The following is a 144,179-nucleotide window of genomic DNA, read 5'->3' as shown; positions in this document are numbered from 1 at the left end:
AATCACATTGATCATACAAATACGCCTGAACCTAGAAACAAGAAGCTTAGGGCTTGATCCTGCAAACATTTACAAATCAATGCAACATTAAGCAATGCATCTAGTAAGAATATATAGGATTGGGCCCTTAGATTGTAAGTAGGCCTCACTGAGACATACTTTCATGAGTAAGTCTGAAAACAATCAGTTGACTAATAGTAATGTTTGACTAATGAAGCCGCAGAGCAATGGCAGAGCCTGATGAAGCCCTGTTTTCTTTGTGACATGAAGGTGCTTATCTGATCAAAGGTCTGAAAGCACAGATGTTGCTGCTCTTCAAGCTGCTGCTGTGACAATTTATCTGAGGAAGACTGTAAATATCTCTCTGAAATACAGAGCAAAATTTTCCAAAAACAAACAAACAACAGAACAAACTCTGCCTTAGTAGTAGAAGCAGGAGAGAATCATGTGTGCAAAATTGTCAAATACCTCCATTTCATGGTATCACCATAAATTTGGCTGCATTCTCTAATAATTCTATCCTGTCACTTAAAAATATTTCTCTTTTTCAGTTGCCAAACTACAGCCACATAAACAGACACTCTGCTAACCTAGTGTTTTAGGAAACTGTCTCCAGGAGGAAGATCCAGTGGCTGGGAAACAAGCCTTGGCGTTGTGAGGCTGGGTTCAGTTTCCAGCTCTGTGTGACTTTGAGTGAGTCACTCTCTATGCCTACATTCTCTGTCTATAAAATGGGGATAACAGTACTTACCTGCTTCAGAGAGGTGTTGTGAGAGTAAAAACATTTAAAGACTGTGAAATGCTCAGACACTGTGGAGGCCATATAAGTACCAAAAGTAATGGAGACCATATAAGTACCAAAAATAGATGATAGGAGAACAACAGCAAGAGCAAACATGCTGCACACTTTACAGGGCTCCCTCGCCTAAAGTAAAATGCTTTTGTTCTTTCCAGTTCTTTTATGATGTGTAATGCAAAGTACTCTACTTAGGAAGGAACAATCAGTTGGACACATACAAAATGGGAAATGACTGCCTAGGAAGGAGTACTGCAGAATGGGATCTGGGGGTCATAGTGGATCACAAGCCAAATATGAGTCAAGAGTGTAACACTGTTGCAAAAAAAAAACAAAAACAAAAAGCCCCAACCCGCCCACATCACTGTGAGATGTATTAGTAGGAGCGTTGTAAACCACATATGAGAAGTAATTCTTCCACTCTGCTCTGCACTGATTAGGCCTAAACTGGAGTGTTGTGTCCAGTTCTGGGTGCCACTTTTCAGGAAAGTTGTGGACAAATTGGAGAAAGTCCAGAGAAGAGTAACAAAAATTATTAAAGGTCTAGAAAACATGGCCTGTGAGGGAAGATTGAAAAAACTGGATTTGTTTTGTCTGGAGAAGACTGAAGTGGGGACATGATAACACTTTTCAAGTACATAAAAGGTTCTTACAAGGAAGAGGGAGAAGAATTGTTCTTCTTAACCTCTGAGGATAGGACAAGAAGCAACGGGCTTAAATTGCAGCATGGGTGCTTTAAGTTGGACATTACGAAAAACTTCCTTTCAGGGTGGTTAAGAACTGGAATAAATTGCCTAGGGAGGTTGTGGAATCTTTGTCATTGGCGATTTTTAAGAGCAAGTTAGACAAACACCTCTCCGGGATGGTCTAGATAATACTTAGTCCTGCCTTGCACGCAGGGGACTGATTAGAAGACCTCTTGAGGTTCCTTGCAATCCTAGAATTCTATGATTCTATGATGGAATTGTGGGGCAGTTTCTCTGCTGTGTCCAGCTTCTGCTAGGTAAAGCTGAGCAATTATAGCTTCCTGATTCCCTGTGCCGGCCCCAATGCAGGTAGGAGGAATCTGCAAACTGCTCTAAGTTGTGCCAATTGGGTATGGTCATACACCAGGATAGCTGAAGTGCATCACTCCCTGACCAAAAACACTCCATCCCCTGAACCCAGGACTGCAGAGAGGGAAGGATAGGAGCTGGCTCTGTCAGCTCTCTGCTTGGTGGGGCTCCCTCATGCTCTGGGTATCAAGTGGAGGACTAATGGGAGGATTTTGCTCCCATGAGAATCTGCAGAATCTGCTTTTTCTGCTGTTGTCTTGCTGATGTCATTTTAATGAGCAAGCTGCATGCAAGGGATAGAGGAAGTTGTACTGCACAACCAACTATTATGAACCATTTTAGCCAATGACAGAGCAGTTTTGAATCATAAGGAAAGGAGGCATGCCATCTTCCTTAGATTAAGAACAGTACCCACAACATGGTGTTCTGTATAGTGTTTGTTCTGTCACTTGCCTCTGCTACAGTCAAAGGTTCCAGAGAGGGCCTTTGGTCCTGACCCAGGCATGGGATGCTTCTTCCTCTCTTTCTTTTTGCTGTATATGGAAGGGAAGATGACCCCTAGCAGACAGCAAGAAATATATGATCACAGAGCATTTGGAAAGGAAGCCTTTGGGGGGGGGAGAGGCGAGGGGCTGAGTTACTTTTACTTTTACTGAGTTACTCGCACTTCCTCAAACATAAGAGGTTTTAAGTTTCAACCTTCTGTATATGTTATAAAGAAAACATTCAGTATGTCCTAAAATACTTCCATCACTGGCAGTAAACAGCAAATTGCTGATATGTGAGAAATTTTGCAAAGTTAATGTCAAATCAGACAATGGCACCTTGAGAAAAACTGTACCATAAAATGACCATGACAATCCTCATAACATGGTCTTTGTACAAAAAAGGAGGAAATCATCCAAAGAGGCATAAACTCACATGGCAAATAAGGTGTAATGGACAAAGTCATACATGAAATTTTGCATTGTTTTTTCAAGCAGAACAAATTGTGTGGATTATGATTTATGCTAAAATTGATCTACTATCAAGTCTGAGTAGACTTGGGATAACACCAGTCACCTTTGATGGAAATTTGATTCTATGCAGATTCTCTGAGCTTTTGATCCAGGTCAGGCCTTTAAAAGAAATTCAAAAATAAAAAGGAACATCCATTTTTACCCTGCAGTTAATGTTAAAAATTATTTGCACTGTATTACTAAACATAACTTTAAATCTAAAGAGGACACGTAGAGGGGAAATGTTAAGTAGTGTCCACCCCAAATGTGACCTGCTTTAACGCTGACCAAATATCTTGATGAATAATTGCACATGCTAAATATCTTTCTGTGCTTGTCCAAATAAAATGGAGAGATACCATTTTGTTGGATGCACAAAACAATCAGTGAGCTCCCCTTGCTGGTTCTGCAGTAGTATTAAGCCAAGAAACACTTTCTTCAGAGAGCTGTCCACATGATGAATGATGCCAGTGCCCAAATAAGGAAGTAAACAAAACAAGTCCTTTTCACCTTAGCACCATTAGGAACACAAGGAAAAAATAACGATGGCCAGATTTTTAAAGGTTTCCATTTGGAAACACCACAAACCAGATTTTCAAACTTAGACACATACAACTACATGTATACTTTTGCACATGCCTTATCCTTGCAAATACCCAGTGGCCACATATGGCAAGTTTTCTCCCTATGTGGACATGAACAGAAAGATAAGATGATCATGTGGCTGACACTACACATCTCTCAGAAGACCTGGGTTCAGTTGCCAGCTCTACCCCAAATTCCCAGTGTGACTTGAGGCAAGTCATGTAATATCTCTCAGCTTTAGTGTCCTTCCTATAAAATAGGGATGATATATAGTATTTCCTTGGTTAGTATTGTCTATTCAGATTGTAAACTCTTGCAGACAAGGGCTATCTCTTGCTATGTGTTTATACAGTAGCTAGCACAATGGTACACCATGTGGTTGGGGACTGTAGACATTATTGTAATATAAATAAAAATATTTGTGTTCAGAAGTTTGTTTTGAGCATATGTATAAACTACATTGCCTACACCAGAAAGTTGGACCACTTGCTCTGAGACAACTGCCAGTACGTGCTATGCATATTGCATAATTCCAAGCTACTGCCTACTTGCTAGCTTTATATCATAATGTGGGGATGAAGCAGGCACTATAGAAACAGGGCACGTCTCTTCTTTTCTGGGTCCTCCCATCCACTGACTCTGGCTTATTGCTTAGAGCCCCTTCTTGGACCTTAAGACTCCTCTTCCTTCCCATACCTGAACAAAGTGAGGAAAAACTACACTACACATAGCAGCATTCGGTGTATATTGCTCCTGCCAAAAGTGAGAATCAACATTTCATAGAAGCAGTGCAGAGACAAATTGAGCTCCTGATGCCTCAGCATCTGGTGTATCCTGCACTGGCATATGACAAAAACACAGAAAATAAATCAGTTACCTATATCACTTTTACTTCTTAGCGGGAGATTCCAGTGGAGATGTATATTTTCAAAGTCACCATTAGTGTCAGCACTTTGTTTCCACAATGGGGATGAAATGAGAAGAGCAGGCAAAGAAGAAACAGTGAGTAAATGGGATTCCTTGTAAATTGGGACAGTTTGAAATAGTTCCATTGCGTTTTCTTAAAAGGTTATTAGTCACTTGTAACAGGATGCACTTGATAAAACTGAGATTTAAGAGATGGGGAGGTTTGAGTTCTAGAAAGTCAACACTTCGGCTTTCACTTCCACAACAACAACAGGGAAAAAGTGACTTATCTGTCAAAAACTCAACACGAAAAGAAATCTGAGTTGCAAATGGATGAGAAGAACATATAAGAGCTAAATGGAGACCATATGATCCATCTTAGATTTAACCTTAATATACTGATTCGCACAACAAAATAACCTTCTCTTCCTTATGCGTGCACTATAGAAAGGGATATTATTGTTACTAATACTAGCCCAGCATTGTGGATTACAGTAAATTGGACACATTCTATGCTCACTGCAGGGTCTATAAACAACACTTTTTTGGTACATATCTAGTTATCAGTAGTCTGGGGATATCTGATGAGTACATTTATCAGTGTCACCTAACTGTCATTTAAGACAGTCATTTAAGAGTATTACTAAAGTCAGTAGAAGAGACTTGTAAAGAAAAAAACAACAGACCCTCAGAACACTGTTAGTGCATACAGACTATGTCAGACAGCTCTTCCGGATTAGAAACTCTTGCTGCAGGCACACACTGTCTGACTGAGCGCAAGCAGCAGCCATCCTCCCTGATAGCATTTGGAATTTCACTCAGGAAGGCACATGGCAGAGGCCCACCAAATTAACAATTTCACCTTTATTAGACTCTTCAAGATTTATTACTCACTTTTCAATTTGAAAAGGTTCCCCCAGGTAATTTCTAAGGAGCGCTTTATTTATTAGTCTTTATTAAGTTGGACCATTTGACAGCTTGTGTGTCACGTTTGAATAACAAAATCTTTGATAGGAGAGGATCAAGTGACCTCTGGTGACTGATATAGAGGAAATTAATTTGATTTGAGCTCAATGCTCCTAGTTTCCATTGTTAACAGAATACAGACAGGCTAATTTACGATATTAGTAGGATCCCTGCACACAGTATGCACAAAGGAGTCTGTCTGGGTCAGTGCTGCAACTTTCACTCATGCAAATACTCCTTACTCCCACAAGCAGGCCCACCGATTTCAATAAGACTACGTGTATGAGTATGGATTACTCATGTGAGTAAGAATTGTTGGTGCCTAAACTTCTGTGTGTGATACTCACAATGTCATTCCACTGATGTATGATAGAAATCTTTTTAGGGCCTGATCCAAAGCTGACTGAAGTCAATGTGAGTCTTCACTGGCATATTTAAGGACAGACACTGAATGATATGTATATTTGTATTATGTACTGAAGCCTATCCAATGCAAAATGCATTGCTCATTAAACTGAAGTCGAGTTTATTATGTCACTGACAGTGAATACATCAGAAGTTTGGCTAGTTTTATTAATTATTGATACTCAATAAAAAAAAACAAAACTAGTTTGGCTAGTTTTATAATTAATTATTGATGCTCAATAAAAAACAAAACCATGCAGTGAAGTGTTACAGCAAATTTCAATTACGCTCCAGCTGGCCTTTGGGTAGACAAGTTATATATCTAATCAAATGGGCAAAATTCTTCTCTCTTTTGTCTGTGCAGCCCCACTTCGGTGGCCTTGCCTGGGCCTGACTGCTGAGTTTTGCAGAGAAGTAAAAGTAAGAGGGAACATGGTGAGTGGATGGCTCACTACATCAGGAAACCTGAATTCTATTCCTGGATCTGTCACTGATCTACTCTGTGACCTTGAGCAAATCATGTCACCTCTCTGTGCCACTGATTCCCGTCCCACCTTTCGTCTGCTTAGAACATAAGCTCTTTAGAGCAAGGTCTATATCTTATTACATTATAAAGTGCCTAGCAAAATGCATCTCTTGGGTAGCACTGCCATGTAAACAATAGTTGCACTGAAAAAACACACACTAAAAGAATGTAAAAGTCAAACACATAAAATTTAGGATATGCCAGAATTATAGGTGCTCATGCAGACTTGTGCTTCTCTGTTATGATACAGGAAAAGACATGTTTCAGGATCGAGAGAAGAAGAAAAGAAGAGTGTGGCAATGGGAGCAGGAGCAAGAGAGGCAGTCTCAGTTGCAGCAAGAGGAGTAAGGCAGTGAGCTTTCCAGCGCCAGAGGCTTAGAGCATCATTATAATAAAAAAAGGCATAAAACACAAGGAAGGCAGTGGGGAAGCCTATTATCACAGGTATGACCCTGTTGTGAAATGGCCGTCTCAGAACTCTGATGAGAGAGGAACAGACACCAGTTACTGTGAAGCCAATTCCAATGTGGGAGAGAACTGCAGTTCCTTCATCTGTCCTCTCTCCCCTCAAGAGAAAGTGCTACATGACTTCTCCTGACTGAGCCAGGAGGACAGGAGCAACGTATCCACAAGAGTAGGAGACTGATTGTCACAAAAGTACCAAGTGCCTATGGCAGACATGCATGTCAGGCCCAGAAAGCAGCTCTGAGCTAGGGGTAAAGATGATGACTGCGTATGAATGTATGGAGATAATGGACGCCCACACTGTGAAAGAAAGAGGGGATGTACAGTTCTGAGAGCAGCTCCTGAAGAGACATCGTCAAGCACTAACGGTGCATCCCAAACTGCCCCTCCAATCTGCAAGCCTCAGGCAGGCATGAAATTTGCCCCCCAACACACAGCCCTGTTGGCCTAAATGGAGTCCCCCCTCTCCCCCAAATATAGAAGTCAAACTACACCTATGTATCCATTCATAGGCTGCTTAGCTGGCTGAGTGGAATTTGGGCATAAAACCCTCCAGTGCTGGAGGGGATAGATGAGGGAATTAAATGAGGACACAAAGACAGATCCAGGCATTGATTCAATTATACAAACAGACTCCATCCCATTTGTGTGCACATATACAAAAGCACAGATACATTTGGAAAGAGACACACACTCAGGCACATGCACAGGCTCCATGTAGTCATGTAAAGACTGCACCAAGACAGTGCATTGGTTTTGCTAGTGGATGTTCCACACCACAGGCTATATGGGCTGCCTCGAGACTTGTATTTGTAGTGTCTTCCTCATAGATTACTGAATAATGACAAAACCAGCAACAGTTCTGACTCCTCCTGGGCCAGCTGACGTGGGGTGGGATGGTTCTGGCAGCTTGAAGGGGGTGAAATTAATGGGCTGTGTTTCTCAGGTAACAAACTCAATTCCTTAGCAAGCATTTGGAATACAGGACCTACCAGCAAGGATATCAGTCTGGTTATGCTCTTTAGATGAATGTTAAATAACAACAGCAATACAATAAAGTGAGAATGAGCCTCACTGGGTTGGAGCAGGTGGGATCAGGGTGCATGACTGGCACTACAGCTGTGAGATCAGGTAAAATGCGTAATGCCGTGTCCTTCCTTTCTAGGCCATGGAGAGAACAGGAAACTCTGCACTGCTGTCAACATGCTCCTAACGCTTGCAGCTCTGCAAGCAGCCAATTACTATAACCACATCTCGTTCTTTTAGGGCTACAGTGGCTCATTCACAGGATCAGCAAGGATTTTTTTCCCTCCGATGCACAATTGGCAAGATGCATTCTGGGGTCTTTCACCTTCCTCTGAAGCATCAGCCACTGTCCAGAGTTGCAGGCAGGACAAAGGGACAAGATGGGTCAATGCTATGAGAAGATACAGCGCATCCTGTGTGCCTAGAAGTTCTGCTGGATAAATCTTGCTCACATGCTCAGGGTCTGTGGATTGCCAGATTTAGGTTGGGAAGGAATTTTCCTTGAAGACAGCTTGGCAGGGACTGTGGTGGTTTTTCGTCTTTCTCTGCAGCATGGAGCAGGGATCACCTTCCAGGATCATCTGGACATATTTCACCTAATCAGTTCACTGCCAATGCAGGGGCCTCAGGCACTCGTGGCATGTTGGTCTCTCCTGTTCACACACTATGGCACATAACAGTTTAGTCTTCTGAGAACTGGAAAGTGGGCAAGATATTTGCCTCTGATTTGGTCAAATAAAATGAAGCTGGAAAGATTCAGAAGCGAGTTGTCTTTTATCCCTATTTATTTCTAATGTGAGACACAGAAAGGGCCAGGGATTTACCTTAAGTGAGTGGCAGAGCTGGCAAGTGAGTGGCAGAGCTGGAAACAGAACCCCTCACTCCTGACTCTGAGATGCACTAACCTTAGACCTGGAGAATTTTTGACAAGAGGAAAGAATATTCAGCATCAAGAAAGAAGGAGAAAGACAGAGGCACTGGGAGCAGGAGAGAGAAAAGCTGCCCCATTGCATCAGGAACAGTCAGTATACTGACAGTTCCAGAACCAGAGAGAGGAGAGGGGACAAAAGCAGCATGAAAAAGAACAGGCACAAAATTCAAGTGGAAAATGTGGGGTGAACAAATACAGATACAGTCCTGCTATTAAAATGGCCCCCTTGAAACCCTGACAAAGGAGGGATGGACACCAGTTAGTGGGAATTTGGAAAACTGTGTAGCCAGTTCCAATGCAGGAAGGAATTGTGGGGCTTTCATTTCTCCCCACTCCTCTCAGGGGAAAGCTTTCTCTCCACTGAACCAGGAGGATGGGCATACAGTAAGTTAAAAATGGGGTGTTACAAAGATACCAAATGCCCATGGAAGCTCATGGCAGACATAACTCAGGCCCAGAAAGCCCAGGGAAAGAGTTCTGAGATAGGGACACAGATGGGGACCATATGGATGAATGGATGGAGATGGTGGATGCCCATGCTGTGGAGATAAGAGGGGATGTAGGAGCAGGAGGAGTTAGTGCGGTGGTGATTACACAGCCAGAGAGATGAGAGGGTAGTCCAGCATGGTAGAACAGCACAGGCCCAAAACTCAATAGGGAAAATGTGGAGGCCCATGAAGGGACAATACCCTGCCATATCCCATTTTCTGTGCAACCTTAATTGGCCCCCTGGTATAAATGCATTATAATACAGTGTTTAATTACATGATCAAATACTTTTCCCACAAGACCCTTGCCTTGTGCAGTGCTCAGGACAGAGAATGTGCATGATTAGCTAATAAAGGGTTTTTTTATCCTCATTATTCAGTGTGTTCCTCTTAAGAATGTAGCTTAGTTGTATACTGTGCAAATACAAATTGAAGAAAGAGTCAATTGGCAGCAGATTGACTCATACAAGTGTTACAGGTTATTATATCTAACACCCTCTTTATCCGATCCCTTCCACAGTTGTCACAGTATTACCAACCCCAAGCATTCAAATATTGTGAAAAAAAATCAAGACTGTCTTAAACGTCATGATGTTTTAAAAAAAAATTATAGATTTTGGATGTGACGGGTTCCCCCGAGTTGCCACCTGGAACTGGGGTACCACTGAGCCCCCTGACCCACCAGCCTGGGCTCCCTCTAACACGGTACTGATGTGACAAGCTGCAGAGCCCTCCAGCCTGCACTTTCACCAGCATACATACTATGAATTGGTTTAATTTGAAGAGGTGTGTTCCTCCCTTGCTTCCTTGTTAGATGCCTTTCAAGAAGCATTCATGCCTAGTCTCTTTCATTCACTGAGGCATTATAGTGCATAATGAATAGAATTGCACTGTATTACATTGCAGAACATTCACTCCTGAGTTGTTCTTCTGCCTTTTAGTAGCCTAGCCAGAGTTTTGTTGGGAAGAAATGCAATATTGTATAATTTTTTGGAGCAGGGGAAGAGGGGGCAAATGGCATATAATGTGTTCTGTCTGTTTTAGAGAATCACAGCCACTCACTAACTTTTTGCCCTTAGCCAGGGCACAGCAAGCATATGACTCCTGCAACTCCAGGCTGACAGGCACAGTGCTTCCAGTTAGGAAGGAAGGGCACTGGGATCCAGACTGTGACCTCATTCCAGTGAAGTAAATCAGGGATGAGTCAACCCGAGTCAGGGGAGTTATACCAATATAAGAGAGACAAGAAGCAGTACCTACCCCCCCCCACCCCCCCCCCCCCCCCGACGTTCTTGTTAAACCCTGGATTTGTGCTGGAAATGGCCCACCTTGATTATCATACACAATGTAAGGAGAGTGGTCACTTTGGATAAGCTATTACCAGCAGGAGAGTGAGTTTGTGTGTGGGGGAGGGGGTGAGAAAACCTGGATTTGTGTTGGAAATGGCCCACCTTGATTATCATACACATTGTAAGGAGAGTGGTCACTTTAGATAAGCTATTACCAGCAGGAGAGTGAGTTTGTGTGTGGGGGGGTGAGAAAACCTCAATTTGTGCTGGAAATGGCCCAACTTGATTATCATACACATTGTAAGGAGAGTGATCACTTTAGATAAGCTATTACCAGCAGGAGAGTGGGGTGGGAGGAGGTATTGTTTCATGGTCTCTGTGTGTATATAATAAGATCTTCTAAACTTTCCAAAGTATGCATCCGATGAAGTGAGCTGTAGCTCACGAAAGCTTATGCTCAAATAAATTGGTTAGTCTCTAAGGTGCCACAAGTACTCCTTTTCTTTTTCCAAGAAGGAGGTGTACAGATATTTCTCCGCTAATTTATTTTCTCCAACAAACTCTAAAATACATGACCCTTCCCCATCCAAAGGAGTTACTCCAAGGATGAATTTGGCCCATTGCATAGCCTTGATAGGGATGACTGCCATGTTGCCACATCTCACAATAACCATGAGTCTTGCAGTATTAATGTTAACATCCCAGATCCTAGTGTATCCTGATTACAGGAAAATCTCAGCTTTCAATTTTCATGAAAATGGAAGTTTCTAAGCCTCACAATTGCAGAGAAAAGCTTGATGTGCACCCCATTTCTCAGAAACCAGACAGCAAATAAAAAGAATCCCAATGTGACACTGTACCCCATATTCTCCACAGTGATATTATTATGATATGATTATGGCATAATTATAATGCATTTTATACAAGATAAGACATGTGAGGTGTCATTGGAAAAGTAACGATTTGCTGAATATGATTATCCTATTTGTTTGCATGTATCATTTTTGTATCTGAAGTTATGAATATTGACTATGTATATGTATTTCAAATGTAGTTACACGTTGTTTGATAATGCCCACTAGACAAGATGCTTTCAGCCTATATAGTGGGTGGGGAAGGGTTCATCCAGGGCAATGAGCCATTAGGAAAAAACAATAGGCCTTAGGAGAAGCTTATCTCCTACCTGGGGAGCCTTCCTGAGAACGCTACAGACAATCTACAGGTAATGGCTGCTATGACTCTACAAGGACATGTGATGAGACCACATGTCTTTAGACTCCATCTTGGGATGTCAGTATTTTTCCACAGAATGCCCTGGGAACCAAGCTTTGGGAACAAAGGGTTCCTGCCATATGCAAAAGCTATATAAGGCAGGGAGTGACATCATCTGGAGTTCTTCACTCCCCACACAAGAAGACTCCTGGAAACACCTGATGAACAAAGACTGAACTGGGGGAAGTGCTGGACCCAGGCTAAAGGGATTTTTAGCCTGTGAATGAAAGACCTGGGGATTCCAAGCTGTAAAGCAAATGAAGCTTGCCCCTTAAGAAACTGCGGCCTGCTTGTATCATCTCTTAGGGTGAGAGTATCACTGTTACTCTGAAACTAATCTTAATGTACTAAATAGATCAGAGTAACAGCCGTGTTAGTCTGTATTCGCAAAAAGAAATGGAGTACTTGTGGCACCTTAGAGACTAACCAATTTATTTGAGCATGAGCTTTCGTGAGCTACAGCTAACACGGCTGTTACTCTGAAACTAATCTTAATGTACTAAATAGATCTGATACTCTCACCCTAAGAGATGATACAAGCAGGCCGCAGTTTCTTAAGGGGCAAGCTTCATTTGCTTTACAGCTTGGAATCCCCAGGTCTTTCATTCACAGGCTAAAAATCCCTTTAGCCTGGGTCCAGCACTTCCCCCAGTTCAGTCTTTGTTCATCAGGTGTTTCCAGGAGTCTTCTTGTGTGGGGAGTGAAGAACTCCAGATGATGTCACTCCCTGCCTTATATAGCTTTTGCATATGGCAGGAACCCTTTGTTCCCAAAGCTTGGTTCCCAGGGCATTCTGTGGAAAAATACTGACATCCCAAGATGGAGTCTAAAGACATGTGGTCTCATCACATGTCCTTGTAGAGTCATAGCAGCCATTACCTGTAGATTGTCTGTAGCGTTCTCAGGAAGGCTCCCCAGGTAGGAGATAAGCTTCTCCTAAGGCCTATTGTTTTTTCCTAATGGCTCATTGCCCTGGATGAACCCTTCCCCACCCACTATATAGGCTGAAAGCATCTTGTCTAGTGGGCATTATCAAACAACGTGTAACTACATTTGAAATACATATACATAGTCAATATTCATAACTTCAGATACAAAAATGATACATGCAAACAAATAGGATAATCATATTCAGCAAATCGTTACTTTTCCAATGACACCTCACATGTCTTATCTTGTATAAAATGCATTATAATTATGCCATAATCATATCATAATAATATCACTGTGGAGAATATGGGGTACAGTGTCACATTGGGATTCTTTTTATTTGCTGTCTGGTTTCTGAGAAATGGGGTGCACATCAAGCTTTTCTCTGCAATTGTGAGGCTTAGAAACTTCCATTTTCATGAAAATTGAAAGCTGAGATTTTCCTGTAATCAGGATACACTAGGATCTGGGATGTTAACATTAATACTGCAAGACTCATGGTTATTGTGAGATGTGGCAACATGGCAGTCATCCCTATCAAGGCTATGCAATGGGCCAAATTCATCCTTGGAGTAACTCCTTTGGATGGGGAAGGGTCATGTATTTTAGAGTTTGTTGGAGAAAATAAATTAGCGGAGAAATATCTGTACACCTCCTTCTTGGAAAAAGAAAAGGAGTACTTGTGGCACCTTAGAGACTAACCAATTTATTTGAGCATAAGCTTTCGTGAGCTACAGCTCACTTCATCGGATGCATACTTTGGAAAGTTTAGAAGATCTTATTATATACACACAGAGACCATGAAACAATACCTCCTCCCACCCCACTCTCCTGCTGGTAATAGCTTATCTAAAGTGATCACTCTCCTTACAATGTGTATGATAATCAAGTTGGGCCATTTCCAGCACAAATTGAGGTTTTCTCACCCCCCCACACACAAACTCACTCTCCTGCTGGTAATAGCTTATCTAAAGTGACCACTCTCCTTACAATGTGTATGATAATCAAGGTGGGCCATTTCCAACACAAATCCAGGTTTTCTCACCCCCTCCCCCACACACAAACTCACTCTCCTGCTGGTAATAGCTTATCCAAAGTGACCACTCTCCTTACATTGTGTATGATAATCAAGGTGGGCCATTTCCAGCACAAATCCAGGGTTTAACAAGAACGTCGGGGGGGGGGTGGGGGGTGGGGGGGGGAGGTACTGCTTCTTGTCTCTCTTATATTGGTATAACTCCCCTGACTCGGGTTGACTCATCCCTGATTTACTTCACTGGAATGAGGTCACAGTCTGGATCCCAGTGCCCTTCCTTCCTAACTGGAAGCACTGTGCCTGTCAGCCTGGAGTTGCAGGAGTCATATGCTTGCTGTGCCCTGGCTAAGGGCAAAAAGTTAGTGAGTGGCTGTGATTCTCTAAAACAGACAGAACACATTATATCCCATTTGCCCCCTCTTCCCCCGCTCCAAAAAATGATACAATATTGCATTTCTTCCCAACAAAACTCTGGCTAGGCTACTAAAAGGCAGAAGAACAACTCAGGAGTGAATGTTCTGCAATGTAATACAGTGCAATTCTATTCATTATGCACTATAATGCCTCAGTGAATGAAAGAGACTAGGCATGAATGCTTCTTGAAAGGCATCTAACAAGGAAGCAAGGGAGGAACACACCTCTTCAAATTAAACCAATTCATAATACCATCTTCAAATTGCTAGCTATAAATGACTAAGCCTTATAGGGAAAGCTATAGTCATTATGATATTGACATCATAAAGCAAGAACCACTCTGAAACTACGGAGCAGCACATAAGATCAGCCTCATGCAAAGAATGATTGATTACTTGCAAAGAAGTAAGAAATTACACAGGATAGCTCTTTCCAGGGACTGCATTATTACTCATGTTTTTAAACCCAAGACAAAGCCTCCGATAATGTTGTGAAATATTGATTTAGAAGAAGTAAAAATCACTTTAACCTGTTGCATCAAAACCCTGCACTACAGCCCTTTCACTCACAATACAGTGTTGGCTCGTCTCAGTGATACTTATTTTTTGGTTCTGCCTTGTTATTTAAGATACAACCACTGTTATCTAAAAATTAATACTTTGGACATTCTTCACTCTTTTTAGGTTTAAGTTTCAGTGATGTTATTAAAGGGACAAAAGTCCTGAGGAATTTACTTAAACAGGAGTTTGGCCAGAGTAAGGATTTCAGGACTAGGCTCAAAGCGTCAGACTCTGATATCTTTACTCATGATGAATACTATTTTACTCCACATTTGTGGGAGCATGTAGGGGTACCAGAATCTGACCAATAGAGATAAGTTTCAGTCAAGCTGTCCTGCAGAGACTCAAGAAAATGGGTACCAACCTCAAAGCAGACTGTTAAGAAGGAGGGTACAAACCCCAAATTGTTTATGAGTTCTATACTTAGATTTCACCAACCAATTATCAAATGTGAACTCTTCAAGCCACTATAACTACCTTAATGTGGAGTCACAGATAGTTCCTTGGGGTACTCCAAATTATCCTGCCCTGCAGATAAGCTTATTTTTGTGACAGATGGTCCCTTACACCAAAGATTATAGCAATATTCAGGTTACTCCCAATCACAAAAGATCAATCACTGACCCAGGTCAATTGCACCTGAGATCTCTAAGTGAGATTGTAGCCAATCCTATAATAAACTGTCTAAAGATGTATTAACTAGGAATATGAAATAAAAGAGCTATTTACAAGGTTAGAACATGTAAAACGTATACACACAAATGGGTTCCGGTCTTAAGTTTCAAAAAGTAATAGAAGCTTCTATAATAAGCAAGCTCTAGATGTCCTTTACCGCTAACCTAGGCCAAACACTGGGGATCTGTTGTTTATGCTTAATAATCCTTGCCTCCCAGAGTCCAAGCAGCAAAAAGATACAGTTCGTTCTTGTTAGGGATTTTTATTCCCTTCTCCCCAGAGTTCAGGATGATGGGATGAATTCATGCACACCTCTCCTCTTCATCGGGGGAGGGGAGGGAGGAATGCAAATAACAAAATCTTTGTTCTTTGATGGTTCACAGTGGCTCATTTGGTTTCAGTGGGCCTTCATGGTGGGCAGGACCCTATACCTTCTGTAGGAAGCCAGCATTTTACATTAATTAATGTTTCTTTCCTGTTTGATGACTTACACAATTAAAGAAGATTACATGCAAACACTTAATATCACCTTATATCATGCCGTACAATTGTTATGAGATTAATATGTTCAGCATCCTACATGCATTTCATAAAGTCTAAACAATAAACAAATTTTTATAATTCTAATATCTATTTTATCAACACTAACACACAGGTAATCCAGACTGGCTCCAGCTATGTATTTGTTAGTGTTCAATTGAGGACTAGGGGACTTTCACAAGTTGGCACCTGGTCTGCCAGCATCATAGTTTCTACCACTGAGCTTGGTGAAAACTGGAAATTCCTTATACACTTAGAATTAAATTCAGGTTCAGGCAAAATGAGTGCAGACAAATGCATGAGTCTGATCTCAAAGGTGACATAAACAATGGGGCACATTATATGTCAGTATATTGGTATGAGTGTAAACAATTGCAACTTTCACCCTGAATGGGTCGATGGGTGAGATTGTGGCAGTAAAAGCAACCAACCAGAGAGCGTGACATGATAACAGAAGATATAAGAGAAAGTAGGGGGTGGGAACCTGCCTTGCTTTGGGTTCTTTTCTATACAAAACATGCTTCAATTTGGACAATTAAGGGAAAAATTAAATGAAAATATGTCAAGTCTTCCTGACAGAGCAAATACCCTCTGGAACAGCCATCTTGAAGTGATTCACAGCACCATCCTCCACAAGCAAGAAATGGGAGAATTTAATGGTGATGGACACTGAAAAAAGAATCATAACATCTTCTTTATGTTAAGTTGAGGACACATACTTCACTCAGTTCTTATTTAGACCCTTCTGTTGAAAGATATTTCATACCTTCTTCTTCCCGACCCTTGTTCATCCTTGGCCTCTCTATTGGTCCAACCAACTAGAGCTGGTTGAAAAAGGAGGCAGAGTAATGAACTTTTCTTTCAAATATTTTTTCCTGGGTCTTTTTGTCAAAATTTTGAAATATGTATAATTCCTGCTGTGCTACTAACAAGGGGGCTTAGTAGTGCAAGTTATCTGGGTGGTTTTGTGAATGTAAGGTAACATTCTCAAAAATGCCTCAGTGAAAGTTAATGGGATTTAGGCTCCTAAATAAATAAGTCACTTTTGAGAATGGGACTTGGGTTTTTTCAAAACTTGTACACAGGAAAGGCTGAACTCACTTCTCTTAAAGCATCAGAAGGCTGTATGTGACTTACTGTACAGCAGGCCTGAAAGGTTGTTCTATCACTCATAGGCTGTAGATCCCACCTAAATCAGCCGATCTCCCTAATCTTCCAAATTACTCCAGTAATTTAGAGCAAGAATGTGGCTTGCTTTTTGCCCTGATGCAAGAGAATAAGGAGGTGTAACACACTCACTTAGTTACCTGTGTGGGAAATGTGCACAATGGATCATACCACAGTGGAGAGAGCAGCCTCTGCCAAGCTGCTATTCTCCATCCTGTGCAGGTGGGCAGGGACTGGGTGGGCAAGGACAGGGATGAGAGGACATTTGGCTCCACCCCCAAAGTACTAGCTGTGCGGGAGCTGAGAGAGAAGTAAACTGTGGCAGGAATGGGTCTGGCAAAAATTATTTCCCTCAAGGACCAAAGAGATCAAATTGTGAATTTCTGAGTAATAATTCAGTCCCTAGTCTGCTCCTGAGTCAGCCAGCTACATGTTACCCTTACTGTGAGCAGATTTCAGTCTTACAATCTAGCTCTTGCTATTATTATTTCATGCAAAACTTCCATACTTTTATTATTTGATAACAATGTCTGTATTAACTGTTTATTTGTGATATTTACCTAGATCTCATTTCATTAGAGTTGTGACAGTTTTCAGAGATACTAATATTTCACTGATCATTATTTTTAAAAAAATACACACATAATAACACTTGAAAGCTGAAAACAAACTTACCACAGATAGAAAAACATATGACTGGTGGAAAACTTTATAGAAAGCCATCCATTTGTAGGCCTTGATCCTGCCGTCAGGAGGAAAGACTCACATGCAAAAGGGTTTTCAAAATTAAGTCCATCATTAATACACATCAAGGACCTGATTTTTAGAGATTTAAGTCAATGGAAGCTTTGGATGTTCACAACTGCTTAAAAACAGGCTCCAATCCTACTGAAAGGTGCAAAGTTTATCCAGCGTAAAACAATTATTATGGCTACTCCTTCCCCCTCATGAGGAATCTTAGAAACAGCACAGTAGTGCGCAAAACATTAGACAACCAATTCATATTATTATTGTTGTTGTTAGTATTAGAAGTTGGGAGTTTTGTTACAGCTTAGTGGACTCAAGCAAACGTTGGGTCGATAATATAGAGCAGGTTGTAATGTTACACAAAGTCTTCCATATTCATTTTCTTAGTATGTGAGCAAAGGTTCAGTCTAGGGACTATATCATGTGTTAGTTTTACTATGCAAGTTTCTGTGTAGAGACAGTGGTCCTTGGAGAATGAGCTGTGTGAAAACAACTGGAGAGTTTGCTCTCTGCTTTGGCCTCTGGTTGGAGTCAATACTTAAAGCTTTCTGGAAACTGTCATTGGGGTTGGGCTGAGTTTCCTGAAAGAAGGACTTGCTCTTTGACTACCTTTGTTCTGAGATTGATGTAAATAAAACAAATGTAAGCAGGGTCTGAATGAGCTCTCCCCTGACACACCTAGTGAGGAGCCGGGGAAAAAGACTTCAGGAACAGACCCTGTTTGCATAGACTTGCCTACTCTGTCTAGCTATACAACATGATTAATAGATTCATAGATATTTAGGTCAGAAGGGACCATTATGGTCATCTAGTCTGACCTCCTGCACAATGCAGGCCAAAGAATTTCACCCACCACTCCTGCAAAAAACCTCTCACCTATGTCTGTGCTATTGAAGTCCTCAAATCGTGGTTTAAAGACTTCAAGGAGCAGAGAATCCTCCAGCAAGTGACCCATTCCCCATGCTACAGAGGAAGGTGAAAAACCTCCAGGGCCTCTTCCAATCAGCTCTGGAGGAAAATTCCTTCCCGACCCCAAATATGGCGATCAGCTAAACCCTGAGCATACGGGCAAGATTCATCAGCCAGATACTACAGAAAATTCTTTCCTGGGTAACTCAGATCCCACCCCATCTAATAGCCCATCACAGGCCATTGGGCCTATTTACCATGAATATTTAATTACCAAAACCATGTTATCCCATCATACCATCTCCTCCATAAACTTATCGAGTTTAATTTTAAAGCCAGATAGATCTTTTGCCCCTACTGCTTCCCTTGGAAGATTGTTCCAAAACTTCACTCCTCTGATGGTTAGAAACCTTCATCTAATTTTTAGTCTAAATTTCCTGGTGGCCAGTTTATATCCATTTGTTCTTGTGTCCACATTGGTACTGAGCTTAAATAATTCCTCTCCCTCTCTGGTATTTATCCCTCTGATATATTTATAGAGAGCAATCATATCTCCCCTCAACCTTCTTTTAGTTAGGCTAAACAAACCAAGCTCCTTGATGAAGTGGCTTTGCCAAAATGATCACTTTTGTCTGGTGTTGAGTACTTGAGTGCAGGGGTCATGAAATCATGAAATATTGTTATCAGTGCTGGGTTTACAATGGCACCAGTGGCTCCCTGGAGCCGGGCCCATGCTCAGAAGGGGCCCTCGACTGCTACGCTTGCACTGTGCCCCGAGACTCGCTGGCTCCCCCAGCGCACCACTTGCCCCTCTCGGCCTGTCCGCCGGCTGGCCGAGAGCTCCTCTCTGCCACCTGGTCCCACCCCCCTGCTCCTCTCTGCCCCCTGGCTGGACCCCAGTGCACCTGTGGCTCCAGGCTGTCTCTGCTTCCCACTGCCTGTAGGGCCCTGCCTGTCTCCCCGGAGCTGAGCCTCCTGGGACTGGTGCAGAAGCCTGGCCAGCCTCAGCCACATGTGAGGAGGGACAGTGGGGTGGGGGCTTGGCTGGGCCCCTCCAGGCAAGTGTGTCTTGAGGGAACCCACCAGGGGCAGGCCCTGGCCTGGTTGATTGCACCACTCCCAAGGGGCTGGAGTGATTCCCGGCCCCGGGACTAGCCCTGGCTGCACTGCCAGCTCATTCCAGCAGACAGTCACCTCCCAGCAGGGTTGGTGAGTGTGGCCGGGAGGCAGGGCATGGGAGAGGGGGTCTCTTGGAGGTCTGGGGGGAGGGTGCTAAGCTGTGAGGGGGCACAGAAAATGGGTGTGTTGGGGCACTCAGGAGTGCGGGTTCTGTGGGGGGAGCTGGGCAGTTGTGGTGGGGTTGTGGGCAGGGGGGCACTGGGCAGGGGTGGTGTTGTGCAGGACGTTGTGCATTTGCGTGTGGGGATTGGGGTGGGGGGCGCTGGGGATAGTGGGTCCGGCGGGACTCTGGCCATCGGGAGTCGGGAGGGGTGTTGGTGGGGGGGCTGTGTGGCACGGCATAGGCCCAGCCCTGAGGGGAAGGGGCATGCTGGCAGCACAGGGCCGGGTGGGCCACTGTGTGTCTGACAACTGCTGGTTTGTAAATAGTGCCCTAACACTGGGCAAGCAGGGCTCCCCCTGCCATGCCATGCCCCATTGCCTATGGCTGGCCCCTCGCTCTGGGGACTGACCTCCCTGCACCATGCTCCATTGCCTCCATGGGGGCCCACAAATATATTTGGTGGTGGGCCCACAAAAGGTTAATATGGCCCTGATTTGTTATACTTAGCCAAAGAGTTCTAGCCACCATTTGCCCTTCCCCTCTCCAGTGTTTAAAGACAGAGCTAATTAGATTCGATTGAGAATCTTTGTTTCTGTTCAGCAAGGACCAGAGCTGAATCACTGATAAGAAGGTCTGGGGCTCTGCCTTAGACCTGGCGTCAGGACAGTGGTGAAAGGAAAGACAATGGAGAGGCTGTACTGGAAGTGAGATTCCCTGCTACCTGGTAAAATCACTAAGAGCTGAAATCTCTTAGCAATGGAAGCTTAAAACATGGCATCGCAGAAATGGCAGTGAGTGTCCAACAGCGTCAGCATGCAACCAGCAGCAGCAGAGAAAAGCAGTGGTGGCGGTGGTAGCAAACACACACTTGCAGAGGCACACAGTGACCATGGAGACATTGATCAATGCCCTTCCCCGCCTTTTCTGGAGTGGGAGATGAACACCTGAGAACACATTTCTGGACCCTAGGTCTTCTGTTGCGGTTCAAATACAAGACAGAACAAGGCTTTAAGCAAGCAAGCAGGCTGGTCTGCCAATGGGTTGGTCCGCCTGTCAGCTTTCCACCTTCTCTTTTATTTCTCTCCCTCCTGCGCATTACATACTCCAACAGATAAAAGGAATACACTGGCTTTGTTTAATATTCTTATTTACCAATTTCTATCTACCGCATTCCTTGCTCTCGGGCCTTGAGCCCAGTCCTGGGAGGCTTCCCACGGTTCATGTCATCTGGGCGAGATTCCAAGGTTCATGCCCTTGAGAGGAGCCGTGTGTGCACTGCTCCTACACAACACTCCGGGTGTGCCCTGAATGTTGCCAAGTGCATGAACCCTGTATGAATCCTACAGTCTTCGCTTTCCAAGGACGGCCAACTGTAAATGGGGTGCAGTGGAGGGATTTGTTAAAAAGACATATGTTCGTCAGACTTTCCCACCTCAAGGTGGTAAACGGAGGCAAAGGACACTGCCCAGTGCGCTGTGGGGTCGAGTTTTTGTTGCATCGTTTGAATGTGTTTGAATGTGGTTGTGGTGTTTTCCCAAACTAATGCTTGGTTCCCTTTCCCTCATATTAAAAGTTATCTTTTGTTATACACAGAAACAGTGCTTGTAAGAGGGGAAGTATTGCCACTTAGAGGCACCCAGGGGTGGTGTTAAGTTTTCTTAGATTACTGGGTGGGGGCTCGAGCTGGTTCTGTTTTGTATTCAGAGGAATCCCTAGACATTGAACCCGGTCCTCATTACTGCCAACTCCACCTGGCAAAAAGGTTACACAAGTCACACTTAGAATATACCCAGCCTCCCCTTCCCTGATTTCTCCTCCTCTGGGAAGCAGACCTGCAGGTCTCTGCATATCTGCTACATCTTGGCAGAAGGGTGACATTGGTATCAGAATGGGACACAGGTATCTGAAGAAGGGGCAACAATATCTTTGTTTAGTTGGATGTGCCACCAACTTTCATTAAATAAATAGGAAGTGAGTGATATACTGTATGCTTTGTTTTGTCCAAATGCAATAAAATACCTAATGAGATTGTATAGCTTAAAAATTGTGATAATAGGTTTGTGATTATGCATTGTGAGGGTGTCGTGTATATGAGCTTAAGCACCAATCCTGTAAACGGATCCATGGAATCCGTGGAGTCCTACTGGAGTACAAGTGTGTTTGAAGGTCTAATTTGATCAGTATATACATTGAGAGGGTTATTATTTTCTGGCTGAGCCACTAAGCTCTTCACTTCATTTTAATACTCTGGCTTTTATACACAGAAGCCCCGTTCACTCTGTTCATAATCCTCTGTTTATGAAATGAATACGTTACTTTAGTTGGTAGCCAGTAATATTCATATCCAGAACCAATATTTAACTAGCTATGTGTTCTTCATATCTATATGTGCACAGTTTATCCATCTATTGCCCTATGTAAATTAACAGAGATAGGTATAAATAAACTCATATAAAACAAGACACACAGGTCAACAGATCCAGCCTCAACAGGAAAGTACATTTTCGTTCCGCCAGAGGGCGCTAAATACTGAAAAAACAGAACTATCCAATTTGAGACCAAACAGAGACAGATTAATCTTTTCACTAGAGGATGGAAAGTGAGTTCAGTAAAAAGGTGCAGCCTCTAAACTTTATGTGGTTAAATAGGCTTTGCTCATCAGTGCTTTGTAGATAGAATTTGGTGACTTACGAGGGCCTTATCTTGCACTCAGTGAAGTCAATTGTTGCTTTTCCATTAGCTTCAATGGGAGCCCATTGCTAGTGTACTATGAATACAGACATCTAAATAACCCACCAGAACCTGATTCTGATCATGCTTGGACTAGTATTAATTAAGAATAGTTCACCTGATGTTAATGGACTTACATCACTGTAAAAGTGGTGTGAGAACAGAATCAGGCCCCATATGTTGTTAATAAATTATGAATATAAAAGAAACTAAATCCTAGATTTTTCCCCATAAATGGACCTTTCCCTACCAGCATGGGGGAGATGGAACCCACCCCCCTTTCACTCCATGGGAAATCTATAGGAAAGTGAATTACCTGGTGTGCCTTAGGGTTTCTTTTGTTTCTGTGGAACTTCCCCTTTTCAGGAGGTTCTGGAGGCAGCTGTGCACTGAGGACAGTCTTACACACTCCTTTACAGCTCGACTCCAGTGAAACTGCAATATCAGAGAGCACAACAGGGGCCTTGATCCAGAAGCACAAGGCATGTGTGTAGATTCCCTTGGTATCTGGTGGATCTCCCATGATGTATGTGGGTTTCAGGAGAATCATGAAATTGGGGTCTGAACCCCCTGGTTTTTTTCATTGGGGCCAATCCCTCACAAAGATATAATTCAAAACAAGTTCTAGAAAGTCAGCATCATATAATTTTCTTCTGCTGTGGGACAGTGCAACTGGGGACTCTGCTTTCACTTAGATTTGTCACGGTGTAAATCTGGAGTAATTTAGGCAGAGAAGAATTTGGCCCATAAATTGAAAAAACATCACTTTACAAAAATCTCATTTTTTTCTTTTTGCACAATTTGTTTTTCAACCAAGAGCCAAGATCACAAACTGCTAATAACTGATCAACTGAAAAGCACTGACTTTGAAAAAAATACAGTGGATACTTATGTGCCTATAACTACCCGGAGGAACCCTTTATTTCCCTTGAGAGCTGTTTACATCTAACTTCTCTTTATACAGGAAATCTTCACTGTGCACTGTCATTATTACTATTTCCTGTAGCTTACAGAAGGACTATATACTGTGGTACCTAATTTAAGCAGCTTTCTTCAGAAATGTAGGATATTATATACAAATACATCTCATCAACACACATTAATATAGTAATGTGTGTTGGAATTATATATAATTCCAGTCAGAATTAGTGTTTAAGTGTCTCTCCAGGTACTGTATATATTCAAAGGAACCAACAGGCTCATTAGGATCTCAAATTAGGGATCTTTAATTTTTTTTGGTGGGAGCACATTCATGATATTGGAGTAGGAAACTATTAGTTTTAGGAGTGCAGTTTATGAGCAGTAGAACCTCAGAGCAACAGGACTGTGGATGATTTAGCTATCTGGGGAGCTGTTAAACATTACAAGGGGAAAAATAGCAAGCTGGAGATGAGACTAAAAGGGAAATCAGCTACTCTCCTGTTGCTGTTAGTTCTATTTCAATTCTTGTGATTACATTTTCTAAAGTATGTACAGATGGAGCCTTGCAACTCAGATTTGCACACAGTGCCTGCTTTGAAAATTCAGTCACTCTGAAGTTGACTGAGAAGGTATGATTAGGGAAAACATTGTTTCCAGGTCCCTTGGAGGAATGCAACTGGTAGAATGATTAATTCTCTGTCAAAGCTATGTTGTTTAAACAATACAATGTCATTTAAGATTCTGAGTACACACAATACCTGGGATCCTGGTTGCACATAGTACTTGAGAAGTACAGAATGCATGAGATCTTGAGTTAGACACCCACACTCTCCTATAAAAGGCATGGGGGTTGCCTAGCATAGGAATTGCATCCAGAAAAGCCAGCAGGCTGAGCAGGGAGCTGCCCAAGCTAGCCAATAGGAAAGGCCAAGGCGAAGGTGTGGCCTAAGCCCCCTGCCGCTTAGGACCTTAGGTGCCTAATTCTAGGCCTGGAGGGAAGCTCCTCCCTTTGCTTAAGATTCACAGCCACACTTTATTGGAGTTAGGTAGCTAAGCCCTTTCTTGCAAAATTCTAAGCGGGAGAAAATGTTGGTGGTGGTTACCCCGTATAACTTTTCAACAGCACCTAAGCAGCTTAGATCCTAACTCCTATGCTTTGAAAATCCCCCTAGCACCTATCTGCATCTCTAGTCACCTAAATAAGCACTTAGGCACTTTTTAAATTTTTCCCCATAGAGAGTAAGAGTCTAGAAGTTCTAACACTTAACAGAAATACTCCTTTAGCTTACATAGTTGAGGCCTCATCTGTGACAGTGAAGGTCCCAGGTTCAGTCCTTGATGATATGTGATACTAGTGGTCATTATATGTAATATACCCGGAGATTTTCTACTTATTTCCATTCTAAAACATAAATACTTACATAAAGCAAATATATCAGCTAAAAATGTTTCAATTAAATCCCACCAATTTCAAAGAATAAAGGACTACAGCCTCTTTTAAGAGACTGGGGAGCACAGGGATTCCTTCCTCTTCATAATAATGGGGGAGTGAATCACGCCTATTGTGGGGCTGAAGGATGCTCCATCCTCCCCACATAGTGGTCTGTGGAACTGCCTGGCTATGGAGAGATGGGCAGGGAATGTAATTTTAAGGGCTGGTACAGCATGCACACTTTCCAGTGCTCTGGGAGATACTCTTGGATGGTACGGCTCTCTGCCTCCAGCATGGGACACTGTGTAATTTACACGATCTGGCCCCATACCTCAAGAAATCACAAACAAGTTCAATTACAGAGGTTTATTCTTGGAATTCCAGATACAGTGTTTAGAGCTGTATAATAACATGTGGATATAATACAGAACAACTTGCAGCACATGTTGGGTGGAGGAGGGAGGAGACAGCAGATAATTAGAAGACCAGCAACCTAGTTGTAACCACTGGTATTCTTGCCATCCCTTGCTCTTGTTGAATCTTAGCATTATAATTGTACCGCCTGTGTACCTAAAACATGTCCCCTGTATTTGAAATTGTGATTAAATTAAAGGCTTAAAGAAAATGTGTCTTTTTAAAGAAAATATTTTGAGTCAGTGAATTGTAGGCAGTAACTTGCAGTTTAATTGCCTTCCTCAACTCACCACGAGTGAGCAAAGTACTTAGGCAACTTTAAGCACATGAATAGGCCCGTCAGGGGAACTACATGTGCTTAAAGTTGGACACATACTTATATGCTTTGCTGAATTAGGTACATAGTGCTTACTACATGAAGAGGTGTCCCCCTGAATTTATCACCACATTAATTAATTATTAATTATTATTATTATTTGTATTGTGCTAGTCCTGTGAGGCCCCAGTCAGGGCCCAATTGTGTCAGGCAGCATATAAGCTTAAAATAAAAGACAGCCCCTGTTGCAATGAGCTTACAGTCTAAGTAGTGTGCTCAGTAGCATTTCTAGTTTTGAGCCCTTATTTTGCATGGCATCCTTCACTGGAAGCTGTAAACAGATGTCTACATGGTGCAATAAAGCACATTTGAGGGGTGTGATTTATAGAGCACGCTAATGTGCTGTGCTCTAATTGACTCTGCTGGCATGAGCTAAACTGGCATAAACTAGGTACCTTTTAGTTCACACCAGCAAGCTCTGCGCAGGACAGTTAGAGCACAGCACATTAGAGCGCTCTACAAATCACACTCCCTAATGCGCTTTATCACACTGTACAAACAAGACCGAAGTTCAGTAATACTGAGCCATACTATGACGTCCATTTTTAATTAGAACATTTATAACCCACAATAGAGATTAAATAAGGGAAGAAGGGAGAAAAATTAAGAGGTCTGAGCAAGAGAAGAAAGAGCATAAATTTTTCAGATCAGATTTGAAAAGGGATGGATTCACTGAGGACAAAAATATAGGAAGCCTGTTCTAGAAAACAGAAGTGCAGAGAAAGTATACAGAGACACAAAAGAGATGGGTAATGTTATATGGGTGGGAGAGAGACATGAATAACAAGAGACTGGAGTCAATTTTCAAAAGCACTTCAATGACTTAGAAGCCTAACTCCCATTTTCATAAACGACTTAGGCTATGTCTACACTACCACTTATGTTGGTATAACTTATGTCACTCAGGGGTGTGAATAAGCCACCCCCAAGTGACATAAGTTACACCAACCTAAGTGCTGGTATGGACAATGCTATGTAGGCAGGATAGCTTCTCCTGCCAACATAGCTACCACCACTCTTTGGGGGTGGATTAATTAAGATGACAGGAGAGCATCGGTGCAACTGCGCCACTATAAGCTTTCTAGTGTAGCCATGGCCTTAAGCACTTAAGGCCAATTTTCAAAGGTATTTAGATGCCTAAAGATGCAGATAGGCAACCACCAGGATTTCCAAAGCATCTAAGCTGGTTAGGCACCTAGCTCCCATTGAAATCAATATAGGTCAAATTTTTGAAGGACTTCAAGAACAAGCAAGCAATTTTGAGCTGAATCCTGAAATGAATTGGGCAGTAGTGGAGTCTGAGGATGGGGGAAGGGAAATGTGATTTTGCTTCTTACTATACAATGCCTTTATCTAATGCAGCACCTACAGTAAAGATTATATAGGAACTATCAAAACTGACTAAAAAGATTTGTAGTGCAATCAAACAGAATGCATTCCACATGATAATACATCCCACAGTTCCCCCACTAAAAATAATTATTCTTTTTGATGTTATCCACATTGACTTTAGAGTGTTCCAGTGAATGGTCCAGTGAATGTGTAGAACTGAATGGCTAGGGTAAAAAAATAACTTTGTGGTTACTTCAAATGCAGTAATGGTTTAAAGTAATTTACTGAAACGTTAAAAATGGATTAATGGAAGAATTTTTTAGCCAAAATGTAAAGAAATATTTCACTTCCTTTCCCTTCTTGAAGCAAAATAGAGCTAATGAAGTCTGATGTTCATGAAGTCTTTCTTCTGGATAGATCTTTATCTGCTCTAGGCTTTGTTTGAAGTTGGTAGTATTATATTTTGACATTTCATTATGTACCCAATTGTAGTCTATGAGACATATAATAAATATAGATAAAACTTTGTGTGTATCTTATAAATACCTCCCAATTGCACCTGACTTTCAGAGTTACTGAGTTATAGATTAGCTTCTTGGCATTCCCCTCTTAAAACAATTTTACTGGACCACTCCATTCCAAACAGGCATCTCAATTTATTTAATTAGTCATCCTGTAACAGTCACAAATAATCTCAGACTTTTTCTTCCATGCAGTCCCATCCTTCCATTCATATTTTCATAGCATTTGAGGCCAGAAGGGGCCATTAGGACATCTAGTCTGACTTTCTGTATATCATAGACCATTAAATTTCATCTGTTACCCTTATATACTGAGTCCAATAATTTGGGTCAGACCAAAGTATTTCAGTCCTCGAGAGTCTAAACTGTTGTGTGACACAGGATGAGAACAAGAGAGATCACGGGGACACCAATGCTGAAGGCCCCTGCAATGGTAGGGAACTGATTAGGAGAGATATGCCGTGATGATCCTAGAACCTAGCAAGTGATCCACATTTCATGAAGAGGAAGGTGAAATCCCACCAAGGTCCCTGACAATCTGACCTGAGAGAATATTTCTTCCCACCTCCAAATCTGATGACCAGAGATGCAAGTGCTATGTACATGTTGAGGGCAATGCAGGCAATTGTATTCTCCCCATGGCCCATGAGAGGAGGAAATCATAGATTCACAGGTGCACAGACTCCCAGGCCAGAAGACTCCAAGGCCACAACCATCCAGCCTGACCTCTTGCTGTAGAATTTCTCTCAGAAACTGGAGTTAAGCACATCTTTTTTAGAAGGATATTGACTTTAATCATAAACACTCCAGCAATGGTGGGTCCACACCCTCCCCTGGTAAGCAGCTCCAAGGTTTAGTCACCCTCACTGCTATTTCAGTTTATTTCAAGGTTGAATTCATCTAACTTCAACTTCCAGCCATTAGATCCTGTTATGCCTTTATAAGCAAAACCAAAAAGCTTCTCCCACTGTCAGACCACTATTTCTTTCAGGGGGAATTACTTCTCAGTCATTCCTACTAGCTCTGCTTGGTCTAGATCAGTGGTTCTCAACCAGGAATGTGTACCCCTGGGGGTAATTAGTGGTCTTCCAGAGGGTACATCAACTCATCTAGATAGTTGCTTAGTTTTACATCAGGCTACACAAAAAACACTAGCAAAGCCAGTACAAACTAAAATTTCATACAATGACTTGTTTATACTGCTCTATATACTGTACACTGAAATGTAAGTACAATATTTATATTCCAATTGATTTATTTTATAATTGCATGATAAAAATGAGAAAGTAAGCAATTTTTCTGTAAGTGTGCTGTGACACTTTTGTATTTTTATGTCTGATTTTGTAAGCAAGTAGTTTTTAAGTGAGGTGAAAGTTGGGGGTACGCAAGACAAATCAGACTCCTGAAAGGGTACAGTAGTCTGAAAAGGTTTGAGAGCCACTGGTCTAGATCCTTTGGATAAGGATGAGGGTAGACACTGCACGATACAGGGCTTAGTCCTTTATTAGCTTCCAGGCAAACTCCATGTTAGTCCATTTGCAAGATCGCCTGGTACAGGAAGTATCTGGCATAAAACAAATAGCCCAAATACCATATATACATTACTCAGGGGCATGACAGTCATGCAGGTTACAGGGTTTCCCTGTCTGGTTGTCTGCTCCTCTTTAATAGGTGCAGCCAAGAATAATAAATGTTTAATCCTAAACATATTCCACATGCTTAATCCTACAATAGTGTTCATTCTCCCTAAGGGGAAATTCACTGTAAGGGACTAAACCAAACTGTAACAGCTGGTGTATGATGCCAACTTTCGGGCAGCACTATGGTATGATAGAGAAAAACAGAGAAAGATCTGTATTTATCTACTCTATTCTTTGATTTAATGGCCCCCATATTCTCCTGCTCAGCCAAGAATGCCAACCTTGAATACTTATTTGTCTACTTCTCCTATCAATATTTCTGAACGTTCTTCCACACAGGGCTTTACACAGCACAAACTCAAGCTGAAAGGGCTTTCCTTCTCCACTTCCCTCTTCGGAGTCTTGCAAATGAGAATCACCTGAAATGGTCTCGCTACATGTCTTTCCTGTTCACTGGCTAGTCTGCTTTCTCTTTGAGCCGTTGTAGTGAACAAGGGCCGCTTTCGATAACTCTGCAGCACTCCATGCACCTTTTACTTTTCTAGGTACTAACATTTCAGGACACGTTGTCTCTGCTAAAATGAAGCTCGACCCAGAGATTTTGGCCCAAGAAAAAAGCCAGCCGTATTCTGCCGCTACACCGGCTTCTGGGGCGGAAACAGCAGACGCATGTGATTAAGAGCCCGCGTGTAGGCAAGGAGGGGCATCCCGGCTGCATCACCAGCAGCATGCATCATTGCTGGCACAAGCGCTGCTGCCGCCCCCTCCCGCTCCAGCTGGAGCTGGGAGAAATGCGCAGGCCGCCTACGGCCCGGTAACCCAAGCCCAGCCCCGGGTCAGACCCTGACTCAGCCCGCGCCCCCCTCCCAGCTGACAGCGTAACCCGAAACCCGGGCGGGCGCGGAATCCCGGCGTGCTCCCGGAGCAGGAGCAGGAGCAGCCGGCGAGGGGAGGGGACAGGGAGGAGTGGAAGTGGGAAGGAAGGGGGGGGGTGTGCTGCCGCCGCCGCCGCCTTGCTCCAGCACCGAGGCGGCTGGGTCTCAGTCTAGCGCAGGGCCCGGTGAGCGGAGCAGCCATGAACAGGCTGGGGAGGAAGGACAACGAGACCCTCATAGAGATGGCGCTGGCCACGGATGGTAGGTGCCTGCAGCCGCGGGGATGGGCGCTGCTGTTTGTCCTCCATGTGTCCCCGCCCGGGCTCAGGCTGGCTGCGGCCCCACCCCAGAGCCAGGCGCTCACAGGGGCTTCCCCCCGGGCAGCGCTGCTCCAAAGCCAGCCCTGATCTCTGCCTCCCCGGGCTGGCGGAGTACGGTGCCTGGCCTGGGACCTAACGGTGCCGCCGGCGGCTGGGCGTGGGAGGAGGCTGGGGCGCTGGGCGGTCAGAGCGAGCCGGGGAGCCGTGGCTGCCCTGCCGGGGGCTTGTGGCGACGCTGGGCCCCTGAAGCACCGCCAGCAGCGGGGGATTCCCCCAGGCCTGGGCAGAGAGGGTCCCACGGACGGGGAATAAGGCGTTGGCGGCGGTGCTTTAGGCAGTTTAGGGGCCGCTGGAAGGCCCACCCGCCCCAGTAGGGAGCCACCTACTTCTCCCCTATGTTGGAGCCTTCCCCACATCCTTCCCTTCTTCCGAGGTGGGAGACCGCACCTTCCCCGTCCTGGTTGGAGCACGCTCAATGCTTTAGGCACATCAAATCCCGCATCTTGGTAGGGGCTGAGACTAGATGACCCTTGCGGTGCCTTCTAACCCTGTGGTTCAGTAGACCCAGGGTATACAGCTTCCAGCTCTGGTGCAGAACTCTACCTGGGGCCGCTGCTTGCTGCTCCCCTCTCTCTGTGCTTTGCTCCGCTTTCTGTAGAGCTTGTCATGCCAACGAATGGACTCCCAGAGAGGCCCTCTGGCTTGGGCAATGATGGGCAGTGGGGCTGCAGCCTGATGCAATTTGGGGACAGGATTAGTCTGTCACAGTGGTTTTCACGCTCTTTTCCTTTGCAGACCCCTAAAATATTTCAAATAGAGATGCAGACCCTTTGGGAAATCTTAGACATAGTCTGCACCCCCCTGGGGTCCATGGACCACAGGTTGAAAACTACTGTTTTATGGTAACCACCACCTTTTGCGGACCCCTTAAGACATAATCTGCAGACCCTAGTTTGAAAACCACTGGTCTGTAATGATTTGCGATCCTGAAGCTGATATTTTTAGGTGCCCGAAGTACTTGTATACACTCCCCCCTTTTTATTAAAACAAATAAACCTCTGGAGGAATATTTATATTTTAAATAAAACTTCTTTGATTTTGATTTTTTGTAATATCCTCTGTAAAGCTTGAAAAGGGAGGCTTTTGCGATATCACAGTGGTCACAAATATTTTTTCTCTTTTGGAATGCAGTTGAAATTAACATGGATGCCATTGTCTAACAGCATAACTTTCTTATTGCTTAGAATAGCAGTCTGCTTCTACTCTCACTAAAGATAATAGAAAATATCCACTGACTTTAGTAGGTGCAGGATGAGATCCATTGTTTGTGCACCAGTATTACAGATCAATAGGAGAGGAATTCTGAAACTGGAGTTTGTTAGTTTAATGTTGCTTCAGAGTGCATGAGCATTCCCAAAACAGAAACTATCAGGACTAAAAACAAAACACCACCAAAATACCTATTGAGAATCTAGTGGACTTTCCTCATCAGATTCAAAGTATTGAAATCAATCACATTTTGGCCTTGAAGGCAAGCATTTGACAGTATTGCTTTTAAGGAGTTTGATAGTGAGCAATATCAAATGAAAAATTAACTACCAGGAGCTATTTGCGGTGACAGCTTTTTTGGGTACACAGTTCAGATATCACTAGGTTCACGGTGAGTTTGTGTGTTCTGAAGCTAATGCCCACTGAATATTTGCCCATATTCACATTTGATGGTACTGGAAGGAGTGGGGTATTTGAGCCTGCTGATCAGCAGTACATTATCGGAGCCATGTGGGGAATTCTGCCTGGCTTGTCTTTCCCCCAGTTCACCTAAGCACTGAAATTCATAAGATGTGCCTAAAACTGACCTACTAAAGTACTTCATAACATATTCCAACTAGTTGTTTTTGCTGTAGTAGTCTGAGATTAAGTTTTCTGAGATGAAGTTTTCCTCATGAGTAAAAGGAAAGATTAATATTTACAAAGTACACAGTAACTTTTAGGAATAATCCTATTGCATTCATTTTTACCTGTATGTCTCCTTTTATTTATATATATTAGTCAACAGAAAATGTAAGGAGAAGCACACACTTTTTCTGCTAGTTTTAAGTTTCCATGATCATATAAAGAATGACAACCCTACCACATAGCAAATATTACAAATGAGAAACCGTTAATACATATTTTAAAAATTTTTGGCAAAATTGATTTGGAGTATGGTGAATCCTTTCATTGCTTTAGTTTTCCCACGCATTTGCAAAGCAACTTGTAACCATCAGATTCCTGGACAATTTTCTAGGGTTGGGTTTTAGTGTTTGTTAAAGTGTTAACATACAGCTAGTAAACTGCTTCTTAATTTTTTATTTTTTTGGTAAACATATGCATAATTATCTAGCACCAGAGTATCAGATCTGATAATGTTTGAGGTCATGATGTCTCCAAAAGTATTTTCTTCAACCAGTGAAAAGTACAGTTCTTGCCTCAAGTATTGGCCTCGTTACATCTTCTGTTGGGTTGAGGACATTCTGAATGTACTTGTACAGTACGAAATATCAAGTTATTAATCAAAAGCCACAGCTGTTCACCAGTGAGGTAATTACATAGGGGGTCTGTACTTTCATCATGGTTATCTGAGTAAATGCCATGACATTAGAAACACTGCAATATATAAATATGAGTTTCAAAAATAAAATCAGTTTTCCAGTAAGTTTAACCACACTCTTAGTACTTCTGAAGGAAAGCTAAGCAAAACCACTTGCCCACTCTTTAAAACAAAACAAACAACAAAGAGCAAAACACAGACCTAGTCAAGCCTTCTTCATAAAGAAGCAAACAGGGAATAAGACTAATTTTGATTTTTTTTTCAGATCAAGTAAATTGTCCTTCCAATTCAAAACATTGAATTATTAATGTTTTCCCTAGATGTGTTGCGATTCAGATCTTGACCTATATGCACCAATTAAATAATAAAAGTGTAAGGAAACAGAAGCCATCCAAGCTGTATTAGAGGTCACAGAAAGTGGGTATGGGTTGATTGATGCACCAGCTCTGAAGAATAGGCCCTATAGTAGAGACATTATATATTTTTACAATGCCTAGCATAAAGGGACCTTGAGCCTTGATTGGATTCTGTAGGGGCTATTCTAATGCAATTACTCATGATAATAGCTTCCCACTGAGCATGTAGAAGCTTTTCCATGCTATAGGTATTCAGATACTACAGTGATGGGTGACAATATAAAACCCCTCAACTATATACCCTGTAGGCCCTGTATGCAAAGGTCTGTGGGCCTGTGGGTCAGGAGAGGCAAAGCAAAGTGAGCAACCTGAGCATATTTTCCTCTAAGCCTGGTTCATATTTGCATAGGAGTTAATGTGCCTTTGCACCTGTTGTACAACTGCAATCCCTTCAGGCACTTGAGTAGTGGGAGAACAATGATAGTATAAGGGGAGGAAAGTTACAGGTCTACCTGGGACTGCAGCTTCCTGTCTTTGGATTTGGAAGTCCCCCTCAAAGGAGAAGGTTTGGAGTGTAACACTTCAAGGAAAGGTTTCAGAGTAACAGCCGTGTTAGTCTGTATTTGCAAAAAGAAAAGGAGTACTTGTGGCACCTTAGAGACTAACCAATTTATTTGAGTATAAGCTTTCGTGCGCTACAGCTCACTTCATCGGATGCATACTGTGGAAAGTGTAGAAGATCTCTTTATACACATAAAGCATGAAAAAATACCTCCTCCCATCCCACTCTCCTGCTGGTAATAGCTTATCTAAAGTGATCACTCTCCTTACAATGTATATGATAAGGTATACAGATTGATAGAGCCAGAAGAGTTCCCAGAAGTCACCTACTACAGGACAGGCCTAACAAAGAAAATAACAGAACGCCACTAGCCGTCACCTTCAGCCCCCAGCTAAAACCCCTCCAACGCATTATTAAGGATCTACAACCTATCCTGAAGGATGACCCAACACTCTCACAAATCTTGGGAGACAGGCCAGTCCTTGCCTACAGACAGCCCCCCAACCTGAAGCAAATACTCACCAGCAACCACATACCACACAACAGAACCACTAACCCAGGAACCTATCCTTGCAACAAAGCCCGTTGCCAACTGTGCCCACATATCTATTCAGGGGACACAATCACAGGGCCTAATAACATCAGCCACACTATCAGAGGCTCGTTCACCTGCACATCCACCAATGTGATGTATGCCATCATGTGCCAGCAATGCCCCTCTGCCATGTACATTGGTCAAACTGGACAGTCTCTACGTAAAAGAATAAATGGACACAAATCAGATGTCAAGAATTACAACATTCATAAACCAGTCGGAGAACACTTCAATCTCTCTGGTCACGCGATTACAGACATGAAAGTTGCTATATTACAACAAAAAAACTTCAAATCCAGACTCCAGTGAGAAACTGTTGAATTGGAATTCATTTGCAAATTGGATACAATTAACTTTGGCTTGAAAAGAGACTGGGAGTGGCTAAGTCATTATGCAAGGTAACCTATTTCCCCTTGTTTTTTCCTACCCGCCCCCCTCCCCCCCCCCCCAGACGTTCTTGTTAAACCCTGGATTTGTGCTGGAAATAGCCCACCTTGATTATCATACACATTATAAGGAGAGTGATCACTTTAGATAAGCTATTACCAGCAGGAGAGTGGGTTTGTGGGGGGTGAGAAAACCTGGATTTGTGCTGGAAATGGCCCAACTTGATTATCATACACATTGTAAGGAGAGTGATCACTTTAGATAAGCTATTACCAGCAGGAGAGTGGGGTGGGAGGAGGTATTTTTTCATGCTTTATGTGTATAAAGAGATCTTCTACACTTTCCACAGTATGCATCCGATGAAGTGAGCTGTAGCTCATGAAAGCTTATGCTCAAATAAATTGGTTAGTCTCTAAGGTGTCACAAGTACTACTTCAAGGAAACTGAGTTTCCTAGGCTTTCTTGCCTCACTCCTGTGGTTTTACCACAAGAGGGCAGGGTAATGGTCCCCTATCTTCATGGGTGTGACATGAAGTTTTTTTACTGAAGAATTTTATTTCTTACTATTCTCGTAAATTTAAAGGCATGTCAGACATCACTTGGGAAATCTGAAACTAATAATAAAAGGCAGAAGACTGTGGGCATTGGCTGGGAATATTTTTTGAGTAGCAGCTGGCTCTCTTCTTTGTTTTTTATATGAAAAATTAATGATAAAGGTAGCATTGTTTTGGAGTGTAGCCCAAGGCTCTGGACCATCAGAAAGCTGATATACACTTCAGTGCCATGTTGCAGAATGTATTGCTTTCCTGCAGTAGTTCTTCATATTTTGAAGAAGAATTGCATAAACCACATATACAGTTTGAACTCAGAATAATTAATACAACACAAAGAATTTGACAGTAATAACCTAAATTCCAGGACACTTATTTATATTGCTTGTTATCTTATTTGCCTTTTCATATCTGAGAAAGTAAAGTAACAAAACAACAGCAGAAGCTAATATTTTCCCTGAGTGCACTTGTAATGAGTTACTGTAGTCTAATAACTCATCATTCTGGGTCATATTCTGATCTCATTTAATCCAAGGCAAACTCCACTTATTTCAGTTTAATTACTTGGATTTACACTAGAAAATGAAATTAGAATATTCTGTGTTCAGTCCTACAATAAACTTCAGTAATTGAAGTGATGTATAGAAGAACTGAACAGGATATCCTATTCTAGGAGGATTTGAACTAGAATGGGAAGATTTATTAACCTGAACAATGTTTGAAAAATTACCCTTATGTGCTGAAAAACAAGCCTGTAAGTTTAGAAACAGTTCAGAAAATATGTTTGTAAGAGACAACATAAAAAAAGCTCCTTAAAAATCAGAAAACATGTAAATTGTGGGTGGAATTTAGTTAATAGAAAAGCTGAGATGTAACTGCGTGTGTCAAAAGTAGATGAACAACTTAAACAGATTTTGGCTAACCAAAAGGACAACAGAAAAATTCAGCGTAGTTCGTAGTAGGAAAGTTTACAATTTGGAACTGGACCCAGCTAACTTCAATATTACTAGTTTATATAAATGCAAATACATATTCTAAGTGTTTTAGTACATTTAATGAGAAAATGAATGTTGCCCTATTTCAACACAGCATTTAAGTATTGTGGAAATCTGCTCCCACTTGGCACAGCACCTAAGCACATGCTTAACTTTAAGCGTGGGGTTAAATCAATCTATTCAGCACATCACTAAAGCATGATTTCAGTGGGATTTAAATACATGCTTACAGTTAAGCAAATGCTTTCATGCTGTGCTGAATCATGGTCTAAATGCAGTTTGGATAATGTCAGGTAAAGTTATTAATTCTTTAGCATGTATGAATTATAGACTTGCTTATGGTAAGTTACAAATGGAGCACTTTCCATATAAAAACATTATTTCAGGACGAGGAAAGTTGCATGAGGTGAAACTTCATTCAATTTTTTGGCCACAACTGGATTGTGTATTAACTTTAAAGTTATCAGAAAAATTAAAACAATTTAAAAATAAGTTTGTATGGTATTCAGTCCTGGATTTGGAGGTCTCTGTTCACATGAAGTCTATTTTCCTGTTAATATTTTATTTTAATTGGGAAAGTGTCACTCCCTTGCCTTTTATTAAGTCTGAATGTACTAGCTCTTTAGTATTCTTAGGACTTGTCTACACTTAAAATGCTTTGGTATCATAGAGAAGAGGGAGCAGGCCAGAAGTTAGTCTAGATATCCAGCATGACAGTGCATAACAGAGAAATTGGACCAAATTCTTTTCTGTTGGACGTTGGTATAGTTCCACTAAAGTCAATAGAGTTGTACTAATTTACTCCAATTTGGCCCCATTATTTTAATACATTTTAGCACCCAATCCAATGTTCATTGAAGTAATGGAAAGACTCCCACTCACTTCAGTAGCTATTGGATCACACTCTCAGTTAATTCTGGTTTAACCTTTGATTTCCATGGAGACATATTTTAATTTCCCATCAATATCCAATAGTCTGGAGTCAGTATCAGAAACTTATCCTGTCTGCTCTCCCCCCACCCCATACTGTTCACAGATTTGGGAAGCTCAAGCAGTCAAAACCAAGAGTCAGGTCTGACAATCATAAGATTTGTTTAAAACTCATGAGATTTTAACAAAAAATAATGCCTTTTGGGTTCTTTTAATTTGTCTTTGGCTTAGAGCCTGTAGGGCACATACAAGCCATATTTTCTAGCTTTTCTATTCAACCATGAGGTTAGAAATTTACATATTTTTTTAAAAAATGAAAGTTGAGATTCTCACATAATCCCAGGATTCCAGCAGTTGGGGAGTGAAGAGAAACTCTACATCCCACAGGACTTCTGATAATGAGAACGGTCAACACTGAGTTCCACTCAAATTAGATGTGTTCATTTGGAAGGCAGCTATTTCATTAGATTTTATTTTAGGGTTGCATCCACTTTGCTTGAGTTCAGATTGGATTCTTTAGAGCCCATCCGATCTAAATTAAAACCTATTAATTTAATTGCCAGCATTTTCCAACAGTGAAATGGTTCCCTTACAAAAACAAAGGGAATTAGTAAACTGAAAATTGCCCTTTTACCAGTCTGTGGAGTATAGTTATTGCTGCACATCTTACACATTTAGATTAGTCAATTCAGTGATTAAAGCCCAATCCTGCAATGGGCTATACATGTGTCAGTTCAGGGACCATCCTTGTGGAACATACTGCAGGAGTGGGGCCTAAACCATATGCTCTCTTCTTTTATGTGGTGTAGTGAGGAACAGCTTGTGCTAACTCAGGGGTAAAATTGATTGCACACTAAGCTTAGACACCCATATTTGAAAAGTTTGGCCTTAATTACCAAGACCCCAGTTCAGCAAAGCAGTTAAGCACCTGCTTAAACTTTAGGCCTAGGTTTTAGTCCATCCCTCTTCATCAGAGCTCTTAAAAGCATGCTTAATGTTAACTTTAAGCAGGTGTGCTTTGTTAGCCTTATGTTATGTACATGTGATGTGTTAGGTGACATGTTTGTACATACATTTTCACTTGACTTCCATGAACATCCATTTGAGCAAAATTTTGTTTGGGTGAATGTTGTCTGAAAGCAAATTATGGACCCCTAGACAACATTTGTTTAATCAAGAAAAAAATTGTAATGAAAAGGAATTTGTCTTGAAGGGATGCAGAAGTATACTTTGCAAACATTAAGTCATCCAATGAGGGAACAGAAACAACACTATGTGAGTTAGGTTGAATAGTGATTTCTGAATATTGAATAATTGTATATTTGCTATGAAGAATCAGCAAAACAACATTAATTGCACAATTTCTAATAATGAAGAAATCTGTATAAAATATGATCTGCTTGTGGACAGTTCATTCATTGAAAGCAGGGAGTTCAGAAGTGCAGCAGTTAAAATTAATGAGACCAAGCAGCAGCAGCAGCAGAAACACATTGCAGCTGTCTGTTTTGGTGTGCAAGTGATTCAAATCTGGATGGTTATCTTTGCAACCATAAAGGCTAGAAACTTTTTTAAAAAAAATAAATGAAAGCTCAGATGCTGCAGAGGTCAATAGCATTAGTTCCCTTGCTAGTCCAGGAAAGCTTCTTACTTGCCCTGAGATGTGGATTTTTCAAACCCTCTAGTAATTAGTTATGGACCAGTGAGCAGAGGAGAAAAAAATAAAAAAATAAAATTCACATTTGACTTTTCCATCAGCCACCAGCCTTTCCTGTGAGATTTCTACCATTTAAATAACACTTTAAGGTTATGAGTGACTGATACAGATATCTAAGTAAAGCTGAAGGGTGGAATGCTGTCAGCTGGTACAAAATAAAGTCGTATTGATGGTGTTGTATTGTTGACACTCCTGTTGGGGCGAATCACAATACAAATCAAGCTGGAGAAAATATATTAGAGAGCATTTTCAGAAGGAGAGTGTTTTCGCATGTGTGTGGTGGGACATGAGGTTATGGGCGTGTGTGATGAGAATTTTCAGAGGTTTGAAAGGTTTGCTGTTACATACTTTGAAGGCTCCCCAGCCAATCTGGGTCTAAACTTTCACATTAAACCCTTAGAGGTCTGTAATACAACACTGAAGTAAAGCAGTTAGTTCAGTAGCGAATGAACACTCAAGTGGCAGCTTCCTCCAGAGAAAAGGGTGGGGAATCTTTTCTGCAGCTTACTCTTACCAAATATAGACTGAGCTATGCAGCTGACTCATATACATACAGTACATCCGATGTGCCCATCGCTCCACAGTGCTGAAAAGTGACTCGTGTGTTGTTTAAAAAACCGAAGCCATTGTAAACATTTAGGGCTGGAGTTTTACCTGCCGTAAATTGGTATAGTTGCTTGGAAGTAAGTCTGTGTAGCTCCATTGACTTCCATAGAACTAGACCAAATTACACCATTTGAAAATCTGTTTTGAGATTTGTAGTGCAAGATGCTATCATATACAGTTGTCTTTTGCAGTCTAGCTAAAGACATAGAGAACTATAATAGAAATAAAGTAGTTAAATCAAAATGCACTTTGAGTTTAGAAGCCAAAATTGTTAAGCAATTTGTTTATCAATACATGTAAATCATAGTATGCCACATCCATATTGTATCACTTATGGTTCTATTCTATAAATCCTGTTAATCTAAAGAAAAATGCATCGTGTCCCCAGCACTTTTCAATTCTTATCTGGCTTAGCAAACAACAGCATGCTCTGGGGCAGAATACCAGTACAGTACACATCTGCATTAGCAACATAATCTTCATACTAAAGTACTTCATTATGTAATGTGAGCCATCAGTTTTGGCATTTGTGGCTATCACATCCACACAGTTTCCACACATAGTTCACTGGTTAATTCACAGTCTTCCCCAAATGCAGTGCTGTTGATTGGCCCAGCACAAAGCCATTCCACCACTTATGGCCCCTTGACTCCTCAGTTTAGAAGTGACACATTGGCCAGGGCTTTTTGAATAGCAGTGAATTTCACCCACAAAGAGTTGCAGAGGAGTGTTGAATTCCCTTCTGCTATTTAGCTCCCCTCACACAGCAGAATTATGGCATTTTCATTTCAATTTGAGCCATCCACAGCTGCAGAGGTGCCAAGAATATATCATGTAGCTAAAGGGGGAAAAAATCCTTTCTGACTTACTAGGGTGCAGTTGCCTCTACATTCCTCTGAGCAAATCTTTTCATACTACTAAAAAATTTAAATACTTTAGAAATAAAGTCTGAAAAGCACTGTAAATGCAGACTAGTTGGCTTTAGTCAACACTCCTTAACTACAGGATGTTGGACTGGAGCATGAGAGGTTTGTTGCTGTTGCCCCAGAGAAAAGATTAAGCACTGAGATAAGCTTTTCTAAATGAGCGTATTTCATCCAAAAGCTCATGCTCAAATAAATTGGTTAGTCTCTAAGGTGCCACAAGTACTCCTTTTCTTTTTGCGAATACAGACTAACACGGCTGTTACTCTGAAACCTTTCATCCATCAGACATTCTTGGCTGTTCTTACTGTATAAAGTTTGCACTTCTTGCTGCAATATTGAACAGCTGCTACACAAAATGGAAGGCCAGTGTCACGTGTCTAGATGAGGCAGCTTGCAATGTACTCTTATTCAGTTGGTTGGATATTATCCTAAGGAATGATAACTACCAAAAATGCTTTTAAAATTATACTAAAATGTCAAATATTTAGTTAACAACCCAAGATACTTTAATAAAAGATATTCACAAAAGTAATGAGCCTTCTAAGGAGTTGCAAGTGGTTCTGATCATTGTTAAATAAAGGTATGTAACAGTAACATTATCTCTGACACACAACAGCTTTCTCTACAGATTTATGTTGTTTGAGATAAATAGCAATTCAATGAACATTGGTACTAACTGTTTTATTATCAAGAGACTGAATTAAAGGAGTGATGTGATTGCCGCGTAGGCTTCATTGCATCGCACACTAATGCCCTAGATAAAGCTAATTAGATATTCTCAGTTGTACCTGTGTATACATGTAGGGAAGGAAGAAAAAAATAATCTTGTATTGTTTGGATATTTGTTGCGATTATAACAAGATCTCACCTTTGGAATGTCAATTTTTTTTTTTCACTGTAAAGCAGTAATATGCAAAAAGGTCAACAATGTGAGTGAGGGATAATATCTAAGATGGATGGAAACTTAGTTTTTAAAATACTGGTTAAGGACTAGGTGTACTGTACTCCCAGTGATATGCAACCATGTGTGATAGATTTGTAAAAGTCTACAGCTAGTTAAACATTGGTCATAGAAAAAAACTATTTTGTTTGCCAGTTCTACACTAGGAAAATTACCCATTGCTGATAGTGAATGTTAGCATGGATGCAGACAAACTGCTGCCGAACACAATTTAACAGTAGCTGTAGACCAGAACAAACCACGTTTAGTAGTATTTCAGAAAGTTATGGGGACAGATTTTAACCCTAGTTTTCTGAACCAGAGGTGAACAAGGTAAGTCTTGATCTACAGTTGCAGTTAAACTGTGTTCAGCACCAGTTCAGCCACACACATTGTCGACTTTATATCAGCAATGGGTAATGTTTTAGTGTCAATCAGGACTTGAATGCTATTAGATGAATTCAACAGACTACAGTAGCGCTCTTAATTTTTGGCACTTTACAGTATCAGCAGTCATTAATATCCTAAAATCTTTAAAATAGATGTTTAAAATACTAGTTTTAGTGTATTTAATTGAAAGGTGTCTTATTGACATACACATGCATTTGAACAAAGTTAAATATTAAACTTAATGTTATTATATAGCTTATATTAAGGCAATGGAGTACTGACAGTTTTGACCATAATACACTGTAGTTGTCAATACTTGTTTCCAAACAGCTTTGAGGCTTGTCCAAATTAACTCTCTCATATCACCAAGGTTTAATAAATGATAGACTGACCTTAACCAAGTCTGCTTGCCACTAGGCACCCCTCTCATGGCTAGGCATAGCAGCTCCTCACTGGGCGAGCACTTCCTAGCTGAAGTCACTCCAGTGCTGTGGCACTTCCTATATCTGGAAACTCATTCAGCAGCTCAGCTGCTCTGGCTAGGTCATAGTCTTTAGTCTACCCTTCCTAGGTCAGCTGTCCAAACTGAAAATCCAAAACTGTTTTTAACAGAAACAAAAATCCTTCTGCCTCTCAGTGCTTCTATATCATGATGCCAACGTTTCCCAACCTAGTGCTAAAAATTTCCCAAATCTGGCAAAATATTCCCAGACTCTGGGAATTTTTTACCAGTTTGGGAAATTTTTGGCACTAGCTAGTTCTTCTATATCCTGGGAAATTTCCCCAAATCTGGGAATTTGGGGGTAAGATGTTTCACCTTGGGAAATTGCAGGGCAAACTGGGAAACTGTAGGGCACATGCTGTTAAAAAAATCCCAGATTTGGAGAAATTTCCAAGGATATAGAAGCACTGCTGCCTCTCTGGGACTCTTCGTCAGAGAGCCCTCCATTCAACCTACAGCCTCTTTGCTGGGCTCAGCAACCATTGTGACAGGTTTGTACATCCCATTCTCAGGGTTGGTAGGGCAATTTTAACCCTTCCATTCACTCTTGATTTTTTTAAATTTTACTTTGAAGTAAATTTAAATCTAGTTTCAGAGTAGCAGCTGTGTTAGTCTGTATCCACAAAAAGAAAAGGAGGACTTGTGGCACCTTAGAGACTAACCAATTTATTTGAGCATAAGCTTTCGTGAGCTACAGCTCACTTCAACAGATGCTCAAATAAATTTTTTAAATCCAGTGATTGTCAGAATCCACAGAACAGGCTTAATGTGAGCAGTCACAGCTTGAGCTTCCTTGCATAGCTCCGGCACTGAACGACCTGGAGGGGTGAGAACGTACTCCAGTTACTGTATCCCTGTCTCAGTTGTGGTTCTCTGCCGAAATTGCTAGCAAAGGGTTCAGGTTAGTGCCAGTTGTGGTGCTGCTGCTTGTAATGTGGGTATTTAGATATCATGGTCAGCGATGCTGCAAAATACCTAAGATGGAGGGGCTGGCTTCTATATAAGTTTTGGGAGGTAACCCTGAAGGTGTGTGTGTTTCTCAAGAGCGGGTAGCAGAAACACCTCCTCTCACTCCCAAGATGAAGTGCCCTGGGTGGTGCCTGAGCCTGCCCATTTAGGAACAAATTCTGCTCTCTTGTACATTGGTGTAATCCAGTCTAACTTCAGTGACTTCAATGGAGTTATTCTGGATTTACATTGGGATGACTGTGATGTTTTGGGGATCGCCCAAACTGGTCAGGAGCTCTGTCACCACCTACTCTGTAGCTTCAGGGTGTCTTTGTGCCATGTGGCTATGGTTCAGATCCCTGCCACAAGTAGCCAGCCCATAAGCATAAGGTTTCACCCTGGCTTTCATCAGCCTAGTTACTCTTTGCAGGGTGACACCAACAGCCCTTCCAGTCCTGTGTGTTTCCAGATCCATCCTCACCAACTTCTTAATTACCAAACACTTGGACCGTTCCCGTGTGGTTTGTCACGCGGAAGGTAAGAAACCAATCCACCAGTTATCTGTTCACTTGGGCATACACAGTACACACAGTTTTCACACCAGAGACCTGCTTGTGGTCTAAATAAACAAACATTTATTTAATAGAAAAAAACACACTCAAAGATGAAATAATAAGAAAACAAGCATACACAAGTTACACAGAGAATAAACATAATGACTTTACACTTCCATATTAGATAAAATCCTTTTTCTAATATAAGTTACCTATTGCTTTTAAAAAGTTTCCCAGCAAAACCCCCTAGCTATAGGGGGATCCAGTATTCAACAGACAGTTTCACTCCCAGAGGCTGTTCCTTGGTTTCTAGATAATTTTCAGTTCAAACTCCTTCCATTTTAAAATAGTTTGCAGTTTTTTTCCTCTTCAGTCACTGTAAATATTCAAAGGGGAAAACTTCCTCCTTGCTTAGTTTTCAAAGACTGGGGTTTTCTTTTCAGTTTCAAGCTCTTCCCATGTGCTATGATGCTTTCTTGTTGCTTTTTCTTGAGCTGTACAATAGCTAGGTGCTTTGAGTCAGTTTCATCTGGTAAAGAACACAAGAGCTACCATACTGGGGTCAGACAATGGTCCATCTTGTCAGGTATCTGTCTCTGACAATGGCTTGTACCAGAGCTTCAGGGAGAGTGCAGAAAACAGGGTAATTATGGAGTGATCCAACTCTGCCTTCTGCTCCTGGCAGTCACCCTGAGCACAGGGTTGCATTGCTGGCCATCTTGGCTAATAGCCATTGATGGACCTATCCTCCATGAACTTATCTAGTTCTTTTTTGAGCCCAGTTATATTTTGGTCATTACAACATCCCTGGGCAATGAGTTCAACAGGTTTGTGTTGTGTTGTGTGAAAAAGCACTTCCTTTTGTTTGTATTAATTTCATCAGGTGACTCCTGGTTTTTTATTGGAGGAACGGTTTGCTGGTGCCCTTTTACCCAGTTGTAATCTGGACCTTATTGTGCAACCCTTGGAATGTTTGTTTTTACATTTGTAATGCAACAGTAACATACAGATCTATAGATGAAGAATAAATGTAGGGTAAGGAACTAATTATAGTATTTTCCTCTGCCAGAACAGGGTCACGTATTATCGTGCTAGTGTAAATGGTGATCATTTCAGGCTTCAGTTTGAAAACAGACATTTTAAAGGAACGTATGGGTTACTCATGAACATAACCATGTAATATCAAAACTTCATTAATTTACCAGAACTGGTATTTTAAGAACTGATTATTCTGCATGGAGTTCTTGATTTTGGTCAGAACCTTTTTGTATACCCTCTTGGGTATCCGTGACTGATTAAAAGCTTCCAAGCACGTTCTGTTAAGAAGCAAGAATCTCTTTAGGTGTGGTGCAGTTTTATAACGGAATCTCAGGAGATGACGTGGCCTTCTCAGCAAGGTTATAGGGATAACTGTGAAACTTCAGTATTATCAAATACTTGGCAAGAGAGCAGAACACCATCAAGCCATGAAAACTGTAGGTGGGGCACATATATGCAGGCAGCACATCTAAATATATCATATTCAGGCCTTTAATTTTTCTACAGTCTGTCCTCAAACTATAGAGTGCCCTGTGGTTTGCTATTCAAAGAGGTTTTCTTAACTATGAGTTAGGATATTGGAGACCCTGGAGTTGGCAAATTTGTAGTGTTCTGTAAATGTATCATGCTGACAAGTAAAAACTGTAATAGACATGTGTATAGTAAATATCCATTTTCAAGGCCATTGTCAAGTTGGATGTCTGTGCTCACTTCACTTGGTTTTAAAGACTAATGCTTATATCAGATACTGTAAGCACTGAGGACCATGGTCCATTGCCCAAATCATCTTATTGATTGATGGGAAACATTTCTTTCTGTGATGATCTGGGATCTAGTGCCAGTTCCCAAAAAGTTATCCCATCTCTGTTATAGTATCTTGGGCATAAAACGTGAGCTTTCCAAATTGGGAGTTCACAAAACCAAATAGAAATCGGAAGGTTTTAAAGACACTGCTTTTGAAAAAATCCCAAACAAACAAAACAAAACAACAAAAACAATTTTCTGGTGTTCTGTTTTTGTTATGGCTGCTTTGATTATAAGCATAGAAGGTGAAATCCTAGCCCACTGAAGTCAGTGACAAAACTCCCAATGACTTCCATAGGTCCTGTATTTTACTCATATTTCTGTAGAGGTCAGGTAAAAGAAATGGAATAGATCACCAAACTTGAGCCTGAGAACCAAAAAGTGAGGAAAATCACAAATATAATGTGAAACTGGCCAGTTGAATTCCAATGTTGAAATGGAATGAAATTCAAAAAACTTGTCTAGTTAACAGTAAATCTAGGGCCTGGTTTTGCCTTTACTGCTTCTGATCATCTTATTACACCTACAAATTGTACACACACCTAGTCTGTGTAAACCATTTTATTATTGTTGTTATCCCATTCACTCTGCTTATTCATTACACCCAGCTGTTACAGTCTTCAAGACTGTCAGCTCTTTGGGGCAGTGACTGTTACTTACTCTGTCTGTACAGTAGCTAGTGCATAGGGTCCCCCACCAGGTTGAGACCACTATATACCAATTTAATACAAATAATAAATAATAATAAAATTAACCACTGTGTTACTTCAATTTTACACCAGTATAACTCCAGTGATTTCAGTGGACTTTGGAGTATGCAGTATATCATGGCTGCATGCTCATGCAGAACCTCTTCTCTTGAATATAAAGACTGGGGTGGTACTTGGCACGTCTCTAGGTGTGCAAGTTAAGCAGGTATCCAGAGCATTTTCATCTTCTTGTGCAGCCACATAGTAATGGAAACATCTGGCCCTGAGGGTATAGAAGATGTAAACAGTACACTACAGTGAAAACAAGTGCATAGTACTTGTTACAGCTGAAATGCACAATTAGATCGGTTTTCAGGAATTCCAAAGTTTGGTATTTTGCCACTCCACCCTTGGAAGGCTTCTTCAGCATCTTGTTTCCCTTTTATTTAAAATACCCCCTAAATGTCTAGCAGTTTAAAAATACCATAGTTCTCCCTATGTCCAATACCACAATTAAGAATATTCCTTTTTGGAACTGTCATTGATCAATGTAGATGTGTATCATTTTGCAATATGATCAGCTGATGATACCTGTGACATATAATATGTACGGAATGATATTTTATTATAGCTCACATGGGAAAGAACTCCCAGCACTGCTAGCTATTCAAATACGGGTTGATGTTGAAAAGAGTTGCCAGCACCACCACATTAAAATACCATTTAAGTAATGTGCCACTAGACCCTTGTTTGTGGGTTTTGGCGAAAAACAGACCTTTTCCAAAGCTGATGCCTTTTATACCAAAAGGAAGCTTTATAATCCTTTGAAAGAGAGACACAAAGGGTCAAATCCAAGGTCTGTGCTAAAATTCCCATTTATTGCAATGGGAATTTTTCCTGAATAAAGATTGACTAAAAACTGAGTAAGGATTTTAAGATTTTTCCTGTGCTGTGTAGGAGATCAAAGACATTGCACAATGATAGACTTTTTCTTTCTGACATATTGTTCTGGATTGCATCAATTTAACATGTTGGAGCTGCCCTTGGCATTCTTTCTAAAATGACAAATGAGATTTTGTTAGCACTGGGAATAATGCCTCTGTCTCTCTCCGGTATGTTGATGCCTTGTTACACTATCATTCTTGTAAGTTTTGTTTCTTCTATGTGAGTAACACTTTGTTCTTTGGAACAATTCAGGAGGCTTGTTTGTCGCAAAGTTTAAAAATAAAGCACTTTTTGTAAATGAAAGTGTCAGTGCAGCAGATAACACTGGCTACGCCCTTTAAAAGGGAGGCACAGCTCCTACTCCAGCATGTTCGCCCTCAAGGCCTCTTCCTGAGTCATCTGGGATGCCTCCTGCTGCGGCTGCTAATGGAGTTACTTTGGATTTACATTGATGTGAGAGCAGAATTTACCCCTGCATTCACTGTAGAGAGCGAGTATATTTAAGGTTAATTTGGGCTTGGTTTTTAGAGGTGGGACACGCAGTACAGTACTAATATTGCATTACAAAATAGCGGTACCAATGTAAATGTCTGTAGCAGCATCTTATTCCTAGCTGCTCAGGAAAACAGGTATCTCTAGCTAAGAGAAGTTTTGCATCAACTATGTTATCATGAATTCACATGAGGAACATAAGAGGTGATTTCTGTTCCTTCCTTACACTTTGTTTATATTTCTGCTGATTTAGAAACATAACATTTTCTTGTAGCTTATTTACGTACAATATTAATGTATTATATGGTAGCAATTTAGTTCTTTTGGTACAAGGGCCCTTTATATGAGGCTATATTATTTTTAATTGCTGTGTTAACTGGACATCTCTGCAATCCCTAGAAAGAGGGAGAAAACCTGATTAGCAATAAATTATTATTTATTAATTATAGATTTTTTATAAGTGTCAGTTCAGATGTGCTAGCTTCTCAATCATATCTTTAAGGGAGGCTGTGCTACTGGCTCTGTCTGTCTTTTGTGTATGTATTCGTTTGAAAATTGGGCCAGCTTTTCAAGAATATAATGATTGCTGATATGGGGGATGTGCAGTAGCTTTTAGGGCTGAACAGTATGATTTATAAAAAATTTACTTAAGGAGAGTAGATCCAGTACCTCAGTTTCTGTGTGTGCATGTGAAATTGAGTTTGGGGACACGTGTTTAAGTTAAAGGGCTAAATTCATCCATAACTCTTGATTTCAGTGAAGCTGTACCAAGGTAAGCTTGGCTCTATGTGCAGCAAGACAAACATAATAAATCATGTTGCCATCACTAAGAACTCAAACAATGTATTTTAAATCTACTAAGAAATAGATTGTGTATTTAGGCACAGCTCTGAATGTATGTAAATCACCAGTTAGGAGTAATCCAAGGAGGCATTGTGTCTCAGAGACATGCTTCAGAGGCACAATTCACTCTTTGCTTCTCCCTTGCAGAGATTCAGATAGTAATTTATTGCTTATGCAAGCAGCAAGTTGCAACACTCCCCACCTTAACTTAAGTGTGCTGGTCAGCATGCTGAATGGAGTCAGAGATCCACCTCTCCCAGCCCACCTGCTCTAGAGGTCCTGGGTGACCTACCTGCTATGCACCTGGACCCAAAGTCCAGGTAGCCTATGAAAGGGGGCCCAGGGTGTTCTTTTGTAGGCAAATACTCAAAGTCACAGTCTATCCATATAGTATTTTTAAAGATATTTATAATAAAAGGATGCTACATTTGATTGACCCTCTTGAAAGGAAGGTCCATATTGGGGCTCTGACTGTTTGTCAGTGTTCTTTTGATTTGTGGCCATTTCATTATATCTTTGTATTAGCCAGTAATGTTTTTTTGTTCTCTCTCAGTACTCAGAATTGTGGAGTTAACATTTGTTGAATGATCTCTGTGCACCTGGGTTTCCTATAAACATTTATGTTAATGTTTTTCTGGGACCTTAAACCTGAGCAATGTTTGTTGGGCATGCCTCTCTTTTTGAGTGACAATACTGAATCAGACGCCTGGGTCAAAGATAGAAATGAGTCAAACCATGACTCACTCGTAAGTTTGGCACAGATTCCACTGTGCTCCTTCGTGCACAGAAGACAAACTATTGATAAATAATTCATTGACTCAGTAAGTTATCATGATGTGAATTTTAATTTACTTTTTGTGTCAGAACAGGCCATGATACTAGAACAATGAGTAGGATTTGATAAGGCTGTTACCTTAGAGACCTTCTAGGATAACATTCTGTCTCACTAGTTGAGCACGATGATGGCTAGGGAGTGTTGTACAAAGCAATTATTTCATCTTAGGTACATTATGTTTCCCTTTCCTGTGAAACATCAAGTACTGATTGTGACGTTGCATTCCATGTGTTTTATGGAAATATGCTTAAGAGTGTGAATATATTGTAACTGGAATATGCTTTATACAAAAGGTCTCTTGTAAGGTATCATTACAAAGCTTATAATCTACTGAGTGTGTTCATCCTATTTGTATGTATGTATGATTTTTGTATCTGAAGCTAGAAATATGAAGTATAACGCTGAAGTCCTATTGTAATTATGCAAAGTGTGGGCCATTAATGGTGGTTTGGAAGCTTGATGGCTCCCATTGACTAGGACAATTGGTTGTAAATGGCTCTGTTTACTTGTAAGCCTTCCTTCCAGCCAGTGAGTAATGAAGTCTCACAGGACATGTGAACATGTCACATGATCCTGGAATCCATCTTAAACCTGGTGCTTTTCCATTTAGAAGGAAGGGTGGGAACCCAGAGAGAGACAAAGGATTCCCGTCTTGTGCCAAAGGTATAAAAGGTGGTGGAACAGAACAAAGGAGGCTGCTGGTCATGAGAAATCCCCAAGTTACCACCTGAGCTGGAACTAACAAGGACTGTACCAGGGGAAAGGATTAGGCCCAGACTAGGAAGGAGTCTAGTTTGTGAAAGAAGCTTATTGGAACATCTCTGAGGGTGAGATTTTATCTGTAATCAGTTTCTTAATGTATTAGGCTGAGACTTGCGTGTTTTGTTTTATTTTGCTTGGTAACTTACTTTGTTCTGTCTGTTATTACTTGAAACCACTTAAATCCTACTTTTTATACTTAATAAAATCACTTTTGCTTATTAGTAAACCCAGAGTAAGTGATTAATACCTGGGGGACCAAACAGCTGTGCATATCTCTCTGTCAGTGTTATAGAGGGCAGACAATTTATGAGTTTACCCTGAATAAGCTTTATCCAGAGTAAAATGGATTTATTTGGGGCTTGGATCCCATTGGGAACTGGGTGTCTGGGTGCTGGAGATAGGTGACATGCTGAGCAGTTTTTGGTTAAAGTCTTCGGGGGCATGGACCAGACCTGGGTCTGTGTTGCATGAGGCTTGTATGTTTGGCTCAACAAGACAGGGTTCCGGAGTCCCAAGCTGGCAGTGAAAACGGGCTCAGAGTTAATCTCAGCACGTCAGGTGTCAGTCTCAAGGGGGTCTCTGTGACCGAACCTGTCACACTGATTATGACCAGAGACAAGATATTGCAGTAGATCGTCCAGTGGATAGCATCTGGGGTGACAGATATTGTATGCACGTACTTCTGTGTTTTTCCCCAAACCCAAAACTGTCACAAAGCAATATGGCAGCTAGACTAACGTTTTATCCAGCAGTTTTTTGCTAATTCGAAGGGACAGTTAACTAACTGTTAAAGTTAACAGGTATAAAAGGCAGCCTACCTTGACGGTAGTCCCAAGGCTTACCTATATTATTATTTCCATATGTTATTTCTGCTAGAGGTTGATGAGGTCTGAGCACCGGACTGGGAATCAGGAGCTCTTGCATCTTAATCCTGGTTTTGAGTATCTCTTTCTTAGTAGGCGTAGGGCAGTCATTTACCTCTCTACACAGTTTACTCATCTGTAAATTGAAATGGAAAGTACCTGTAATTCTATGGGTGTGCATACATACAGATAATGAAATACTCCCTGGGATTTGGTTGGCAATACATTTCTACTATTACCTTCTGCAAGCAATGACTGCTTGTACAACCAAAGTGACAGCTTTGGCCATGGTAGGGCGGGAGGAGGTATAGTGATTAAGGGGTAAAATTTTCAAGTGTCTACGTCCCGTTTTTATAAGTCTCGTTGACTTACAATGGGATGTACGTTCCTAAATCGCTCAGGTGCTTTAGAAAAATTGCAGTGGGAAGTCATTTGTTTCAGAAACCCCATGTTGCTGACTATGGAACGGCAATAACATTTACTAATATTTAAATGTGGAGAAGTGTCCTTATCTTTCTAGAGTGTACTTCGATAGACGTAGTTTATCCTGTGATTATTTCCTAACTGCTTGAGCCATTGCAGAGGCTGACAGCAATTTATTTGCTTGAATTCTTCATTCTAAAGTGAATCAGTCTATTTATTTTCCAATAGATGTGTTCATTGCATACTCCTTTGAATCTGCAGTCATTTTAGATCTCTGTTTACCTTTATTAGACAATCGAATGTTGAACAGCAAAACAGGGCCTCTGCTGTTGTTGTACTCTGTATGTGTGGGAAAATGCATTCTTTTTTGTCATCTTTGGCAAGCGGAAGTCATGTTTACTGTAGATGTGACTGTCCTTTTCTTGCCGTTGTGGCTGTCATGCTGTTTTAGGCTGCTGAATAAGATACTTGTCTAAGAGGGTGAAGGACAAAAATGTGCACTAGAGATTTTTCTTTTAGGAGGTAGTCTTATAAAAACCATGCTGTTTGCTCAGCTGTTAACCCTTTATCTCTAATGGCTTGTTCTGGTTATGGCAGCTTTGTCTGCTGCAACAGGAGAGGTCTGTACTAACTGTATCATGATGTGACTTTCAGGCTTTTGGTTCTTATTGTAATGTTTTTTCCCTTAAAGATAATATCGCAGTTCTCACCAAGTTCAAGCCATCAAGGTCAGCAGGTATTGTACTAACCAGCAATATGCCTTGTTCTCTGTTGTGTGTGTCATCTTTCAGTTTCTCTCTTTGTTCACATTTGGAATTTAGATCAGTTGTGTCATAAATATTTCATAAAACCAGATCATAGCTCAGTGAGATTGATGGAACCATTTTAAATTTATAACATGTACCTCATACATTCTAGTGTAAATTCTTGATTGGAAATAGAGATTGTCCTTATTAATACTATTAAGGAAAGACACTTTTGTTTAAATACAAATGCTGCCAAAAACAGATAGAGCTCTTTTCACTCCCAGCATATGTAATCAGCTACATTAAACTCTGAGTTATAGTTTCCCTTGAATTTAGCGTTAAACTCTCCAACTCTACATTCATGATAATACAACATGATTAAAAATTGTAAGGCTTTCATCCCAGACTGTCACTGTCTAAAGTTCCAACTTTCTCTTTAGGTATTTTGTGACATGAACAGCTTTGTTTCCCAAATAAATGGGACAGGTATAAGAATACTAATTACTTGTTATCAACAACTATCAAGCAGTCAAATTTCTTTTTTTAACATGCCTCTCGTGTTAAATGCAGGTCTGTTTTCTGTTGTGTTGAGTATTTGTGCTGGGCTGAAGATACACTGAATTAAAAGGTCAGCGCTGAAGCCTTTTTCCTTGTCTGTACTTCTGAAAATCTAGTGTTATTGTTTTGAAACAAATATTCACCATGGGGATTATGAATCTCTATTTTGAGAAGAGCACAGTTTTGTCTGGTCCTCAAAGTGGTACCTAAGGGATAGTGGAATATGAAAGGAAGAAAATAATCCTATTACTCCTGAGCCGAATTTTCAAGGATGCTTTAACACTGGCCTGTAAATTTGCATCAAAAAACGTACATGTGCAGCTCTCCAAATATGGGTACACAAACAAAATTTGTATGTGCAAATTGTGCAAATATCTAACTACAAATTTAACTATGCTGGCATAACTGCATCGTATAGACAGAGCTTGCACCAACACTGTGGGAACACCACCTCTCTTAATGACAGTGACTCGGTCAGTGGAAGCATTCTTCCATTGATATAGCTGCATCTACACTGGGCGTAGGTTGGCATATGGATTTTTCACACCCTTGCCTGACATAGCTATATTGAGCTAAATGTTACGTGTAGAGCAAGTCTCAGATAATGTTTTATGGGGAAGCTTCTGGATGTGACAGTAAATTAATGTGTCCGTTGTTTAGTATCTCCTCACCTTAGATGGTGAAAATATAAAGAATGTATTTTAGAAACAAGTACACATATTACTTTAAGAACATTAAGTTTGCTCTTGAAAATAAAGTAAAGAATTTATTTTTACCCTGAATTGCTTATCATAACTTTTGGAGAAAACCGATGAGTGCCAGATGAGATTTTGGCATCAGATATGGATACATTTGCAGGCACTAGAAGTGTAATAGATTTGTTACTTAGGTTATACTAGTGAGGAAAAAAATATACAAATAAACCAACACTGAGATTTGGAACAATTTGTGGAAAGGAAAAAGGCTGATAATGCAGCACTTGATGTGAATTGTCATTTTGTCTTGTCAAGCAACTCAGTGAAATATATGTTTGTGGTGTTTCTTCAAGCGCTTCTGGTAAACTGCATAGGCTTGATTTTAGATGTGCTAAGCCCCCACAGCTAAATTCAAATGAATGGGAGCTACAAGTGCTCAGCACCTCTGAAAATCAGACCCTGTGCACATCTATGTTCTTGGCAATGGAGGGAAATGATGATGATCTTCCCTCTCTATATATGCCCCAATGTGTGGATCAAATAATTCTCTTATTTCTCTTGTTTCTTTTAAAGGCATATTTTTCCATGGACAGCCAAAAACAAACTGTCTTGTTAAACTTGTGCATAAATGCCTCTTTGTAAAAGTGAAATGCTGAATTGACACTTCAGCCCTATAGTGAATACTTGTTTCGCTATATGACTATACCGTTTCATAGTAGCAGAATGTGGAACACACACAATTTTCCTCTATTTAATTTTTTTTTCTTAATACAAGGAAATTCTATAAAATGTATTTTATTATTTTTTTTTAGAATGAAACCTGAATGTAATAAAAAAGTTGACGTTTAAACTTTTAAACATTAATAAAAGAAAAAAACTCAAATAGGGACAGAATCCACGGCCTCCTCATTAGAGTTAGGGCCAATATAAACCCTAGATCCATGGTGAATTTATTAACTCTGCCCTTGCAGAGCATCTAGCAAGGAGAGACAGTCAGTCATTCTGGTATTACAGTTCAAGCACAGGTGTGGGTGCAATAGATGACAGTGATATCAACACCAAGCAATAGTATTGTGGCCTGAGTATACATGTGGTAGGTAATGCTAGCGATCAGTGCTGCTGTCAAAGTAACACCATGAAGTCCCTTTTACTTTTTCTTTAAACGACAAAGAGTTTGGTAATCTGAGCTGTAGTTACCTGTCCTGAGTCTGCCGCCATATCTCCATTACACAGGCATGTGTGATTCACAAAGACCTCTTGTGAAGTTTCAGAGCTGTACTCCACTGATTCCCCAACAATGACAGGCCAATTTCAATTTCTAGCCAACATCCTCAGGGAAAATTGAATTTTCAGAACTCAGGCAGCAGGGTTCCCAATATGTGACCTTTATAGTTATGATCCTATCAGACGTTCCATGCAAGAATGGATTTTATCTTCTGAGATTTCTGATGTTCATTTATCAGAGTTAAATTTATTTCTGTGACTGCAAGGGTACAATGAGGTAGTGGAACTTGAGCACAACACTTGGAGTATTTTGTCTCGGAGGCTACAGGAATCATTTGTGAGGGAAGTTTCTGGTTGTTGTTGAGAAGTACAACTATTTCCCAGCTTTGGCTTTTGATTTTTTTTAATGTAAAATTAGTATTTCTAGCTTGATGCATTGAATTTTTGCTTCATTTACGCTTTCAAATTTAAAAAGGTTTTAAATGGGAAATATATATTTTGATGTGATTTTTTTTTTTCCCTGCGCTCTTTAGGGGAAGATAGCAATGGACCTCTGTGTGAAACTATTTCAAACACAGAATCAGAACTTCCAAGCAATTCTGAGGTAAGATACAGGATATGTGCCATTCACTTTTCAAGTTTGTGTACATCAGTTGTAGACAGTAAGGGGAGCACCGCTTTGGGAGATGGAATTAATCTTGATTAATAGTCTGCCTTTAAATGTATTGACATTAGTTTGTCAATCCTGATATAAATACTAATAATATTATCTATGCAACACTTTCTTCCTTCACTGGTTTTGTGATGAGCAAATCCTACCTTAATATTGTCCCTGTACGTAGCATGGTTATATATTGAATCTTGCAAAAGAGTGTTACAATATATCAACATTAAAAATATGGCAAGCAATTTGGACTGAAAGTATTTCTAATACCAATCTGAAATGAGAACCACAGTGCAGTGCCTTGGCAATTGGGAAAACACAAATGCTTCTGTATAAGCACAACACAGGATAACACAGCACATTGCTTTATGTTACAAAACCTTATGATATTGGCCTGTTAAAGAGACAAAGGCGTATTTGCATTCCTCTGCCCTAGGAATTATTTGAGAGGCAGATGTTGAACTTGGTTATGAAAAGGATAAAGGAAATTGTCTAATTTGGACATGTGAGCCCATCTGTTTAGTATAATGGTGTACAGTTCCATATAATGAAATAACAAAAGGTATAATTGGTTTAACAAAGTTAACAGTATCTCATTTCTAAATATATACAGTACATTGTTTACTTAAAGAGGAGGAAGGGCATGTTCGCTATTTTTTAATTCAGGTTTAAAAAAAAATCTAAAAAGACAATATTGAAGATGACATTCATTTTTTGTAACGGTTTAATGATTTTTAGGGGATGCTTGGGACATCTAATCCCCCAAGAGTTTCAGGTGTCACAGCAACAGAAATATGTGCCCTAGGAATGTATTCACATGCTTGCTATGAGCCACTAAGCTGAAACCATATCCTTCAAACTTCGGTAGGCCTTTTGCTACTGCTACTGAACCACTTAGGTGGTGAAACTTCTCTGTTCCTATCTTACACAGATAAAGGCTTACACAGAATTGCTTCCATTTTCTTTGCACTGGTCCCTCAAAAATTGTTACAGTAGGAAAATATTAATGATCCCACTTAAAGGCACAATGCAAAGAGGTTTAGAGAAAGGAATTAAATCATAACATTAAAGGAGAAATGAGAAGACAGCATATTCCTTACATTAGACCTATCAGCTTTGATTTGGTTTAGTTTACAAGCATATCAAAACATCACTCCCCTTGGGCTGTCTGTTTTGTTTGGAAGGGAACAGAGGTGCACATTTCAGGGGCAGCATGACCAACCATGATAGCTGTGGAAGAGTAACCTATGGGCTTGTTTTTGGTCAGTCATCAAGATGAGCGGTTAGGATTTTAGGTTTTCTTATGGAAAGATAATGTTGTTTGTTTGTTTTGTTTTTTGCGGGGGTTACATTCATATGGAGTGATTTTCCCCCTATAATTTATACCAGTACTTTTATTAAATGATGATTTAATTAAAAATACAAAACAAAAATATAAACAGCTCAAAAAAACCACAAACCCACTCAGAAGCTTATCTGGCAACAAAAATCTACAATATTTATTTTTTCTTTCTTACCCACTCTGTTCTTATTTTTCCAGTTTCCCTGCATTTGTGACCTATTTTAGCATTACTTCCCTATTTCTTCCCCTCTCATTTCACTGGGTGGTGGGGTGGGGGGAGTCTTGTCTAATTTGCTTCTTTTCTCAGTCTCTCCCAAGCAGGATGCAAGCCCAGTAACATTTGAGTGGAACTTTCTAATTCACAGTGTTTATGTGGGTTTGATATTGTGCAGAATGTGCCCCTTCTTAAATTCAGACCAGTAGCTTTCAAATGACAGGCACTAAATTCCATGAATCTCTCAGGATGCCTTCAGTGCAATGGGAGAAGAAGATCTTAGCAGTTGCCAGAAAACAGCTGATTGGGGAGGAAAGGAAAGGGATTCTTGTAAATAGCTGCAGAAGGGAGGACAGTGTTTCAAATTGCTTTCTATGGTTCTGTCATCTGAGACTGGATGCAATCATAGCATGGATTAGACTATAACCCTGCCTACCAGTCATGTCCAGCGTTAATCTTTGTAAACAGACTGCTTGGCAGATGCTCAGGGGATCTTACCTCGATTATCCTTAACTCTCCAAGATACACATAAATAACTCTGAAGCACTCATGTGACAAACAGGGCTGATTTAAGTTATAATGAGCCTGATTTTCTTATGCATTTTATCCTATCTCATCACTTAGGTGAGTGCAAAGATGGTGGAAAGTGAAAGTAAAATGCTACCATTCCAATTTGTTAGCATTTTACATCACTTTTCACACCTGCAATTGATGACGCAAATTGTGAGGCAGTAGAGAATCACTGACTTCATTGCTTTCCAATTCTTTCACTTCAGAAATAGAGGAGAAAAGGGCACAAAAGAAAAACAGTCAGAATTTTTTGGGTTAGAAGGGAAGTTTAAATGGCATTTTTAAATTAATGCCCAATTCAGGTATTGTAGCACAGGGGAAATCAAATCAACCACAGTTCTTTGACCTTTGTGATAGCTGAACAATACATATACTTGGGTAGTTTACAGATGGAGCTTTAGTCTAATCTTTGTCTATCTGCTACTGTAGATTCAATTAAGGGATTAATGTTACTTGAACATAGCATTTTTTGGTTTGTTGGTTTTTTTAAAGTTCCTCACCACCGCAGAAGGCAGTAGCATTACTCACATAAATCAGGTGGTGAACCTGTTAGAGCTGTGTGAAAACGATGAGAAATTTTTTTGCAAATTTATGCTCCAAAATGTTCATCGTTTTGCTTGATTTTGTGTCTAAGAAATTTTGTCTTGTGTGACGTTTTTGTGAAATTAAAATTTCCATCATGAAAGGCTCTCAGCACCATCATCTCTTACTAAACCAGATCATCAGCTGGTTTAAACTGCTGTAGTTCCATTGTAGATAATGATGCTACACAATTTACACCAGTTGAGCGTCTGGCCCACCGACTTCAATGTGAGCTGCAGGCGCTCAGCACCTTTCGGTGTGTGTCCCAAAATGAGTTGAATTTTATCTGAAAGAAATAGCACACGCCCATTACTTTCACGTTTTCCCATTTTAGACAGACCTATTTTCAAGTAGAAAAAACACAAAATGCCACTTTTTGTAAGTGTGAAATCAGATCAGTTTCAAAAACTGGAAATTTTTTTTTTTAAATTGTAAGTTGTAATTTTTTTCCCCCCACAATTCTACCAAATGCATCAGAGAAACATTGCTAGAGGAATACTGTGTATATATTGAGTACAGAAAACATATAAGGTCAGATTTCTAAAGCACTCAGAATTGGGCTAATTCTGCTGCCACTGAAGTCAATGGAAATTTTATCTTTAATTTCAGTGTGAGCCAGTTCTGATTGGTTTTGAAAACCCCATTCATATTTCTTCCTGTTGTTATTGTTTGTATAGTGACAGAGCCAAGGTAATGTGCACAGACATGTGACAAGATCTGTGCAAAAGATCTTGCACATTAAGTATGTGAGGAGAAGGTATTTCAGCTCTCTGACCAGTTTGACACTTCTGAACTCCAGTAATGTCAGTGAAATTATTCATGGTTTACACCAGCGTACCATGAGAGCAGACTCAGGTCCCCAGCTTGATGAGAAAGTCTTTTAAATTATACGTGTGTGTTTCTAAGGACCTGGGAGTTTCTCAGAATCAGGCCCTATCTCCCAGAGGCTACTCAAGCCAAACCGGGAGAGTTTAGGCACTGGAAGTCCAGCGATGCAGTGGGGCTAAGGCAGGCTCCCTGCCTGTCCTGGCCCCATACCACTCCTGGAAGCAGCAGTCACATTCCTGTGGCCCCTAAAGGAGAGGCAGGGGGTGCCACAAGCTGCCCCTGCCCCCAGTGCCAGTTGGCCGCAGTTCCAGATGCTGGCAGTGCGCACCATTCAGAACCACCTGGCCATGCCTCTGCCTAGGGGCCCGACATGCCAGCCACTTCTGGGAGCAGCGTGGAGCCAGGACAGGCAGGGAGCCTGCCTTAGCCCTGCTGCATCACCGACTGGGAGCAACCCGAGGTAAGTGCTGCCCGGTCGGAGCCCTCACCCCGAACTCCCTGCCCCAGGCCAGAACCCCCTCCTGGACCCTAACTCCCTCCCAGACCTCGCACCCGTGCCCCAGCCCTGAGCCTCCTCCCACACTCCAAACCCCTTGGCTCCAGCCCAGAGCCCCCTCCTGCACCCCAATCCCCTGCCCCAGCCGTGAGCCCTCTCCAGTACCCAAACTCCCTCTCAGAGCTTGCACCCCAACTCCCTGCCCCAGGCTCAGCCCGTAGCCCCCTTCCACACTCCGAACCCTTTGGCACACCCCCCCAGCCCAGAGTCCACACCCATTCCCGCACCCCAAACCTCTGCCCCAGCCTGGTGAAAGTGATTGAGGGTGGGGGAGAGTGAGCGAGGGAGGGAGGGGGATGGAGTGAGCAGGCCGAGGCCTTGGAGAAGGGGCGGGGCCGGGCAGGGGGCGGGGCAAGAGTGTTTGGGTTTGTGTGATTAGACAGTTGACAACCGTACTGACTACACTGAATTGTTGGCTTCATCCTACTCTGTTTCATCTTTGTTCTCTACTGTTATTTTATCTCTGAGGTTTTTTTTTTTTTAAAGTCAAGATTTTATTAAAACAAAGCACCTGCAGAAGCCAAATAAAGGGTGGTATGGGGCCATGATCATGGATGAGATGAAAAATGTGTGAATGCAAATACAGAAAAACTCAAAGGGGAGAGCAAGTGGAATTGTGCAAACTTGAAAAGGGAGGGCATTTTTCAGATGAAGAGGCTGACATCCTTAGGGGAACAAAGAAAAGCAAGAATAAGCACTTCCATTGTTCACAAGCTTGCACAGTACTTTCAGTTTTTAAACATATTAACTATGTAGTTAGGGGAAACTTTTCCACTGAAGACTGAACTACAAAGATTTAATGTACTCCTCTAGCCTTCTTCCACGGCTGCCAATAATGGGGATTGGCATTAACAGCAGCAGGATCAGTCCTCAATGCAGAATTGAGTCAAGGTTAGCATATCAAGGCACGGCATTTGTTTGTATTTGCTCATTTGCTCTTTTCCCTTGTGGAATCATTTTAATCATCAAACAGATTGATCTACATAATGTTGTCTAGGTGGGACTTTGTTATGGGGATTTCTTTTTTCTTGTTTGAAGAAAATATCAAGAATTGGGTTCATTAGCAAAGTAAAGACAGACAAATATTTGTTTCTTGACTTAAAATTTAAATGCAGACAAAACTTTTATGTTTGCTTTAAATAAATTATATTGATATTTCTATAGTTTTCCCCAGGTAGAATTCTAGTAAATGAAAAAGTGATAAGTAATAATAAAAACATTGTTTCATTTCATTGTAATTTCATTTCAGTTTTCAAAATTCCGTCTTCATTCCAATTGACTGACAACAAGGTGTTTTTGTTTGTTTGTTTTTTTTACTTTATTTTAATGCACATTAATCAAGGTGAGTTATGGGAAATCCATTACCGAAATGCTGTAACTGCACAGTACTAATAAGCAAGGATTTTATGTGAAGTAAATAGGCTACTCTGCCCAGCATCAATTCCAGCTGGCAGATAACTGCCATATTTTCACATCATGTGTCATCCTCTTGCCGTTGCTGGACCACTTTATATCCTACCACATCCCATTGCTTATCTCCATCTTTATGCTGTGATTTAACTTTGGCAACAGATTTGTAAAATGACAGTACAAAAGATTATCACATATTAGACAAGCATTTTCTATAGTTGTTTTGCAAACTGTTGTCTTTTCCATTTGTACAGGCTTGATCCCACAAACTGTCACTTGCACAAGCAATGCTTATTCACACTGGTGGGATCAGGGCATGTGGTTAACTTTGCTCTCATTATTTATCTTGCCTTACTCACATCAGAAACCAAATCATTTCTCTCATCATACTTGTTTTCATTGTGAGGTGCATGTTGTACTTTTAGTTAACATGGGAAAAATAACTCTGGATGAAGGACCTAAATAACCCTTTCCAAAATTAAGTAGGAAATAGCCTATTTGTACAAGATTTTCCTTTATCATGTGATAGACTGTCATGAGTTCCAAAATATTTACGGATTGATTATCATTTTTACAATGGAAAAGCTTAGATATTGGATTGGCACCTTTTTCTAACTGTGCATTTCTCTGTTCTACTAAACCGTGTAAAACATCAGTGGCTATAATCCAAACAACCTGTTTCGTCTGAAGAAGTAGAGATGATGAAATGATTTAGTTAATCTACAGTTTCCTGGGGCTGAAATCCAGCAATCACTCTGCACAACTTTCGACAAAAACAACCCAAAGCTTCATTGTTTCTGCTGAAATAACTTTTAAAACGTCCTGCTGCCTTTGCATCATCACTAACATTATGTCTTTCCCATGATGCCACTGGCAGGGCCTAAGCAGCACTGAGACTACTTTACTCATCCCTGATCATCAAGTGGTAAGCAGCAAGCAGTATTCATGCTTCCTTGCATGAATTTTCGGTGTCTTCTATTATTGTGTGCCAAAATATAGCCCCCTGAAAATTTTCCAGTTTTTCAAACATGTCCTCATCCTTCAAAAGCTAATCATGTTTTCTCTAGTATGTGAAAGCAAATGTGGATTTGAAGTATTCAGATAGTAGATTGGCCTATGGGCACTTGTTGTGTTTGGTTGCAATCCATAAACCAAGCAAGTTGAAAATGATTATATAACTTAATATGGACAAAATGCAGATGTTAAATGAGAGAACTGGAAAGTTTTTCTTTTATGTTTGTACTCATTGTTTTGTTTGACGAAATAATCTATATAGGGTGTGTTCTAATTCTGGTGTTATTAGTCTATGTAAGTTTGTTTCCTCCTACCGTAATGATCTGTAGTTGTGTCAGAGTCAGCATGATACTTTAAAATGTGTTAAAGATGAAGAAATAATCACTAACATAATTTGAGGTATTTTATGTGCTTGTTTCTTATTACAATAAGTTGTAATAATAAGTATAGGCTGCAAATGCAACTAATTAATATTGAAAAATTCTCCAACCTATTCCTTGTTTGCTTCACCAAATATACTACAACACCCGATATACATACTCTCTTCATAAAGCAAAAATAAAGTTTAAATAGAAATGGAGAATGACATGCTGAGATGCACTGGAATTCTATGCTTACTTACACTGGGCTCTGGTGTCTTACATTAACACATATTTTCTCTTTTAGCATAGTTTCTTTCTTTGTTTTTTGTTTAAATATTTCCCTGTATCTTCCTAGTTTTTCTGTGTATTTTAACGTCAGACCAAAAAGTGCAGGAAATACCTACAAGCATATATTTTTTAAATTGAAAACTTTATTGCAACTTTGTGCTGCTTGCGTTAAGCAAACCTTGAAATTGGGACATTCCTGGTTTATATTACACTTTCCTGGCAAACTGATAACAACCAATTAAATTATATTGATTCCTTACAGCAAGAAAATGCTACAGAACCTTATGCTAAATGAATCCCTCATGTAATAATTCCATTGGAGTTACTGGAGAACTATAGCAGGGATGAATGAATTGTCTCATTGATTTTTGGTGGAGCACATATACATTTGCATGTGCCATGTAAGTGCAGTTACAGAATGTTTTTGTTCATTAGGAATGACTTTCATTTTAGAGGGGGTTTTTTTTAGCATGGAAGAACTTTAATCAGTATCTCTCTCTTTTAGTTTTAAGAAAATGTTTAGCTAATTCTGTTAAAGAGGTGTTTTTTCATGAACATCAGATTAAAAAAATAAACCTAATAAACTCCTGGTGCAAACTGTGTTTGCTTTATGAGCCACTGGAGTTTTTACCCTTATGATTAAGGCTACGTTTTAGTCATGGGTATTTTTAGTAAAAGTCGTGGACAGGTCACAGGCAATAAACAAAAATTCACGGCCCACGACCTGTCCATGACTTGCTGGAACTGAGGGGTGGGGGAGGCCAAAACTGCCCCAGTAGTGGCCGGTGCGGCTGGCCAAGGGGCCGCCCAAGCTGCGCTGGCGGCCCTGGGGTCAGTCGCGCCGGGAGCTGCAGAAGTCACAGAGGTCCCGAAAAGTCGCGGAATCTGTAACACCTGTGATAGAGTCGAATGCTTACTTATGATTAGAACGCTGATTCCTGTAATGCAGCTTTCACGTCTTTCTAATTTTCATGCATTTCAGTATCCACAGGGAATATTTCTGCAGTGGATTGTTAATTTGTACAAATTAATAACTAAATTATTTATAGTGTATTAATTTCAAATTGCTATGATATTATCTCAGAGATAAAAACTTACAAACCAAGCTAGAAGTAAGACAGGCATAACTATTCCATAAAAAAACAAACTAAATCATCAGTTTGTAAACATTATTGTTACAAATCTGCAAAATATTCTAAAATTGAATTTATTTTAGGACAGGTGCAATAAAGATTTCAATTCTGAGGGATGTGGGACATTGGCTATTGCCTTCTCCAGCAATGGAGGCCAATAATCGTACAACTCCTAGAGCCAAATTTGAGAGTATTGTTATTGGCATAATTAGCTAGTTAACTTATAAATTATTTTCATATCCTATAGCTCTTCAATACAGTACAACTCTGATTAAGCTAGTTGATAAGGCGTCCTTCCTAAAGATTTGAAAATGACTGAAGTACTTCTTAGATTACAGTTGATTTAGTGCCCAAAAGTAGCCATACACTGTGAAAACAAAATGGAACATTATAAAACTATAGATTGGAGGAGCAGAGTTTGAGTCTTTTGTCCCAAGTCTGCAATGTTGGGGCTCTGTGGGATGTTAGGGAATGTGCTAAGGTTGGAAGGGAATCCAGTCTGGGAAGTACTACATTCCAAAACTTGCACCCCCCAGGACCACACAGATTTCTGACTGGAAATAAATGTGGAAATGAATGCTCAAAGTAGAGTTCCCTCTTTGGCTTCCACTGTGTAGACACATAGGTGGGGAGATGTTTAATGGCAGGATGAATTCTGAGGAATTAGTATATTGCCATTGGAAAGGGAGTGGTGCATACAGCAGCATAGACAGGTAGCCTTTTATGTTAATGTGTTGGAATGCAGGATGATAGGATTTTCCTGAAATCATACAGGATTCAATCATCAGTGGCTGTGACATTATCACCTGCTAAATGGTATTGAATGTGTGCGTTTTTTACCTCAGTAATGAGGGATATTTGACAGAATAAGTTAAGGTCAGAACTCTGCATGTTAGTGGGTACTTAATGTTAAGTAAACATTTACAACAGTCACTGTCACTTAGTGTGAATCCCAGGTGGGAGCAAAGTCATTTTTATAAAGCACCTTCTGTTATGATTTTTCAGTGGTTGATGCCACATTCAGCAGTTTGCTTTCCCCTCTTGTATTAGTGGTGGCTGATTTGTTTGCTTTGGATCTGAGGAGTGGCGAGAGGTGGTCGGGACTTGTACATAAGCTATTTAGTTGTGTGACAGGATTTAAATGGGTGAGATTTTGGACTGCAGTTAGTTGGGTGGGCCCACCATTAAAGCATTTAGTCATTTTACACTAATGCATCAAGGCAAAACAGAATGTGAAATTTGTTTACAGTTGTCCTTAGCTCAAGGGCAGGTTTTGTTTAATTCCAGACCCATATTTTAGTCCAGTTTATAACCTTTATTTTGGATCTGAAGTCCCTGGTATAGGGCTTTAGCTCGTACCTATCTGAACACTGCAACATGCTGCAAGCAGGGCCATTCTTTGAAGTAGCTGTTAAGACATAGTCCCTTCTGCCAACTTCTGTCTGACGGTTAGGTGGAAGATAAAGATTTAGGGTTAAATTATGAACTTAGTTAAAGCAGTGTAACTTTAATAGGCTTGCACTTGCATAATTACATGAAAGGGAAATTTTGCCCTTAATAATAGATAAGTGATAATGCTCAATTACCTGACTGGTCCAAATTTCATAAAATCACATTGCTCTCATATAGGTTATTGGACTGTATCATTGGAGAGTTACTATAGGTGAAGATTGGAAACCAAAAAGTCAAATAATTTTTTTTTAAGAATAGTTTCTATTCATCTATCTTACAACTGTTGGATTTATCAGGTTCTTGTAGGCAGTTGTAAACTATGAACATTCTGGGTGACATTTCATAAGCCTCCACCAGTCATCTGTAACACTAGTGAGGTACCTTGTAATTCAGTTATAGATTCCTCCAAGAGTCATATAAATCACATGATATAATAGCTGCTAAATTGAGTCGGGATATTAATGAATGTAATAGATAGTTTGTCTCACATCAAATAGATATGCCATAATTAATAACAGAACTGTTAAGAAAGAGAAAATATGAATCTGTCCAACTGCTGCTTTAAAATATACAGCTGATACAAATTACTTTACAGTGGCTTTATATATGAGCCCCTAAATTTGCACATGCACATAGTGGGCAAGAGTGGTCTTGCTTTTGCTGCAAAATCTAAAAGCAGAAGGTTGGAAGGGCATAATTAATGTGCTAAATAAGAAGGCGTTCCACTAACTGTTACAGGTAATTATATTTGTGCTGACAGAGAGAGAGAGAGAGAGAGAGAGATTCATATGAGTATTTTCCCCATCCTAGATTAGATCCAAACAGAAATTATAAGATTCTTAGATATCTAAACTGATACACAGTACTTTATGGACAAGAACAAATTTAATGTTGTTCAGTACTGTGTAACTGTGGTCAGAATTTGGTTCACCTGTGAAACCTTGTGGATTTCAATATAATTGAAGGCCAAATATAGTTGTAGGTGTATTGTAATACCTGAACACTGCTGACCTCAGTGGAAGTTTTGCCTGATTAAGGATTGCAGAATTCAATTGATTTTCTTTGTTTGTGTAGATTTTAATCAGGTTATTTGAGTTAAACGCTGTTCAATGTAGTCAGCTCCCACACAGGTAATTAAAGGCAGAATTTAGCTCCTAGGGCCTGATTTTTAGAAGAGACTTCCCATTCTGAGAGCATAAAATACTGCTGGTGCAATTTTTTCAGGCCAAATACGTATGTGTGCAATTGGAAAATGTGGACAAATTAGGGAGAGTCCAGAGAAGAGCAACAAAAATGCTTAAAGGTCTAGAAAACATGACCTATAAGGGAAGATTGAAAAAAAAATGGGTTTCTTTAGTCTGGAAAAGAGAAGACAGAGAGGGGACATGATAACAGTTTTCAAGTACATAAAAGGCTGTTGCAAGGAGGAAGGAGAAAAATTGTTTTTCTTAATCTCTTAGGATAGGGCAAGAACCAATGGGTTTAACTTGCAGCAAGGGAGGTTTACGTTGGACATTGGGAAAAGCTTCCTAACTGTCAGGGTGGTTAAGCACTGAAATAAGTTGTCTAGGGAGGTTGTGGAATCTCCCATCATTGTAGATTTTTAAGAGCAGGTTAGACAAACACCTGTTAGGAATGGTCTAGATAATACTTAGTCCTGCCTTGAGTGCAGGGGACTGGACTAGATGACTGCTCAAGGTCCCGTCCAGTCCTATGATTCTGTGATACCATTTTGATGGCTATCTGATTCAAATCAAGGATTATATGTCTAAATAACAATAATTGCATCTGTAAATATTCACCCTCTTATTTATTTGTACCTACAAAATTATAAATGCAAAAGCATATGCTACTCATAAAATTCAGATGCAAAGTGTCTTTTCTTCCCTTTCTTGGATTGCATGTTTTCTGGGATCTTCTCAGTCTTCAGGGGTCGTGGATGCAAAATCATTCTCCAAGACTCCCCATGTTCCTTCTCTAATGAATTAGTCTAGCTTAGTTGGTCTGATGTAATTATTATACACAAAAGTATTACTAGTTAATGAACAAGAGGACCAGGGGGAATTAAAGAATAGTTCTGAAAAAGATTATATTGTCACTGTATGTTTCTCTAATTTGAAATATATGGTCAATAATTCTCTGAAAGGTTGGAATATTCTAAAGAAACATAGAAATTGCTACATCGGAACAAACGAAGGGTAGCTGGTCCAGTATCCTGTCTCTAACAGTTACCGATACCACAAGTAAAAAATGAAGACATAGCCCCTCAATTCACTTTTTCTATGTTGTGGAACATAAGGGACATCTCTTTCTTGATCCCATTTAAGATGAATTTATGCCCTGAAGCATAATTTTATCGGATATGGCATTATATAGCTACCCATTTGCTTTTTGTGTGCTGCATGACTCCAAAATTAAGCAAGCCTATGAAAAAGATGATTGATCTTTTTATGAGCTACTGCTTGGTTTTGTTGTTACATTTGTGTGCTGATGACCTTTTCTTGGCCTGTTTTGATCTGCTTGACTTTTTAAGTGACCTCATCGTTTGCAACAGGTAGTATTATAGAAATAAAATAAAGAAATTGGGGGATCCTCATTTTTACTTGATGAATGCCAGTTGCTGCATTAGATTTGCTATAATTAAGGATGATATATTGTAGCCATGTAGGGCTTGTTTTAATCCCCTCCCCATATGCTTGGAGCCTTATCTTGCCTTTGATTTGGACACAGAATTCTCACTAACTTCACTGTGAGTTCTGTGCTTGGAACAATGTCAAGATTTGGGTCCTTGAAGTGGATGACATGCTTGCTAACTCCTTGTTGGTTGTTCCAACAGACCGGAAAGAGATACAATCTGTTCCTGAAGCGACGTCTCAGGGTAAAACAGTAATGAATGATACTGCTAGTAGCTTGGATGGCTGTGGTCATAACATGCTTCACTGTGTCATGTCTTTTGTTAATTGGGAGCAAAGTTCATACTCAGATAACTACTTTGCAAGTTTTTAGAGAACTTTTTATGTACTTTGGGGTGTAAACTAGAGCAGAATTTGATCTATAGTTAACAGTGACATACCTCCTTTGTACATGATTCCTTTTCCAGCTCTAATAAAATGTAGAATTGAGCCCTAAAAACCAAACTCAGCCCTTGTGTAAACACACGCAACTCTTACTGAAGTCTATGACACCTAAACCCTTTTAGGCCAGTGTTGAATTTAGCCCAAAGTGTCGGCCTGTGTAGATTGCTTTATTTTGGTAAGGCAGATTTTCTGGAGTGGGATAATCAGAAAGATCCTGTTTTAGAAAAGTTGTTGTTTCTAGACAAAACATTGTGTTGGATTATCCAAGCCTAACAGTATTGACAAGAGCAGACATGCTGAGGTAGTGATCTTTATTAATTTGAAAGTATAATTTCAGTAGCTCAGTTACAATGATAGAGATTTATGCCATTCTAGCATCCTGCAAATGAAAATGTGAAATTAACTGTTAGATTTTTTTTTTTTAAGTACAATTTCCCTGCTCTCCTGGTCCGGTCCATTGGTCTAGGAGATTTTTTTTTAAAGGACGCAAGTAATAAATTATGTAACCTGTTAAATGTAACCCATATGTTCTTTGTGTTCTAATTATATATGTGATCATCTAAGTATTGTTGCTTAGCAATGTTTCTGGACAACTGCTGCTTTAATGAGCCTTGTTTTGAAATGGAAGGTGCATGGACTTTCTTTACGTTCAGAGTTGCTGTAATGCCACCTGCTTTCTGGTTTTTACACTGTGCCCGTTTGTCTTTGTTTAAAGGGGCATGCTAATATTTTACAGTGGGCATCATCCTCTCAGACACGAAATCGCTTACCATGATCATTTTTGCAGAAAAGTGTTAAACTGAAAAGAGGCATTTCAGAAGATTGTGAGTGACCTTTAACTATAGCAGTATTGCCAAGCATTGTTACACTAATGTATATCATTGTATATTGTAGTGTATATAACGTTTGTGACACATAAGGTATGTGGATGGGCCATGCATATGTGCAGCCAGTTTTGAGATCACTTCATAACTTCATATGTGGAGCTGTTGTTCAAATGTCACCTGAGTACAGATCTCTTCAGGTCTGAAAAGACTGAAGAACTGAACCAAACTGAGGAAACAACCCTCTCGTCTGCCTGGTTTCGGAGCAATAACAAGATTTGATTTTTAATTATGTTTCGTATGTTCTCCACAGATTAACAAGAGACACCAAAGCAAAGATTCTATTTTCTTCAGGGATGGTGTCCGACGAATTGACTTTGTACTTTCTTATGGGGATGATCCAAATAAAGAAGAGGAAAAGAAGGTGGTAAGTTTCTTTTACAATATTTTCTGAATGATGACCTAGCGTAGACCTGAACCTCCTTACTAAGCCCTTGGAATCATTTGCATGAATTGGACTATGTAAAATCTCATAGCTTGGAAAGAAAGTTCATGCAATGTACTGAAGTTTTTGGTGTGGAATTTTGTTGTGAATTAGGACTGATCCTGCAAACTTGTGATCACTCTCAGATCCTGAATATGCTCAGCACCTTGCATGATTGGGTCCTAAAGCCTAACTAATGATTTAATGATATTTATTTATCATTTAATGATATTGTCCTATAATTAGTATACCGATGGTGAAAAGTTTCTAAGTAGTCATAATGAAGCCTTTCTTTTTTCAAGAAGCATGAACTGTGAACAGACTGATGTATGGGAGCAACTGAAATACTTTTATACAGAAGAACTGTAGCCTGATTCTTCTCTCATTGATGACAGTAGAATTTTAACTTCCGTTAGAGTAGGACTAGACCTGTAGATGCTGCACTGAACTAGCTTGATTGTCCTTTTAATACCGATAATGGAACAGCAGTCAGTGTCAAAACGTCAGAAGCTGAGTTAAAACTAAGAAATTACATCGCAAACTCAATTTACAGCAACTCTAGGTTCCTGGAGATTGAATTATAAATCTCAGATTTCTTTGAAATTGCTATCTTCAGCTACCTTCAGAGCTCCAGATACTTTTCCTCATTATAAGGCGCCTCTTTAAACACTTTGTCTGAAATAATAATATCTAGCTTCTTCCACTTGGTGCTAAATCTCATCTGTCTGCCCAGAGCTTATTACAGGGGATGCGTCTCTTCTCATGTTTTACCCTGGCAGTTGTGATCTACTGATGCTCGACCTTCCTGTGGAAGGCCCTTGAATTTGGAACTAACTCTTGCTCATTGGTTTATTGACCTTCGGAGCATGCTGCAAAACCAATCTATTTCACAGGCTTATGTAGTTTGAATGGGGTGATTGGGGCTCTGGCGAAGGGGTATAGTTTTGTTGATTGAGAAGGATAGTGAATGTGGCCATTAGTTCAACCGAAAGTCTCGTATATGCTTTTAAATGGTATTGTACGTGAGCCCAGAGACATGGATTAGTACATTCAGTAAATCTTAAAACAATTTAATAAATAATTACATAAATAAATGTAGGAATCTTTTCCCTTGGGAAACCAGATTGAACTGCTGCATTTTAATAAATGTTTGCTGCTAGTCATAGTAACTTTTTGTCTGGATTTCCTCATTTGGAAGCATAGTGTAAAAATAATCTTATCTTATAAGAGTTTATTGAAATGAAGATGGCTTTGTCCTTGGAATTTGGAACTTGAAGGAGCAAGAGGTTTCTTTAAAACTTTTAGTTTAGGAGTGGAAATTATCCACCCTGAACCTATGAGGTAATTTTTTTCCCCTCTGCTTGTAACAACACTGAAAATGCTTGGCTCCTGAGGGTGATAGTGCACAGAGACTAAAGCTGACTTAGTCTTTTGGTAGTCACTAGAAGGGGAAGGAATCTTGATTCAGATTTTCCACTATTTAAAGTACAGAGTCAATTACTAATGCTTTAAAGGGAAAAAATCCAATTTTGGAAAAATTAGTGGCTTAGCCAAGTACTTTTATGTAAGCAGGTGTGAGATATTGGGGACACCATTTATTCCTGGCACTAGCATTTTTATAAATACCTTAGTAAATGCATTGATAGTGTGCTAGCTTCTTAAAAACGTTGATGTTTACCCTTTACAAATAGAATAATGTTTTAGTGTACTGGTTAATAGGAACCATCATTTTATGATGAATGACATGCCTGGGGAGAGACAAAATAAGGCAGGCACCATGAGAAACAGTAACACTTGATGATACAGAATCCAGGTTTGATACTGTTGTCCCTACTACTGTGAGTAAGAGCTACATGACTGGGTCCTGCCTTTCCACAGCTGTTGGACACATATTTGTTTAACAGTTAAAGTGTCTAAAATGTAATTTTAGGGTTACACCGACAAGCATTCCTGTATTAAATTAATTTGGTCCATTTACCGGTGTGGTTCATTGATGACTCATATCCCCCCACATCCTCCTGCGGTTTGTGTGATGGATGAGATCTGTGTGGGGCTGTTAGTGGAAGAGCTTTTATTCCTAATTACTTACTTTATACTCCAAGCACAACAGTCTCAGCACCTGCCCCTTCTAGGCTCTCTGCCTGGCATTTTGCCTCAATGCCAAAGTATTTGTAATTTATTTCCTTTTATTTTTATTATTAAAGCATTCTCATTCCTTTAAAAGCAAGTTTAAAGTGTCCATGAAGATGGAATCTTCCATACAAGAGGTCATTAAGTGCGACCATGCTGGGTGTTGCTGCAAAGTCCCAGTTGGAACTCAACACTCAAGTTCCCAGCAAGGCAAAACAGCAAAGGTGGCGACTGTGGGCCACATTTCAGGAAAGAATCAATAAGTGACTTTTCTATTTTTTTTGGTCTACTTTGATATTTTGGGCTTGACTCAGGCTGTTTACATTGTGAGCTCCGGTATTGCCAGCCTCAGGCATTTAAAAAAGAAGTCACATGATTGGCCTAAAAATGCTAATATTTTTAAATATAGTAAGCTTGGGGTTATTTTGGCTTTTTTAATATGCCTTCACTTTCATTAGAGATTGCATTTGGAATAAGAAATAGGTCTTAACCATATTTTTAAGCATGCTGTACATTTATGGTGCCAAAAATGTTATGTGAGTAACAATAGTATTTTTTCTAAGAAAGGAACAGTAAGTCTGGGCTCTTTAATACATTATTAGCTAAAGTTATACTTTCCTATTAAGGAAATAATGCTTTGTTTAAGAGTTTGTGCTCCCTGCACTCTTATGCAAATGTTTAAACAAAAGAGTCCTGTGTTCTAGTTGTAGGAGGCAGAACAGCTGGAAAGATCAGTCCCTGACTTCCAAAACCCTGGAATTTTATTCTTGTAATCTCAATAAACTAAAAAAAAAAAAAATCAAGAAAATAATCAAAAGAGAATGCCCTTTCTTCTGACATCAGCACATCTGTTCTGCACTTCCCTGATTTTACAATCTCGCCTCCTTAGCAGTCCCAACCCAGCCAAAGTGTCCGGAGAGAGTAGAGTTATTATTACAACTACAATCCTGTAAGACCATGCTTGTTTAAAAGCACTCTATTCTATTCTCATATTGATCCTTTGGCTTCTGCATATATAGCAGTATGATTCCCCAGCCAGGATTATCAAGAGGCTCCCTCTTCTACCATATAACAAAAGGAATAAAAAGACGGAAGAGGAGGCCAGTCAATAGAGAAAAGAAAGTGTTCTCTATAAGAATATGTCTACACTGCAGCTGGGACCCTGCTTCTCAATGTAGGTAGACAGATTTGCTAGCTCAGCTCAAACAAATATGGTAAAAATAGCAGTGTAGCTGGGGGTAATATGGGCAGCAGCTAGACCATGAATGAGCAAACTACAGCCCGGGGGCCACATCCAGCCCTTCAGACGTTTTAATCCAGCCCTCGAGCTCCTGCTGGGGAGCTGGACCAGGGCTTGCCCCGCTCCATGCATGCCGTATCTCTGCAATGGATCCTGGAAGCAGCGACATGTCTCCGTCCGACTCCTATGTGTAGGGGTAGCCAGGGGGCTTCACACGCTGCCCCCACCCCAAGTGTGGCCCCCACAGATCCCATTGGCCAGGAACTGCAGGGGCTGTGTCTGCAGAAGGGCAGCACGCAGAGCCACCTGGCTGCGCCTCTGCATAGGAGCCAGAGCAGAGACATGCCGCTGCTTCTGGGAGCTGCTTGAGGTAAGTGCTGCCCGGAGCCTACACCCCTGACCCTGTCCTGTGCCCCAACCCCCTGCCCTAGCCCTGAGCCCCCACCTGCCCTCTGAGCCCCTCGGTCCCAGCCCCACGCCAGAGCCCTCACCCAAGCTGGAGCCCTCACCACCACCCCCCCACACCCCAACCTCCTGCCCCAGTTCGGAGCCCCCTCCCACACCCTCAACTCCTCATTTCTTCCCCCCCAGAGCTCTCACCCCCCCCTGCACGCCAACCCCCAATTTTGTGAGCATTCATGGCCCACCATACAATTTCCATACCAGATGTGGCCCTTGGGCCAAAAAGTTTGCCCACCTCTGTTCTAGCTTTACACTGGGAAGGCTACCCTAGCATGCTGCTTCATAAATGTACAACTCAATCAGTAGAGGAATGGAAGAATCTTAAGTAGTTTGTCCAAGAAAATACAGTGAAACATAAATGCATTCCGTAGTGAAAGTTACTGATCAGCGGCATCTCTTATCTGTGTCCTGACTGAGGATATAACTTTGAAGAGTAATAACAAATACTAACTAATGTTCAAATGTCTGTGTGAGGTAGGCATTATAGCTACTACCCCCTTTGATTAGATGGGGAAACTCAGGCACAAAGCGTTTAGGGGTATGTCTGCATTGCAGCAGTGAATCTCAGAGCGTGGATAAGCTGATTTGGGCTTGCAGGGCTCATGCTCCAAGGCTAAGAATAGCAGTACAAATGTTCCCACTCAGGGTGGAGCCTGGGCTCTGAGACCTCCCCCCTTTTGATAGGTCTTAGCTATTCTTTTCGGTAATTAGAATTTTTACTTCACACTATTTTAGGTCTCCTCCCACAACCCCCTCCCCCCCATTATGAATTAAAGCACAGATATGCACTATAGGTGCGTAAACTCACTCAGAGCCAAAATTTTCACTGTAAAAGTTGCTTCAGTACCTAAGTTTTGTCTCTGGGCACGTGCACTGCTGCCTCACACCAATGTCCTGCCTTATCCCCAGAGCAATCCACAAGCCAGGGAAAACTAGGAAGAGAAGCATCTTTCTCACCTGTGGAGCCTGATCTAGTGGGCATACTCAGAGGCCATCTGTTGGATTGAATCTCATTCAGAATCTGGCCGGAGGAGGAGGTGGGAGTGCTATTACCGACCTTATAATTTTTAGCCCAATGGTTAGAGAACTCACCTGGGATGTATGAGACCAAGGTTATGGGATATTCTGGTATGGGACTTCTTCAGTCTCTCCTATGGAAGCTGTTCCACTGTGGATAAATAATTAAAGAGTCAATGGAGCAGGGGGACTGGCCCCAGAGTCCCCCATCTCCCGGATAAATGCTCTAACCATCAGGCTATAGAGTCATTCTTTTTTTTTGCTCTCTCTAGCCCAGTGACTACTGATGTATTTAAATGCTTTAAGCACTGAGCTAAAAGCTATTAGGTGGGCATCTCTTCCTCCTCCTCCAACCATTGTGTGTGGAGTGAGGCAGGGCCCTAACTCATTCTCACAAGAAACAACTTAGGCACCTGTGCCACCTGGTTCCTGGCTGTGAATCACAAGCAGAGATAGGCACCTCCCTGCAGCTTGGATTTAGGCGCCTGTCTTCCTGAAAGGAATGGGGCTTAGATATGCCCCTCTCCTTCACATCTTCCATTGGCTAGTTTAGGTGGCTCCCTGCCTAACTTGCTGGCTTTTCTGGATCACATTCTTAGACACCCATCTCTCCTGATACATTGTCTAGGGAAGGCACCTAACTCAGGCTTTGTGGATTGCATTGTTGTTCCTGTGATTTTCGAGGTGCCTAAATCCTTTTGTGGATCCAGGCCCATGCACGGAGCAGGAGTTAATACTTTGTTTAAGCCCAGCCCCTGCTGCAATAAAAGGCTACCACCGTAGGCCTACCACTGCCAGCAAACAGTCTTCTGAACCACAAACTCCATTGAATTGCAGCTGACGGCATTGAGAGTTAGAAATACGTGTACTGAAGCTATGACTTTTCCATTCCATGTCCCCATCCTATTTACTCCCACTTCCCCTCCATCAGCATAACTGAATGGGACCATCAGATCTTAAATTTGGAGCAGATCAAACCTGTTTCCCTTCACCAATTCTCCCAGCAAGGAGAATAGGACTAAAGCCAAAGAAAGAGAGCGGTGCTTTCACAGTCAAATGGCCTGATTTTCATCCTGGTCTTAATGGAACCTCCCTGCTTTGCACTCACAAAATTAGGATTGCGGGCACAGTTTTGTAACAGCAGTGTTTTGTTGTTCTTCGAGTGATTGCTCATGTCTGTTCTACAATAGATGTGTGTGCTCGCCACGTGCACCGGTGCCGGAAGTTTTTCCCCTAGCAATACCCATAGGGGGGAGCATCCCCCGCAACTCCTAGAGTGGTGCCTACCTGGCGCAGTATAAGGGGAGCTGTGCGCTCCCCCCACCCTCAGTTCTTTCTTGCCGCTAGTGAAGGTGCATCGGAAATGCTCTGCTCCAGCTTTGCTGTAGCTCGTCCCCAGAACTGTTTGTTCGTTCAGTGATAGCACCTCTAGTTAGTTACCTGTTTAGTTAGTCAGTGAGCCTGGGATGGGGCATGCCCCGCGCCCCAGGGTTTAAGTCATGCGGCTCTTGTCGGTGTTCTGTGCCAAGAAGTGACCCGCACGCAGACTGTTAGCGCTGTTTGGGAGAAACCCATATCAGCGAAAGGTGCAAGATTTGCAAGTCGTTTAAGTCTCGGACCAAAAGAGAAAGGGACATTAGGCTCCGGGCCATCCTGATGGAGTCGGCGCTGATCCCGACCCCAGCAGGCTGCTCCAAACCAGTACCCGGCACCACGGCATCAGTACGCGGCGACCCTCCAGTGCCATCGACCAATCAGCACCACTCCCCATCCACGGGGCACACCAAGAGGGCCAGAAAGACTCCCGCTTCACAGCGGCACCGAGGGAAGTCTGGGACAGAGGCTAGACCCATGTCGGGCAGTCCTCAATCCTCACTGGGCCCCAGGTCTCCGACTCACATTGAGCGGAATAGCCTGGCTCCTTTGGAGCAGGCCTCTCCGGATGCCGTCCACGCCTGAAGCCCTCCAGGTGGCCTGGGACATTATGTCCATGCCAGTGCCCGGAGCGGTGCTAATGTTGGTCCCGCGCTCCAGAGGCAAGCCACCACTGGGAACTCTGCAGTCACCTCCGGCCCGGTACCAGTCTCGGTTGAGGGAATGTTCCCGATGCCGGACCTCTCCGGGCAGAGTCCATGTGGATTGCCCTCGACGCCGACCAGACTGTCTGTTTGGGTTCCGGCCGGCTGGGACTTGTGGCACCGCTCGTCCTGAAGGAGCGAATATCGACGGGACCGCAGTGGGCATCACCATTGGTCCTCGTCTCATAGAGCGTACTGCAGTCGTCACGCCATGGTTGTCGACACCATTCCTGCTTGGACTCCCGCTCCAAGTCGCAGCCCTGGGTGTTGATCGCTAGCATCTCACTGTCGTGGGTCCGCCCATCAAGGCTGTTCATGGAGCAGCTGTTACTGTCGGTACCGGTCCTCCACGTTGAGATCGCTGTCCCATGGCCATTGTAGATCCCGGCACCGCTGCTTCTCCCAGTCCAGAGACAGCAGCAGATCTTACGCCATCCCGGTCTCCATTCGTAGCCGTCCTTCAATGGGCCAGGCAAGCCAACCCGAACAGCTAGCCCCACCAGTGCCTCAGCAGGTGCAGTGGCACCGAGCATCGTGGCTGGCCCAATGGTACCAGTGGGCACCGTGGCCTCCGGCACAGCCACCGGTGGGAGCTTGCTCGGTGGCTGGAGCTTTGGAAGCACTGTCGGCCTGCCTCTCCGGACCTCTGAGAAAGGAGTTGGTGGGACGTATGTCCTCGGCACCGTGCCTGGAGTCTGACCAGGTGGCGGACCCTCCGTGCCAGCCGACACCCAGAGCATCGCATTGGCCTCTTCGCTGTGCCTGGGAAGGTGATTGTGGCCCTGCCCCCCTCTACCCCAAAGGGGACTTCAGGGCCAACCAAGAACTCTTAAAGAGGGAGGCAGAGGAGATGGAGAAGCCCTCAAACTCCCTGTTTAACATGTTGTCCCCATCGGCACTGGGTAGGGTTGCCTTGTCTCTCCACGAAGGGGTGGCTAAGATTTCAAATGCCCTGTGGCAAACACCGGCCTCTTTGGCCCCCATCTCTAAAAAAGGTGGAACGCAAGTACTTTGTACCCACTAAGGGGTATGAGTACTTGTATACCCACCCTGTGCCCAACTCCCTGGTGGTCGAGTTGGTCAACCACAGGGAATGGCAGGGTTAGCCAGCCCCGACCCCAAAGAACAAAGACTCTCAGAGACTGGACTCTTTCAGAAGGAAAATTTATCCATCTTCGAGCTTCCAGTTACGAATGGCAAACCATCAGGATCTCCTGGGCCGGTACGAATTCAAACCTGAAATATGCCCAACATCAGTCTGAGTTTGAGTATGACATCCCTCCATGTCTATTCCACAATAGAAGGTGGGGAAATCCCCAGGTGGATCTATTTGTGACTTGGCAGAACCAGTGATGCCCCCGGTTCTGCTCCAGGGGGGCTTGGAGAGGGACACTGTCTCTGATGCCTTTCTCCTGTCAGGCTGGCTTCTCTACGCCTTTCCCCCATTCCCTCTAATCAGCAGGGTCCTGGAGAAGAAAAAGAAAAAGGCAGACAAGGCCTGGGTCCTCCTGATTGCCCTGGCGTGGCCCAGGCAGCTTTGGTATGGGACCCTCACGGGCCTGGCGGTTGCTCCACCATGGCGGTAGCCACTCCACCTGCTCTCTTAGGACCAGGGCCGCTCCTCCACCCCAACCTGACAGCTCTTCACCTCACGGCGTGGCTGCTCAGTGGTTAGGTGGAGAGTAAAGGACGTGGTCAGAGCAGGTTCAGCGTGTCCTCCTCAAAAGTAGACGGCCCTCCACTTGCCGTGCTTATTTGGCTAAATGGTCACGGTTTTCTAGGTGGGCGGCGGACCAGGGTGTCTCTCCGGTGACCACCCCAATTCAGCTTATCCTTGATTACCTCCTCCACCTGAGGGCCCAGGGCCTGGGGCTGTCATCAGTCAAGGTGCACCTTGGAAGCCATATCGGCCTTCTATCCGCCAGTGTAGGGGCACACGGTATTTTCCCATGCTATGACTGGCCGGTTCCTTAAGGGTTTGGACCGACTTTTTCCATATTCTAGATCTCTGGTCCTGCAGTGGGACCTAAACCTGGTGTTGCTCGTCTCACGGGGCCCCCGTTTGAACTACTAGCCACATGCTCCTGGTCTCACCTCTCGTGGAAGGTGGCCTTTCTGGTTGCAATCTCATCGACCAGGTGAGTCTCGGAGCTCAGAGTCCTAACTTCCAAGCCGCCGTACACTGTCTTTCATAAGGACACAGTCCAGCTCCGTTCCCATCCAGGACATTTGTAGAGCTGCCACATGGTCTTCGTTTCACACATTCACCTCGCACTATGCGATCGTCCCCCAAACCAGGGATGACGCGGCTTCAGCAGGGCTGTCCTCAGTCCTGGGAACTTTTGAACTCCTACCCACCTCCAACAGATATAGCTTGGAATCACCTATTGTGGAATACACAAGCAATCACTCGAAGAAGAAAAGACAGTTACCTTTTCCGTAACTGGTATTCTTCGAGATGTGTTGCTCATGTCTATTCCACATCCCACCCTCCTTCCCCTCTGTCGGAGTTGTCTGGTAAGAAGGAACTGAGGGTGGGGAGAGCACGCAGGTGCCACTCCAGGGGTCATGGGAGGCGCTTCCCCCACCCCCACGGGTACTGCTAGGGGAAGAACTTGCGGCACTGGTGCACGTGGTGAGCACGTACAGCTATTGTGGAACAGACATGAGCAACACATCTCGAAGTACACCAGTTACGGAAAAGGTAACGCTTTTTCCAAAGTAGACATTGTTCAGATGTTTCCTTTTTTGTGCCAAAAATCAGTTCAGGTTTTGAAAATTTGGCCCTAGAAGCACAAAGGCGATTGCACAAACATCATTCAGCCTGGAGATAGGGTGAAATTCACCCCTGTATTTAGGGCTAGCACAAGGCCTATGTGTACAACTAATGTCCCACTTAAGCCCTATGGTGGATAGGTGCTATGCTGCTCTCTGCTCAGAATTTTATCCAGAGAGAACAAATCACCATCTGTGGTTTCATATGAATGAAGTACACACTCAGGCACTGGATTTTGTTTGAAAGGTTACAGAAATCCAGTTCAGTTTGTTGTTGTACAATAATCTCTGGGCAGAGATGTGCAGTCGTCTTACTGCAATACAGTGACTTGGCAGAATTGTACAGGCTAAGAATAGAAACATTCTTAGGAAAGGAATAAAATCTGTGACAGCAGGTTTCTAATGCTCATTCTTGCTTCAGGGAAACAGTTTGTTTTGCATAAATAAGAGTGGGATTAACTTCTTCATGGCATTTCAACATTGCTATTCAGACAGAGGCACTTTAGATGATAAAGGATATGTGCATCTTTTGTCTTAGCTTCATGCAAAACAAATCCAGATACTACAGACTTAGTGTTTTGCTGATCTCTAGCTCACAGTAGGGAATCTGCCAAGTGAAGTCTTGAGAAAACTATGCTGTTAAGAAAATAGTTATACTTTTGAGGCCAAGCCCTTAAAATGGAATCAGTTTGTTCACAAAAACAACAAGGAGTCTGGTGGCACCTTAAAGACTAACAGATTTATTTGAGCATAAGCTTTCATGCTACCCCCTGATACTTGTCACCATGCAAGGCACTAAATTTAGCTGTATGGAGTGGAAATCCATCAACCTCAACCAAAAACTCGCACAGATACAGACAGACATCATCTTCCAGCTACCCCCTGATACTTGTCAGTTTGTTCAGTTCAGAGTTAACAGGGTGTTGTCTTGAGATAAATCCTCAAAGTTACCCTTTGAAACAGATTTGTAAATATTACCTCCATAAAAGGCTTTCTTATTAATAGAGCTTTCCTTATCACTCATGGACCTGAATAGCAAAGTTTGGATATGTATCCGATTCAAACCCTCCCAAAGTTTGGACGTGTTTGTACCTGGGGTTTTGACTCAGGCCTAGTTTTTTCCCCATTTGATCTCCCCTGCCTGTTGATTCCCATTATCTCTACTATTGATTCTCTAATGGCTGTTGTGGAATGCTGCGGTCTATGTAAACAGTGCTTTTTAGTCTCTGGATTCAGTCCAACTCTGAGAAGAGTTTGCGTCAGCTGTCTTGGAAGTTAGACATTTATTTCTAATACTGCTTTGTCTAGGTGACTTTTTAGCAGGCAGCCATCTGGTTAGTTGTTTTAATTTTTCAAATCAAGCTGTCTGATGATGCAGGGAGATGCTGAGTATCCCTAGCATTCACTGAAGGCAAAACTAGATAAAGCCCTAAGATATTGAAATTTGGAGGGCAGTTTTAGTAAATTTTAATCAAATATTCAGTCAGGCTGGATATATTTAAGAAATCTATTAGTGATTTATATTCATCACAGTCTTACTGTATTCATTACAGGTTCCCAATGATCTAGCACATGTGAAAAGAGAGATTTAAAAAATAATTGGTATTTTAGGGGAAATCCATAAAGTTACTGATTGATTGCATTACCTTTTTCACTTTAATGCAAATGAGCTTATTAATGGGATTTCAGTGTATTTATTTTAAGTGCAAAACAGAAATCCACTATCTCGTACATAGCTGTATATAACTTCTATTCACAGGGGAATGGAAAAATTTAAATGCAAAAGATTCAAATCAAAATAATCTGTGCAGTAAACTGTTTTTCTGTGTATTGTACTTGACTGTTAAATAAGCCACATGACTGAATCCTAGCCATAAAGCTTTTGGTTAACAGAAGTCTAAATTATGTTGTATGTTCAGCAATTTACTTTATATTTCTAGTCATTATCTCTGACAGATAGTGTTTATTTTTCTGACTGATCTCACTGCTGTTTTATTTTTATACATACATATTTACTGATTTTATTGATTAAAAAGTGCTACATTTGTTTTTTTAAAAATTCTGACTAGACCTATTTATTTGGGCCTAGAGCAGTGGTTTTCAACCTTTTTTCATTTGTGGACCCCTAAAAAATGTCAAATGCAGAGGAGGACCCCTTTGGAAATGTTACACATGGTCTGTGGACCCCCAGGGGTCTGCATGCCACAGGCTGAAAACCACTGGACTAGAGCGTGCTCTTTACCACCCCATGGGGAGCACCGCAAACTTTGTGCCTCTGGGAGCTCTCATATGGGGAATATTTTATCACACCATTTTATGGGGTGCAGAATCTCCCTGTCTCCAAGGGCTAGCCTGAAGGGACAGAACTATAGTTTCACCCACTGCCTGTCCAGTTTTTGCCCATTTGCTCTAGGGAAGAGCCATTGATGTGAAACTCCTGCGAACCCCTAAACACTGTGAGCTACGTTCTGGGTAGCGTTAATATCGGCTGTGCAAGGGCAGATCCTTACTCTGTCCTATTCCACAGTGCATGACTATAAACAGATAAACACAATCTGGCCTTCTCTGCATTATCACTTGGAGATTACTATTAAACGTAACATTTTATTACCTTTTTAAAGTAGAAAAAGTAAATACATTTCCAAAATGTAGGTCTTGGACCTGCATTCCTTTCACACTCAAAATTCAAGTTGCCTCAGTGGGAGTTTCAGGAGCATAATATATAGAGGACTGACCTTTTTGTATTTATGGATCTGATTCTACCAAGTGCTGAGCACATTCAGCAAAGTACTGAACACCCTATTGGGAACTGAAGATGCTCAGCACTTCATAACATCAAGCCCCTAAATTCCTAACTGAGGGCCATATTCTACATTGACTTATGCCCTGTGCAACTTCAATTAAGTTAATGGGGTTGCATGAGGCTTAGATTAACACAGAATTTGTCACATATTTCATTATTTTTTTGATATAAGAATGTTTGTAATTTTTCTTAGGGCCCAAAATTGCACAGATGGACTTCAGTCGAGACAGGAGTGGATGTTCTACCACACACCAAACTTTTTCAGCATAACAATCTGTTGCTCAAGAGTAGCTTTTTAAAATTTATCATAAGGGATAATGTGCTGTAAAGTTTAAAAATTAATTTTACTCTATTACCCTTTTTTATTTACTGATTATTGTTACTAACAAACAGCATTGTTATCAAGAGATGGATTTATCTTTATAATATGTGTTTATCTTTCTTAGATAACTGAGAATATATGAGAATGTAATATCATACGTTATTTATGTATGATATTAAACCTGCATTAGTTCCCCTGTTCCCATTGGACTTTGGGTCTAATTTAGGTAATCTTCTCAAATATGTTTTCAGATCTAAGTCCACTTTAGGCAGTATATTCATACTGAATCACTTCAGTGTGTATAGGGAATACACGATGGTGTGGTTTGAAATGAAAGTCGTATTAGCATAGATGCGGGATGGCTACATCTTGACCATGAGAAGCAAAGCTGGCAGTGAGTTTTGTAGGTCATTCCCTGAGTGCTGATTTTAGTTTATCCCACCCTCACACTGTCACGTATCCTGCATATGCTGCATGTGCGCCAGAAAATATCTGTTAGAAACACTTAAGAGAATTTTTAAGTTATTTTTTCACCTCTGCCTGTCAGTCCTGGAGATGCCATAGTGATATACCAATAAAATAAAAACCAGCAGGATCTTATTAAAGGGGAAAAGGCAAAATACCACATTTATTGTGAATACAGAAAGAATCATAGTAAGCAGTTAGTTATAGCTATAACATTCCATTCAATTTCATATATATTCACACATTCATTCATACACACACACACAGGTTCTGCAAGGTTGTTATCATAGTTACCAGCCTTAGAGTTGCTCATGCCAAGCCACTGGCCAGGTGGCCTGGACATGAGGAGGGAGCAGGGCCTTGTCAGATGCACATCTGATGGTCCTGGAAGTTGGTTTGCAGAATCAGAGCCCCCAAAGTTCTCACTTTCTAGAGTCCATTTTTATAGGGGTTTCTTCCTATGCCAGTCTATGGGAATTGCCTCATCATGCTGTTGCTGAATCAGTCAGCAGATGTCACATTCCTGACGGCTCCGGGCTGCTAGATGTTATCTTGTTCTTTGGTTCTCCCATTCTTGAGGCTGTTGGGTGGATTCCAGTCTGCCCTCCGGGGGTCCTCTGGTTATTTCCACTTGACGCCTTCTTCAGCCGATGGACACTGGATTCTTAGGCAGGCACCCCCCTGATCATTCAGTTATTATCCACACCAAGCATCCATACATCCTCTATCTCTATTTTAATCACAATTGTTAATACAACAAAATGGTGGGGATTCTCTGGGTGCTGTTTCTGTTATTACAGAGTATTGCTTTGAGTCTCTCTCTGTGTGAATTGCTTTGAGAACAGACTCTGTCTTAGAATGTACTAACACAATTAGCAGCTTGCAAGTTTCACACATAGAGGGAGAGAAACAGTACCAAAAACCAAGAGTCCTCTTAATTAGTAATACCCTGGAATTTAAACTATGGGGAATCAAACTCATTTGTGATTTTAATACAGAACTTCTTTAATATGATCCAACAATAGTGGTGGTGTAAAGCTAGTGTAATTGTATAAATTAGTTTTACTATTCCTCTGTGGTTCTGGGATGACACAAAGAGTCTATAGTAGAGGCAATAATATGGGCCCCCATTTATAGTCCTGCAGGATTATGAGATAATGAATTTTTAAATTGTGACATTTTTATGTCTAGAAAATATATTGCCCATCCTAAGCCTGGGACAGGGGACTTTTTGGGGAAATTCCATACTTGCAAGAGAAGGAAAATTTTCCCCGGCAAGTTGACATTTTTTTAAAAATAAAAAAAATTAAGATGGTTTATTTGAAACTTTGGAGGAGTACAAAATGCCAGAATAAGTTTCAGAGAAGATGAATTAGTGGACAGAGGGCTGGTGAGGTGATCAATGGAGCATAATAATTTCATTTATCCTATGGTACTACAGTTTATTTCATGGGGTATTTTATATAAAATATATGCATGTGTCACTTAGGGCTGGACTCTCTGGTCCTCTGTATACCTGAACCTCCTGAGCAGCACAAAGGATGAAGAGACTGTCCGTAACTTTCCTGCTGATGATTTTGCCAATATGTTTGAGTCCCCAGTGGGCATAGAACCGGCAGAGTTGGCTCCTAATTCTCCTCTTCCCACAGGTTCTAATGCAGGGGCTAGGGAGAGTGAGGAGTTGTTGCTGGCTGTTGCAAAATTAAAGCAGACCCCAGTCTGCTCTAAACTGTATGTAGGGCTGAGACTCAGGGACTGACAGTCTCCCCTGTGCTCTATTTAGCTGAGTACCTGCCCCATAACATGGCATCATTTTTAGATAAGCCACCTGAATGTAATGGCTGTCATGCTATCTCACCTTTTCAGTTGCATTGTTTTGTGTTGATCGGACCATCAACTCAGTGAACTACAATTCTGTGTCTGTGCTATGCTCGCATGGGAGACAGAGAAAATGTAAAAGTCAAAATGATTCCAGCTCAATACATAAAAAGAGTAGGTTTCAGAGTAGCAGCCATGTTAGTCGGTATTCGCAAAAAGAAAAGGAGTACTTGTGGCATCTTAGAGACTAACCAATTTATTTGAGCATAAGCTTTCGTGAGCTACAGCTCACTTCATCGGATGCATACCGGATGCATCCGATGAAGTGAGCTGTAGCTCACGAAAGCTTATGCTCAAATAAATTGGTTAGTCTCTAAGATGCCACAAGTACTCCTTTTCTTTTTATAAAAAGAGTAATTAACCAAATCATAAAAGTCATAGAAGGAAGATATATTTTGTCTCAATAGGAAATCAGTTTCTAGGAACATAGGACTTGCCATACTGGATCGGGCTGGTAGTCCATCTGGCACAACACTTGGTGTTTCAGAGGAGAGTGCAAGGCTACTGTGATCAGTAAACATACTGATCTATTTAGCATATAGTACCATAAGACATGGGATCCCCATTGACACACAGTCAAATGCAAAAGGAGTATCCTGCATTTCTTTGTGTTCTATGGAATTCTTTCTTTACAAATTGCCTTCATACAGAAATAGTTATGTCTAAAGGAAATTTGGTTGAAAATTAATGTTTTGATGAATGGCCCAAAAGTATTGTGTAGAAATATCTATTCAGTTAAAAAAAATACATCTAATTGTAGGCCTGATCTTGAAAGCAGTAAGAGTGTTGCCAGCGATTTCTAAAGGAGGCAAGATTGGTATTGCTTATTTAGTTTAAATGATAAATCCAGGATGTAGTGCAATTAGCGACTGTCACCAGGGCCATGCTTCTCCTTTGCTCCAAAGCATGCATTGCCATGCTCAGTCTTTTGCAAGGAGGTTTATTTGCTCAACAGGTTAACAAACAAACCAAAAAACAGTCTTAATTCATTCCTTAGCCTCACGGTCACCCCTTCCAGGAGTCTCTAGTTCTCCTGCTTCTGGCAGTTTACCAGTCTGTCAGTGCTCCCTTCTTAGAGCAACAGCCCCCAGGGCTGCTTTCCTGATCCCCTTGCTCCAAGGACCCACCACTCCAGTTTGGCTGTCACAATCCATCTCTCCCAGTCGCCCACTAACAGTGCATTTATAGGCCCAGGTGTAGCCCAGCTCTCTTTAATTGGCTGGATTGGGCTTACCTACTCTGGTCTGGGGAGCTAGTCTGAGTCAATACACAGGGACCAGCTACTCTGTGACAGCAACTTTGAAAGAGATTGGTGATTAAAAGGCAACAAAGTAGAATTTTGAAAAAATTACTCTTTGGCATCCAACCTTGCTCCTATTTAGGCAATGACAAAACTCATATTGACTTTGATGGGTACAAGATCAGACCCTATACACAGGGATACAGGGAGGGTTAAAGTTTTTGACAGATGAAGTAAAAACTGCCTCCGCTCCATTTTTTTTGGTAAAGTCTCTTTATTTATCTTCAGGAAAGAAGGCGAGAATTTGAGAAGAATCTACAAAAGGCTGGTCTGGAATTAGAAACAGAAGACAAAAAGGTAAAAAAAAACCTCAGTGTTCTCATCATACAGAGCAAATTAGGTCGAAATACCTGAATTTTCAGATTGCTAGAGAATACATTGGTTGGTCTGTTCTGACAAGATTTTATCCACCATTGTATCAGTGGTTCTAAGGGATTTCAGTACTTCAAACTATGAAACTGAAGTTAAATAGGCTAATATAGGAGCAATTTTTCTTGATAAATATTTTAAGCACTGAGAGAAGAGAACTGTTATGCTTCAGGAGGAAGTGATTGTGTTTTACTCAGTAATGAAAAGGAAATGGTCCCAAAATAACTGAACTGTGAGTTCATTTACACAGGGAGACCAGTGTAAAAAGGAACTTCTGATTGGGCCAGATTCTCCCTCCAGCCCCTCCGCACAGCATACCAGTAACATCTATTGAAGTCAATGGGAATTACTCATATCCTGTGGGGGATTAGGATCAGGATGGGGAAAGGCTTGGGGTGGCAGTTGTGTCCATTTGTTTAGTGTTACTTTTCTGCCTCATTTGATTTGGACAGCGGAGGGAGTGTTTCTCTGATCAACATTATCCTTGCTGTACTTGAGAATAGGTGGAGCAAAATAACTTCTGACAAAACCAACAGGCTCCATGAGACCCAGAGATGGGGCTCCAGTAAGCCAGTGGTTAAATATTACTGTTTTAGAGTCGGACCCTCACATATACTATGTGCAGAGAAATTCTTAGGGATGTGTGTTGCGGGAATCATTCCTTAGCCTCTGCTGCAAGTAACAGGGTTGCATGCTTCCATGACTGCTGATTTACAGGGTGTTTTGCAGGGAAATCTGCACACCTGTGGATTCCATGGTCTACACACCAGCAGTTTCAGTAGACCAATCCTAAAACTGCCATCTCTGCTTGGGAGATGGCACAGCACCGTTGCATGCAGGGAGTTTTGACTACTGTGTGGGTTTTCTATACCCTGAATAGCCTGCTCTGTAGAACCACACCATTTCCAATGCATTCAGTGTCTTCTGTGGCCTTTAAGTAGGCTGGAGAATTTGACCTTTAATGTGCAAGTTTGATGCAGTTTGAAATTTCCTCATAAGCCTCTAATCAGTGCAAAGAGGACAGATACCCACTACCATCAATCATACAAGCTTTCTGGTGGAGGGAAATTTTTCCTCCTATTTTTTTAGAATCAATGTAAGCCTTTAAGATAATAAAAGAACAAAGAGAGAAAAGTTTTGGATACCCTCTCACTTGATTTTAATCTAAAAAAAACCACCCCACCTCAGTTTGACCTCAGGCTTAACTCTTCTTGTACAGGAATCTGAAGATGGCAAAACTTATTTTGTGAAGATCCATGCCCCATGGGAGGTTCTGATCACATATGCTGAAGTGCTGAACATTAAAGTGCCCATCAAGGAAAATGATATTCCCTCTACTGCAGAGAACCCACTGGATTGTATGCTTGAACCGTTTAGGCTACCGGAGAAGGTGATGCACCCTGAACCAGACTACTTCACGGCACCCTTCAGCAAAAGTAGGCAGGAGCTCTACCTCATTGAGAATGAGAGCACCTTCTTCTCACCATCCATGAGAAACAGAATAGTACGTATCTCAACCCATCTGTTTACATGTGCATGCAGAATGTAACATAGGCCTATGGGTGGGTGGGTGACTGGGGATGTGTGTGGTCACATATCAAACACTAAGCTGAGACAGCCATTTGAGTTCTGAATCTACAGAAGGTCGATTACTTTGCTGCTGTATGGTACAGTAACTCTGGATGTTATATTCTTTTTGCAAATACAGACTAACACGGCTGTTACTCTGAAATCTGGATGTTATGTGATAAAATCTGATGTCTATGTATCTTTCTAAGTACAGATTGCATTTGAGAAACCAGTTCTCAGTGGGGCAGCTGGGGCATCCTTGTTCCAGCTGGAGCCTTGAGGATCCTTGAATTTCCCCTATATTGCAGTTACTGCAATACATTACCTTTGAGGGGGATTGGACAGTCCCATCAGCAGTGCTCCATCATCCATCAGTAGAGTGTGGTATTAAACCATATTATTGAAGAAGAGGAGTAAACTCTCTGTGTTTGCATATTAGGTGTACTATATTCTAACACGGTGCCCCTATGGAACAGAAGAAGGGAAGAAAAAGTTTGGGATTAAAAGATTGTTAAGTAATGGCACCTACACAGCTGCTTACCCTCTCCATGATGTAAGTATTTTAGCTTTGCATTCCCAAAGATATATCACAGTCCAGCTTTCCTCCCTCATTTGCTTTGCCTGCTGCAATATTACTGTTTTCAGTTGAAATGTATTTGGTCCCCAACCCCTTCAGCTTTTATTTATTATCTGATCTCCTGCGCTGTGATGTACAAGGAATATCTGCCAGCCCTGTTATGCTGTTTCTGTATGCACTACAGTGCTTTTCCATATGCTCAAGTGTATTGGGTTTACCTAAGTGTTTCAGTCACAGAATTCAGTATTGTGACTTACACTGCAATGCATTTTATAGATGTTTTTATTTTACATTTTGAGATAAATTATTATAGTAACATATTACAAAGACAGATGAAAACAAGGAAATGAATAACATTTTTAGCTGAGCCCTGTGGGTCATATCTATATGTGGTATAAAATGCCACTGAAGTAGTTACACCAGGGATAAATTTGGCCCTACAGTTTTGTGCGGGCATTTCTCCACATCAGGATGCCCTCTGGTGGCATACTGTCAGTATTGTAAAGTCTGTAAGGATGGTAGCTTTCTCTGTTTTGCTTTAGGGCAGTGTTTCTCAACCTATTTACATATGCAGCTTTCTGTGTGTTATGTGGGCTGCATCCACACAATATATATGCTACCTGTATGACCCTGAGGATGTGACATGGGCTGCAGCTGTGTGCGCGGCCGGCCATGGGTTGAGAACGACTTCTTCAAGGTATGCTTTAAACATGGAATACCTGCATATAGCCCTGCAGCCCCTATTAGTGTAAACAGGAGGGAGCTATGCTACTAAATACCAGTGTATTACAGTGGAAGTTTACCTCCGAGTAGCATTTTTAATTTATTGTTTTTGTGAGGCTCTAATCTAATTTCTTATTTGTTTTTTAATAATTATTTGAGGGCTGTAGCCCATGAAAGCTTATGCTCTAATAAATTTGTTAGTCTCTAAGGTGCCACAAGTACTCCTGTTCTTTTTGGGGATACAGACTAACATGGCTGCTACTCTGAAACCTATGATGCCTAGTGGCATTTTAAATCACTTGTTTATTTTTTGACAATCCTTTGATAAGTTTCTGTCACACCATAAATCTGACAAAGAAATACTCTGAAAACCAGAAACTTCTGTTGAAAGGAATGATGCCAGCTACTTGGGTGAATGGGAAGTTTTCTGGTGGTTTTCAGATTTTAAGCTTGGCAGGGTAGGACCTGTGCCATTAATATGCTTGGCAAGCAGCAATTACATTGTGGGCAACATCAGAAACAAATAATAATCAATAACAGCGGTGGTGCCAAAATACAATTTTGATGCCTTTCCACACAATACCAGTATTAGCAACCTCAAGAGTTTGAAAATTGAGTGAGGCTCCCAGAATAATGATATGGACTTAAAAATCATGAGCTATTTAAAATATAATATTTGGGGTTCTTTTTAACTTACTTTCTGATCTTTGAACCTGCGGGGTGCCCTTTGGTCATATTTACATGCTTTTTCTGAACAAACAATGAGGACTTTAAAAAAAAAAAAAACAGAAGCAGAAATTCTCAATAAGGGAATGTCTAGAGCTGGAGGTGTGATTCCCAGCTCAAGGAGACATTGCCACTGCAAATAGAGTATAGCTGTGGAGGTGTGAGCCCCAAGAGGGGCTAGCTGCCCCAAGTGTGTACCTAGAGTCTTGGATGGGATTGTACTCAGGGCAGCTAGCTGCTCCCACCACTTAAACCATGTAGCTACACTCTATTTTTAGTGAACTAGCTCAATTATATCTAGTGCAGGTATTTCTCCTCGAGCTGGGAATTACACATCCAACTCAGAATGTAGACATACCTATAGTCATGTGACTCCAGGAGCTGGGAAAGAAATGCATTTTAAGAAATGCAATAAAAACAGGAGAATTGACAACATTCCAGTACTTCCATCCTATTCATTTCATAGGAAGCTGAAATGATCAGAAAACTCTTCTTCCTAGCATTCTGTCATACAATAGGAAAGTCTGTGAAAGTACAGCCTACCATTGAAGTGAATTAGTGTGGCAGTCTTATTTTAGTGGATGTTTGCATTATAGCCACAGAAACTGCAGTGATAAACACAGTATAACAATCTCTGAGGAAACAGAAAATAGCTTTACTTTGTGTTATGTGTATATCTTTGCATCTCTCAGTGGAAGGCCCTTGATTATGGAATTTATCAAAAGAACCTGATTCTGACCTACAAGGGATTTGGACTTGAGTTTGTTTCATGAGGTGTGAATTGTTTGGGGCTCATCTACATCAGGAAAATTTGCACTGATGTAGCTTCACCACTGCAACCTCCTAATGTAGACAGGCTATACCAATGGAAAACATGGCTTGTACTAGTACAACTTACTCCAGTAATTTACTAGAAGAAATCAGAAGTGCAAGGCCCATTTTCCGAGAGTGCGGCATCCCTACATTAAGAGTTTACACTAAATAGCTATATCAGTGCAATTTTCCTTAACGTCTAACATATGCAGGCCTTTCATGTTGACAAGTGGTCTGTGGGTACATATGTTTTAAAATATTGTGTGTTGAAAGGGCTAGGGATGAGTTATGATGTTGAGCACCAAGTAATTTTAGGTGGCCCTAAAACTCACCCAGGATGTGTTGCTGTTCAGATTTGCATATTTTAGTGTAATGTGTTAGTCTTCTGATGAGTTTCTTTGTCTCTCCTCTAATCTGTGCACATCCACACAGTGCCAATACTGGAAGAAGGCAAATGATCCAAACTGTGACAATGAGAGATACACATTGTATATGGAATGGGCTAGGTTTTTACGGTTTTACAAGGAGCAGCCTTTGGATCTCATTAGGTAAGGTATGGGCTGTGAAGTGTTCATTGCATGTGGCCACAATTCATTGGTTTTCACTGCATTCATTTGTGATTTGTTCCTCCTGGGGATTTTTTTATTCCTTTCTAATGTTTGAAGAAAAACAGGTGCCTAAACAGGCACGTCTCTGAGAGTACACAATGTATGTTTTATTAGAGACAGGCAAAACTCTTTACTTCAGATCCAAAGCCATTCAAACCAACCGAATGTAGAAAGGCCAATTTTCCAGATCTGCATCAGATGCAGAAAAAAAATTTGAGGAGTATCAGGTATTTTGTAAAATCAGTTGATCTCTTTCACCGCTTAAGATAGAAATGTTTCAAGAACGGTCAATGAGATTTTGGCACATTGAATCTGAACCTGAAACTTAACTCTAATTAAGCCTAAAACCTAGCATAAACCTGCCTGAGATTCAATCAGTGTCTCCTTAGTCCATTTGTTCCTTTAGTAACACACCTTGTTGCTTTTGTTATGATAAATATTGAGTTCTTTTAAAATGATCCATTTGGAGCCATTGTGAACCGTTAGATTTTATACTCTACTATCCCCTTTTGGTGCATAACACAGGTAAATCTGCATTTTCATTATATTGAGAGTGGAGGAAAGAGTTCCTTAAGCAAGGTATTCCTGGAAGAGAAAAAAAGGGGTAGCTTCATCTTTTCCCTAAATAAGGTCCATCTTGTGCTTGTTCAACATGTGTAACTCTCATTTATGGGCTAGATTCAGATCTCATTTATAAAGCATAAATCATTGGATTTACTATTAGGTGAGGTCAGAAGTTGTCCCATTGTCTTTAGTTTTGCTTGGGTCTTGCCAGTTTTGCCTTTTGTGATTTGCAGTCTTCCTGTGTTTCCCTACCCAATTGTATTCTTTGTGTGCAGGAAGTACTATGGAGAGAAGATTGGAATCTATTTTGCCTGGCTGGGTTTCTACACAGAAATGCTGTTCTTTGCAGCAGTGGTTGGCTTAATCTGTTTTCTGTATGGTTGGTTTACAATGGATGAAAATATGAGCAGGTGAGTGCAACTGCCAAAATTACATTGAAAGAGATATCTTTACCTAGTTTGTTAAAAATCAGGATTATAGTTTTAAAACGTCTAGTTGCATACTGTGTTTTTGGAGTATCACATTTTCATAACTGCTTATGCTCAGTATTTTTTGTATATGTAGAAGTCATAATTTGCATTAACATTTACCAAAAAAAATCACAAGTTAGAATTATTCTGAAAATACAAAGCCAACTAAAGAATGCAGTTTTGCTCATTATAGAAAAGCAGCAAACATAAAATGTTTTTAAGCAGGGGGGAAAATTCTGCTCTGTTACGCCCCGACAACCACCAGTGGCTTAAATGGGGTTGCACAAATAGAGCACAACTGTCCACTGTACAGTAAAATCTAACATATAGTTGGAAGTTGAAATTTTTGTTTTAATTTGGCAAAGGGTTTTCTCTCTGCTAGTATTTGGGCAACGCTGTGGCTGGTAGGGTCCTCAGGATACTGCCATTTCTGCCTGCTTAAGCTTCTCTCCCATAAAGATTGTTTATGTATCACCTGTTCATTGTTTCCTTAGACCCTCCAGTTTTGATCCATCTTGTAGTGAAAGCTATTTTTGCCTGCTTCAGAGGGCCAACAATGGTGAATAATTACCCAAAATGTCCAGGAGCAATGCAGAGAACATGCCCCATCAGAGATGAATCAGACTTCACATGTAGTGGACATTCCAAGTTTGCTTTGGTCTCTGACGTGTGTAGCTAAAAAGTACATTCAGGAATGGGTACCTGTGTGCCCTGTTCTGCTGAATTATGCCAGTTTGAGACTTGTGTTATAGTCATAATATCCTACATTCTTCCTGAAAGATCCCTATGCACATTCAGACTTAAATGGTCATTAAAAAGTATACACACAGGTCACTTCACCTAGCCCTGCAATACAGCTGCTTATGATTAAAAAAATGGAAGCTGCTTAACATCATACAGCAACACTGCACAACAATATAGAACAGGAAGTAAAAATAAGAAGCAAGTTGAAGTTACAAAAGGTGCAATGAGATCTTTAGTGACCAGATTAGAAAGAATCTTTGTTTATATCTCATCTGAAAGGCTGTACATCCAGCACAGTGCCTCCCAAACAGAATGCTGAAGTACTGATTCAGTACTGACACAGAGGGAATCATGGCACCAAGTGAATCACCAACTCCATTTCCAGGAGCAACTGGTTTTTTCCTGGAGGTTTCTCTGACCCTGTTACAGTTGTATCAGTGGATGTAACCTTCACACATCATCAGCAAAGCTAAAAACACTTAAGTTTGAACAAGTGAAGCTTTGATCTTTTTCCAAAAGAAATGTCATATTGAGCTTCTGAAAAAAATGTAAAACCATCTTCTTCTCCTCAGCAAAGAAATCTGTGCCACTGCGATTGGAGGAGAGATCATCATGTGTCCTCTTTGTGATGGGAATTGTGAGTACTGGAAGCTAAACACCACATGTGAATCCTCAAAGGTCTGTATCCAACTCTGCAATTATTTATTTGGCATGTTCTGCTTTATTTAAAACTGTTCTGTCACTGAATTGTCCTGTCCCTGTGTGTTTCTGTTACAGTACTCCCATTTGTTTGATAACGTGGCAACACTTTTTTTTGCAATTTTCATGGGCATATGGGGTGAGTATATTTGATAACAAAGTTAATTAAAGCAATGGGGAGATCTTGACTAAACCTTTCAGGGACATTGGGAAAGCCATTTTGTTTTTCCTTAAATCTAGAAATATTTACCCCATCAAAGAATAAAAATAATTTAAACTTGTGGAGGAATTGCTCTTTACAGAAAACATAACCTAGTGCCTTAAACAACCTACACACCTGCTGCAATGCAATTAAAAGACTGTCTTTTTGCAGAATTGTTTATCTGCAAGTCACTCTTAATGTTACAATTATTAATTTTCTTTTAATAACCTAATTTGTAGTGAACACATCGCTAGTTTCTTCCCTACATGACAGCAGGTTTTATACAGTTCAGACTGTGTTTTCTCTTTTCTCCTAATCCTTGCAATAAAGTTTCTCTTTCTGACCCTATGAAGCAAATTTCTTCTACTTCTGATTGATGGCTGCCACAAGCAGAAAGTAGTACATAGGCTCAAAGAATGCATTATTATAGGTAGCCTTAGGACCAGGACCCGCACATTGTCCCACTTTTGCACTAGAGAAATCAGACAATGAGTGTATTTTGAAGATGCAGAAGGCAGATGTATTTAACTGAGTTGTCTTCTCTATGATGAGACTTCCTGTGAGCATGTATTTGTCTTTGTTACCATTTAACATATCCATTTTAGATACAAAATTCTATTGACTTTGATGCTTGTTCTTTTGTTAAATTTCATATGCATCTTTGTAAATGTCTGTGAGAGCATGCTTATTATTTCCTATTCTTTACCTTAATTAATGAAGAACCTTCTTTCCTGTTTGGGTGACTAAAGCATGAAAGAATGTATCAAATGTCTTAGCCCACCAGAAATAACCATATTACAGAGTTTCCATTATCCCACAAAGGTCTGTCTATCATATGTCTATTTATCATCTTAGCATCTAGGCACCATCTTTTACACTGGGATCTTTCAGGAAATTTCAGAATGAATAGATTTTTAAGCCTGTGTTCTTCAAGATCTTTCTTACTTTTAAACATTATCCCTTGAATGGCATAAATAAGTTTGTATTTCCAGAATGCTCTACCAAGGTTTACAGAGCACTACAACATAAACTCTCTTTCTTGTGTGTGTTTAACCCACAAACTCTTACCGACTCAGATACAGACATTTCAGATTACCAGAAGTTTACAGCATTTTAGATCAGTTTGTAGAAGGCCTCATCTTTTTTTTATATAAATATACACACAAGCCTCTACACACTGCTATTTCAAAAAAGAAAGTTCTTAAGCCAGGCTCTCCCTTGACTTTCTGAGAAACATCAAAAGCTCAGTATCTTCAAAACGCCATCTTATCAAAAGAACCCTCAAAAGAGCATCTGATGCTTCATGTAAAACTTTGGAAAGCATTCTACTGAAAAACAGTTCTGCTTATCTATAGTAAAGATGTTTCCATAATAGATTCTCGTACCCAACAGCCTGATCTGAAATATCCCAGCTTATCTGTTAGTTCTGTGTAGCTGCTTGGGTTTTAACTAATCATTGTAATAAAATGTGTGTGTCTTATCTAGTGTGGTCATGAGGGCTTGCTAGTTCGTCATCCTGCGCTGTACTCACATTTACACTTCAATTTACCAATAAATATATCTAATTCATGTTACGGCTCTTGGCAGTGAGCTTTCTTGTGTGGCTGATACACTGAATGAACATCAGGCAAATCACATTGAGAGAAGAAGTAATAGAATAGCAATCGTGAGACACAGGAGAGAAGGGTTGTTTAATGTGGATGGTATCTAGAACCTACCTGTCAGTTCACTTTTCATAACAGGGCTTATTTGACACTTTTCACTTATAGTAACACTTTTCTTGGAGTTTTGGAAGCGGCGACAAGCTAGACTCAAATATGAATGGGATTTGGTTGATTTTGAAGAGGAACAGCAACAGCTCCAGCTGAGGCCAGAATATGAAGCCAAATGTACCCACAAAAAAAAAAATCCAGTGACTCAGGTAATTTAAAAAAAATGCTCAGTGTGTGAAGATGTCTGTTGAGAGGACACCTAAATGAATAAAACTTTATGCTAAAATTCCATACTAACACTTTTTTGTAATGTGATACTTCTATCTTAGGAACTAGCTAGTATCTAATTGCTGAGTAAAGATCTGTGACACTATGGTGGCAGTGAACCATTTGTATGAGGGCAAAGCAGACTTTCAGGTACTGTGCTACACGAAGCAATGAAGCACATTCTGCTGTCTGTTATACCAGGAGCAATCTGGAGTAAATCCACTCAAGTCAGTGAAATTCTCTCATTTACGGTCATGTCTGACAGCTGGTTGAAAAATGGATAAGTACTCCGACATTATGGTGATGATGGTTATAGAAGAACCAAGATATATAGAGAGCATCAAAAAGATGTTGCAAACACTTGGTAAAATTATTTTCCTTGTATGTCATCAGAATGATTTTGTAGATGAATTTTTTTTCAACAAGCCCTATGTCTGGGAGTAGAGAGTTTGGCATATAGAACTTTATAGGACTAAATTCAGTCAGCCCAGACCCCCTGCAATCTCATTGAACACAATAGAAACACATCAGGTTTAAACTAGGGCAGAATCTGGCCCCATAACTTGTCATTTATTATTTTCTTGCAGCAGGTAGCTGCATGGTAAGTACTGAAATTTTCACTCTTCACATGAATGTAATATGACTATATATATGCACAGAGAGAGAGAGAGACATTGTGACAAAGTTCCTCCTGTGCCTTGGTGGGTCCTGCGCTTATTGGCAGATTTGCTCGCCTCAGAGGTTCATGGCAGCCCTCAGTTTGGCCACTTTTGCTAGTGGCTCAAACCTGCCATTCACTCAGCTAACCTCATCACTGGCCAGCATGGGAAAAGGGAAGGAGAACAATCCCCATAGTCTCTGCTGATCCACCATGTGGGTCAGGGAACAGGTCAGAGACCCTTCCCTCTGGTGGAACCCACAGTCCAGGTGAACTCCTCTTGTGTCTGATCAGGAGTTGGGAACCCAGGTCCGCCCTCTACTCCGGGTTCCAGCCCAGGGCCCTGTGGAATGCAGCTGTTTAGAGTGCCTCCTGGAACAGCTGTGCAACAGCTACACTCTCTGGGCTACTTCCCCATGGCCTCCTCCCAACACCTTCTTTATCCTCACCATAGGACCTTCCTCCTGGTGTCTGATAATGCTTATACTCCTCAGTCCTCCAGCAGTACCCCGTCTCAGCTCCTCACACACACACACACACACACCACAAACTGAAGTGAGGTCCTTTTTAAACTCAGGTGCCCTGATTAGCCAGCCTGCCCTAATAGATTCTAGCAGGTTCTTAATTGGCTCCAGGTGTCCTAATTAGCCTGCCTGCCTGAATTTGTTCCAGCAAGTTCCTTCTTGTTCTGGAACTGCCCCTGGTACCTTACCCAGGGAAAATGGACCTGCTTAATCTGGGACTAATATATCTGCCTTCTGATACTCACTCTCCTGTAGCCATCTGGCCTGAGCCTGTCACAATACACACACACAATGTAGCTAAGGAGAAATGACCATTCAACAGATGTTTGCTGTCTGCATGATAAGGAATGCTGCAAAGCAATGGAAAGTACTAGGTAGAGAAGAGGAAAAGTCTGCTGCACAGAGATAGCAAAAGTCATACTGGCTTTCGGGTTTCCGTGCAGTAGACATTTTTGTTTACTTAAAGGAATGCTGAATACAGAAATAATGATACAGCACAAACTGAAGTATCCCTCCTTTCTATTTCCAGTTGAAACAAACCTATACTTTTTCCAAATGAAAGAAAACACATTTGTTGTCTTCATTACAGAATGCAGTGCAAGACAAATAACTCCTCACACAAACAAGATGCAAAAAAAGTTGGGGTGTGTTTGTTCTCTGATAGCTAAACTTGCTTGTGTTAAGTGCTGGGGAAGTAAGCCTTGTGCAGGCCCTTGATATGAGTCTGAAGTTTAATTAGGGATGCAGTTAGATAGTATGTGCTTTTTAGTTTTTCCATTATAAAGTTTTTTAAGCAGGTGTTAATTTGCAAGTTTCTAGAATATATGATTGAGATTTCTTGCATTCTGGAATAGCCTCTGTCATCTTAAAGTGGACAGTTTCGGTCACACTCTTTGTCCCTGGAACTATGTTTTAAATAGTTCCTTTTTACCAGTCATGCAAATAGATACATGAAAGTAACACATTATTCAGCAGAAAAATTTCAATTTAGCCATGGCTGTTAAAACAGCATACTGTTATATGAACAACATGGCCCTTCCCTTCAAGCCTCCGTACTTTTTAGGAGAAATATACATTGATCTTTTTTTCTCACTGAGAGTTTTTCTGCTTATGCCAGGGCACCATGGTCATTTTTATGCCTCAGTGTGATATGCACTCCAACAGTGAGATAAATATCTCTGAAGATCACACAGCATGACTGCTAGAGCACAAGACCAGGGGTGTAGCTCTGTGGAGGTTTTGTTTTTAGATTGATCAAAAGAACATTTCAGGCAAGTACCTGTTTTTGACTACTGGATCAAACTAATTGGAAAGGAACATCTGCCTGTTTAATAATAATGTTGACCTGTGTCCCTGTCTGTGCTTAGGGCTAAATACTTTCCCTTCTTGTATAGCTCCACAGTACCCACAAGACAGCAGAACCACTGTGGTTCTACTATGTAGGGAGGAAAGGCTATGGGAAAGTCATATAACTCTTGTGTCTTGCAGAGCTGCAGCCTCACTGTTCATGGCAAAGCATAGTGGGTTTTGGACAGGGAACTAAGGGCATGACTAGTGGGCAGTGATTGTGTACATCTACTGACCTAAAATCCCAGTGTTGGGTCATGGAAGGTGAAGCAAACATAGATGCTTATACAGTTACATATAAGCTATAGTTGCAGAATATCTGGAGCAGTTTTGCTGGTGCCACTGGACTCAGAAAGTATTCCATCGCCCCCAAAAGCATGGTGGACCCCTGTGCAAAATGGTTTATTTTGTCTTTGTACAGGAGATCAGGAGTTGGCCATCAATGTATTTTCTTGTCTCAAACATGAAACATAAGACAGAACAAGAAATCAATCCACAGCTGTTTTTTTTTTTCTTTGAGCATGTATTGACAGTTGCCATTAAAACCTCAGTTACCTTGTGATCCTTTTCTTTATGACAGAGAGCATTTGTTATCTTTGCAGATTTTCAGAGGCTTTTGTAGCAATCCCTGTCATTGCTCAGCCATAGAAAACTATACGGGTTAGCCACACTGTAGCTTAATTTCCTTTCATTATCTAGTGTGTGATACTGAAAGTGTGAAGGGACATTGGTTTCAAACAGATTAATTTTGCAAACTGAAAGGGTAATATAGATACAGTTCACTGCATTTACAGAGCACTGAGGCTAGCTTTGCATCAATTGTAAAACCAATTTCTCATCACTACTTGCAATGATTCAAGGTCTTTGCCCCTCACTGGATACACTGATGCAGAAATTACCCATTGTGAGAAAGTAATCTTCACCTTGTTTGCTATTTCTGCTGAGTTAGCATCACAATAGTTGATGGTGAAAATACTCAACTAGTTCATAGCAGGTCAAATTCTTCTTTCACTGGCTTCAGTATATGTGCAAATGAAGGAGAATTTGGCCCAGAAATTTTAAGGCTTGGTCACTATACAGCATCAGTTCTTAAGTAGGAAACGAACTATGTGTCAAATAGCCTAAAATAGTTCGGAGACAGTCATTCCTAAAACAAAATAGTGTATACCTTGTCAGAAATACTTGAACCGCATATTATGGGCCTAAATAAATCCTCGAATATTTGTATACATCTCACATTAACTTCAGTTGTTTTTATAATTCCGTTAAGGAGGAAGCCTTTTATTGTATATTATCACTGAATATAACTAATGGCAATCAAGCTGCAAGAGTGCTCAGAATTATTCATTGATAAAAGTTTAAGTACATTTTAGACAGTCATGTCTCTCCCCCCTCCAGCTCCTATGCACAGGGGAAGCCAGGGGGCTCTGCACATTGCCCTCGCCCCAAGCGCTGCCCCCGCAGCTCCTATTGGCCTGGAACCGTGGCCAATAGGAGCTGCAGGGGCGGCACCTGTGGATGGGGCAGCACGCAGAGCTGCCTGGCTGCACTCCGAGTATGTGCCGGAGGGGGGATGTGCTGCTGCTTCCGGGAGCTGCTTGAGATAAGAGCCCTCCGGAGCCTGCACCCCCTGACCCCCTCCCGCACTCCAACCCCCAGCCCTGATCCCCCTCCTACCCGCCAAACCCCTCGGTCTCAGCCTAGAGCACCCTCCTGCACCCCCAACCCCTCATCCCCAGCCCCACCCCAGAGCCTGCACCCCTAGCTGGAGCCCCCACACTCCAACCCCCTGCCCTAGCCCGGAGCCCCTCCTGAACCCTGAACTCTTTGTTTCTGGCTCCACCCCAGAGCCCGCACCCCCAGCTGGAGCCCTCATCCCCTCCGGCACCCAAACCCCCAATTTTGTGAGCATTCATGGCCTGCCATACAATTTCCAAACCCAGATGTGGCCCTAGGGCCAAAGAGTTTGCCCACCCCTGTCCTAGAGAGTTCCACGCTATGGAGACTATATGATTAGATGACCCTTGTGATCTCTTCTAACCGTATGATTCTATACCAGCGGGATAGCTTTGTACTGTAGATGCAGCCTATACCATGGAATGTTTCTTTCTGTAAGTGTAGAAACACCACCTCCCTGATTGAAATTATCTATGTCAGTGGGAGCTGTCTTCCATCAATAGACCTGTGTCTACATTGGGGATTTGTTGGCCTAGCGATGTCAGTCAGGGCTGTGGTTTTTTCAGACCCTTAATCAATGTAGCTGTGATTTTTTCACACCTTTGACCTGTATAACTTTTTCAGTGACCATGCGTAAGTAACATAATTAACAGATCATATGTGCTGTACTAATTTCTCTGCCCTTGGTATTAGCCCTTGTTAATCCATCTGATCTGATATTTTAGGAGTTAGAAATGGTTGCTAAAAAGAGGACTTTACATGAAAATGGGAAACTGTTCTTGTGCTATATGGGAATAATCTTTTGGGTAAGATATAGCTGCATGATAGTGCAGTTAGATTGGCAACTAATAAACTTAACCATTTCTTCAACTGAAAAAAAGGATTTGAAGAAGTGGAGTAAAATGCTTTGTGGCTGTGTGGAACAACTTAGTACATCTAAGTAAACATTTATTGTAAGAAACCTTGACTTGAAAAACACTGAAAATAGTCATGAAATTTTGAAGCCAGAGCTGTATTACAACTGACTTGGAACTAAAGCAGTAATTCTCTCTTGTTCTCAAAATCAAATATTGTTAATTGGAGGAAGCAAACACAATCGTCCTTCAGGCACTGTGACTGATTTTGTTTAACCTATTGGTTATTATCCTGGTTATTGGCTTTATTACTGATACTGTTTATTGGCCTCTTCACTTCTGATTTCTTTGCTACCACACGCAAACCATGCAACATACATTCTTCAGAATAAAAGGGGTTAAAATGATTTTCATAGGATGTTTGCTTTCACACAGCTGTTCCAGGCATTGTGTGCTGCTTGGGGTCCAAATATGTATGTGGATTGTGAACTATGCTGTGCTTGCTTGACTGTTGCAGGAGATGGAGCCTTATTTGCCTCTAACTAGCCAGGCTGTACGGTTCTGCATCTCAGGAACTACAGTGTTGTTCTGGGTGAGCATCTTTTTGAATCACCACTTTAACATGTATTACAATAGCTGATCTTCACTATCATGTTAACTTGTATTACAGTGGTTGTTTTAGATCTCCCAATTAATACTATCCTGCATGTTTCCTGCTGTCATGCAAAGTACGCTTTAATTTATATGGAGAAGATAAAGATCTTGAAGATCTATCAGTAACTAATGATTTGGTGAGTTTTGCTAGGTTAGAGCCAACTTTCACCTGGGCTCACTCCTCAGTGTAACCCAATTATCTTTGAAAAAATCTATTCTAATACAGAAAACTGCATGATTATCATGCTTAAAAATAAAAGAGGAATTTTTTTTGGCTAAGATCAAATGTAGTGTCAGTTTGATAGCTATATAAACAGATAGTGAGTTTGCAGGGAGATGGACTACCTATTACTATTATAATTATTATACATTATTTGTATTACCATACACATAGGAGTCCTAGTCATGGAGCAGAACCTTATTGTGCTAGATGCTGTACAGACCCAGAACAAATAATTTAACAGGTGTTCTCCATCTCTAAGTCTACAGTCCAATGTCTTCCCACATGTGTATTTTGAATAGAATTATTAAATTTCAAACTTCTATTCTGATGAAATACCCTGTTATGTTAGTTACATAATCCACCAAAAGTATTTTCTCTGTGTACTTTGCATTTCAGTGCTCCTGAACTCATAGCCAAAAGAACTAAAGAAAAAAAAATCTAAAGCATGACCCTATGAATTTCCATTCTTAAAGTGCGTGTGTGCAACTGTGTTGTAGTGTAAATATACTCTACATCTCTCTCCTTTCCTTAGATCTCTCTGATCATAGCTAGTATGATAGCTGTGATAGTGTACCGTCTTGCAGTCTATGCTGCCTTTGCCAGCATCATGGAGAATACACAAACTCTACAACCCATCAGTGGACTACTAACCCCACAGCTGGCAACTTCAGTTACCGCATCATGCCTGAACTTTGTCATGATCATGATACTGAATTTCTTATATGAGAAAATAGCTGTCTGGATCACTGATATGGGTAAGCAACTTGCAAGAGAACAAAATTGCCAGGGAGACATTCCGCTCTATAATGGAGTCACTAAAAGTAGAATCTATGTGTTGGGGCCTGATACTGCTTTCCTTGCTCATGCACAGTTTCCATTGTGCCCAAGCCCTATAGGTTTGTGGTGAGTCTTTGTCTTGTAACTATGGCTATGCTGGACAAAGTTGAACAATTTCACTCAGTCTACTTGTATCTGAGTAGCTATTGTCATAAGTGGCTCTGTCTTGTTATGTGTGTATCTGTTTTTATAATGTCTGCATGTGCTGGAATTATCCTGACACCAAGGCAATCGTGTTCTGAAGTCTAATTAAAAATTATAATTCTGTATAATATTAAACTCTTCAAAGCAAGATCAAACCATCTTGATTTAGCAGAATTTCCTTTAGAAGTCCTGAATATGAACTACCTGTGATTCTAAAAATGGAGGACTGTTTTCTATGTCAAATAGGACAATTATACCAGTTAAATAAGCGTGCTCCTTAATTTTATTGGGTACAATTGTCTCACCCAGATTTGTACACCTGGATCTCCCTTATGGAAAAGGACTAGGGTGAGGAAAGCTTCCACAGTCCTGGAGCCTGTAGATCCAGCATTCATACAGGGAAGAGAGTGGAAACTAGACAGACTGATGGCAGGAACAGGTGGATTTAGGACTGTATCATCTTTTTCCTCATGACTGTGACCAGGTGGGGGTCCCTGATAGTGCATCTCCAATAGAGCCACGCTGCCCAGGAACTGGAGGATGTTGCTGGAGGCCCATTGCCGACATGGGAGTGTGTATGGTTATTTGCATGATGAGGTGCTTGTAGAAATTTCCTCTCCCAGGGCCCTCTCTGTGTGTTTTTCTTGGGAGGGAATGATCTGGTTTCTTATTATTTTTCAGTCCCTCGAAGTTGCTTTGCATTACACAGAGAATGAGTATGTTGCCAAATGTTCAGTTTTAACAAACAAACTAACTAAAAAAGTACTGTCCACTAACATGTTAGTTTGTGAAACTAATGCTAAAGTATTCAGATAGTCTTAATCCTGGCATCATACTTCTAGATGTAAGGATAGGGAGGGGTCTGTCTTGGAGTATGTCAGTAACACTCTGTGGATTGGACTGTGCACTGTGAGAGTTCACTCTCTTTGCTCCTGCCTGTCTTTATGTAGTCGGAGCTTACCTACTCCCTATTTGTAACGAAATCACAGTGGGAGTTTTGCCATTGGCTTCAGTGTGAGCGGAAGAGGCCCAAGAAAACCACATCTAGAACTGTAGTTCTGTATTGCTTACTTCTCTGGGATAAATTTGGTTGTCTGGCTCTTAACTTTTATTCCCCTTTCTGTCCAATAATGGGATAATAGGCACAAATAAACTACTAAGATAATCATTTGCATAGAAGAGAAAATGATTCCTATTTAAATTTGTTTTTTCATCTTCAGATTGAATCCTGCTAAATCCCACTAATACATGCATGAAAGCTCAAACAATCATTTTTTTTTATGTCTGCACATTAATGTGAAGGACTAATTCCTTGTCTGTGAAATACCATTGACCTCTGTAAATTAGCTCACACTGTTTTGTGGTGATCAGCTAAAATCAGAAAAGATCATCCACTTCTTCGCTTTTGTGTGACTACTGCCCTCTAATGTTGAGAAGAGAATCTGCACTCTGCTGAGACTTGAAGCTTTAGTGGAAGAAAGGAGTATGAAACATTGACTATATCTCTCAAGAATGTGTTTTGCCACCTTCATTCCTGAATTATATGTAACAATTAGGCCAGATTTTGCTCTGAGATGCACAGGTTTAATTACCAGTGGAGTCAAAGTTTGAGAGTAAAATTTGAACCCAAATGCAAAATGTGTCACTTCAGTAATTCTAAGACAAGAGTTCCCAAATATTTCCCTATTGTGACTCCCCTGTTTTTGACTGTCCAATTACTTGAAAGCCCTTTATGGACTCCAGAAATTATTTGTCAGGCCAAACTCAGTAACATTCGTGAAGGGAAGAATAAAGTAGCCCTTTCCCGACTCCAGCTTCGTCCAGTGTGTCTACCGCGAGATTCGGCCCACTGCTGGCCAGCCTGAGTTCTTGTGGTTTATTTTTCTGTCTCCTCCTGCTCAGAATGGCTATTTATCGAATGATATTTTACAGTTTATTTTATCAGCGGTGGGATTAGTGCTTTCCACTATTGAGAGAAGCAAACATGATGGAAAACGTGATTATGAGTGGAGCAGAGTCCTTAGTAGCACCCTTGTGGTGTTCACACCAGCATGTTACCTCTTTGCTTCAACTATCTTCCTGACAAATAGGAATCCTTCTTTTGCTCTCACCCACTTTTGGCCTTTCTTTGAAAGGTGCTGAGTACCTACAGCTCCCACTTAAAGTTATGAGAGCAAAGTACTTTTGAAGATCCGGCCCTATAAAACTGCAGCAAATGATTCTCTTTCAGGACACAAGAGATCTTCTCCATCTATGCTAGGTTTCTATTTTACTGCCAAAATGGAAACTTTCTCACCCCACGAAAGGTTTGGGTGAGAAAGGTTGGGCACAACCAACAGTTTGGGAAATGCTGCTCTGAGGAATTAAGTGATGAAAGATTCCAAGGTGGAGCTGGTGACATAGCTGGTATGTGAAAAGGGGGAAATCTGATCTGATTAGCATTTCTAGAATGAGTCCCATGTCTCTCCCTGCTCAGAGCTGTGCTGTGCATAGAGGACATACTGTCTGACAATAGGAATGCTGGCTCCTGACCGTAATGTTGGGGTGTTAGAGTACTGAGGGTGACAAACATTTATGAATCTGCATGTTTGAAATGGGCTAACGGGAATCTAAAACTGTTTTATTTTGGTTTCACAGAGATCCCAAGAACTCACCTGGAGTATGAGAACAGACTCACTATGAAGATGTTCCTGTTCCAGTTTGTCAACTACTACTCATCCTGCTTCTATGTGGCTTTCTTCAAAGGGAAATTTGTGGGATACCCTGGCAAATATACATATATGTTTAGTCGCTGGAGAAACGAAGAGGTATGCATTCCTCTGGACTTTAGGAGGAGTATATGTAATAAATACAGTTGACCAGAGCCTCACCACTGCCTCCATCCCCTTGATACCAGAAGTTTTCTAAATGTAGGAAGGTGCTTGGAATGAATGCTCTGTTGCTGCTCTAAACTGGCACAGGGACCGAACCAGCCCTTGACTGTTCCCAGGATCAGAAAGAGAAAAAGATAATAGAAAGCTACCTAGGGCCCCCACCCCTCCTCTTTGGGGACACCAAGTGGAGGTCCGGTATATCTGAGAATCTAGAGCTAGATCCTTAAAGGGAACTTAGGGTCAACATTGCAACACTTTACATTTAGGCACCCTGCCACCCAGTAGAATCCACAGCCCTACATTAGCTGCCGAGGCTCCCTATACAGTGGAAGGGTCGAGTTAAGTAGTTAAGAATGAGATTCAGAGAAGCCAGCAAGCTGAGAGGGGAGATGCCTAAACTATACTATAGGAAATGCAGAGGAGAGGGATGTGGCCTAAGCTCTGCTCCTCAAAGGGAGTTAGGTGCTGGAGGAAGATGCTTGTCTCTACTCGGGATTCACAGCTGTGAACCCTGTCCTGGAGTTAGGCTCCTAAGCCAGCTCAGCTCTTTCTTGCCAAAAAATTATGGTGATTGTGGCAGCTCCCTTATGCCCAGCCATCTTATACCCAGTGATTAGAGCACCTGACCCACTGGAACAGAGAGTGAGAATAACTCTATAGAGTAGCAATTAGTGTATTCTCCTAGAGGACCTGGGCTCCATTCCCTACCCCAATGACTATTTAAGTGTTTTACACAATGTGAAATAGTTTCAGCAGGAGAGATTGAGAGAACCCTCGCCCAGAATAACCCATAGATCATTGGGCAAGTCACTCACCTGGAAGATGGGAGACCTGGGTTCAAATCCCTGCTGTGAATCAGGCAGAATGTGGATTTGAACCCAGGTCTCTCATAACCAAGGTGAGTTCTCTAGTCACTGGACTGTTAGTAAGTGGTGACTCTGGCATCATGACCACCTCCAAGGCTGTTGTCACAGTTTGGGGCAACTGCACCTGTACTTCACTTCAGTGGTTCAGCCAGGGAACCCATTCTTGGTCTTTCAGCTTCGCAGCCATTGCCTTTCTTGGAGAGAGATGTGTATCTCTCTCCCTCCTCACCAGGTATTTCCAGGGTGAACAGTTTCCTGCTTTCACTGTGTTATTCCCAGTGAAAGACAGGCTGCCTAAGCAGATTTCTTTTTCGTTCTCTTCTCAGAGACGGTACGCAGTGTAATTGCCACAGTTGTAAGTTACCAAAAAGTTCTTTCTAAGCAAGCACGTATTCTTCAGGTAAAAGCACTATAGAGAAAACATATTAAAGACAATAAAACCTACACACATGCTAATAGCTTACCAGAGATCACCCCAAGTACAACCTGGGCTCTGGCAGGAGCAGTCCTTCAACCTGGGGTTTTCCTGTGGTTTCAAGTTCACCATACCCTTTGCTATGAACAAGAACCCTCAAGAGTAAGAGTCTCTCATTTACCCATCATGGCTCTTTGAAGAGATCATGACTATGTAATTAGCCAAGGAGTCTCTGCGCAAAGTGCAGTTTCCAAAGGATGGATTTGAGGTGGGTCATTTGCATTCCCCTCACCCCTAAGTATTTCTTAGGAAATCCACTTCACACTTACAGTCCCCAAAAGACCTTTGAAGTTCCTGATACCTTCCAGAGGTTTAATTAATCCTGCCTTCCTCCTAAAGAAGTTCTGTACAATAATACACAGTTTGCATTTTCAATATAAGGGACCCAAAAGGTATTAAATCTGTAAGGTTTGCTCAAGTTATGGCAGGATATTGTCGTATTGTCACAGCTGTATTTTGTGCAGGGCTGGATCTGGTAGGCATGGCCTAAGGCGACCTCTAAGCCTGCCTACCAGATCAGACCCTGCAGGTAAGATAGTTGGGGGAAAATGTGTAGTTTCAGGGTTCTGCCAGAGTTTTAGACATGAGCTTGGCTCTGAACAGCTTGGCAAAGTCATGATTTGAACAGTATTGCACATGCCCAAAGAAGTTTGTTCACCTCTGGGACTTTACAGGTGAAAATTTAGGTACCTAGGGGGTTTAGATATCTACAGGATTAGGTGGCTGCTGAGTGAGGATTTGGAGGATCTAGATTTTGGATTTATGTGCCTAAAGCAGCAGTTAGGTACCTAAATCCCTTTCTGGGTCTGGATGTATTTAGCACGTCTTAGGATTTGGCCCTTGCTATTTGCCAAGAAGATTAGTCTTTAAAGTGTCTGCTCTTTATGATGCCACCATGAGAATTTACTGTCCCTAAACAGCATGAGGACCTTGGGCTTCCTTTCCCCATGAACAAGATTATTTTTTATAAATCATTGATGGGCACCTTACTTATCTCAGTGATGTACTGGTTCTGTTTAGTGGGGCCTCGGGCTCTGTGAGCACTGTATGCGGGTGAAGACGGTGCTCTGGGCAGATTAAAGCCATTGTAAATGAAAGGGCTCACTGACATTAAGGTATCTCCACCAGCGTTTTGAGGTTAGCATCAAAGAAGACTGGCCTTCTGCTGAATGCAAAACACTTCTAAAAGTTCTGGCTTTGGATATTCATGCGTGACTCCCAGTGAAGCCATGTGTAAACCTCTGAAGGCAATATTGGGTGTTAAATGTTGCCTGGAGGGCAAGAAGGACGAAAATAGCTTAAGGTAAACAAAGGGCAGCTATCTTAGCAAAGTTAGGGACTGAAGTCTTCTAGATGTTTTCAGGGCTAGTAAATTCTCTTGGTGGACCTGATAAGGAGCAGAAATTTTAAAAAACTGCAAACAGCGAGGGCCAAATCCTGAGAAGTGCTAAATACATCCAGCTCTCTATGAAGAGAATAGGAGATGCAGTAGTTCAATAGTTGGGATTTGGCCTCTGGTATTTCGAGGTAAATGGTGCCATGTTGGCATCTCACTGGACTCAATGGGAAAGGCAGGAACTGTTACTGGAGGAAGTTGGAAGACTGCTTATGCCCCATTCACATGCACCCATATAGGGTATGTCTGCACTCAGCTGGGAGCGTAGACTAGGTCTGTTCCAGCTAGCACACTCAAAATAATAGAGTGGACATTGCTGTATGGGCAGTGCCTCAGGCTAGCTACCCAATCTAAGGCCCCACTGGGTTCAGTCTCAGGGGGCCAGCCCAAGCCAGTGTCCATGCCTCTACATTCACACTGCTATTTTTAGTGTGCTAGCTTGAGGAGAGCTAGCGTGAGTCCGTCTCCCTGAGCTGTGAGGCACACGCCCAACTGCAGTGTAGATGTACCCATAGAGGCCAGTCTAAGCCCTGTTGAGTAACTCTGTCTTTCAAATGGTCTGTATATTTCAATTTTGAAATATTTAACCTAGCACATTTCCTTTTTGGATAAAAATACAACACAGTTTAGCCTTTTGTAACAGTCTCCCCGAAGGTGAATTTTCAGCTGGGAGCTGAAGTGCAAATTACTTCTTTCCCTGAGCACTTTAAGAACTCTTTCTTACAATACATTGTATTTTATTAAGATGATGGCCAATTTAGTAACTTTCATTATTGCTTTCTCCACAACTTTTTTTTTTTTTTGGTCAGTGTGATCCTGCAGGCTGCCTGATTGAATTGACGACACAGCTCACCATAGTTATGGCCGGCAAGCAAATTTGGGGAAATATACAAGAGGCCATTGTACCGTAAGTGATGCCTTACATTGAGCCACTGAGTTTGTAGATGGCTGAAATTAAGGGTGATGAGTAGCATCATTTCACTGGCCAAACTGAGAGAAATGCTGTAGGTAAATGAACTGCAAAAGTGCTGAAAAGTAAATCAAATTTTTAGAGTTCTTTTTGGCTTCTTTTCTGTAGAAGATGTTTGTAAAGACTGTACAGTATGGGAGTGAGGAGTTGGTTTCCTTTGGGGGAAAGAGGTGCTTATGAATCAATTTATAGTGCATAATATATTCTCTAATCATGACTCTGTCTTCCCCCCTCCCTTATTGTTCCCATTTCCCCTCCCCACACAGCTGGATTTGGAATTGGTGGGGACGCAGGAAAGCCAGATGTAATCCAGAGAATTTATATAGTCGCTGGGAGCAGGATCATGATCTGCAGAGCTTTGGAGCCTTGGGGCTATTCTATGAATATCTAGAAATGGGTGAGCTGAAAACACAACTTTGAAATGAAGATAAGAAGCTTTGTTATTAGGTTATAAGAACAGAGCTTTCCAGTTAAAAGTTGGCATGTTCTCTGATAAGTATTGTAAACAGCATAAAATTCACTGATAGACGGAGTTAAATAGGTCAGCCCAATAAATGAAGCTGCCTTTATATTATTATAATGCATTGAGCAAAGTTCTTGTTCATAGTATTATATATCCAAGAACTATTTCTCTCTCATGTTGGATGGTGGATCTGTTATCCACACTGCAGCTCTCTAGTGCATATTCTGCCATTCTTCCTAGGCATAACTTCCACTGATGTCAGTGGAAACTCTGACCATGGGATGAGTGGCAAGTATGCTGTAAGGATCTGCACTGCAGATATGAGACCCACAATGTGGATCAGAGAATCCACTGTGTTTTGGGTCTGCACTGATTTGTGCTCTGATACTACCCAACTGACCAGCAGAGGGAGCATGAGCTAACCAACTGGCACTATTTCTAAAATGATGCCGACATGACAGATGAAACAGTTTGCAAACAGCTAACTAAAAAACCAGAAATTAAGCCCATGAACAATCCAGAAACACTGAAATTAAAAACAGTGTTTGTCAAATAGAAAAGGCAAAATTTGTTGAAGTTTGCCTGGTGGCGTCCCTCTTAATGCTACTCCTAAGCTGTGCGTATAAATCTGTAAATCTTGTTTGGAACAATCTAGCCGCATTCGTGTCATGTAGCCATTTCACCTTGGCCTGTGATCTTGTCAAATCTCACATGCCAACCATGGTCCGGCCTGGTCACTACTTGGATGGGAGACCCGCAAGATTAAAAAATAGCTGCTGTCGGTATTGAAGATGCAGTAGATGTCTTTCCTTCTGCTGAATCATAATTAAACCATTCCCTCAGCATGATTCAGTGACCACTTGGTTGTTGGGGATTATGTTTTTTGGCTGTGATGGAAAATTGAAGTCCTGACCACAGGTGGTCATGAGATCTCTAATAGCAGTTTTGGAACAGTATTTAACGCCAATGTCTTGGTGAAATGTTATGTTATTTTACATTCTCCTGGAGCTTTAAGTAGATATAATATTCCTTTTCACTTTCTGTGCCTAAACTATTGTGGGGTAGTGTTGGCACAACTGAAAAGGCTGCTACATACCACACCAGAGGAGGTTTGATTTTGGTGATAGCTAAAGTGATTATTGACAGTTCATTACGTATGTGTTTAGTGCCACTGGTAAATCTTAATATGAACTAAAAAAATACAAACTATATACATAAATAAACCCATGAACAATAGGGTCACAAGGGGAGAAGCTCAGAATATTTGTTTCTTGTTTGGGAATGAATTAAAAATAATTAAAAACTAAAAGAGGTTGGTCTATAAAATAATTGTATAAATTGGAGGGCTTGAGAGCCAGCATGTAAAGCCTTGCATCAGTCAAAGGCTGGTCAGTCAGACTTTACTGCTTTGTGTATTCAATCTCTTCTCCAAACTGCCGAGTCTTTCAGTTATAACACACACACACGCTTTTCTTTCTTGAAAGTACTTGGATACTATACTTTTATTAGCACATTGTTGCAATTTAGAAAATTGGTGATATGAATACATTCCACTAGAGTTGTTTTTCACTTGGTAAGGTTATCTTGAATGCTCTGGAATTTCAATAGCATGAATTGTGAACTTAAAGATAATTTCCCTAGAGTTCAAAACAACTGTTGTTCATTTCCCTTCCTCCCATACAGTCATTCAGTTTGGATTTATTACTCTGTTTGTGGCCTCTTTTCCACTGGCTCCCCTTCTTGCGCTGATGAATAATATCTTGGAGATTCGAGTAGATTCCTGGAAGCTTACCACTCAGTTCAGGAGGCCTGTTGCTGCCAAAGCCCACAGTATAGGAGTTTGGCAAGAAATTCTAAATGGAATGGCCATCTTGTCTGTTGTCACTAACGTAAGTAAACTAACTGTGCTAAGTCCATTTTCTTATAATTCTTTATATTTCCAGGATTTGTAGGTTTTATAATCAGCTTCTACTGTTTTTCATTCTGTATAGAACCAATTCATTATGTGTATAACACCGCCATTTGAGTTGCAGTGCTACTGCAACTGTGCAGTGCAGTGATCATAGAATCTCAAGGTTGGAAGGGACCTCAGGAGGTCATCTCGTCCAACCCCCTGCGCAAAGCAGGACCCATCCCAGCTAAATCATCCCAGCCAGGGCTTTGTCAGGCCAGGCCTTAAAAACCTCTAAAGATGGAGATTTTACCATCTCCCTAGGTAACCCATTCCAGTGCTTCACCACCCTCCTAGTGAAATAGTGTTTCTCAATATCCAACCTAAACCTCCCCCCCTGCAACTTGAGACCATTGCTGCTTGTTCTGTCATCTGCCACCATCTGAAAACAGCCTAGCTCCATCCTCTTTGGAACCTCCCTTCAGGTAGTTGAAGGCTGCTATCAAATCCCCCCCTCACTCTTCTGCAGACTAAACAATCCCAGTTCCCTCAGCCTCTCCTCATAAGTCATGTGCACCAGTCCCCTAATCATTTTCATTTCCCTTCACTGGACTCTCTCCAATTTGTCCACATCCTTTCTTTAGTGGGGGTGGAGGGGCAAAACTGGATGTAATACTCCAGATGTGGCCTCACCAGTGCTGAATAGAGGGGAATAATCACTTCCCTCAATCTGCTGGCAACACTCCTACTAATGCAGCCCAATATGCCGTTTGCCTTCTCGGCAACAAGGGCACACTGTTGACTCATATCCAGCTTCTCCTCCACTGTAATCCCCAGGTCCTTTTCTGCAGAACTGCTGCTTAGCCAGTCAGTCCCCAGCCTGCAGCCAAGCATGGGGTTCTTCCGTCCTAAGTGCAGGATTCTGCACTTGTCCTTGTTGAACCTCATCAGGTTTCTTTTGGCCCAATCCTCCAATTTGTCTAAGTCACTCTAGACACTATCCCTAGCCTCCATCATATCTACCTCTCCCCCCAAATTAGTATCATCTGCAAACTTGCTGAGGGTGCAATTCATCCCATCATCCAGATCATTAATGAAGATGTTGAACAAAACCGGCCCAAGGACCGACCCTTGGGGCACTCCACTTGATACCGGCTGCCAGCTAGACATTGAGCCATTGATCATTACCCATTGAGCCTGACTATCTAGCCAGTTTTCTATCCACCTTATAGTCCATTCATCCAATCCGTACGTCTTTAATTGCTGGCGAGAATACTGTGGGAGACTGTATCAAAAGCTTTGCTAAAGTCAAGGAATAACACGTCCACTGCTTTCCGCTCATCCACAGAGCCAGTTATCTCATCATTGAACGCAATCAGGTTGGTCAGGCATTACTGCCCTGGTGAATCCATGTTGATTGTTTCTGATCACCTTCCTCTCCTCCAAGTGTTTCAAAACGGATTCCTTGAGGATCTGCTCCATGATTTTTCCAGGGACTGAGGTGAGGCTGACAAGTCTGTAGTTCCCCGGATTCTCCTTCTTCCCTTTTTTAAAGATGGGCACTACATTAGCCTTTTTCCAGTCGTCCGGAACTTCCCCCGATTGCCATGAGATTTCAAAGATAATGGCCAATGGCTCTGCAATCACATCAGTCAGCACTCTCAGTTACCTTCCATATGGCCCCATTGAGTTGTGCTCGTCCAGCTTTTCTAAATAGTCTTTAACATGTTCTTTCACCACTGAAGGCTGGTCACCTCCTCCCCATACCACGCTGCTCAGTGCAGCAGTCTGGGAGCTGACCATGTCTGTGAAGACCGAGGCAAAAAAAGCATTGAGTACTTCAGTTTTTTCCACATCATCTGTCACTAGGTTGCTCCCCCTTCAGTGTGGGTCCCGCGCTTTCCATGACGACCTCCTTGTTGCTAACATACCTGCAGAAACCCTTCTTGTTACCCTTCACATCCCTTGCTAACTGCAACTCCAGTTGTGCTTTGGCCTTCCTGATTACACCCCTGCATGCTCGAGCAATATTCTTATACTTCTCCCTAGTCATCTGTCCAAGTTTCCACTTCTTGTAAGCTTCCTTTTTGTGTTTAAGCTCACCGAAGATTTCTCTGTTAAGCCAAGCTGGTTGCCTGCCATATTTGCTATTCCTTCTTCACATCAAAGGATGGTTTGTTCCTGCACCCTCAATAAGGCTTCTTTAAAATACAGTCAGCTCTCCTGGACTTCTTTCCCCCTTATATTAGCCCCCCAGGGGATCCTGCCCATCAGTTCCCTGAGGGAGTCAAAGTCTGCTTTTCTGAAGTCCAGGGTCCGTATTCTGCTGCTGTCCTTTCTTCCTTTTGATGACATGCAGCTCTCCATTTCCATTTAACTGGAACCAGGTGGTTTGTTCACTTGACTTTCCTAGTGTCTGGCCAGATTGAGGCATGCATGGGAGTTAGTTTACTGAAGCTCAGTTCAGATATGTCATTGGCAGTACCAATTGGCGAAGGGAAACCACAGGAGATGCTCAAGATAATTTCATTCCTTCCATTGAATGATTAATAAGATTCACAATCTATGGGTTCAGTTAGATCCTCAGCTGCTTCTGGATGTCCAGAGAGCAGCAGTGGCGAAAGATACTTTTTATAAACTGAAGACCAATAAAGTGCTGCATCTAGTGTTCCAGCTTCACATGGGACTGTCAAACAGAATCAGATATTTCATTTCAAAGGAAAATATTAAGCGAGACACTAAGTTACTTATGCAGCATGATCTCAAGTTCTGTTTCTTTTTTCAGGCCTTTATTGTAGCCTTCACATCTGATATGATCCCTCGTTTAGTTTACTACTATGCCTATTTTACAAATGAAGGTTCGCCCATGTCTGGATATATTAACAACAGTCTATCCGTGTTCCAAGTCTCAGATTTTCTAGAGGGAAAGGAGCCTAAAAATAATTCAGAGAACTTTCTCACATGCAGGTTTGTGGTGATTTTAAAAAAAAATTGTCTCTATGTTTTACGTGCAGTTTTCCAAGTAGATAGTTGAGACTTAAATTAATTAGAAAATAGATAGGCCTAATTCTTCAATGTCAGAACTAGTGTAGAATCTAGCTTCCTTTAGAAAATGATTTAGATAATCCCACTAACCACCAAAAATCACTTTTTTTTTTTCATTTGAGTCAAAGGGAGTCCAAGTTGGTGTAACTAACAAATGCAAAGGCATGAAAAAGGACGTAACACAGAAAGCAACCAACAGGAGAGACTAAGAATGTATGATTTAAAGCCAGCCCACTTTGGTAATTGCTGGAAATAGGTCTGAAGGTATCAAACTGAATCTAGGGAACCCAGATACTCACCACTCATTATCACCTCTGAATTTGGCTCAGTTTCTAAAACTGATTTTGGTGTATATAAGGGGTGATCAAACTGTGGCTTGCAAACCACATGCGGCTCTTTTACTGTTAAAGTGAAGCTCACAGCGCTCCTCTCACTCTCCCCCATTCTCTACCTACCAGACTGGTCGTGGGGGGAGCTCAGGACCTCTGCCTTGCTGCGGGGTGTGGGGTAGGGACTTCTGCCCAGCAGAGAGGTGGGCCTCTGCGCACTTGCCGGGGCTTGGGGTTCAGCAGGAGTAGGGCTGAAGCCCCAGCCCCCCGGCAGGCAGGTCCCAGCTCTCAAACTAATGAAGATTATCGTATGCGGTTTGGAGGGCCAGTAAGTTTGGCCACCTCTGGTCTATGTATTGGTCACAAGCAGTTTGATGCAAGTATTCAAAATCCAAGCTCAGCAAGTGAGTTTTGATTGAATACACAGTGCATATGGTGTGGTTCTGTTGCCTGATTGGATACAAGTAAACCTCCTAGAATCAGGTTTAGAATGGAAGCCAGGGTTTTTTTTTGCTGGATTTCACCAGTTGTGAAGGGAAGCGTTCAGTTTCACGGGTAAAGAAACCAGACATTCTTCAGAGCTTTTCTCTGGGTGTTGAGACCACATTCTGTCACGTGTGATGATGTTCCGGTGTCGTTACTTTTGTCTCAGGATGGCCCAGTCTAATTGTGTTGATTTTGTCTTTGAAGTAAGATGAGATTTCTTTGCAATGGACAGGGCTTGTGTGTATAGACAGTTAGCCAGTTCACTGCACCGAAAGATTCTTCTGCATATGACTTGGCTATTGCAATTCTCTGTGAGAAGCTTCTTGAAGCTTCTTTTGTATCTGTACATATGTTTGTAGGTGGCCTGGAGCTGTTCTCTGACTTTTGCTGTGCAGCTTTTGCATACCCAGACCTCTAGCCTTTTTGACTTCTTGCTTAATTTTGTGCAATTCATGAAAGAACCTGGGCGACCTGTGTACGTGGTGTGGAGGTTGGGGTCACTTTGTGGCTAGCTCTTTGATGGTTTAGGTCAGCAGTTGATTATAGAGTTCTTCTCTAACCATAGAGTTTGAGACTGAAGGATCCTGCCTCAGTTTGCATGGGCTTTGGACCAATTATTCATTATTACAATATGCAAGAAGTTCCGTGCACAGTTCCTGCTATGGAAAATGGGTGTTGGGTTTACGCAGCCATAGTGAAAAAATACCCAAAAAATAAGGCCCTGGCATACCACAAGTTTCTCAAGAGCAGTGTTGTGCTTCACACTATCATGATGGAGCCCTGCATTTTCAAAATGACTCTAATGTTGTCTTCTTCTGCCTGGCTTTGCCAAGGTATTTGACATTTTATACAGAAGCGTCAATATCTGCATAAACATATTGGAACATATTCTTAGCTGGTGTACATTAGCATAGACGTATTTTACCAATGGCAGAGGAATTTATGTCCATAAGGTTTCAGTGTATTGGTGAAAAAGCGTGAATTTGTCCATAGTGAGGGAATTGTGGATTGGAGAAGGAACTTCAGAGACATCCATAACAAAAGGGAAACATATGATTGGATACAAAACAAATCCACTTCAGATAGATCATGACTCAGAGTAAAACTCCAGTAGTCTGTCTTTATCCTACCATAGATATTAATGCTGAACACACACATGCCTGCTCACCCATTGAGCCCTTGATTTGTCCAATAAATCTGTCCATTCTGATACCATTCAATCAGCTTCCATTGTGCTATTCAGCAATGTCCATTATTTGGTCACCACCTGAATACAGTAGTAATCCACATATAAATTTCACTTCTCACACATCCTCAGCCATCCTATGTTGTTGTGAATAAGGGTGCCTGAGCAAACTGGCAATAGAAACAAGTTATAAGGGCTAATCTGTTCCTGCCAAAGAGAATAGAACATTTAGAACAAGATCAAATGGTTCCTTAAATGACAGCTGTATTGCATGTAAATGTCACTGAGCTTGTAGTCTGTCTCATATTAAATATGACATTTCACCTTTACATTTATTTATATCTAACAGGTACAGAGACTACCGATATCCACCAGGCCATGAGAAGAAATATTTACACACTATGCAGTTTTGGCACATTCTTGCTGCAAAATTGGCTTTTATCATTATAATGGAGGTATGTGCCAATCAGTCTTCTGAAATCAATACATCATACATTCTGTATATAGTTACTATTTTTTATGAAAGTCAAACAACTGCTGCTAATATCCTGTATTCACTTGCATAAGCAACACAAAGAAAATATCAGCTGTACAAAATAAAGACCAAACTCTTAATTTTCACTCAGTCAAGACTCCCTTTGAAATCAAGAGATTTGGTCCAAAGAAAAGAGCAGAGTTAAATCCTTTTATGCAAATAAGAAAATAACTAAACTACTAGGCCTCCCATATGTATAACTCCCATTGGTTTAGTTGGGAGTGCTGCTTGTGAGAGGACTGCAGTACTGCCTTCTAAAAGGATTTTAAGATGATGAGCAGCAGCTAAAATTGCTCAAGTCAATCATTTTGAGTAGAAAGCCAGCCTTTTGCAGGCTGCCAAAGGAGTAGGGGATTGCTGATGAGCTGTATCCATGGCATGTCCCACTGCGATCCTGTCGGTTCTCACAAGTTGAGCTGGGTCAATATGTGGATGGGATATCTACAAGGAATCACCTAGATGCAGCAGAATGGTGCTGGTGATTCAGAAGGTATCACTCTTCCTCCTGAACCTGTTATGAAGCACTTTGGGATCAAAGTTGGTGTTTAAGTGTAAGGGTGTTTTATAATCTTTTTATTTGTACATAAAATCCAAAAATAGCAGCATGTTTTTGTAACATGATGTGTATCGTTCCAGGACAGTCATATTACAGTATGCTCAGTTTTAAGAGAAAAGAGAAAAAAAAGTTAATAATAATACCTAGCTCTTATGTAGTGCTTTTTTAGCTGGAGATCTAATTATTCCTTTATTCTATAATACATCATCATCACTTTCCCTTGCCTCTTTTTTTTTTTTGGCAGCATATTGTGTTCATTGTCAAATTCTTTGTGGCCTGGATGATTCCAGACGTTCCAGCAGAGGTAAAAGCCAGAATAAAACGTGAAAAGTTCTTAACACAAAAAATCCTGCATGAATATGAACTCAATAAGCTGAAGCGGAAACTGTGTGAATGCAAGACATATGAAAATATGGAAAAGGAAGTAATTGCCACAGAAGGAAAAGTAGAGTTATCCCAGGCAATGTAGCTGGAGGAGCTATCTGGTAGATTTTAGTCTCTGAAACTCTGATCCTTATTTATCTGTGATCCGCTCAGTATGCAATTTGTTGAAAGCCATATGATAGTTTTAACCCTTTGCTTTCAGTCCAAAGATTTTAAACATTTGTTTTTCTAAAAGACACCTGTCATTGAGTATTGTAGGCTTGGTAAATGCTATTTCTCAATTTCCCTGTTTTGTAACTGTTTTGTAGCTACCCTTTGGACTGGACAATGGATAAATCTCATGGGTCTAAAAATCAAAATATTATTTGGAAATCCTATGACACTGGTTCCCAGCGTAGGGGTTGTGATTCTCCTCAAAAGGTTGTGATCAGGTGTATGAGGGTCATGACTACTCTGAGCTTCCCATACTTCTGAATGGGAGAAGGAGGGAAGGTGCCAACTAGCTCCTAGCTAGATGGCAGGGTATATACTGGACAGCTCCTGCTATGGAAAAGACTGAGAGTGAGTGTCTATAACATCACAACTTAATTAGCTAACGTTGGAGGCAGAATGATCTTTTTTTTGTATCCACTGCATATCATATATAATATTTGTTCACAGGCTTGCAACTTTTATGCATTTTTTGAGGAACGTGTGTGTTAAAGATATATTGACTTAAATCTACTTCGGATTTTTTAAGGCACAGAATTGAGAGGCTAGTGAAGAAGAAGAATAGTTTAATTTATTTTCAATTTTTTACTCCTAACAATCCTCATCTGCTAAAGAGTTTCCTCACAATAAAGTTTAAACATTGAAAGTTTGTGGAATAATCTGCTAGTTACAGTACTTTTGCCAGGGTTTGATAGTTTAGTTTAGACTGCATCATTTAAGGAAACTTAGCTGTTTTATTTCTTAACTCTAAAAGACATCATTTGAAAAACTATACTAAGTTAGTAGGGGCCTGTCCTGTCATATGATTTCTGATTGTGCACATGTTATCTCTGAGAATGACAACTAAGAGATAAAATGGTTTGAACTGTCTAGTCAGAAATTCTTCAGGAATTAACCACAGGGCTGTGAATTTTGAACAGACCCCAGTGTGGGGAAGCTGGACTGTAATACAGATTGATCTATATATGTCATTGTGTTTGTACGTGAATGTGATTTTAAAGCGATAAAGTTAAGTAGTCTTAGTATTTTAAAAATGCCAAGCAATGTACATTTATGTAGCCATTGTCCTTACAGTAGGAACCCTTGAACTTTTTTGTTTTTAATCTTGCCAAAAAGAAACCTTTTTTATTTTGCCATGGGGCTGTTCTGCAAAGGTATGACGTGTATTCATTGTCAGCTATTTTGCAAGTTAGCTACAAGCTGTTTATGAGCAGTGCCCTTGCTATATAATTTTAATTACAAATATTTTACTGATTTTACTGTATTTTAAAGACATATCAACCTTACAATGCTTAGTGCCTTGTTTATATGCATTTGACACAAGATATGAAAATGCTAGCTGTATAATTAAATGATATAGCATATCTTAAAAGTGAGCCTGCATCATGAAACTTTGAACCTCCATATGGCAGTGCATAGTGTTGGCTTAGCAATGGCTGCATATGCAAACTTCAGTTTGTCAGTGCTATGCAAAAGAGTGGAAAGCACTGTGAAGTGGACTGTGAGCTGAAGAAGCAATGGACTTGCTGTATTCTCCCAAAATGAAGTATGCTAGATAGTCATATTTGGAATTTTAGTATATCTGCACTTTGAAAGTTATAGTTATATGTACCAGACCAAAACCCCCATCATCTATTTTGCCTTTCAGCTAAAGAACTCGTTGTTTACTAAATCCACAAGTTTTCGGTTCCACTTTTGGTTTTAGCAAAGCAAACTTGTAAATCAGAAAAAGAATATAATAAATATTTGGCTAATTAGCTGATATTTAAAGTTTTAGAGTTTTAAATTTGTGTCTTGGGCAGAACTAACATTACTGGTAGAATTTCTAATGGTAAAATGTTTACCTCTAATGAACATCACATGATTCTCCTACCAGCCAGGAAGCTTAAGCAGATGTACATCTCTTTCCATTGTAAATTCTGCAAGGTGTGCTTTAAGAGCAGAGTGGCAACTGACCAAATTTGGTGACTGAATACTCACTGGGCTTTCTCAGCTAGGCTTCCCAGAATCTTTCTTGACTTGAGAGTCCCCAGAGCTACTTCATTAAATCTGTAACATTGGTGATTAGTATATGTGATGAGCTGAGATTGCTCTGTAACATTCATGTAACTTTAAAAATTCTGATTCATTGTAGAAGTGCATGTACAGTTAAGATAAGTCTGCTGCTTAAGAACGTATGTTATATTATGAAGTGCAATAAGCCAAAGATTCATTACAATCACTGTAATTCTGTATACTCTACCAAACCATAGTAAACGATACAAGCACTTTGCTGCTTTTTACAGATATTTTACAAATACTGTAAATTAAATGGAGAACTTGCATTATTTGTATTATTTTCATGTTTAAATTATTTTTATAATTTTGTTACTGTTAGCAACTGGCAAAGCATGTGTAAAGTAGTAAAGTGAAAAGATACAACATGACAATGTAACCTCTGAACAAGATGCGCAAAAGGTCTGCTTTCAAGTTAAAAACCAGTAAACTCAGTATCAGATGTTGTATTCATGCAGATTTTAGAGAATGTCAATTACTCCAAGTCTTTGTAGTTTAAAAAGAAAGTCTTAGTTTGCCACTCGTGAAAAGTTTCTAGCAGTGTAATTGTGTTGGCAATGGGCAATGCGTCTTAAAAAGCAAGAAGGAGAGAAACAAATAACTTAAAGATAAGGATGCAGCAGTGATGTGCAGAAGCACCAGGTAGTAAAACAACAAAGTTGATTTAACACGTGGCCCCATTTCTTACTTCTAGTTCATTTGCTGAGAGAAGTTACTATGTAATCTTATACTCTAGGAACATTGGGTTGTTTTCTTCACATACTGTAGTATATATTAAAAAGTGAAAAACTCTGGGATCAGCTTTAAACATACACATATTTTACACTTTAAAGCATCACTTTTTGGCGTGCACAAAAAACTATTTAAAAGACAGTAAATTGTCATGAAATTAACAGCGAAATTTACATAAGAAGAGATCGGTCTAAGCTGTCTCAGAATTTAACTATTTACCTTTTCTTTGTTAGTGGCTAAGCACTATTTCAACAAACTTTTATTAGCATAACTAGGGTTATAACCTTTCACAGATTATATTTTTTTTCCTGAAAGGTGTTGCAAAGTGGTAGAAATAAAAGCCATACTGGGAATCTGAAAGTATTAAATATTGTGTGCTGGGTTTTTGTATATTTGAATACACTTGATGTTGAAAATTAATACTGAACGTACAAAATATATACTATGACTGTATACATGTCTCTAAAAGTATCCTTTAACCGCAATGAAACGAGTTTGGTGATGTAGCTACTGTAACTTTTAGGCAACCGTGGATTACTTCAATAGAATTAGTAAATGAGGAAGATTATTGGCTTTTAAGTATAAAGAGTAACCCGATCAGGGAATTTTTTTCCCCAATATATTGGTTATATTTGTGCTATAGAAAGATTTAACATGCTATGATATAAGCAAATGACCATGAAATAAGCATGCAACCACAAAACACTATACTGTTTTTCTAGAAAATTTTATTACTGTGGTTTATCTTTTTTATGTAAATTGTTTAATAATGTTGCCAGTTTCAGACTGCAGGAGAAAGTGGCAGGGAAGGATAGATTTTCTTACTGAGCTGTTTGCCTCTTTTGCTTCCAAGTGATATTGTCATGTAAATGGACTGGTATTTTTGACTGTTAAGTATCGTACTGATGTATAGGATTCACTAATCCTGGGATAATTTTTTAAACATTGCATTAAACTAACCTATGTGTACAATACTGAGATTTAAAATGTGTTGGTGAATAAAGCAATGTTTATTTTTTAACTCTACTGTCATTTTTTTTTAAATATTGCTTGTTTTGTTAAATTCGGCATGTGTCTGGAGTTAAAGGGCTGAGTGTGTTCACAGTGCCTCAAAAAAGGTGATATTTGTATTATAGATGATTAATCTTTGATCATCGATTTCACATGACAGTGTATTTAGATTCAACAAAAATACATACCACTGATTAATTCCTTTTAAATACTAAATGCTATAATAGAGAAAGAGTATAGTGGACCTATATCTTGTTTGAAAGAACTAATACAAAATCACAAGATAGAATGATTTATGTAGCTTCATCGTGATTCACAAGAAACCAATTGTAAGGGCCAATTTTTTCTTGTATTGTATGCACTTCCCCTTGACCGATAGGCACGTGTACATCATATCTGAGAGGAGTATATCCCTGAATAATTTATTTGCTAATTCCGAGAACCATGACGACATGAAAAAGCTCACCACGTCCTCCACATTCCAATAATTTTGCTCCTGGTGCAAACAGGACTGTACACAAACAGGTTGTCATCTCAGACAGGCTACCTTTTCCTGCACTATTTGAAGCAGTCTCTTTTCTCTTCCTGAACCCAATAACTCAGATGGCGATTTCCTCACATGCTTTCAGCTCCCAGAGTCTGTCCTGCACTAGATACCACTAGTAGAACCAGTGGACCACACATTTGGAATTCACGTTTTTAGAAGTATTTTTGTTAAGATATTGGATCAACTTGTGGTCTCAGTTACAGTTGTACATCTCCCATTGCTTCTGCAAGAGGCACCAGGATTGACCAATAGCAACTGTAATTACCCCTTAAGTGCGTGAGAAAGTATATACCGTTAACTAACTTACAGCATGAGCATAGGCAAGAAGTGCTAAAAAAGGTAAAAAGTTCCTTATGAAGAATTTTTACAGTATGCTTTACTCAATGGATTTGTAAACATGAACATATTTTATTCTCTTCTTTCAAACTCATTTGTGACAACAAGCATCCATCGTAGACACTATGTTTGGCACTCCCACTGGTGAATCTGAAGTCTGGTCCACCATTTGCCAGAGAATTCACTTTATTTTCAACATTCAGCAGATGCTGCCACTATTATTAAACAAAAGGCAACAGGACATCAGACGTTATCAGATCCTCTCTGGGGAAAACTGAAGATGAGTCACAAAAAGCACTTGGGTTGAATTCCATCCAGACTTCAAAGGGGTTTAACTCTAAGAAATGAATAAGTACAGGTGCAGTGACAATATTTTAATGCAAACATAAAATGACACTAGCTTGGGAAAGAATGCTGTGCAAGAGATAAAATAGACAATGTGATTAGCTACCATGCTATTGACTCTGTAACCTTATGTTTGGTTCCTTAACTGGGTATCGAAAGGTAAAGTAAGAACAGTAGTAGGAAAGTGACGGGGAGGAAAGTAGCAGCAGAGAAAGAGAAAAATAAACAGAAAAACTAAGAAAAGGTGAGCAAGGTAGAAGCAGATAAAGTGTAGGGGGATGATGTAGCTATGCCTTGATACATGATCATTATGTTTTATGATAGGGTATCTTTCAGAAGCTCCCAGAAGAAGAATTATTAAAGCTCATTTGACACTCTCAAGAAACAATAGTCTGGCCTTGAAGGCCAGCAGTATAGACACAAAGGGTCAAATCCTGGCTACATTTAATTCAATGAAAAAAACACTCATTGACTTGAGTGGGTCTAGGACTGGACCCAAAGAGGGGTACATTGTAATGGGAAAAATTCATAAAGACTTGTGAGACACATTGTTCAGTCATACAAACAAATCATGGGACCTCGCAGAGGACCCTAGTCTACTGTTGTAACAGGTATGGCAATGTCCCTGAAAAACATTATTGAATTAAGATTAAGCATCTTTGGAGTCCATTGTATTAAATGCAAAGGTTATGTATTATTGTGAGCTGGGATGATCAAAGGACTATACTGAACAATGTGCCAGACAAGAATGGTCTTTTGGGACAATATGTGTGAAGTGGATTTCCTGGGAAATACCTAGGAGGAGGTGAATAGAAATTCCTCCCTCTATCCCCAAGTTATGCAAAAACCCCAGCCTTTTGAAGCTACATCCTGTGAAGGGAACCGTTGTCTGCTGATCACCTGTTACCTGAAGCCAAGATCAAAGGCCCAAGGTGTATAAAGTGTGGAAGCAGGGAAAGAAAGAGAGGGTTTAAGTGCAGCCATTTAAGTGTCAGAGACAGAGCAGCACAGAGCCAGTGTGACCTAGCCTTGAGATAACGATGTTTTGAGAAGTGAAAGTGAGAAAATGCTGGTTTAAATAGGACATAAAAAACAAATTGCAGATGTTTTTCATTAATGCACACTACTAAAATGTATAAATGCTTGTGTGATATTGCTTGTACTTTGAAGAAACTGAGGCAGAGATGCTCTCTGTCAGGTGTATTCTTCCCTTGCAATTGCTTGAATAAAGCTGTCTCTGATTTTGTTGCTTCCAACCTGAGAGTGGAGTTCGTTTTCTTCCACAAAAGGAAGACTGAACTATTCATGGGTGTGTGTGTTTTGACCTAAGGCTGTTATGAACTTTTAATCACAGAAAAACCCCTTGAGGGCATTTGAAGGACTGACACTTACCAGAGCCCTTGTTGAAATTGGGTGTGGGATGATCTCTGGTATGTATATTAATATTCACGTAGGTTCTTTTGTTGTTTTAATATCTTTTCTCTGTAATGCTCTCACCTTAAGAATAAATGTGCTTGATTATATGGGGCTGTGTGGTAACTTATAACTGGTAGCAATTACAGTGGTTCATAGTCTCTGGAGAGAAAGCAAAGCACAGGCACTGACCTGTTTAGGCAGTCTGGCTTGCTGGGGATTGTCACAGTCCAGAGCAACTGCACTTGTATTTCTCCTAAGTAGTCCAGCTGCACAGTTCCCTGCACAGACAGGTTTAGCTTCATAGATATTTAGGTCAGAAGGGACCATTATGGTCATCTAGTCTGACCTCCTGCACAACACAGGCCACAGAATTTCACCCACCACTCCTACAAAAAAAAACCCTCACACCTATATCTGTGCTATTGAAGTCCTCAAATCGTAGTTTAAAGACTTCAAGGAGCAGAGAATCCTCCAGCAAGTGACCCATGCCCCATGCTACAGAGGAAGGTGAAAAACCTCCAGGGCCTCTTCCAATCTGCCCTGGAGGAAAATTCCTTCCCGACCCCAAATACGGTGATCAGCTAAACCCTGAGCATATGGGCAAGATTCACCAGCCAGATACTACAGAAAATTCTTTCCTGGGTAACTCAGATCCCACCCCATCTAATAGCCCATCACAGGCCATTGGGCCTATTTACCATGAATATTTAATTACCAAAACCATGTTATCCCATCATACCATCTCCTCCATAAACTTATCGAGTTTAATCTTAAAGCCAGATAGATCTTTTGCCCCCACTGCTTCCCTTGGAAGGCTATTCCAAAACTTCACTCCTCTGATGGTTAAAAACCTTCGTCTAATTTCTAGTCTAAATTTCCTAGTGGCCAGTTTATATCCATTTGTTCTTGTGTCCACATTGGTACTGAGCTTAAATAATTCCTCTCCCTCTCCGGTATTTATCCCTCTGATACATTTATAGAGAGCAATCATATCTCCCCTCAACCTTCTTTTAGTTAGGCTAAACAAGCCAAGCTCCCTGAGTCTCCTTTCATAAGACAAGTTTTCCATTCCTCGGATCATCCTAGTAGCCCTTCTCTGTACCTGTTCCAGTTTGAATTCATCCTTCTTAAACATGGGAGACCAGAACTGCACACAGTATTCCAGGTGAGGTCTCACCAGTGCCTTGTATAACGGTACTAAAACCTCCTAATCCCTACTGGAAATACCTCTCCTGATGCATCCCAAGACCGCATTAGCTTTTTTCACAGCCATATCACATTGGTGGCTCATAGTCATCCTATGATCAACCAATACTCCAAGGTCCTTTTCCTCCTCCGTTACTTCTAATTGATGCGTCCCTAACTTATAACTAAAATTCTTGTTATTAATCCCTAAATGCATGACCTTACACTTCTCACTATTAAATTTCATCCTATTACTATTACTCCAGTTTACAAGGTCATCCAGATCCTCCTGTAGGGTATCCCTATCCTTCTCTAAATTGACAATACCGCCCAGCTTTGTATCATCCGCAAACTTTATTAGCACACTCCCACTTTTTGTGCCAAGGTCAGTAATAAAAAGATTAAATAAGATTCGTCCCAAAACTGATCCTTGAGGAACTCCACTGGTAACCTCCCTCCAGCCTGACAGTTCACCTTTCAGTAGGACCTGTTGTAGTCTTCCCTTTAACCAATTCCTTATCCACCTTTCAATTTTCCTATTGATCCCCATCTTATCCAATTTAACTAATAATTCCCCATGTGGCACTGTATCAAATGCCTTACTAAAATCTAGGTAAATTAGATTCACTGCGTTTCCTTTGTCTAAAAAATCTGTTACTTTCTCAAAAAAGGAGATCAGGTTGGTTTGGCACAATCTACCTTTTGTAAAACCATGTTGTATTTTGTCCCATTTACCATTGACTTCAATGTCCTTAACTACCTTCTCCTTCAAAATTTTTTCCAAGACCTTGCATACTACAGATGTCAAACTAACAGGCCTATAATTACCCGGATCACTTTTTTTCCCTTTCTTAAAAATAGGAACTATGTTAGCAATTCTCCAATCATACGGTACAACCCCTGAGTTTACAGATTCATTAAAAATTCTTGCTAATGGGCTTGCAATTTCCTGTGCCAATTCCTTTAATATTCTTGGATGAAGATTATCTGGGCCCCCCGATTTAGTCCCATTAAGCTGTTTGAGTTTCGCTTCTACCTCAAATATGGTAATGTCTACCTCCATATCCTCATTCCCATTTGTCATGCTACCATTATCCCTAAGATCCTCTTTAGTCTTATTAAAGACTGAGGCAAAGTATTTGTTTAGATATTGGGCCATGCCTAGATTATCCTTGACCTCCACTCCATCCCCAGTGTTTAGTGGTCCCACTTCTTCTTTCTTTGTTTTCTTCTTATTTATATGACTATAGAACCTTTTACTATTGGTTTTAATTCCCTTTGCAAGGTCCAACTCTACTTGACTTTTAGCCTGTCTCACTTTATCCCTACATGTTCTGACCTCAATAAGGTAGCTTTCCTTGCTGATCCCTCCCTTCTTCCACTCCTGTATGCTTTCTGCTTTTTCTTAACCACCTCTCTGAGATGCTTGCTCATCCAGCTTGGTCTACAACTCCTGCCTATGAATTTTTTCCCCTTACTTGGGATGCAGGCTTCCCATAGATTCTGCAGCTTTGATTTAAAATAATCCCAGGCCTCCTCTACCTTTAGATCCATAAATTCTTCAGTCCAATCCACTTCCCTAACTAATTTCCTTAATTTTTGAAAGTCAGCCCTTTTGAAGTCAAAAACCCTAGCTGCAGATTTATTTTTATTAATCCTTCCATTCAGTTTGAACTGAATTAGCTCATGATCACTTGAGCCAAGATTATGCCCTACGACCATGTCTTCTATGAGGTCCTCATTACTCACCAAAACCAAATCTAAAATGGCATCCCCTCTAGTTGGTTCATCAACTACTTGATGAAGGAATCCATCAGCTACCGCATCTAGGAAAATCTGAGCCCTATTATTATTACTAGCACTCGTCCTCCAGTCTATATCTGGGAAGTTAAAGTCTCCCATGATCACACAGTTTCCATTAGTATTTACTTTATTAAAAACATTAAAAAGGGCTCTATCCATATCCAAATTAGATCCCGGCGGTCTATAGCACACCCCAAGCACTATCCCAGGGGAGGCTCTAATAGTTTTCTTCCCCAATGTAATTTTTGCCCAGACGGACTCAGTCATATCCATTTCATTGCTTCTTATTTCTTTACATTCTACCTCATCATTGATATACAGTGTTACTCCACCACCTTTACCTTTATTTTGGTCTTTCATAAACAGCACATACCCTTCAATACCTGTAGCCCAGTCATGACTACTATTCCACCATGTTTCTGTTATCCCTATAATATCTGGTTTCACTTCCTGCACCAGTAGCTCTAATTCCTCCATTTTGTTACCTAGGCTCCTCGCGTTAGTGTACAAACATCTTAATTTTTGCTGTTTGGCCTCACTCATATTCTGTACCCTATTAGGCACGGTCATTCTACAGCCAGTATAATCTATTAGACTGATATCTACACTGCCCTTCCTCCTACCCACGGCTGTATCCTTTCTTACTTTGTTTTCTTTCCTCTCAATGCTAAAATCCGGCATGGAGATTACCTGGACATCTCCCAACCATCTCCCCCAAATTTCTAGTTTAAAGCTCTCTTAATCAGTTGTGCCAGCCTCCATCCTAGAAGTCTATTTTCTTCCCTACTCAGATGAAGTCCATCCCGAGAGAACTGTCCTTTATCCATGAATGCCTCTCAGTGGCCATACATCCCAAAGCCCTCTTTATAGCACCACTTCCTAAGCCATTTGTTGATAGTCATAATCTTGTCACACCTTTGTTGCCCTTCTCTAGGAACAGGCAGAATCCCACTAAAGATCACCTGAGCCTCAATTTCCTTAAGCATCTTCCCCAGCCTAGCATAGTCTCCCTTAATACTTTACAGCGAGAATCTAGCCGTATCATTTGTTCCCACATGAAGGATAATTAGGGGATTCTTTCCCGCTCCCTTTAGAATCCTTTTCATCCTCAGGTCCACATCCCGTATCTTAGCACCTGGAAGACAGCACACCCTCCTATTCTCTGGATCAGCTCTAGTTACAGGCCTATCTATTCTTCTCAGTAAAGAGTCCCCAATCACATAGACCTGTCTTTTCCTAGTGATGGTGCTATTCTCCAGTCTATCCCCTGTTCCCTCTGGCTGCAAGTTCTTTCCATTCCTATTCTCCCTTGTAATCCTCTTTAACCCATCCTGTATCCTCCTGGGGCTCATATTTGGTGCCGAAGGACACCTGCTTACTTTCTCTTCAGAGATGGTTAACAGGTCTAATTGCTACAGTTATAAGGTACCACACAAAAAGCACTTCCTATGGAAGCCTACTTTATTCTTAAGATAAAAAGCACTCCAGAAAAAATATAAACAATAAAAGCACCAACACCCATGTCAATAAACACACTGGACTTAATTGCAGCTGTAACACAGATTCTGGCTGGAGCAGTTCTTCAAACCCCCACTCAAGGGGGATTCCCTGGGGTTACAAGTTCATTGCACTATTGCACAAGTTCAGCTCAGTAGAAGCACTCACTCTTATGAGACCTTGGTAGGTCCCAGTGTTTCCAACCCTACCTCAAGGAGGGGGGTCCTCCTTGGATGGGGAGTCCTGGCCGTTTGCTGGAACAGAAAGAAGGCCACGAGCCTGTTTAAAACCAGGCTCTTTCTCCAAAAATTCTTTCTTTGTCTGCTGGTCCCTAGAGTATCCAGTCTGAACTAGTATATGCGCATGGGGGTGGCTTTCAAGGATTGATAATGGAGGAAGTACATAAGCATCCCCCAATCTCCACTAGAGATGGTACAATGACACACACACACACACACACAACTGCATTTTTAATGCCGTGTACCCTAAAGGTATTAACCCTAATTCAGTAAGGTTTAACTTTATACACTAAAATTTAACTAAATTCTAAAAGCTTTGTTCAGGCTATTACGGGATATCGTCAGTCTGCCATAGGGATATCACAGAGCAGGCCAGGAACTGTGTAGCCTGGTAAAACTCTGGTCAGGAGGGAGAGAGGTGGGTGCATGCCGAAGATGGCGGCTGAGGAGTCAGGAGCCTACAGTGGGTGCCCTTGGCAGACCACAAGGGGGAAATACAGGTGGAGGTGCCCTGAATTGTGACAACAGTCCCATACTGCCCCCATTAATGTAAATGGCAAATTTTCAATGGGGGAAAATATCAACACTTTTATTTACCAAATACCCAATACCAAGGGCTGCACTCAGAATATACTTCTTCTGTTTTTACACAGGGTACAAGAGGAGAAATAGTGCTCGAGCTAGTTTTGGCCAATGCACCTGTGTGTGACTAGTCAACATGCTTCCTTTACGTTCCTCATTTTTCCTATGCAAAAATGGGAAGGGTGTTCTCCATGTATTAGGGTATATTCGGATGTCTGACAGGACGACGGACAAAATGTAATGAACCTATATTAAATATCAGCCACGTTCATATTATACATAAATTAATTGTAATTCAATTCTAGAAATGTAAGGGTCCCATCAGTAGGTATGTGGGAAAGCAGCTGCTACAGCTACAGTCTGGAAGGTAGCATGCTACCTCATCAGAATCTGCACAGAAAGTACTCAGGAACAGTCAGCATGGATTCACCAAGGGCAAGTCATGCCTGACTAATCTAATTGCCTTCTATGACGAGATAACTGGCTCTGTGGATGAGGGGAAAGCAGTGGACCTGTTATTCCTTGACTTTAGCAAAGCTTTTGATACGGTCTCTCATAGTATTCTTGCCAGCAAGTTAAAGTATAGGCTGGATGAATGGACTATAAGGTGGATAGAAAGCTGGCTAGATCGTCAGGCTCAATGGATAGTTCAATGGCTCCATGTCTAGTTGGCAGCCGGTATCATGCGGAGTGCCCCAGGGGTCAATCCTGGGGCCGGTTTTGTTCAATATCTTCATTAATGATCTGATTCTGGAGGATGGTGTGGACTGCCCCCTCAGCAAGTCTGCAGATGACACTAAAGGGAGGAGTGGTAGATACGCTGGAGGGTAGGGATAGGATACAGAGAGACCTAGACAAATTAGAGGATTGGGCCAAAAGAAATCTGATGAGGTTCAACAAAGACAAGTGCAGAGTCCTGCACTTAGGACGGAAGAATCCCATGCACCGCGACAGACGAGGGACCGAATGGCTAGGCAGCAGTTCTGCAGAAAAGGACCAAGGGATTACGGTGGACAAGAAGCTGGATATGGGTCAACAGTGTGCCCTTGTTGCCAAGAAGTCTAATGGCATTTTGGGCTGTATAAGTAGGGGCATTGCCAGCAGATCGTGGGACGTGATCGTTCCCCTCTATTCGACATTGGTGAGGCCTCATCTGGAGTACTATGTCCAGTTTTGGGCCCCACACTACAAGAAGGATGTGGAAAAACTAGAAAGTGTCCAGCGGAGGGCAACAAAAATGATTAAGGGACTAGAACACATGACTTATAAGGAGAGGCTGAGGGAACTGGGATTGTTTAATCTGCAGAAGAGAAGAGTGAGGGGGGGATTTGATAGCTGCTGTCAACTACCTGAAAGGGGGTTCCAAAGAGGATGGCTCTAGACTGTTCTCAGTGGTAGCAGATGACAGAACAAGGAGCAATGGTCAGTGGGGAAGGTTTAGGTTGGATATTAGGAAAAAAATTTTCACTAGGAGGGTGGTGAAGCCCTGGAATGGGTTACCTAGGAAGGTGGTAGAATCTCCTTCCTTTGGAGGTTTTTAAAGTGAGGCTTCATAAAGTCTTGGCTGGGATGATTTAGTTGGGGTTGGTCCGGCTTTGAGCAGGGGGTTGGACTAGATGACCTCCTGAGGTCCCTTCCAACCCTGATATTCTATTATTCTATGATTTCAAATCTGTCTCAAAATGGAGCTCAGCAACACACTGAGAAGATGCACTTGGAAATTGCCTTTTCAAAATTAAAGAGAAGCTGCATCCATAAAGAGAGGAGCTTTTTTGGACCTGACATCCTGGAAGGGTTGGAAGTCAAAGGAGCAACACAAATTTTCAACAATTGAACATCTAGCCCTCTGTTTTTAAGCACAGTCTTGGTGTCTTTAAATGGTGACACTGAAACTTAGGTTTTTCTTCTGTTTTAAAATGGTTAATTACCTACTCTCAATTATGCCCATACATGAAATGCTTTATGAATTGCATTGCAATGGTTCAAGCTGTATTTTGAGAAACCAGCTAGGAGATCAGTGGGGTATGAAATTTGGCAAGGAGAGCTCTACTTTGAAAGATGCCTAAGAACAGTCCTCTGCCCCAATAACTGAGTCTTCTTTCTTAATGAGAAATGATAGTCTAAAATGTGAATTAAGCTTTCTTTAGCTGTTGGACAAAGCAGTGCTGCAACAGTTAACCAGGAAATAACACCTTTTTCTCCGAGATTACTAATTGACGTTGATTTGTCATTTTGTAGTCACACAGTCACAGCTGTTGCTTAAGAGTACTGTGCACTAACTGAACAGCCTGGGTCAGGAAAGGAATAGACATCTGTATAGCTCTGTTCTTAAATGTGGAAAATCTATGGAGTATATATATGAACATAAACAGCTTATTATTAAACTCAGATGGATTTTTGATATACTTTTTGATTTAAGTTGGACCATTGCTGGCTGCAAAATACCAAACTAGAAAGGCCAATAGTCTGATCTGGAATGGATGAAGTGAGCTGTAACTCACAAAAGCTTATGCTCAAATAAATTGGTTAGTCTCTAAGGTGCCACAAGTACTCCTTTTCTTTTTGCGAATACAGACTAACACGGCTGCTATTCTGAAACCTGATCTGGTATGGTAATTCCTATGTTCCTAGGCACAAGAGCTCCTTGTGGAATGTTCTTTCCATTCACAGGGGCCAGATGCTGATCTGGTACATGGTCAAATCCAGAAGAATCTCATTGATATCCCTGGAGCTACTTCAGATTTACACTGGTGTAACTGAAATCTAACCCAGCCCAGGATCCTTAGGTCTACATTGTAAAAGCTATGAAATCAATAACAGGGTATTTAAAGTAATGGCTGGTTACTTCTAGATGGAAAATAGCTGTGTCGCTAATGAGAACTACTAATGTAACATACTGCAAACCATGCTGAAAATGTACACTTTGCAGGGTCTGATTCTATTATTTACACTGGTGTTAGTGAGGCGTAACTCCAGGGCAGTCACTGGAGTTGCACTGGTGCAAAACTGTTGTGAGAGCAAAACAAACTCCATCCATATTGATCTACGTACAGTCGAGTGCTAATGTTGTACTGGTAACCACACTCCAATCTTTGCCTATGTGCACTCATTCCTGGCCTCCTAAAATACTAGCACTAGATCAAATTCTGAGCTTACTGGTGGAAATCTGAAATAACCTAAGTGAAGTTTAACAGTTACTCTGGTTTTACATCATCCTAACTAAGAGCAGAATCTGTCCCGTTGAATCCCAGCTCCTTGTAGAACGTATTTCCACAGGCCTATGTGACCTTCTCACATAAAAAAGAAAAACCTCTCATATTGCTGAATCCTTCCTATGCGAATATTTCAGCTCCATCAGTTTCAGTCCTGCCAGTCACCTATTTTTAGCCTAGTGAACTCCAATATGCTAACCCTTTCCCAGCCAAGACAGGATTGGCATTTCTCACCTTTACACACAACCTACTTAACATAATAACCTTGGAAGTCTTCACTGGCATCCCATTTCCAAAGAGCACAAATGGAGTTCGGCATAGGAAGATGGCATTGAAATATATTGGGGCTGGGACATCATAAATTTCTGCTGACATTATGTGCATTAAGTAGCTGGATCTTTTATAGAAGATTCATGTTTTCCTCCCCCATCTCGGCATACCTGACATGCTTGCCATCAATGCTATGTCCAGCAGCTAAACTGGCCTGCACTCAGCAACAATAAACTTTGGTTCAACAGCCCTTATTCCATTTAGCTCTTATCACATTGGCCTGTGTTGATTTCCCACAACCATTACTTTGTGCAATTTCATAGAGAAAAATTGTTCCGGAAGCATGGACCATATGCTCGCTGACTCTTTGCATATATTTTCAAGAGTAGTTTATGGAAGCGGTATAAAAATACCCCATCAGGAATGTACTAAAATGAAAGAACTGCTCGGAAAGTAGAGAGAAGTCTATGTTGTGTTGCCATATAATCACAATGTAACACTTTGCTATCGAGGTCTCTTGAATAAACATTTCAGTTGACTTTATCCCATTAGCAGAGTATCAGTAAATATTGCAGTGATGTAGACAGTTATTTGTTCCCATATATTGCCATGTATTCTAGAAACTCTTTGAGTGAAATCCTGACCCCACATGTAAGAACCTTGGCCCAAAGGGATTCTGGTCTTCTTTTATTTCCACATCACCACTGGAAACTTAGAGTAGGGGCTTTTGGAGGACCATATGCAGGTAGACTGTAGGAAATACCACCCAGCAGGGCCTGTGTGGGGGGCCTTCACACCCTACTTATTGGCTGATGCTAGTATTTAGACCAGAAAGCCATTATGGGCAGCTGTCTAAGCAACAATGCAGACTGCTCCAGAATCTGTCGCTGTAGACCCTAGACTCTGGCTTCTGACCCTGTTTTGTCCTTGACTCTGCCTGCACCGTGGTGCAGGACCCTGAGTTCTTGGCATTCTGAGCCGACTCAGCCCTGGTACTCATCTTCTGATCACCATTTAGCAGCTGACTGGTGCAAACAGGCTGCCCCTAACACCATCAAAGTACAGCTGTGTGAATAACAGATTGTTCAGTTCAATGGCCATACCAAAAGTCTAACTTTAAAAACAAAATTTGTTTCAGATTGAAAAAAACTTATTTCATTTTGGAGATTTTAAAAAAAACCCTCTTTTAAGCATAAACCTGAAGTATATTTTGACACGAAAAGTCTTTTGAACATTTTCTAAATGTAATGTTTTAAATTTTTTTTATTTGAAACAAACATTTTGATTTTTTTTTTAAATTGTGGGGGGAGTTAGAGTGGAGGGAGGTTTAAACCAAAACAATCCTGCAAATTCAACACAAATTTGTGTTGACTCTTTCATAGAAAATAACTAATAGTGAGGAAAAGCAGAAACAAAATACAAGAAAATATTTCCTTACACGCCCACAGAATTCACTGGCCTTGAAAGTCACAGTCAAGTATTGTGGCTGGATTTTTAAAAAAGGCTGGATTTTGCCACCAATGACAGCAGTTATATTTTTTGCATGATAAGTTAAATCGCATGCTGTTAGATGCAAGCTGCTAGCATACAGAAGTCAGGAAGGATTTCCTGCTTTTTGGCATAGCACTGCACTGCACAGCTGGTTATGTGCATCAGGAAAGATTTTTGGCTTTCTTTGAAGCCATGTAAGAGAAAGGATGCTAAACTCTGTGCTCTAGTTTGCAAATCCTGTAGACCAGATCAGACCCCTATAGCTCTGCTAGTGAAAGAGTCATCCAGGCAATTTCCACTTCTCTATTGGAAGTAGGCTTCAGGTGCCTCTTTGACACTGTCTTCTTGCCTCCTTCCTAATGGAGATTACAGATGGCTCGCTATTACTGATCCCAGAGAAAGAGCAGTTTCACACAATGTAATTGCTGCATGTAGCTCATTGGAACACCTAGGCACAATGAGGTGAGTGAAAGGCACCATGGCAGCCTTTAATTAAGATACGACATTGATAAAAAACAATGTAGCCATTGTTTGACTTCACTCATGGTTTATTCTTAGAATTGTTCAAGAGACGAAATAACTGAACTTAGCTACATTTATTAGCTAAAAACAAAGCAGTACAATATGAAAAGGAGATATACGAACCTCCTTATGAAAAGGAGATATACAGGAAGCAATTCTTATCTCACAGCATGGTTTAGCTACACAGAAAGTGTACTTCAGTGATATGCATTTTAGCTAGTAGTCTTTTTTCGTATGATTTTTACAAGTTACAAAACTCTTTACATTTCACTAAAATCCAACCCACCAGTTCTTTAACTTGTTGTTTTGTGTTCTGTGGTTTTCTTATGTAGCTCCAAAAAAAGAGATTTCAAATCAGCTGGGTGTAGAGATACATTCTGAGCTGTGCAAGACACACCTCTCATGTAAACCTCTTGGTTTTCACAGGCTTCCTATTTTCTAATGCCAAAACTGACTACAGCTTTGCAAATGTTGTGGGATACTTGATGTGGGTGAACAAAGGTGTGGTGAGTGCATCATATGTTCCATTAACATAATTTCCCAACACATCTCTCATGTATATTATATTAATACCATGCACATAATACCTGTTAATGTGGTGTATACTACGCTTTCCATGTATGTATTCACTGATTCATATCAGTGGACTGGATTCTCACCATAGGAGAACCACCTGCCATTTACACATGGACACACAGCGATGAAAATGTAGTTATAAAGCAATGGCTGCCCCTTTGTTGTGACATAAAACCAAGGGCCAGATTAGATTAAAATGTATGAAAAGCCATGGGAAGACACTTTTTACTTGAAAAGCTTGATGAAGAATCCATTATGGTTATACCAAATTGTCCCATTAAGGGGTGGGATGTTCCCCAACACACATAGGAAAGCCACTCTTAAACCTGATAGAGCCCAAAGGACCCACACAGAGACCCTATACCGGCATTGTGTCTCTGGGCCCCATAACACATTCCCCCCTTCTCCAGTACCAATGGGGTTGCACTGTTAAGAAACCCTCTAGCTTCAGCTGCCCAGTGTCCCCTGGCTGGTCATAGGGAATCTGCTGAAAGACACATCCAGCTTGTGGCTGTGCCGGGAACAATGTGCATCACACCCAGCCTCACCTCCTTACAGTCCCTGACTCTCCCCTCTTCCCCATGTGGAGCCCAGACTTTGCAATACTCTGTCATCAGCCACTTGATTCACTCTGTCTGCAGTCACTCCTCTGCAGGGTCAATCACTTGGCATGACTATTTATTTTGCTCTTGCTGACATCAACCATTTCACTCACCTTTCATCAGAGGTTAACCAGAGTCTCTGGCCAGCTGTGTTCCCCTGGCAAGCTAGCAGTGCCCTAGACACAGGATAACGTCTTACTTCGGGCCATAGCTAATACACGGGAGTGTTTATTGTTTCCAGCTGAGCGGTCTGTGTGGTAATGTGCAGTTAAATGCTGAGCAGCTGTATTTGAAACAGAATGTTGCTTCCTGTTCCTGAGAGATGTGTGTGAAGTTTTGGAACTGAAGGGGTGGGAAATGTGTTCCCATGGGATTGTGGGATAGAGTGGGCAGACTCTGAGCTATGTCCACACTGCAAAATGTCTGAGCTTTGACCCATCACAGCGGAACTTGGGCTCTGATCCACCCACCTAGCAGGAACCACGGGGATGAGTCCAGAGGGGTTCCTGGCCCAAGTCACACTCATTTCTGTATGGACAGAAGGGAGGCTTGCGCTTAAACCCGAGTCTGAGCCCAGTCTTAGTGTGATGCATAGACACCCCTTCCCCCCACCCAACGCGGTTGCAGAGCCCAAGCTCCAACCCAAGCCCAAATGTCTATACTGAAGTTTTATAGCTCTGCAGCCTGAACCCCACAAGACTGAAGCAGTTGACACAGGCCAGCCAAGGGAGTTTTATTGCAGTGTAGACATACCATAGGCGCCCCTTTATGCCAACTGGCAAAGGGTGCACCCAACACACTGTCTTTAGATTATTTAGCCAAACAGTGTCTTGTAAGCTATATAAAAACTGGTGACATGCTGGTTATTAATATTATTGTGTGATGCAAGTACAGTTAGCGTGTAAAGAAATATGTATGTGTGCTGGAAGTATGTTCCTAAAGTATGTGCAGCCTAAGCATTCCAAGGAAAATGAATAAACAATCATAAGCAAAGGAATGTTGTTTCACCCATTTGCCTTTGTCTCTAATGTAAATTGAGCAAGGTGAGGCCAGAGACAATGGAAATACATTTACATCTAAGGTAAAAAACATGATTAAGACAATCAAAAAAGCAAACTGAGCAGAGGATGAGGAAGACAGCATGGCATCTACCAGCAGGGGAGAGAAACTTTGTCTGGATTTACTTTGTAAAGAATACAGTTCAAAGGTTTACTGGACTATAAAAGGAAGGGGAAAGAACCCGCTAATTATCCAAAGGGGGCAACACCCTCTGATTCTGTTAGAGTTGGAGCCTCAGGCCTGAAGGACTGGAGACACTGCAAACTTGATGTAAGTGAGAAAACTTCCTAGGCAAAGATTGCAACTTACTAAAATTGAGTTTTAGTCACTAGACCAGTGGTTCTTAACCTGGGGTGCACACACCCCCTGGGGGTGCGAGACGCCCTTTCTGGGGGTGTGAGACGCCCTTTCTGGGGATGTGAGACATGCCAGATTTTTTAAGAAGGTAAATCATCAAAAACACAAATTAAGCACAGGCACGTAAGTACAACTACTTTGTTTTATCAAACCTACGTATTTATTAATATTATACATTTTTTAACGGTTACTGTAATATACAAACAAAAAATATATCTAGGTTTAAAGAACTGACCTACTTCAACAATTTTTTATAAGGGGTGCGAGAACATATTTTGATTTTTGATAAGGGGGTACGAGAACATATTTTGAGACCCAAAGGGGTGCAGGCTGCAGTAAAGGTTAAGAACCACTGCACTAGACAGATTGTTTTGTGTCAGAACCGTACCCGTTTCTTTCCCTCTTGCTCGGTATCACTTAAATCTCTGTTCTTTATTACTAAACTTAAACTTAGCATTACTATAAAACATCTCGGTGCTGTTATATTGAGTTAAAGTGTGAGTCTTCAGTTAAACTGAGAGACTGGAGTGTGCACTGTCTCTTTGGAGGCAGCAGACGTAATCATTTCTGTGAGTGTCCAGTGCGAGGGACTGGACACTGCAGAGAGATGTTTCTGAGGGGACACTGGTTCACTGACTGTTACCTGCAAGGCAAAGACTAGCAAAGTCTCTACAGATTTGCTGGTGAGGTGGACAGGGAGCTGACACACAGTCCAAGCCCCAGCAAAGCATATGCCTTGCTGAGGCAGAGGGGTAACACAGTGACTCACTGTTCTGGCTGTCCTGAGGAAAGAGTCACAGCTGGTGTTATACTTATTGCTGCCGCAGTGATTATATTAGAGAGAGCGAGAGACCTTATAGGAAATCAAAACAGCAGGAAACCTATTTCTTTGAAATGTAACAGAAGTGCTCAGTGCCAAGGTCATCAGCTAATCATGTGAAGGGAATGACCTCGAAATTAAAAGTCATTTTGAATTTTATGTTAATGAACTATGAAGGGGAGGGTTATTCAGAAAACACTTGCAGTGTGAAGACTGATTATCTGAGCAATGAGGGGAAACTGAGGCAGCGCATCCAAACTGAGGCAGTGGATGGATTTGAAGCCAGACAAGGTAAGTCCCTGCTTCAGGGACCAACAGAATGCTTGTTATCTTATGACCAGGAGGAGTTTTTAAATTAAAACTACAGTCTGGCAGTAAATCATTCTTTTCTTCTACACAAAAAAAGACAGAGGAGCCAACTTATGGATAATGAACAGGAAGAATTGAAGTTGGGCATGCATAGAAAAGGCTGGTTGTGGGGAAGGTGGGTTTTTTTGTTTTTGCAACTAGCAGCTGAAAGAAATTAGAAGCAAAGGCAGAATTTGGAACTATACAGAAAATCTGTTTTGACTCACTTTCAGCTTTGGGAAAAAACACTTCAGATTTCCACCCAGTGTAATCAGACACCTGCCTATGTATGGAACACCCTCCCCTCCTCCTGTGTAGATGCAAAGCCATTATATCTGTGATATTATTCACACATCTGTCATGTCAGGGAGCCGGGCAGTTACCTTAGTAAGTGGGTAATTACAGGAGCAAACAGCTTTACAAAATAGTACAGTATATGGGATGAGGATGGGGAGAACACCTGGCCAGGTAAGTGCTTGCCATGTCTCTCTTTTTTTTGGGTGGTGATGATGTTCATGATTTCATATAAAGCTTGATGTGTGAGGTTTCCTAACTCAGTGTTTAAATACAATTACTATAGTCCAGGCAGTCATGGGCAATTCTGGGACTTGATAGTTAACTACTGCAAAAGGTATCAACAGTTTATAGTTCTTAGCCCAAGAAATGAAGTAATGAAGCGACACTGTCATCAAAGAAACACTTTCTTTGTTCCTTTTAGAAATACAGATTTTCATAACTCATTCTTCCTTGCAGTCCTGATACAGTATGGAAGGTGGTGGTAAAGCAATGAAAATAGAGTACAGTCCACAAAACATATAAGAAATAGGGGTGGGGGGAATTGTTTCATTCTTTAATATTGTACATTTAACACAAGTAGATCATTTCTTATGGTAAGAATTGAGGTTTAGTTTGATTTTTAGAGCCAGATTTTTGCATAATATTATCCATTTCTGTGGGCATTGAATAATTGCTGATTCATTTTGTCCCTGAAATTGTGTGCCCCAAATCAAGGCTTCTCGATGGCTAAGTGAATCAAATATTGAACAAATTATGGCTGGACTGAATATTTGGTACTTAATCCGTCTGGCCAGAATGTGATGTCTGTACTCAGGAGGAACAATAATTTACACCAAAGGTACTCCCTTTGAAATCAGTGTGGCTAGTTGTGGATTAACATACTTCTCAATGTGCGTAAGGGTATCACAGTCATTTGTTACTGAGGACAAATTTGAAGACTGTGGCATGAGTCTGGATTGTCCTCTCACCTAGTGTAAATCAGGAGTTACTCCACTGAAATCAGTGATGTTACACTGGAATAAGAGGAGAATAAAGTCACAAATCTTTTTCCAGGAGACTAGGGAAAAGTCCATTCCAGAGGTCCTGGTCCCTCACTAATTTCTCTTGATGTGAGAGAAGATAAAATACAAGTTCAGGATTGCAGATCGCTGGAGTCCCCAGAGATTCTTTGCTAAAAGATATAGTCACAGCAAGGGGAACAAAAGACCATATAGAATGACACTTGTTGATGAAGCAGAACTTCTAGATCTCAAGTCGTGCTGGTGACTTTAGTGTACAGCAGTGGATGATTACTTTATTAAGTATATTTTCACACCTTTTCTCTTCATTAACTATCTGCTCAGTTTTCTCAAATTTATTTGCTATTCATAGTTGTAATTTCTGTGAATGCATTTTGATTCATAGCTCCTTTCACATTATGAAGCTCTAGTATATGAAATTCAAGCTTTGTTGACTAGTTTCACTTGGCATATAGGTTACACTGCATGTTTTTGGCCCCTGATTGGATGAGCATAACTTCTAGAAACAAGTTTTGGTGCAGATAGTGACATCGACAAACTAAAAATATGTTTACCACAATTATGCTCCAATATTTGCTTAAAATTTGCTATTTCTGGAAACACTCCCACCAGCAGACTAGTTTGCTTGGAAGTTCACAGACAGCAAACAGAACATGGATATGAACACTTGCTAAGTGAATTCACTGAAATGAATACTAATGAATACTTTTCATTTTGGCCCCGTTCTAGCAATGAAGAGTCAGAAGAGCTGATTCTCTTCTAGATTGCACTGTTTTAAATCAGGATTAAGTCCACTGAAGTCAGTGGAGTTACATCAGTGTACATGACAGATGAATCATCCCTGGAGTTACTATTATGGGCCTTGATCTAAAGCCCATAGAAGTCAGTGGGAGTCTCTATTGATTTCAGTGGGCTATGGATCAGAACTATAATGATTTATTTGTCATGACAAGACCAGAGAGCGAAGGCTCAGATATCTCATCTTGGATATGATGGGAGGCGGACAGACTTTATTCAGTTGATAATGTTGAGCTTCAGTGAAACCAGTTTGCTTTTTATTTGGACAGAAAGCAGAGGCAGACTTCTGTGGAAGTGCTGGCACCATTCTAGGCACCATCCAGAGGACTCTCATCCCAGGGACCTTCCTCTTCATCCTAGCTGTGGGACTAACTTTGAACATGCCCATCATCTGGATCCTCGTGTTCCGGGTGAAGCGCTGGAACAGGAGCACTATTTTCCTTTGTAACTTAGTTTTGGCTGACATCACTTGGATCTTAACCCTCCCCTTTCTGATCTCCTACCATCTGAATCAGCTGCATTGGATCTTTGGAGATGCTCTTTGTAAGATTACCAGGATAATTTACCATGTTTGCTATTACTGTAGCATCTACTTTGTCACTTGTCTGAGCGTGGATCGCTATTTGGCTATAGTGCATCCGCTAAAGTCTCTGTGGTTGTTGAATAAACAACAGTCACTACTGATTTGCCTATCCGTATGGGCAGTAACTAGCTTGGCCAGTGTGCCAATCCCCTACGTTGCCAGCACCCAGATATGCCCAGACAACAAAACTATTTGCTCTCTTTATGTATTTTCCAGCTCCACCTATATAACGCTTCCCCTTTCCATGTGCTGCACGGTTGTTGGCTGCTTGCTGCCTTTTGTTGCTATTTGTTACTGTTACTGCAGCAGCGTCAGGACACTGCAAAAGACTGGCCTTCATCACTTTCAGAAAAGGGATAAGCTCACCAAGCTCATGTACTCTGTTCTGATCATTTTTGCACTCCTTTATTTCCCTTACCACCTGTCAAGAAACACCTGCATCTTCTTAAGAGCATTGTGGCCCAATGCCAGTAGGTCCATTGAGCATGCAGACACCGTGTTCTTTGTAGAGGTAGCAGTGTGTAGCCTTAATACTTGCATTAACCCTCTCTTCTGTTTCCTGTCAGGAGGGGATTTTCGAGACCAGGTTTGCAAAATAGTCTCCTCTTATTGTCACACCAGAACCTGGAGGAGTCAACAGCAAAGGACATCTGTGTACCCAGTATAACTCCATTCCCTCACAAAACTAATTTTGTCAAGCTGAAAATTATGGGCAAAATTTTAGCCCCATTCAAGTCAACGGCAAAACCCCATTGACTTCAGTTGTCAGGAGTTCACTGTTTATATAGTACCTTGGAGATGCTTTTATCTCTCAGGTTTGTAAGAACAATTAACTGGGGAAATTTAATTCTGGAGATGTGGGAGATGGTTATAAGCAATAAAATTATTCAGGAAGTCCTAGAGTCTAAAATTTGTGTGAATCCTGGTTCCATTTTATTCAAAACACCAAAAATTAAGGAGGTACTGAGTAGAGCTGGAAAATGAAGTTAATGTCACAAAAAGTATTACTTTTCAAAGGGTTCAAAATGGATCTTTTTTTGGTCAAAATTGATCATGGAATTTTATAAACAAAATTTGTAGCAAATGTGTCATTGAAAATGTTAACAAAATGCGTACTGGTATTTTTCATTTACTAGATCCCCCATTCCAATGAACAAATATGTTTGTTTATTGAGTCTTGTTTTCAATTTTGATAAAATTTCAATAAACTTTTCAATACTTTGATTTTTTTCAAAAATATTTTAAAAATGTAGTTTTTAGATGAAAACAAAATTGTATGATAATTTTTCATAAATTTTGTTTTGAGAAAGCCCATCTTGCTACAAAAACTTTTCACTCACAAAAATAAAATACCTTGGGTACAAGAAAATGTCTGCTTCTGGCAATGATTTCAAAGGTTAAGGGGGACAGATGCGTGCATTATTTTTGCTCATCTTAAAAAGTAGAGGGTGCCTTTTCTTCTTTCTGGGGCTTCTTGATCCTCCACCAATTCTACCTCATGAGGAATCTACAATTTCTTCATTTTGGTTGCATTGCAGCTATCTGGATTTACTCCTTGTACAGATTCTCCCTGGCCTACAGAAAAAAAT

At 41.0% G+C, this 144,179-nt stretch overlaps 1 protein-coding gene across 5 annotated transcripts; it reads left to right on the top strand.

The window, feature by feature from the left end:
• Positions 1-30,352: 30,352 nt before the first annotated feature.
• ANO5 (anoctamin 5) lies at positions 30,353-122,696 on the top strand. 5 transcript variants are annotated; one of them, XM_077818493.1, is made up of 22 exons: positions 30,361-30,470; positions 52,461-52,505; positions 55,526-55,596; positions 62,036-62,083; positions 69,622-69,735; positions 86,491-86,559; positions 87,851-88,135; positions 88,640-88,753; positions 91,472-91,587; positions 92,487-92,621; positions 93,998-94,103; positions 94,203-94,263; positions 96,096-96,247; positions 101,883-101,957; positions 102,775-102,997; positions 105,861-106,030; positions 109,643-109,740; positions 110,070-110,200; positions 111,950-112,155; positions 114,943-115,124; positions 117,553-117,658; positions 118,539-122,696. In XM_077818493.1, the coding sequence occupies exons 1-22, from the start codon at positions 30,410-30,412 to the stop codon at positions 118,761-118,763; spliced, it is 2,793 nt and encodes a 930-aa protein (XP_077674619.1). In that variant the 5' UTR covers positions 30,361-30,409; the 3' UTR covers positions 118,764-122,696. The 5 variants fall into 5 exon arrangements, with proteins under 5 accessions (XP_077674620.1, XP_077674623.1, XP_077674619.1 ...); XM_077818494.1 differs by lacking the exon at positions 52,461-52,505 and having other exon boundaries at positions 30,353-30,470; XM_077818496.1 differs by lacking the exon at positions 62,036-62,083 and having other exon boundaries at positions 30,362-30,470.
• The last annotated feature ends 21,483 nt before the right edge of the window (positions 122,697-144,179 follow it).

This window comes from Eretmochelys imbricata, chromosome 6 (genome assembly GCF_965152235.1).
Source record: "Eretmochelys imbricata isolate rEreImb1 chromosome 6, rEreImb1.hap1, whole genome shotgun sequence".
Lineage (NCBI taxonomy): Eukaryota > Metazoa > Chordata > Testudines > Cheloniidae > Eretmochelys > Eretmochelys imbricata.
This window is presented reverse-complemented; position numbering and strand designations above follow the sequence as displayed.

Excerpts from the sequence above, each read along its gene's own strand:
- ANO5 (XM_077818493.1), top strand. The coding sequence starts at position 30,410 with ATGAACAGGCTGGGGAGGAAGGACAACGAGACCCTCATAGAGATGGCG. Across the intron at positions 92,622-93,997 it reads ATGGATGAAAATATGAGCAG|CAAAGAAATCTGTGCCACTG; the intron begins GTGAGTGCAACT and ends TCTTCTCCTCAG. Across the intron at positions 117,659-118,538 it reads CTTTTATCATTATAATGGAG|CATATTGTGTTCATTGTCAA; the intron begins GTATGTGCCAAT and ends TTTTTTTGGCAG.